Source organism: Crotalus tigris, unplaced genomic scaffold (assembly GCF_016545835.1).
Source record: "Crotalus tigris isolate CLP2741 ecotype Arizona unplaced genomic scaffold, ASM1654583v1 scf7180000024375.2447938, whole genome shotgun sequence".
Taxonomy (NCBI): Eukaryota; Metazoa; Chordata; class Lepidosauria; order Squamata; family Viperidae; genus Crotalus; species Crotalus tigris.
In genome coordinates this window covers 1632421-1776599 of record NW_024100545.1, presented here as the reverse complement: position 1 = coordinate 1776599, position 144179 = coordinate 1632421, and the positions used below count along the sequence as shown (strand labels likewise).

Genomic DNA, 144179 nt, shown 5'->3' with positions numbered 1-144179 from the left:
TTTCTTTAATAGGTGGGTGGGGTAGTTAGCTGGTTATGACTTTTTTAGGTCAGGGATAGGCAACCTTGGCTCTTTTATGACTCATGGACTTCAACTCCAAGAATTCCTGAGTCATAAAAGAGCCAAGGTTGCCTACCCCTGGCATAGGTCATTCAGAACTCCAGCTGTAATCTCTAAAAGGTTAACAGGTTGTAAAAATCCAGACAACCACTGGAACTGCACTAAAGTGTGTGTGTGTGTTTTGTCTTCCACGACTGCCTTTCCACGACTATTTTCCACGACTGGTCATCAAGATTTTCCACACAGATCTTGTCCCTGTATGCAGAGCACACAGGAAGATGAACTTCACTTCTACTTGCAACACCATAAAATATTTGTTTGTTTTCCCAGACAGGATTTCTTAACTGCTGGCTGTCTTGATGGCTGGGAGAACTCACCTGATTTCCTGGAAATGGGGTGGGGCAGCTGCACCTCTTTTAATATCGCTAAAGAGCAAAGTGAACTCTCAGCTCTCCTTTTTTAAATTTTATTTTTATTGTTTAAAAAAAATAAAGGGGGGGAGCAAAATATAAAGACTGCAAAAAGAGGAGGAGGAGGAAGAGACTATTTTAGAAAGAAGGTTATAGTTTATTGAAGAGCAGAGCCACAAGACATGTAGCTCTGGAACAGCTGACCACATGTAGCCATGATTTGTGGGTTTTTATACCTTCTTGGGCTTTTGTGTTTGAGGTTGTTTCCTGTTCCTGTGGCATGAACTTTGACCTGAGTTTTTGAGCATGTCCTTTTGGTATTTTGATGGTGGTGGGTTAATCCTATTATGTCCTAAAGGTCATGTTTCCTGTCCTTGGACTCTTTGTTTTTCTAACCCCCTCAGCTCCAGCCTTCCTGCTCCCAACCTTTCTGAATAGGATTATCAAATCTGCATTTCTACAGAGTTGGCCTCTGCCTGGGGGAGAGGGGCTGGGGCTGGTTTCTCGGGGCTGGTTTCTGTCTTTTAAGATTTTCTTTCTCCATTACTGTATTCCTTTGGGAAATATAATATTCTGCTTTTTAATATTCCCCAAAATATTTCTTTCTTGGGGTGTTTGTTTCTGTGTGCTGTAATAACTACACAATATAGGTAACGCTTAGTAGATGGCAGATTTCAAAGAAGCAGATTTTTTTTTTTTTTTGCTTATTTGCTGGAGATAGATCAACTGGACTTCAGGGAAAATTCACATTCACAACTCTCACACAAAAACACACACACTCACTCTCTCTCTCTCATACACATACAAAGGGGGTGGCTTCAAGATAAATGGCTTCTAGCCCCACCAGCCAGAAAGTATTATGGAACTAATTCAATACATTTCTGAGAGAGGAAAAAAACAAGATTTGTAAAGGAACTGAGGGTTTTGTGTGAGAAACACTATTAAAAAAGAATTTTGAACCCAGAAATATATTTTGAGTACTTAAGCTAATACACTTTTGAGTACTTAAGCTTGTTTCCAGATTTGAATAAAGATTTTAAAATTGGGAAATTTACTTTCAGGACCATTCCTAATAATCTCTAGCACTGAGTCTAGCCTTCAACTCTCTTCTATTTTTAAGACCTCTTTCCCGATTATTCTCTCTGTGTTCAAAATGTAGATGAAATCAGAATTTTTGCTCAATGTGTACTTAACCTCCTCTTCTTGAGAACTTAATAGTGCTTTATACTGCTGTAATTATTTATAGTTTAGTGCTTGAAGGAGAGGTGGGTCAGGAAGAGAAAATTTACTGATGCTCTGGGCAATAGGGCTGAGGGTGGGCATTTCCAAGATGGGTGTATTCTCCATCAGCAGATATATTTGGAGGAAAGGGAAATGCTGAATTTCTGAAAGGCGCCATAAGGAAAGTATTAGCACTGATCAAGCTTCCTTTTTCTGCTCTGTGACCTTTAGAAACAGGCAGAGTAATCAGAATTAATAGTCAGGCTCCAAGTCCTTATAAATAGCATGCCGATGGCTCATTTAACACAACTAGCAATTACGAACAAACCTTGACATGCCAGGTATGAATTTGCTAGCGGATCATAGCTTGTCTCAGATTTGCAATCCAGTGAAGCAAGGGAAATATGAGATCATTATAAGGTCTTTTTCGTTAATTGTGGAATAAATATACAGATACTATTCAGATATATAGGCAAGGGAGGAAAGAAGTCTACCTTGGGGAAAATCAACCTTTTTTCATGTATGTATTGCTATTTCTCTTAGAATAGGTTAACTGGTAAATAGGTTATCAGATCTAGGCTGCAAAAATCTGGCCAACCACCAGATGGTAGCAACATGATGCATCTTTGCTCCCATCTAGTGGTCAGCTAATATTTTGTATCCAGAATTGGTAACCCAGTAACATGGCCAACAATGGGTTGATTAAAGATTTATTAAAAGAACAAATAAGATTTCAAAATAAAACACTGTAAACAGTAAATATATCACCAAATAACAAAAGAAAAAACAACAACATATTGTGGTATGTAATGTTGTATAGTCCTCCCCCCCCCCCCAAACACATTTCAAAACTAAATTATCAAGGTCTAAATTCTGAAATGCTTGGGAGAAGGGGGGTTATCTTAGCCTGGCAACAATTGACAAACAATATAGCTGCTAAATAGCTTAAGACATTCTGCAAGGTTAGACCTTCTCCTGAGAAGTCCATCTCTTGTACTAAGCCACCTGACTATATATGGAAGAGTCATCTGGAGAAGAGCCCTTGAGGATGACAAGCTCAGACAGATGTTTGTTTATTAAATTTCTACACGACCAATTTCACCTAAGTGACTCTGGAAAGTTTACAACAGCATAATAAAACAATAAGACATCTGAATAAAAGCATGGATAAAAACTGAGTTAAAACAAGATTTGAACCTGCAACTTAAAAGTATCAGTCAAAGTGAAAAACTCAAAAGGTTAAAAAGGTTAACAAAGAAGCAGAAGTCTCTCAAACCACCAGTCATTCCCAAGGTTAAATCACAGGGTAGGATGGGTCGATGTAGTTGGGACAAGATGGTTCCTCAGGTATTCTGGTCCCATGCCTTGAAGGGCTTTAAAAATGATGATCAACACTCTGAATTGGACTCAGAAGCAAACTGGCAGCCAGTGCGACTTGCATAGCAGTGGTATTTATATGTATCACCGTAAAGACTCCCAGAACTGCTTGTGCCATGGCATTCAAAGGCATCTCCAGGTAATCCATCCCTGAGATGACCAGGGCATGAGTGACTGAAAAGAGGGCTTCCAAATTAGGGAGGGCATAAATGGTGTATACCTGAAGTGGAGTAAAGGTCCTCCTAGCCTTGACTACCACTTGCCCCTCGAGAAGGAGTCATGAGTCCAGGAGGACCCCCACATTATGCATTGAATGCATCTGGGGCAATGCAACCCTATCCAAGACCAACAATAGTACTCACCCAGATACCCCAGAGACACCTCATTCCATAGCTACTCTGTCTTATCAAGGTTCAGTTGAAGTCTATTGTCCCCCATTTATTTATTTAATTTTATTTATATGCCGCCCAATCCCAAGGGACTCAGGGCGGCGTACAAAATTAAAACAATAATCTGAATAAAACAATAAAATAATACAATCATACAGCGTGTCCGATCATATCCCACCCACCCCCCGGGGACATCAGCCCCAGGCCTGCCGGAACAGGAGAGTTTTAACAGCTTTCTTAAAGGCCGGCAGGGTGGGAGTAGTTCGAACCTCGGGGGGAAGTTGATCCCACCAGGTCGGAGCCACCACAGAAAAGGCCCTTCCCCGAGGGCCCACCAGCCGACATTGTCTGGCCGACGGGACCTGAAGGAGGCCCAATCTATGGGACCTCACCTGTCTCTGGGAACTATGCGGCAGTATGCGGTCCTGTAAGTAACCTGGCCCTATGCCATGAAGGGCTTTAAAGGTGATAACCAACACCTTGAATTGCGTCTGGAGACCCACAGGAAGCCAGTGCAGCTCGTGGAGGATAGGTGACACGTGGGCGTACCTTGGTGCGCCCACAATCGCTCTCACGGCTGCATTCTGAACCAACTGCAGCCTCCGAACGCTCTTCAAGGGTAGCCCCATGTAGAGCACGTTACAGTAATCCAGTCTTGAGGTGACAAGGGCATGAGTGACCGTGAGTAAAGCCTCACGGTCCAAATAAGGCCGCAACTGCTGCACCAGGCGAACCTGGGCAAAGGTTCCCCCTTGCCACAGCCGATAGATGTTCCAAATTTAGCTGTGAGTCCAGGAGGACACCCAAGTTGCGTGCCTGCACTGAAGGAGGTAAATTTGCCCCCCCCCAGGACTAATGATGGACCATCCAGTTGACCTTTGGGAGGCAAGACCCAGAGCCACTCGGTCTTGTCAGGGTTGAGTCTAAACCTGTTCACCCACATCCAGACCCTCACATCTTCCAGGCATCGGCACATCATGTCGACTGCTTCACTGAAAGGACACGGGGTGGAGATATACAATTGGGTATCATCCGCGTACTGATGATTCCTGACCCCGTGTCGCCGAATGATCTCACCCAGCGGTTTCATGTAGATATTAAAAAGGAGGGGGGACAGGACCGAGCCCTGAGGCACCCCATGATCGAGGTGCCTAGGGGTCGATCTCTGTCCGCCCGCCAACACCGACTGTGACCTGTCAGAGAGGTAGGAGGAGAACCACCGCAATACGGTGCCGCCCACCCCCACCTCTCTGAGACAACGCAGAAGGATACCATGGTCAATGGTATCGAAAGCCGCTGAGAGGTCAAGAAGCACCAGGATAGACCCCTATCCCGGGCTCGCCAGAGGTCATCGGTCAGTGCGACCAAAGCAGTCTCAGTGCTGTAGCCGGGCCTGAAACCAGATTGAAAAGGGTCCAGATAATTAGTTTCATCCAAGGATCGCAAGAGTTGGGACGCCACCACCTTCTCTACAACCTTCCCCACAAAGGGGAGGTTGGAGATAGGATGAAAGTTCTTCAAAACAGCTGGGTCCAGGGAAGGCTTCTTGAGGAGGGGCCTCACCACCGCTTCCTTTAAAGGTTGCGGGAAAGACCCCTCCATCAAGGAGGCGTTGATTATTGCCTGGAGCCAGCCTCGTGTCACCTCCCTACTGGCAGAAACCAGCCAGGAGGGGCACGGGTCCAATAAACAGGTGGCGGCATTCATTGCCCTCACGGCCTTGTCCACTTCATCAGGGGTCACAGGCTCAAACTCGCTCCAGATAACATGACTAAGACCAGCCCCCGGCAACTCGGCTGGCACTGCCCAGTCGGAGTCCAGGTCTCTCTGAATCTGAGCGATTTTGTCCGAAAGAAACTGAACAAACTCCTCAGCTCTCCCCTGCAAGGGTTCCTCCGCCTCCTCCACTTTAAGAAGGGAGCGGGTCACCCTAAACAAGGCGGCTGGGCGAGATTCTGCAGACACAATAAGTGCAGAAAAGTGAACACGCTTTGCCACCCTTATCACCACTAAATAAGTCCTAAGATAGGCTCTAGGTCCCCATAGTCTTCAAGCACTATGAGAGGACAACCATAGTGTTGCTTACTTCACCCAGGACAGAGATGTGTATATCTGGGTATCATCTGCATACTGATGATGCCTCATCTTGTAGTGATGGATGATCTTACCAATAGGTTCATGTAATGTTAAAAAGGAATGGAGAAAGTATGAAACCCTATGGCATGCCACAAAGCAGGGGCTGCAGGCTGGACCTCTTATACCCTATCAACATGACTGGGATTGGTCCTGGAGAAAGAAGATAAACCAGCATAAGATTATGCCATCCACATCCAACTCCTTGATCTGATCCTAAAAGAATTATTTTTTGATGGTTTTGAAAGGTGCTAAGAAGTCAAGAAGAGCCAGGGTGGATGAACGACCCCTATCCCACTCTCACCAGAGGTCATCCAAAAGCAAGATCTAGTCCCATATACAGGCTTGTAGGGGTTCAGATGATCTATCTCATTCAAGATCAACTGGAACTGCAAGGCAATCGCTTTCTCCACCATCTTCACTAAAAGGGAGAGATGGAAGAGTGGATGAAAGTAATCCTGAATGGTGGGATCTAGCAACAGCCTCTTCAGGAGGGGTGCACTAGTGTCTCTTTGAATGGTGCCGGCAAGACCCCCTCTCTCAGTGATGAATTACCCATCACTAGAAGCCATCCACATCAAGTCCCAGGCAGCCTTGACCAACCAGAAGGAGAATATACTTATTTAATTCATAGTGGCCACATTTACATTTCCAAGAACCCTGTCTACCCCAACAAGGTCAAACTGTTCCCAGATTAGTGGTAAGTCCATTTCCTAGGTGTCTTAAAAGGATTGCACCTTTTGATAAGAGATAAAGGATAAGAACAGTTATGAATTATATCTGATCAACACTGCAAGGATTTTTTGGACAAAAACACAGTGAGGGGTATTACAGATCTTTCCAGAGGTTCTTTTTCCCAGACAACTATTCCCAGAGCTCCCTAGAGAAGCCATCAGAATCAAATACCCCAAGCAGAAAATGATCAGTAGCTTGTCAACAAAATCTGAGAGTAAAACACAGTACATCTTAACAAAATAAATCTGTTTCCTTTCCCCTTTGGTCTTAGTCATTATGCAGTTTTTCCCACTCTTTGAGAGAAATTCTGCATACCTTTTAGAATCATAGTTTAGTGAGGACATTCCTGGAAATGCATCACAGCAGATTACTAGAAAATATGTAGAAAATAGCCCTGGGCATCTTCTGAGCTAGCATTAGCTTAGGCTGGAGTTGTGCAACCAGATGTTGCTAAGTTACAATGGCCAACAAAACCCCCCACCCAGCAAGCATATATACTCAATACTTGGAGAACACAGATTTCCATACTAGGCATAAGGAGACAAGATTGCATCCTCTGTTGAACTCGGTGGTAACAGGAGCAGAAATTACAATGCTGGGAGGTCCATCTTCAACATTCAGCATCTTTGGTCTGCTCCTAGAACTGCCACTATTAATGTCTGGCAAGGGACTATTCATCACCATTTTGCATTTCCCACTGATTGATAGATTATGTGCCATCTTGTTTTTGACTCCTTGAAACCACATAGAGATATTTTCTTTATGATCATCTATCCCTAACCTATTCTCTCAAGTCTCCCAATTGGGCACTCATCACCACTAAAACTGAATCCACCCCACTTGCTGCTGGTCTTTCTCTTTTTATCTTTCCTTCCACCTTTTCCAGCTTTAGAGCTTTTTTCAGAGATAATTTGAGCCTGGTCATTTTTGCTTCAAGGGAGAACTTTGGGTTGATTTGTTCAGTGATCCATCAGTTTGTTTTCTTGGCTGTGCACAATATTCTCAGGAGTGTTCTCCAACACCAAAGTTCAAAGGCATCAATACTCTTCCTACCTTGACCCTTTAAAGTTCAACTTTCGCTTCCTTATAGTGTCACAGGAAATACTAGTGTACCTCTAAAAGGAAGGATGGCAACTGCATATCTTGGTTTCATCTAGTGCAGGCAGTCAGCCAAGGAAAGGCAACAAGGAATAGGGCAAATATCAGGAACAATGACAAAAGCCATCTCTCTAGACTTTCTGTTGTTTTGCCAGGATTGGTCTCTCATTTTTCTGACCAATGACTCAGAGGCAAAAAAAAAAAAAAGAATCCCTCAATGATTCAGTTATTGCCATGTTTACCTGGGCAAACAGGAATGGGCTAGGACAGTGATGGCGAACCCTTTAGAGACCGAGTGTCCCAAAACTGGCCCCGCCCCTGCTCCACCCCTGCCCTATCCCTGTTCCGCCCCTGCTCCGTCCCCTGCCCCACCTGTCTGCAGAGCCACTCACCGCCTCCAGGGCCCACCGCAGATCACCCGGGCAGCCCAGCAGCGCCATGGCGGCCATGCCCTCTGCCCGCGTGATGGGGCATGGGGGCAAAGTCTTGTCTATGCTGCCTGGCTGCCAGGTCCTTGGCTGCGCTGCTCTGTGTGGGCCATGCTCGGGGGCGACTCTCCTCCAGGGTGGCTGCTGGTGAGGGAGTCATGGGGGGAGGCGAGGCTGGGGCAACAGTATGTGTACTCACAGAGAGGGCTCCGAGTGCTGCCTCTGGCATCTGTGCCATAGGTTCGCCACCACGGGGCTAGGAAATAGCAAATCATATTATCAAACTCATTTCCACATCTGCTAACCAAGATGCGATTGGGGGAGGGAGTAAAGAAATGGTCCAGGCATTTTGGAATTCCAATATGAGGTACAGTGGTAGGTAAAGTGATGGGGAGATGCAGGTTCAAGTCTTCCCTCAGCCATAGAAGCTCACTGGTGGCTTTGAGCCAGTCATATCCTCTCAGAGAAACTTACCTCACCCAGATGTTTGGGAATAAAATAAAAGGAAATCCCTGTATCCTGTTGAATTTCTGGAGAAGAAGTAGGGATATGTCATGGGACAAAATCTATAGCATTTTGAAATAATGTGAAAATAGTATGAAATATTCATTAAAAATGAGTTGGCGCTGCATAAGACACTATGAGTGGCCACAGAGCATATGTAAATGTAAGTCCCAAAGGTGCTTTTTCAAGAGGCAACTGGACTTTCTTGTTTTTCTTTGAAGACGTTTCACTTCTCATCCAAGAAGCTTCTTCAGCTCTGACTGCATGGTGGGGAAAGGAAGGATTTATATTCCTTGCAGATGGTCATTTGCATTCTTTTAGAGAGTTGTTGAGGCCACTTGGAGGTTTATCTGTGTCCTCAAGGTCACCCGAGTGGTGCAAATGGGTGTGGACTGCCAAGTGGCCTCAATGACTCTCTAAAAGAATGCAAATGACCAACTGTCTGCAAGGAATAAATCCTTCCATTCTCCACCATCCAGTCAGAGCTGAAGAAGCTTCTTGGATGAGAAGCAAAACGTCTTCAAAGAAAAAAAAGAAAGTCCAGTTGCCTCTTGAAAAAGCAGCTTTGGGAAACCATGACCTGGATGACTGTGAATCCCCATAGACATATATATGTAAGCATTCACAAGACGGATTCAACATATACATACTCAATCTGAATGAGAAAATCTGTACATGAAAGAGAAGGAACGTGGCAGTTGGTATTTTTAGTAGTTACCAAATATTGACTCTGAAATGGCAATAAATATTGCCATTGGTGCCAATTGACCATTTGTTTTCTCTATCCAATGCCTGGTCACTTGTCACAGGACAAAATGGGAATATCTTCACTTACCTGTCTATGAGGAATTGACCAGGAATTGATCGCCATAATATAAAAAAGATGCTGAGACTCTGGAAACAGTGCAGAAAAGAGCAACAAAGCTGATTAGGGAGGTGTGGCTGCTCCACCACTGGAGGCTTTTAAGGAGAGACTGGACAGTCACTTGTCTGGGATGGTATAGGCCATAGGGTCTCTTGCTTGAGCGGGGGGTTGGACTAGAAGATCTCCAAGGTCTCTTCCAACTCTGTTATTCTGTTAAATCTATCTATTTTGGTTTCTCTCAGTTTTTCTTTACACTGTGGATCTTCCAGCTTTCCTTTCTATAAGTTCTTCATTTTTATAAGTTTGGCTTAGCCCTCTTACAAATTTGAGATTGTTTTTTTAAAAAAGTTTAAAGTTTCCTTTAAAACAGATATTTATTTTTGTTTGCTATGTTAATATATATAGTGCACACAGTTATATGCAGTATATACTACACATTCTTCATTAACAATTTCCTGATAATTATTTTGTTGGCCATATTTTCATGAATACACCTGTAAATATCTCCACTATTTATATCCCTTAGCATGTTTTTTTATTAACACACATATATTTTGCAACTACACTGGGCTCTGTTTCAAATACCACAGAATAGTATTTTTCAACTTAGCAATTTTAGAGATGTGTGGACTTCAATTCCCAGAATTCCCCAAGTAGCATTCTACATTCCATCCCACTGGGGAATTTTAAGATTCTACACTGTTTTGTTTGCAAACTGACTTCACATAATGCAGACTTGCCCAGGAGAATACATGGCTGCCTCCAATCTAGGATCAGAAACTAGATTGCACCTGGTGAGAAATTGGCATGGCTGAATCTCTTATTTCTTGAACAGAACTCAAAAAATCTATTTCCCAGGTTGATATAATTATTTCTAAGATATAATGAAAACTAGAAACTTTTTAGGTTGCAAACGTAGTTCTGCTTTGGTTGCATTCATGACCCTAGATCAGGGTGTCAAACTGCCAGCCCGCGAGCTGGTTTCATCATACCAGAGCCGCGCCCACCCCATTGCCGGCAATGGCGAAAAAGCTCCGCTACGTCGCGCGACGTCAACATGGCGTCGCGAGTTTGACATGCCTGCCCTAGATTAAAGATCACCAGCAAGTCATCAAAAGCACATGAGATGACTATTGCAACAACTTAGAATACTGGTTACCATTACCATAAAACTATTCCCAAGCTCCATAGAGATTGGCTTAGATTGTTCTATTGAGTGATTTGTCTCAGCTTGTACTCCTGGACTGAGTCCAATCATAAAAAGTGTGGGCCAGGTTTTATAATAGCAATCGTATCCATGTAGTTAACTTTAGCATGTGCCCACAGTTTATTATGCTGCCCTCTGATAATTTTTAAATGACACATTGTCATAAAGTTGCTTTTGTCACAGCTCCATCCCACAGCTCCCAAGAGGTGACTAAAAGGCATCTCTAGCTACTCCAGTTTTAAAATATCCTCTTCTCCTGATCCAATTTTTTTGCTGAGGTTATTATCTACATGTTCACTTATGACAGTGTTTCCCAAACTTGACAATTTTAAGGCGTGAGGACTTCAACTCCCAGAATTCCACAGCCAGCAATGCTGGCTGTGGAATTCTGGGAGTTGAAGTCCACATGCCTTAAAATTGTCAAGTTTGGGAAACACTGACTTATGATGACTGTAAGTGCAAAACAGCTGGCCTGTCAGCTGGGAGAAGGCTATCCAGAAGAGCAAGAAGCTCTTTGCTTTTTGGAAAGGTGAAATCAGGATAATCCATTATACACTTTCCTTCCATTGTTCCACATTGAATTTGTAAGGACAGCACCATTCATCATTTCAGCAGGAGATGGTGTGTGTGTGTGTGTGTGTGTGTGTGTGTGTGTGTGTGTGTGTGTGTCAGAAAAGATAAATGTAATACAGGTAGTCTTGCCTTATAACTGCAACTGAGCCCAACATTTCTGTGGCTAAGTGAGACAGTTGGTAAGTGAACTTTGCCCCATTTTACATCCTTTCTTGCTACAGTTGTTAAGTGAGTCACTGCCATTGTTAAGTTAGTAATATGGTTGTTAAGTGAATCTGGCTTCCCCACTGACTTTACTTGTCAGAATGTCTCAAAAGTTGATCACATGACTCTGGGACACTGCTGCTGTCATAAATATGAGTCATTTGTCAAGCGTCTGAATTTTGATCATGTGACTATGAGAATGCTGCAACAGTCATATGAAAAACGGTCATATGTCCCTTTTTTCAGTGCTGTTGTAACTTCGAGTGGTCACTGAATGAACTGTTGTAAGTCGAGGACTACCTATACATGCATTCTTAATATTTTTAAACTTTAACATTAAAAATATTTTAATTGGGGAGGATACATAGTGATATTGTTGATACCCTGGTATCCTGAACATCCATCTATTACCTATCAAATTACATCTATCTGATTACAAATGTTAATTTCTTCTGACTGCTGGCTTTTAGCCCAAGGCCATATTTAGACATTTGGAGTGAGACTTATATTCCAATTCCCACCCTCAAATGTTCTGCTTTATACAGCCGAAATACATGCCTCTTAAAAGGCAGTGTTTTGCTATTCAAAATCTGCCCTTAGCTAACTGCTTCCTCCCCTTGAGATTCACTTCATTTCCCTCCGGACTTCCCCAAACTATTGAACTATAAACAATCCTTGAAGCGCAAAAACAGATGGAAAGCAAGATTTGCTTTTCTACTGCTCAGAAAAAAGCCCCAGAGTAAAAAATCCAAAGGTGCTGAACATGATTCACAGTGACCCACTATGTTTAATGAATGGGGGGGGGGGGGAATAGCAAGGAAAGATGCCAACTGCTGTAGCAACCATGAAAAGTCCCAGTTGAGAGCAGCCCATAGGAGCCTTTGGTGCAGACAATTGTTTCTGCTGGCAATTTTCCTCCCAGAGGCTTTGGAGATGAAGGGCCCCATTCTACAGATTCTTAAGGCACAAACAACTCAAAAACCCCCTGCAAAATCTCCAGCGTGGAGGATTTGAAATGAAACTATTTGACCTTGAACCAAACTCTGAGAGATTCCTGTTGAAATGATAGAAGAGCTGTTTGGAAGAAAGGCCAGACCAACCCCCACAAGCTCATGTCATTTGTCACAGCTAAGACAGGGATTTGGAGTGGGATGGCAAAGATCAACGCTGAAACAAACTTAGTTTCAGAAGATTTGGGGGAGAGATGGGTTTTGTTTTCCAAAAGAAGACTTGAAATGCAGTTGTTTAGAGCTTGGGCTATTATTTTGGGGGGGGGGGAATGATGGACTGGCCTACTCTCCTTGACTTATATACTCTAAGTTATTAAAGTTTTTTTACAAATGTTTTTTAACTCAGTCTTAAATTTTATAATGCATACTGGTCTATGACCACAGTAACCTGAATTGAATTGAACAATTGCTATTACCTGGAACACAGGGAGAAAGGAATAACATGAGATTTAAAGGGTTGGCAGGTTAATGTTAGACCATCCAAGACTTTTCTCAGTACAAATTTTGTTTCTGCTATGAACTCACTAAAGAATTTAAGACCATCATTCAACTTAGTCTCCCCTTCTACTATTCGCAATATGGTGATAATGTCACTGGCAATACTTGGAAGCATCACTGGAAGGAGTACAAGAAACAATAGATATTGAACACAGCATCATGTATGATTATAGCATCCAAACCTGGCATACTTGGGCAAATACCAGGGCCCCAGGAGATGATTATACCACCATTGACACCTCAGCAGACCACTTTCATTTTTATTGACCGGTTGCTGACACACACACTGAATGGTTACTACTTTTTATTTTTTCCATAATGCATGGTCCTCAATCTAAGATGACCTAAGGGGCCTCAGGTTTATAGCTATGTTCATGGTTACTGAGGCAAGTAGCAGGGCTAATCACCTTACCTGGTGATTACTCCCCTCCTACTTATGTAAACAGAGTAAAGAGGACTTGTATGTCTCATGGAAACTGCCCCTCCCAGTTTCTCAGGCAAAGCATCAATAGACATTGTGAACATATTCCATCTTTGTCTTCTTAATGTCTTCTTAAACTCCAGTTCAGACTCTCTTTTATTTAAAACAATTCACATTTTCAGTTTTTAAATTACAAAAGAAGAGGATTTTTATGTAGGTCTTTAAAAACAAAATGTTTATTATCTCATCATGTTTTGTGGATCATAGTCCATTTCCTGAGTTCCATAGCCCAAATGTCTCTTGTTTTGGGTTACAAGAAGTGGATGGTTGAGATTATATGGAGATAATCACACAGAAAACAGAAGAAAAACATGATAAGAAGACCATGTTTGTAAGTGTGGGAACGACTTTGGACTACACGGCTTTTTGTGCATATTTATGGAGGCAGAGGTTATTACATAAGTTTATATATCCTGAAAGCCACTTGAAAGCAAAATGCTTAGTGCCACTATGTTTAGCATCTGATGTGACTCAGGAAGAAGAGGAAATATTTCATTTGACCATCTGACCAAGTGAGCATGAACTTCTGCTTTCACTTTGGCAGCAGAAACTTTGTGTATATCAAGGTAAAGGTGAATATATGAATTAAAGTATCACCTACTTCACTGGCATCAGTTTAATAGTTCGTTATCAGAATGACAAGTCCTCATTTGTAATCAAAATCAAATCAAACACAAACCTTGATAAATAAGCACATGAAGGCCCATTTTCTTTGAAAGCAAGGGCACTGGGGAAAGAAATTTAATTTCTGGAGTCTCCTGAGTAGTTGGCACACTCCTGCTGGATCACAACTAATATCATGGGAATGTCATTACATATACAAGCAATTTTCTCTATGCATGATTAAGGTGACCAACCGTCCTCCTTTTGGAAGGACAGTCCTCCTTTTTTGAGTTCTGTCCTCCCTTGAAAAGTGCCCTCCTAAATGTCCTCCTTTTCCATATACCGTCCTCCTTTTGTGAGGACAGTCCTCCTTTTGTGAGTTCTGTCCTCTCTTGAAAATGTCCTCCTAAATGTCCTCTTTTTAACGACTAATCTGCAGGGCTTTTGTTTCCTCAAAGAACGCTCAGAAGGCGTTCCGGGACCTTTTTTTTTAATTTTTTTTTCAATTTTTGCATCTACTCCCCCTATTGGCTTTCAAAAGCCAATAGGAATTGCTGCTGAGCGCGCCAAAACACCCGGGCGGCAAACTTTGCACGTGCAAGTTGCAGGAACTTGCACCCCTCACTGCTACCCAACTACACAATCTCCTACTTCTTAGTTCCAAAGATAGCTGGAGGAGACTGGAGCGGTAAGTTTCACTTGATCTTCCCTGTTCGGTTCTACGCGGGGATACAAAGGGTAGGCGGTGGTGCTGGGGGGCGGCTGGGGGGGGTGGCTGCAGGACCAGAGCCGGCGCGGCTGGTGCTTTGCAAGCCGCGGGGCCGGCTCTACGGGGATGGGCAGGGGGGGTGGTGGTGCTGGGGGGTGGCTGCAGGGCCGGAGCTGGCGCGGCTGGTGCTTTGCGAGCCGTAGGGCCGGCTCTCCACGGTAGGGCAGCAGTGCTGGCGGGGCAGCTGTGGGCGGGGGCACGGCGGGCAGTTGACCTTCCATGGTGGTCTATGGTGGTCTATGCAGTGCTGACCTGCGCTGCCACCACCTCACCCTGCGCATCTACATGGCCATCCTGGAGCGCCTGGCTCACAACACCTGCCTCCGCCGCCCACCCCCGTGCAATCCAGCCGTGTAGATTTTTGGACAAGTGAGAAATCGAGATTGAATATTGATACTCTAGCTGCAGCACTTGCCGTAAAATTCAATATGAAGGATATTTCTTGTTCAGATATTTCCAATATATTGTTAGAAGATGATACATTGACAAAAAATATTCATTCAATGGAAAAGTACTCATTTAAATAATTAATAGGCATGTAAGCATAATTACAATATAAAATGTTATTGTTACAAATGTTTTTTATTATGCATTTATCATATTATAGTGTATTCTGTATTATTGTTGCAATAAATACAATGTTTCTTTTATTTACGATATTTTTTTCTTAAATTTATTCGTGTCCTCCTTTTTGTTGTAAAAAAGTTGGTTACCTTATGCATGATAGGATTCCTGTTATGGAATTTCAGTGATCCTGGAATGAAGAAACATCTGAGATATGAAAAAGAAACCATAAATATGTTTCAAAACATATCTGTGTGGCCAAAACAAGTCTTGCTCTGTTTAAGCTGCCTTCTAAAGCTCCTTCTTCTCTGAAGTGGCTTCTAGATGGGTAGCTAGTTGTTTCCAAAATGCAGTTGCTGCTTCAGAAGTCCAGAAAATCATATTAGCACAGTATCATATATCACAGTAACAGGAGCATGAAGTACATCATGGAAGAATTAGTACCGTAAATGCCGGCGTATAAGGCGACTTCCGCGAGCGCTGAAATCGGCGCCAAAGATGGGGGTCGTCTTATACGCCGAGTCGTCTTATACGCCGGAAATACTGGTAGTTTCCGGCGTATAAGACGACGTTCTAGGAATGCGGCCCGGCTATAAAGACGGGGGTCGTCTTATATGCCGGGTCGCCTTGTACGCCAGCATTTACGGTAAATTACAGATGAATCAGCCTGTTATCAACACCTGGGAAGATCGTGGAAAAGATAATCAAACAATGGATTTGCATATAACTAGAAACAACAAAGCTATTACTAGAAGTCAACATATGTTTCTCAAAAACAGATCATGCCAGACAAAGCTTATTGCATTCTTTGATAAAGTGACTAAATTAGTGGGCCAGTGAAATACTGTACGTACTGTATAGTTTAGTTAGACTTCTGTAACATATTTGTCAAAGTAGATCGTAGCCTATTTTTTGGTAAGATGGAAAATATGTTAGAGACAGCATCACTATCAGATGGATTCATAACTGGCTGACAAACTGTTCTCAATGTGTAGCCCTTAATGGAACAACATCTATATGGAGGGAAGCATATCATAAAGTTCTGTCTTAGGCCCAGTACTCTTCAATATCTTCATAAACAATTTAAATGAAGGGATAGAAGGGGAATTCATCAAATTTGCAGACAACCTCAAGTTGGGGGGAATAGGCAAAAGTTTAGAAAATAAGTTTGAGATACAGAAGGATCTTGACAGACTTGAATACTGGGCCTTATTCAACAAAATGCAATTCAGTGGTAAGAAAAGCAAGGTTTTACACTTAGGCAAGAAAAACCAAGGATGATATAAATTTTTGTAAAATGGAATCTACTTCATTAGAAGCATGAAAGCTTAAAAGTCACAGCTTTCCCCATGTGGAATGGAAATTCATCGACATTATCCAAAACGGTAAACTCTAGTCCATGGAAGTGTAGGCCAGGATAAATTTGCTAGTCATAAGGTCCTTTGTTATTGCTGCTATCTCTCTGGAGCTTTACATCCCATTCTCATCCACATGGGAAAAAAAAATGTAATAATGCACATCAAACACACAATATCTTGTCCACCTCCCAAGTATAACATTCAGCCAAAGTTACATTATATGATCTGCTATTTTTTGAGTGTAACAAATATATACAATCTGAGAATCCAAATGTACACAGTCTGAAAATCTCCTCTGGCTTGATATGAACAGGCTCTTTCTTATATTTATTTATTTTTTATCCTCCCTTCTCTGTGTAGCCTGTGACACAATAACCAGATACAAATATTTAAAGAAAGTGACATTATTTGATAAGTTCCAGAATCCCAGCAACACTCCACTTGGCTGCACATACATATCAGCTTTGCCAAAGAATAGCAAAATGTTTACAGATGATTCTTTTCTCTGGTCTGGATTGTTTTCCCAAGGTTTCTGCCTAGAGGTATTTCTTTTCTTTCAGTGATGAGGGTCAGAATCAAAAATAGTTGTTTTTTCAAATTAAATTGGAATTGAGGCCAGATGCAGATTTAGAGCAGATTCAATCACTAGTTTATTTTGCTATATGCACAACAGTAGAAATTTGAAATGTGTCCCTTAGTACATCTAGTTTTTTGATCTGGCAAGCCTCTGTATTTTAGCTGACTTGTATTCCCCAGAGGGATGTGCTGTTCCTTTAAGAGAAATAGCAGAATAAAATTCAACAGGTGTGCTTTAGTTGAGCTTTACTGTTTCAAATCAAGTTTTCAGATCTGACTGAGACCTGGCAGTCTCAACTTGTCATTTCTTGAAATCCAGTTCTAGTTTTCGATGGAACTGATTTTAATAAATTCCTTTTGTCTGAGTAATGGTTGTTGCGTCCCTGTGTGTGAAAATTTGTCTCAAATTCACATATAAAACTAGGTTTGCAAAGGCCAATGGCTATTATTTTACCTTTCTAATTCATGTGTATTTAAGAAGAAGTCCCACTGAAACACCTGTTGATGCAGTGTCATATGTAATGCTGTCTGATGAGTGAGAATATTTGTAGAAAGTCTTTGCATGAGAAGTTCTCTTCTAAGAAATGAAGTGGTGGTTTCAGCTTATTATCAGCTTAGGCTTCCTAAGTCATGATTCCCTCCAGCAACAAAAGCATCTTCCTTTCTTTCTTTCTTTCTTTCTTTCTTTCTTTCTTTCTTTCTTTCTTTCTTTCTTTCTTTCTTTCTTTCTTTCTTTCTTCCCTTCCTTCCTTCCTTCCTTCCTTCCTTCCTTCCTTCCTTTCTTTCTTTCTTTCTTTCTTTCTTTCTTTCTTTCTTTCTTTCTTTCTTTCTTTCTTTCTTTCTTTCTTCTCAGCTTTTGTCAGCTTCCACTCCTTTATACCCACATAATCAGTTCTGATGCTTATGTGTTTTTAACTCTTTTTTCATGCTTAGAGACATTTTTGATTTAAGGATGGGAGATGGGGGGGGGGGAAAGACCATTTATTCTCTGAAATATTTGTTTAGAATTCCCATTCCTTCTGCTTGGATTAAGCCAATGTGGTAGAGATATTTTATGATGATCAACACCAACCAATCAGATTTCTATACAGCTATCAAAAGAGGAGAGTGACTTTTTGATAGTTATAAAATACAGTTAAACATAGTCTTCATACACTAAAGCAGTGGCATATAAAGAAAACTTATATAAAATGTTTTACAGATGGCATATGACACCAGTGAGATTAGCAAAAATGTTTAAAAATACTTTAAACAACTGTTGGAAATGCAAACAAAGACCAGGTACATGTTATCATATCTGGTGGACATGCCCCAAAGCAAATAGATTTTGGGTTAAAATACATTTATGGTTGGAGAAAATGACTAAAAAACAAATAGACTTTAAACCAGAATTATTTTTGTTAGGAATAATAGGAGCAAATTATGAGAAAGATTGCATATATTTAATACTACACATACTAACGGCAGCAAGAATTGTATTTGCCCAACATTGGAAAAATGAAAATTTACCAGCTGAAGAAGTACTAATTAAGAAAAGTTTAGAGTGTGCAGAAATGGATAGGTTGACTTTAAAGATAAAAGAGAAAGAAGAGTCAGTATATTTTAGAACATGGGATAAGTTCTGTCAATCGCTAGAAAAACAAGTTAGAGAAAAAGGAATGTGATATGTAACTTTGAATATATATTAGCAAGAAGACTATTGAGCGATTAATTAACATATTGTTTATGATAATTAACTATTATCTATTATTGTTTGTTAAACACATGAACTCAGACATTATGCTGTTTGCTAAATATTGGAAAAACCCCAACCCCAACCCTAATCCTAATCCTAAACCACACCCAAATCCCAACCCCAACCCCAACCCCAACCCCACCTTATTCCTAACCCTATAAAAACTAATAAAAATTATACAAAAAAAAGAGGAGAGTGACTTTTTGATAGTAATAAAATACTTGGTCTCTAAAAGGTTCTAGGAGGTGAAGCCCACATTTCTCAAAGCAGATGAAATGGGAAAACACTGTTCTAGACAGCCAGACAAGGGCATAATGATTGCAGGAGCAATCAGAATGACTTTCTTCATGTGCCATAGGTTCTTTAAATATTTTGCTGGAAAACGCCACCCTTAGATCCCCACCCAGCCTAAGCTAATAGCAACTGGTCCTTACTGCTGCATTGGTCCAGGAATGAAATTCCAAAGATCACACCCCAGTTTCAAAAGGCAAGTCTTCAGTTCATCTATCAAACAGGCCAAACTGTTCCACTCTAGGTGGTCATGTTTTGTCTCAGACTGAAACCAGAACTCACACTAATGCTTATGTAGTTTTGTTATTTGAATCAGCAGCATCTACAGGGGCAGGTTAGGGAGTCAGAATGATGAGACCTGTGTTGCACAATTGCAACCGAAACCTTTGCAGACACATGAGAAAGGGATGAGTGGGTCTTGACTTTCAAAGTCAGCATGCTTTGGCAGATACCTGTGACTTCAGCCATTTGAACACAACCATTTTGAGCTTGAGAGTCAGAATTATTTTGCACATTCTTATTACCAAAGTGTAGAAAAAAACTTAGAGCATTTTTGTTGACCATAGTTATAACATACACACCCTTTTCAGACACTGATAAGGAAATCTCACATTCCACTCCTGAGGGAAGGGCTGAACACATGGCAGCCCAGACAATTATACTGACGCAAAAATGATTAACATTAGCACCATGGTATGAAGTTGTCCCAGCTGAGCCATGGTTGAAAGGAAAGTAGGTCAATGGCTCACACAACCATGCCCCTGGCCCACCTGATGTTGCCGACTCTTTACCTCTAAGATTCCTTCCTTGGGCTGGTCCTTCTCCCTCAGGGATTGTTTTGTGGACACTCAATCAGTCAAGTCTTTATTGCAAGCATTGACTAGTCCTATGGAAGAGTAAATTAAGCACATAGACCATCAGCAAGAAAAACATGCTGGCAAACTCCAGGCCTAAATAAGTCATCCCTAATCAGACTCTTGAAGAGTCAGTGCAGAGAAATACTGGTGTAAGATTCATATATGGCTGGAAAAGATAACTAAAATACATATAGAATTTAGGCCAGAATTGTTTCTGCTAGGAATACTAGGATCTAATTATGGGAAAGAGAACGAATATTTAATATTAAATATATATTGACAGCTGAGAGAATAGCATTTGCCCAATACTGGAAAAATGAAGATATACCACCTGATGAGATTATAACTAGAAAAATCTTAGAATGTGCAGAAATGGGTAGATTAACGTTAGAGATTAAAGAGAAAGAAGACTCAGTCTATTATAAAACATGGGAAAACTTTTTTCAGTGGTTAGCAAAATGAGATAATGAAATTGAAATTTATTAAGATGATTTATTTTTTCTTTTGATTAATTGATATGCTTTATAATTTCTGTTATTTTTGTTGACTACAGTTATTGATCATTATATTAGCCCTATTGAATACTTGTATCCTGATGATAGTTTGCTTGCTAAAGCGTGAAATGTTATTGGGGGCAACCCCATTGTTATACCCATTCCCACCCTAAACCCTCCCTTGAACCCCACTATTCATCATGACCCTTGCTTTTCCCTACCCTGAAAAAAAATAATAAAATATTATATATAAAAAAGAGTCATTTGGGTGGCTTGTATCTACCTTTAAAAGCAGGGTGTGGTTGTGTAAAAATAGATCAGGTCTACCTGGTCTCTTAATCAAAATTGGAGAAACAATACCTGGATAAAATGAGTAATGCCACAGAAATGAATCAAGATCTCTAGTTCCCCCAAGCAACAAGGGCAGATCATGTCTCCCATGAGGATATTGCAAAATTTACCCTCCGAGCTGATTGATGATGAAATATGAAAGTGAGTCAAAATAAATACTGGCTCATGCTCCATTGTTTCCACCTATGTAAGGGCAAAATAATGTTTTGAAAAAAATGCCATGCCATTACACAGTGCTGTCATTTTTTTAAGTCTCCAAAATTTCTCTACAATCATGTGATTGTGACTTTTTGTGTTTTGAGCAATCACCCTTGTGGGTTATCCATAGCACAACAGGAGCCTTGGCATCATTAGCTCTGATCTCACTGTGAATCCCCAGCTACACCAAGCAAGTTGTTGCAATCACAGACTTGTAGTTTCTCTTTTGAAGAGGCCTAAAGGTCAGAGAACATCATCCGTGTGGGATGCCACCTGAATGTGTGCATCTGCTATTTACTGAAAACCTATTTGGTAGGAATATTTTTAAGGGCCAATGTGTCTGCTTTCACCAGGAAATGTGAAGAGAAATATTTTTCTCTCTCTCTCGTGCAAAAGAAGTGATGGTTGACCATTAATGATCCAATGCATTTAGCACAGGATGGCAACTTGCAACCCAGGAGGTTTGTTATAGAAAGCCAAGATTTTAGCTTTCTTTTTCTTTTATATTTTTGGAGGGGGATGCTGAGTGGCACAATGGCTGTCTTAAACCTTGCCCATTTTTCCCCTTCAGTTGACAGTTAATGGACAAAAGTTTTCCCCTTTACTTGAAGATCCCCCAAATAGATCTGCCCCAAAATTGCTGACCCTGAAGAGACTTTAGGAAGCTCCCTACAGACTTTAGGAATAATAGAATGATAGAGTTAGAAGGGACCTTGGAGATCTTCTAGTCCAACCCCCTACTCAGGCAGGAAGCCCTATAGCATTTCAGACAAATCGTTGTCCAATCTCTTTTCAAAGTCAAATAAATTACAGTGCAGCCCCATCTCCACAAGAAAGCTGTGCTTTACCGAATTGGGATGAGTGCATGCAAGTCTCTCTTGTCATTCCTAACTGACATAGAGACTTTACTGTCAAGGCATGGAACACTGTGGCTGCAGATCTCAGATGTTCACAAGCTATATTCAGGGGAAGATCCATGGAGGTTTTGCAGAAGAATTGAAATGTCCAACCATAGCCTACCATTTCCCCCTCTTTTGCAAGATAAAGATCAGTCTGACTCTTCAAATTCAGAAACTCAAAACTTGACCCACAGGAATTAGCTGAAGATAGTGTGTCTGAGGAGGCACTGTGGTGCCTGAGTCAGGTGATCCAGAGCTTGAACAAGAAAAGGTCTAAGGTCTGGGTCATATATTATGAAGAGTTGAGCAAAGGAAGTTGACATTCTGCTGGAAAGACAGAAGTATGACCTAGTCAATCATTCAACTGATAGTCAGGGCTATATAAAAATAATGGCTTTTATAAGTGGCTCTGTTAATTTACAACCTGCAACTCTGCTTATATGCTGTTGTTGGATTATATGGATCTTTGAATTAGAAATGAACAATTGTTGGATCTTCCTGAACTTGGGATTTATCTCTTTAGCCCAGTGGTTCTCAACCTTTTTAATGCCGCGACCCCCAACTGGTCGTAAGTCGAGGACTACTCAACCGGTCGTAAGTCGAGGACTACTCAACTGGTTTGCAGAATGGGACTTTTGACAGGCTCAGCAGGGCAGAGACAGCCTGGACAATTCCTATTGGCTTTTGAAAGCCAATAGAATTAGACTCTATTCAAGAGAGTCTATTCTATTGGTTTTCAAAAGCCAATAGAATAAAAGGGAGTAGCACAGCTAAGGAGAAGAGGGAAAAAATGGCGGACTGCGTTGTTTGGCAACCCCCATGAAATGGTCGTTCGACCCCAAATGGGGTCCCGACCCACAGGTTGAGAACCACTGCTTTAGCATGTTTTAAAGCAAGCCCTGATAACCATTTTCTATAAAGCTATTACTGTACAGTAGCTAAAAGATTTAAAGATTAAATCTAAATTTAAAGGCAATATACTTTTACATTCCCACATGCTGAAAGCAAAGAATTGGAGGACAAGGAAGGGAAATAAAATCTACTTGTTCATTGGGGAGTTTTAAAGGCTGTGTCTGAAAACCTGCTGCTAGCCCAGATAAACCCTGCCACTGTTTTGGCTGCTGCCTGAAGGATCAGGAGTCTGCATCAGTTATGCAGAACACCGATAGCTCAAATCCACAAACCACCAGTCTGACACAACAGAAGGGCCCAATCAGAACCTGAATCCCCGACAAGCTGTCAGTATTATTAAAACAGGATCCTTTGTCCTGCTGGGTGTTACATGGTATAGATTAGCCTTCTTCCTGGTGCCTTTCAAATAAGTTGAACTGAAACAACCCTCATCTTCCTCCTACGTGTGTGTGTGTGTGTGTGTGTGTGTGTGTGTGTGTGTGTGTGATGGGAGCTATAGTCCAAGCAATATGGCTGGCACATCAGACACAAAAAGAGATCTTGCCTCTGTGGAAAAATACTCTTTTTCTAGAATTTTACATCAATTCATCAGCTAGTTAATATGTTTCTTTTAATTCTGTTCTGTTCAACTCGATCCCTGTCAAGATATCTTAATCAGCAGATATCTTTCAGTCATTCTAGTCAGCACCATGGTGGAAACTGTAGGATCACGTCTGAGTGGCATCAGATCATGAAGAGGAAGACATTGTATTCCCACAGATTTACAAGTGTCACTTAAAAAAGTTCAAAATAATAATAATAATAATAATAATAATAATAATAATAATAATAATAATAATGCACTCAAGGAGCCTATTACTATTGGTACTACCCTTGTTTGCTTTTGCCACAGTCTTTCTATTTCTATTTGTAGGTCTTTGTATTTTGTTACCTTCTCCAGTTCTTTCTCGTCTATTCTGCTGTCTCCAGGCACTGCCACGTCCACTATCCAGACTTTTTTGTCTTTCTTATCGACAATTGTTAAGTCTGGGGTGTTATGTTGCAGGTGCTTGTCTGTTTGAATTCTGAAGTCCCAGAGCAGTTTAATTTTATCATTTTCTATGACTTTCTCTATTTTATGATCCCACCAGTTTTTGCTTACAGGCAAATGATATTTTTTGCAGATCTTCCAATGCACCATTGTTGCTACTTTGTCATGCCGCTGCTTGTAATCAGTCTGTGCAATCTTCTTGCAACAGCTTACCAAGTGGTCCACTGTTTCTTCAGCTTCTTTGCATAGGCGGCACTTACTGTCTGTTGCTGTCTTCTCAATTTTGACTTTGTATTCATTTGTCCTTAAGGCTTGGTCTTGTGCAGCCAGAATTAGTCCCTCAATCTCTTTCTTCAATTTTCCTGCTCTTAGCCATTGCCAGGTTTTTATTATCTGCTTTCCCAGCTATTTTTAAACAACTGGAGCACCACTTGAACACCATTGGCATTGACAAATTCGCTATTAGTCAATTGCAAAAGGCGGCCTTACTAGGAACTGCTTCCATCCTGCGACGATATCTGTAATACCATCAAACATCCACATCTGCCTATCCCAGGTCCTGGTTAAGGACTCGATAGGTAGAGAAAATGCCAAATCCAGTCTGAACATCTGGCTGACTGTGCGATGATCCAAAATAATAATAATAATGCAAAGATCGATGGCACAATGGAAGACACAGTTGCAGATCAATGGTGAGAGACTGGGAGAGGTTAATATCAAGAGAGGAATATTTCAAGGAGATTCATTATCACCATTACTATTTGTTATTGCACTGTTTCCTCTGTCAACAATACTGAATAACTCAGGACATGGCTATCAATCATCAAAAACATCTGCCAGACTATCCCACCTCCTTTATATGGATGATCTGAAGCTGTATGGAAAAACATCATCTGAAATAGAATCGCTGCTCAACACTGTCCGTATATATAGCCAAGATATTGTAATGGAGTTTGGCTTGGACAAATGTGCCACACTTACTATCAAACAAGGAAAAGTAGTGAAAACTGAAGGAATCAAGATGCCCCACGAAAATAACATTAAGAGTATGGATGAGGAAGATACTACAAATACTTGGGTATCCTTCAAGCTGACAACATCAAGCACACTGAAGTCAAGAAAAAGATTAGAGGTGAATACATCAAGAGAGTGAAGAATATCTTAAAGTCCAAACTCAGTGGAGGAAATACCATAAAGGCAATCAACACATGGGCAATTCCAGTCATTAGGTACACAGCTGGAATAGTGGACTGGACTCAAGCAGAACTAAAAGCAATGGATAGGAAGACCAGAAAAATAATGACAATGAATCATGCCCTTCATCCACGCAGACTGACAGACTTTATCTACCAAGGCAAATAGGTGGGCGTGGAATGCTACAAGTACATCAGATGGTTGAAGAAGAAAAAATGGCTTTGGAAGAATATCTTAAGAACAATGATGAAGATGCACTGAAGTTTGTATATCAGGAAGGCATACTGACTACTGGAGAGACCAAACTGTCCTACAAGAAAGACCAAATGAAGAACAGAATAGAGGCATGGGAAGACAAAGCACTACATGGCCAATACATGAAAAAAATAGCGGGGAAAGCAGATAATAATAAGACCTGGCAATGGCTAAGAGCAGGAAAATTGAAGAAAGAGACCGAGGGACTAATTCTGGCTGCACAAGACCAAGCCTTAAGGACAAATGCATATAAAGTCAAAATTGAGAAGACAGCAACAGATAGTAAGTGCCGCCTATGCAAAGAAGCTGAAGAAACAGTGAACCACCTGGTAAGCTGTTGCAAGAAGATTGCACAGACTGACTACAAGCAGTGGCATGACAAAGTAGCAACAATGGTGCATTGGAAGATCTGCAAAAAATATCATTTGCCTGTAAGCAAAAACTGGTGGGATCATAAAATAGAGAAAGTCATAGAAAATGATAAAAATTAAACTGCTCTGGGACTTCAGAATTCAAACAGACAAGCACCTGCAACATAACACCCCAGACTTAACAATTGTCGATAAGAAAGACAAAAAAGTCTGGATAGTGGGACGTGGCAGTGCCTGGAGACAGCAGAATAGACGAGAAAGAACTGGAGAAGATAACAAAATACAAAGACCTACAAATAGAAATAGAAAGACTGTGGCAAAAGCAAGCAAGGGTAGTAACAATAGTGATAGGCTCCTTGGGTGCAATCCAAAACAACTGGAGCACCACTTGAACACCATTGGCATTGACAAATTCGCTATAGTCAATTGCAAAAGGCAGCCTTATTAGGAACTGCTTCCATCCTGCGACGATATCTGTAATACCATCAAACATCCACATCTGCCTATCCCAGGTCCTGGGTAAGGACTCGATAGGTAGACAAAATGCCAAATACAGTCTGAACATCTGGCTGACTGTGCGATGATCCATAATAATAATAATAATAATAATAATAATAATAATAATAATAATAATAATAGTAATAATAGTAATAATAAAATTGGAAGGGACCTTGGAGGTCATCTAGTCCAACCCCCTGCTCAGGCAGGAAACCCTATACCATTTCAGACAAATGGCTGTCCAGTTTCTTCTTAAAAACCTCCAGTGTTGGAACATTCACCGCTTCTGGAGGCATGTTGTTCCACTGGTTAATTGTTCTAACTGTCAGGAAGTTTCTCCTTAGTTCTAGGTTGCTTCTCTCTTTGGTTAGTTTCCACTCATTGCTGCTTGTCCTGCCTTCAAGCGCTTTGGAAAATAGCGTGACTCCCTCTTCTTTGTAGCAGCCCCTGAGATATTGGAACACTGCTATCATATCCCCTCTCGTCCTTCCATTTGCAGTGCTTGGCATTGATCCATTTGTGGGCTCCCAAACTCAGATTAAAATGTAGGTGTATATTTACAGAGTTAAATCTTATTATTATCCTTTAGGGATTTAGATTCCCAATCCTTGAGTGTTTTGGAATTTTCTGTTCCAGTAGTTTGTTTTTGAAAGCCATACAAAACTGGAAAATGTATGTTTCACCCATTTTCTGACAACACCATAAATATTTACGAAGGAAATGTATCTAACCAATTGGCTGTGAAATGCTTTTTACACTGTAGCTGATGTGCCAGATAAAGGAGCCAAAGTTTTAAAAAAATCATAAATTAAGCACATCTATAAATGCACAGGAAGGAGGAGTCAAGAGGTCATTCTTAATCATTACAATTTCAGGTAGTTCTTGTTTAGTAGCCACAATTGGGACCAGCAGCTATATCATTAAGTGCTAAGTGGAAATCACATAATCATACTGTGCTTTAAATTTTATTTCAGCCTTTACTTTCCTCTATTCCCTCATTCTTTGAAATGCCCACCTCACTGCTGATATAAATAGCAAGATGGGACTTGTTTATATTTACATTTATTGGAGAGCAAGGGTTACAAGAGAGAAAGCAAGCACACATTGGGACCCAAGCAAACAACCCAGTGTATTTCCCATTGTGTGCCTGCTTATTCTCTTGCAATCCCTTCCTCTCTAATCTCTCTGCTCTGTGAGAGCAGAATAAAAATATGAGTTAAGCACAAGACAGATGCCTATCAAGATTGCATGGATTTTTTTCCTCCTTGTTTAAGCATCTCTCCTGTGCTCCTCTCCTTGCAAGGAAGAGAGAGGAAGATATTACAAAACAATAATCAGGCACACAATGGGGAATACCCCATTCAGGGAGAGTCAGTTTACTATGAAGTTTCTTTGCAGAAAGAGAGGTTTGCAGCCTAGCATAGGAATCTGAGGGAGGGGGGAAAACATAGTTAAACAATGAGAAAGAGAAAGGATCATATGACTTTCAGCTCTTACTTCCTCAAATTGAAAAGAGGAATGAAACACAGAATTGGAGGTATCTTGGAATAATCTTTAAAATCCTCTTCTTTTAACAAATATGCATCTTTCTCAGTGTCAGCCTTAATTCTTTCCCATACAAATGAAAACCAAATTCTTTAGTAACCTAAGATTTGAGCAACTTTAGAGCCTTCTCAGTAGGAGCAAAACTAAACAGAGTAACCAATGGCAACAGCTAAAACAAACTAAGAATCCTGAAGGTTTTTTAAAAAAAGATGTAGACTTTGAACTGACTTAATGATTTTAAAAAAAAGATTTAGACTTTAAAATGATTAGGGGGCTGGAAGCTAAAATATATGAAGCACCAGAAGGCAGGACAAGAAACAATGGATGGAAACTAATCAAGGAGAGAAGCAACCTAGAAATAAGGAGAAATTTCCTAACATTGAGTACAATCAACCAGTGGAACGGCTTGCCTTCAGAAGTTGTGGATGTTCTATCACTGGACTCTTTTAAGAAGAGACTGGACAGCCATGTGTTTGGTACAGGGTCTCCTGCTTAAGCAAGGGGTTGGACTAGAAGACCTCCAAGGTCCCTTCCAACTCTATTATTCTGTTATTATTCTGAAAGTTTCTACTTCTTTACCTGCATATTGTACTAGAAGCACCAGAAAATATCTGTTTCAAGCTTGTAATTCAGAGATGGAAATTCTATTTAGTGGTCCTCCAAATGTTGCTGAACAAAATATTGTAGTGTTTAGTCCTAACTTGGTGCAATGGACTCTGTCAGTTCAAGCTGTAGGCAAAAAAAAAAAAAAAAAAGTAGTTTTCCAGTCTCCATGCATGAAACATTTGCTGCAGATCTAGTTCAGGAGAGCTTAGGTGCTTGTTTTATTTAGTTTAATGTTAACAATTAATTAAAAAAATGTATCCCTCCTTGCAGGTACAGTCCATTCCATTCAGAAACTTCCAGGCGAGCTTCCTCTGAGTTGAAGAAATTCAACTCCTACAGATGTTCAAGGAATGAGTTAAGGCCAGAGAGCAGACTTTTGCCTTACTGCTATCATTACTCAGAGAATTCATTCAGCCATGAGTAATTGAGTTATAGCATCTTTCCAAAGCAATAATTTAGACAGAGTAGGAAGCTTTGGAGATTTCCAGACAAGACTGTTCTTGGGCAATCATCTGGTCTCAGTTGCAGAATGTTATCAAACTAGTGATGGCCAAGAAAAACCAAAGTGGTTGTCTACATAATTCCCAAGAGGCATGCTTTAGAGTCCAGGAAATCACCAAATTCTTCCTTATAGTAGCTGGAAAGAAGATCATGAATTAAGAGGGACCGATCCAAAAAGTATCTGATGGACAATGCCAGTTAATAATGAAGCCAGTTTTTTATTGTTGCAGAGGAAGGAGAATGGCATGAAAAAAGAATTGGCATAAACCTTCAAATACTATCTTAAAAGGGTGGCTTTAAGCTTAGTAGATCTCCTTGAGCTACTGATTCCAGTCTTAGAGGTCTCTGCTAGAGGTTTTGCAGTTTCAGATTCCCACTCCAGGTGTTGCTCCAATCTTTGGTTATTTCCAGTTGCAAATGTGTTAAAGTTAAACAGTGGTTAGAAACCACAACTAGATGAAATTTGTTTCTTCATACATCCCCTCCTTCCTACATGGTTAGTTCCAGACTGCTAAGTCCAAGTTTTATTGAAGCAAATGTTCTTCAGTTATAAATGACTTTGCAAATTTTAAAATGAATGTTGTTTATACATATAATGCATGTGCATTAATATGATACCTACTACAGTATTTGTTAAATATTAAACTTGTTAAAGTTTGTATTAAAATAACTTTTAATTCAAGCTTGATTGTGTTAGGATATTTTTTTTAGTGGCAGAGTTTGAAGATGTTCTTAAAGAATGTTTAAACTGTTTAGTTAAAACTGATGAGATGGATATATGATCCACAACATCTTATAGGTTCATAAAATCGATCTTTTTAAAGTGTCATAAACTTTAAAATTTTAAAAAATAAATGCCAAAATAAATGGTACTATACAAGCCCCATGTTTTAAAATTTTGGAGTTTCTGCTGAGAATTCAATATATGATAAGAGGCTTTCCTGAAATTTTGTTACACCAGAATGTCAAAACCACAACTTAAAAACAAGTTTTGAAAGGAAGAAGAATGATACTAAGATAATCAACACCTGGCTGCAACATTTTTTACAAGAGTTCTGTTATTTCCCTAAATAATAGTTGAAGGGCCTTTCCCACTGCTGAGATAAAGTGTCATTTCCCATATCTTTTGGCCACACTTTTAAGAAAACAGTGACATCCATTATCCCCATTGCTAATCCCTATCCCTCTTTTATCATACCTGCTCTGAGTCATTGCTGATTGGGGAATGTGTCAGTCGTTATGGAGAAGGTGATCAGTATCTCTTCAGGCTTTGTTGCCAACTCTCTTAAATGGGAGCTAACATCATCAGCCTCTGGGAGCAACAGCTGAGGAAAGAAGGGAATGTCATGGTTCCGACAGATGAAACTCTTCGAAAGAACTTCGAGGCATTGTTTACCTTAAAGAATCTTTTATTCGAGAAACAAAGTATCAGCACTACATAGTTGAAACCAAAAATTAAATTTCCCTCCCCTGGATACAAAGTAACAAAGTACAATTCCCTCCTCCAATAAACAGTCATAAATTACATTCCCTAATTAGCTTGAAGCACGGGCTTTCTCCCCAGCCCTCCAACCCGGCCAAAACACTATCAGCTCTGGGCCTAATGTCCTTGGGTTCCCACGGCTAAGTTATTATTGTTATGACTAGTTGGACTCTCATCCCTATTCCCCCTCCCAGCATCAACTAATTCTAAAAGCATAGAGAAAATGGCTGCATTTTCATCTGTTGTCAGAGCAAGAACATCCAGTGTTAGCAGATGGATTTTGAAACAGCAAGGACCCATATCATGTTGCTAGCTTCTGACATAAAATGAAAAAGGCAAAGGAATTTTTTTTAAAAAGAACCCATTTTCCTTTATTGGTTATGCAATAAACTCATGCAGAGTTCAACCCTCTCCCCCTCTTATTCAACAGCTACATGAGACCATTGAGTAAGATAATCTGTTGAAATGTTAGTGATTCCCAGCTTTATATCTTGACTCCTGGCTGAAGATGTGATCTTGTGAAGATATTTTCCTGTTCTGGAGGCTCTAAGGGACTGGTTGGGGAGGAACAGGCTTAGAATCAAATCTAGCATAAATGAATCACAGTTGCAATGAATTATCATATTTAGTTCTCGATGAGGGGGCAAAGTTCCCAGGTGGAATTGGCAAGTAATTTATTGGATCTCCTGGACTCTTGGTACTGTGATGTGACAGCCATGGCCAGGAGAATTCTTGTACAATCTAACTTATCCACCAGTCCAATTTCTGGATCAGAAAGCCCTTCTCACAATCACTTGGACTGTAGTCACTTCCTGCTTGGACTATTTCAGTGAACTCTACATGGGGCTACACATGAGAATTACTCAGATGGTACAACTTATCTCTAATCCTAATTATCAGTACACACACATAGACACACAGACACACAGAAACAATTCACCCTGGTAAAGTCATTGCTCTGCAAATTGTACTGGTTGCCAGTGAACTTCCAAATGCAATTCAAGATGTTGGTCATTATTTACAAAGGTCTTCATGGCTTAGGAGCTGGTTATCGACAGGAGTATCTTCCTCTTATTGTTTCTGCTTCATCGAATTTATACTTGATGACATTTTCAAGTTTTCTGCCTCATAGACATGTTGGCTGTGTTTGTTCTGTTTGTTCTATACAGCCCTAATCCTGTTAGTCTTTTGTAAAAAAGAAAAAAAAAGAAATCAATAGACTAGAGCATAGGGGCTGCCCAATATTGATGTTTTGCTAGAAATATGTTCATGCTGGTTATTCTTCTCGACAGCAGCATATATTCTATTATTGATTTGGTCTCTCTTATTTATTGTACTAGCAGTTTTAACTTCTTTTATGTAAATTCTCTAGATTTATGTTGGTGATCAAGATGGTCCAGCAGCTGGCAAACAAAGAAATAACCACTAGATAAAAGGAAAATTCCAAATAACCAGTGATAGCAGATCATTAGATTTTTCTGAACCTCTTTGCTGACAAGTAGTGGTCATCTGGATTTTTGCTGCACAGGTATGGTAGGTAGCCTTAGATTTAAGCCCACCCCAAAGGACAAATTTCCTTTCCTCACAGAATAAGGATTTCATGCTATTCAGTTAAACATTCGGGCCGTTGAAGATTGCTACTTGATACTATTCAGTAATGGATTTTCATTGCCCCAGGGAGCAGATACCTTGGGTAGATTGGAGGGCAGAAGGGATGAAGCACAGGAGGAAAGACCACTACAAAAGCACTGATCTGACAAGCAGGACTTGAACCCATCCCAAGAAACTAGTTTGAGTAAATATCTCAAGCAAGCACCTCTCTAGTTAAGATAAGATGAGAGAAGGGGAAGCACATTCAGACTTGCAAGATGCTGCTAGTATTGCTGATGCAATAAAAGTCCTTTTGACCTATAGTAGTTTTGGCTCTGGTTTGTTAGGTCTGGTCTACTTTAGAGGGCTGATAAGTAGTCCCTGAAAAGGGTTTACAGAGGATGGCTAGGCGGGGTTGAACTAGGTTGGAATGCAAGAGGGTTTAGTGAGATCTGACCTCCATCTAAGTTAAGTCAAACAATAACTAGGGAAGAAAAGGATTATAAGAACTTATGGAGGCTTATTTTGATATAATTATATTGAAAGTTTTAAAGGCAAGAGTAAAAATGAATACAAATTAAAATAGAGTAAGAAAAAAAGGAATAAGAAATAAGAAAGCCAAGGTATGAAAAGAAAAAAAGGATACGAAGAAGTGGCTTCCAATCTTCTTTACAGCAGTTATAAGTACAATAGTAAATTTCCCTGTTTCTCTAAAGTTACAGTGTGACTCTCTTCTATCATCTATCCCGTCTAATCATCAGAACTAGAGATAGATAATGCATTCGCTACATATTATCTTTTCTCTAAACAAAGAAGTCAATTTGGCCATCTTAGCCAGTCCTATCATCTTCACCAACCAGTCCTCCATTGTAGGGAGGAATGCATGATTTTAGAGTAGACTATTATGTCTTCAGAAACTATTGGTTGCAATTCACAGTGAAGAATGGTTTATAGATAAAAGAACCGTGAGTCAAGAGTACATCAGCAAAAACCCCCGGGTGAAAATGGCTTGACCCAGTAGTTTTTTCCCCCTAGCAAATCAAAAGAAAAAAGGAGGCTTCTAACATTGTACAAACCCAGGCTTTGTTTCCACTATTCCGAAAAGAGATAAATACCTGGCAGTTACACAACCATCTGCATCCTCGCATTGCACATACAGCTAGATAGTTGTTTGAAAGAAAATGTTGTTTCATGAGGTTTTTTAATGCCTCCCCCATGAAGCAAAAAGAATAACAGGAAAACCTTGAACAGTTTTTTTAGGAAGGATTATTTCCTTTTGAAGAATATTGAAAACAAGTTGCATGTCCATAGAATGCTTTTTTTGGTGGTTTTCCAAGGATGGCTAGAAAAAGGTTGATTAGGCTTTATTGTTAATGGATGACTCACCAGTTTTTACCAAGCCACTTAAGATGTGTATTTAATACAAATAAGAAGCAATAAGAAGTAATTCTAGCAGAAACTGCACAGTAATGAATGTAACTTCAAAGAGAAAAGCAGATTCACTTTGGAGAGAAGGGAACTTCACACACACCCAAAATGGATTCTGAGTTTTTTTTTAAATTTTACATAGGGAGATTTATTGATGTTAACAAACATTTTTGGAGTTTAGGGGCCATAATTTGTTGCCTACATTCTTAATTGATTTTTCTTTCCTTTTTATGACTTTGTAATGCCTTGATTTGGGTAGAATCCGGGCAGCTGAATGGAGCTGAATGTTTATTCGCCGGCACACTTCCCGACGCCTATCTAGAGTTTGCAGCAGATATTTTCTTTTGCACCCTGAGAAAGACACATCTGCTGCTACCAAGGATTGAACTCTCAAGCTTCTGAATGGGAGGTGAGCTTCTTCACCGCTAGGCCACTATGGCATGCAAATTCTTAATTGAATGAAAACCTAAATTTCAGCTAGAATATAGGGAAAATAAAGTTGTAATTTTTTTTCCCATCCACATTCATAGATCCCCTGAAATGTATTCATAGACCCCAGGTTAAGAACTCCTAATGTAGAAAAGAGAGCCAGAAAAAGAGAGTTCCAATCCTGCCTTTGGCTTGAAGTCTGTGGGTGACCTTGGGACAGTTCCTCCTTCTCTCTCAGCCTTGGAAAGCAGGCTGTTAAGCATGAATAAATTTCACCATTAATTTCCCTTTCTATATATACTGTATGTATATATATATATATATATTTGTTTTCTGAGGTTTTCGCGGGTGTTTGTATGTAGGTCTTTGGTTGTTCGGGTTTTCTCCCGCGTAAAATTGGAAGTGTCTTGGCGACGTTTCGACGAAGTCCCATTCGTCATCTTCAGGCTGGTGTTTTCAGCTTCGTGCTTCGAGCAGCAATGTGTGGTCTTAGCTGTTTCTTCATTTTAACTGCCAGTGGGGGTATGAACTGATTGGGTGGGAGCTTGGCTGTGTTCTGATTGGGTGGAGGTGTGTTCTGATTGGTTAGGGGCGTGGCTGTGCTCTGATTGGCTGGGGGTTGGCTGTGCTCTGATTGGCTGGGGGGGTTGGCTGTGCTCTGATTGGCTGGGGGAGTGTTCTGTTTGGTTGTGCTCAGGTTAGTCTGAGTTGCAGAGGGGTTTAAGATTTTGGGCTGCCTTGCTATTTTTTGGCTTCGCGTTTGTGGTCAGAGCACAGCCACGCCCCTAACCAATCAGAACACACCTCCACCCAATCAGAACACAGCCAAGCTCCCACCCAATCAGTTCATACCCCCACTGGCAGTTAAAAGGAAGAAACAGCTAAGACCACACATTGCTGCTCGAAGCACGAAGCTGAAAACACCAGCCTGAAGATGACGAATGGGACTTCGTCGAAACGTCGCCAAGACACTTCCAATTTTACGCGGGAGAAAACCCGAACAACCAAAGACATATATATATATATATATATATATATATATATATATATATATATATATATATATATATACTCTTGCGTAATTATTTTTAGTTTTCACTAATATATAAGTGTGATGAATCTAAATCAATGAACAAATAATTAATGTGATTGCAATAAACTTTCAATTTCAGCATTCGATTCAGCATATTTGTGAGATGAATCAACTATGATTTAACAATTCATGGGAGTACCCCTTCTTCAGCTTGTCTTTTGGTTTCAGAGATAGCACAAAGGAGACTTTTAAAAATTAAAATATACATTACGTATGTCTAAATGTTAATGTTAAACTGCAGTTCAAGCCCCTGCCCCAGCCCATTTTAATGCAAACAATATTTTTGGGAAGGTAGACTAAAATTGGAGAAATGATGGAAAGTTTAGATTATATGTTGTTCTTTCCATACAGTTCTATACTTCAGATGAGTATTTAACTGTCTGGAAGTGGCAGAAAGATCCAGAGAGGCAATCTGGAGCAGGAAACCGCAGGTAAGGAAAGGGTTAAGCATCTTCTTCTGCTTTCCGCTTTTTGTTCCCCAAATTTTCCAACATGCATAGACTGTATGTTTATGCATGAGAGAGAAAGTGAGACCAATTTCAGGCTAGTATTATTTTTCTGTATGTACAGTATAACGTGCTTTTGGCCACTTGAAAAGCCAAATACATCTGTCTGCTGTCCAATAAGGTTGCTGACTCATATAACCTTTGCAATTGCTTTACCCGGAGGGAAATTTACGTAAAGGAAAGCACAACCAGCTTTGGGGTATATTAAGAACAACCTGTCTTTCTTTCCTTTCCATTTTCACCCCACCATCACCATCAATACCACCATCATCTTTTTAGTGTCCCCCTTTCTCTTCAGCTCACACACACCACAAACCATAAACGAGGCAAGTGTGATCTAGCCTGCTTAACTGCAAAACAGAGGCCAACATTTCCACTTCCTATCTTCAGTGGTTTTCTCTCAAAGCCTTCTGAAGACTTTTTAAGACCTGCTTCCTTCCTCCCACTTGCTCTCTACCCCCCCCCCAAGGCCAGTTTGTGAGTGGTCAGTGCCAGAAAGATACAATGCTTTCAGTTGCTTATACAGTATTAATAAAAGTATTATTATTGCTTCTCATAGATTTTTGACATACACTGCTGCTTAGAGGGTTAGTTACAGCAGGCATTACCAACCCCGGGGCCACAGACCAGTACCACTTGTGGCACGTTAGGAACTGGGCTGCACAGCTGGAGGTGAGTGGTGGGCAAGCGAGCAAAACTGAAACCACCACCCCCCAGTCCATGGAAAAATTGTCTTCCACAAAACTGGTCTCTGGTGCCACAAAGATTAGGAGCTGTTGTCTTAGAACAAGGATTTTCAACCTTTTCATCCATTGTACCATTTTTAGGATATGGCAACATCCGAATACCACCAATCGCCTAGCAAGTTGTCAAAAACTTGATGACCAAAAAAAAAAGGAAAAAAGTGATAAAGTACAGGTAGTCCTCGACTTACAACAGTTTGCCTAGTGACTGTTTGAAGTTACAATGGCACTGAAAAGAGTGCCCCCCAAGCCACAGCCGAGCAAGACAGCGCCCGGCGGTGCTTTTCCTCCTGTCCAAGGTTTTCATTGTTGTGAGCATTTCTGTTGAAGATTGGCAGCAGGGGTGGGGTGGGGGGAGGGTGTTTGGTTTTTATTCCCCCCGTGTGCTGGGTGGTTACAGCAGATTTGGGTCACTTCACATGACCGTGGGACACTGTGACTATCATAAATATGAATCAGTTGCCAAGCATCTGAATGTAAATCACAAGACCCTGGAGATGCTGCAAATTCCAGCTGATCAGTGCTTCTTCTGGGCTTAGCAGAAGTGCCAGGATCAGTGCTGCTTTCCAGCTGATTGGTGCTTCTTCAGGGCTCAGCAGAAGCACCAGGATCAGCGCCGAGCTCCAGCTGGAGCCTGGTGCTGATCCTGGTGCTTCCGTTGAGCCCTGACAGCCCTGCAGCTCCAGCCATCTCTTGCTCAGGCTTGTGCGGTGCTGCCACTAGTTCAGCTCATTCCCCTCCCCCACTACTTTTCTAGGATGGTCACATACCACCTGCCAGGTGCCAATGTACCACAGGTGGTACCCGTACCACTGGTTGAAAAGCCCTGTCTTAGGGGACATCTGGCAAAAGTAGGACACGCCCTCTGTCTGCCAGGAATAGCTTTAAAATCAAATATGTTTGAGTATCTAAAATGCTTTCTGTTCCTGAGCAGCTTTTATTTGTTTCTTGATAAATACTAACCACAAGTTAACAAACTCAGTTCTGTGACCTTAATTAATTGGTTAGCATTCTCTGCTGGGTTATACTGCTACCCTGAAATTGACAAGACCTGAATCAGCTTTAGTTCCTCTGTCTAGCACATTCTTGCCATAATAAAAATAATCTTTCTGATACTGGAGAAAATAATTTCATATACATATAGCCTTAAGTACTCTTTTGTTTTTGCTCTCAGTTTTTCAATGGAACTTTTACGTAGATGTCAAGAAAGTTAAGCGGTTTTCCTTTCCAATTCTCCAAGTACTTCTTTTCCTGTTCTGATAGGTCTATTCAGAGCCCCATTGGACAGAAGTAGTACAGAAACTACATCAATCAACCAATCAATCAGACTGGGGTGCCTAGCAATATTAGTTTGTGTTAGTTTCAATTTAAAAAAAAAACATTCAAAGAGTTTTCTTGATGTTCCCATGAGGACAGCAGTCTGGGCAGAATACACTTAGCTTAAGCCCTAAGAGAAGCATAAGTTGTGTAAATTATTGGTTCTCTTTAAAATTCAGCCATTGATTGACCCGTCATATATTCTTGCAACTATGGCTGCTTCGCTGATATGAATCTATTTTTCAAAGTGTTTTTATTTTCTTCACTTATGAAAAATCAGAGAGAAGTGAGAAACCCAGGAAATCCAAGGCAGAAACTCCAGTTCAGGAATAATTCACAAGTACATGATGGCACCTGGAATTCTAGAGCTTTTACAATTGTATTTTTCCAACACCAAATCATAAAATAGTTATAAATTATTCTGTCCCTTATTTTTTAAAAAAAGTTAGAGTGTCATTTGTGAGAATAATCTTAAAAAACGTCAAAGCAGGAAGTATTGGCAGACAGATCTGAGAAATTGATGGGAGGCTAGATGCCCTGTTGAGAGGTCTTTGTCAATTCTTTTTTCTATTTATCCTCAATTACCATTGTGGTGTTTTACACTTTAATAATGTTTTTATTGTTTCAACATATTATTAACTGCCTGGAGTCACATTTGTGAGATTAGGCAGTCATATAACTCAATTAAGCTCTAGAGACCTAGAAGCAAGTGAAACAACATAGAAAGTAATTTAATGGTGACTGGAAGGATTGCTGAAGCTGCTGCTGGACACTGCTGATCACCTTCTCCACCAGTAAGAAAGGGCAGATGAGAGGCATCAGATGTCTGGGTTAAGTGCATAGTGGAGCAATCTCCTCGTTCTTTAAAACTGCCTTGAAGCAGAGGTTAGCCCCTCCTCAATAAGAGAGAGAGAGAGAGAGAGAGAGAGAGAGAGAGAGAGAGAGAATAGGGACAATCACCCAATCTGTCCTCCTTTGCAGGAGCAATGAAACGTGCACTATATTGTAGACCTTTGCCCTTTCTGAACACGGTTGTGAGACTGCAAACATGTATATAAGCTTCTATCACAACATAAAAACACATCTACCATCATTCTAAAGTTCTAGTTTAGTTTCTCTGGGATGTCTATGAGGGACATGGTGTCCACTATATTTATAGGGGAAGCACATCAGCAATTGACACCCATGCAAGACTTACAAGAAAAGAAGCAGATATATTTTTGGTGCCAGTTCTTAGTACTGCAAAGTCCCACTTCACCACCTTCTCTTTTCCTGCTGCTCGTGCTACTCATAAGGGGCAGGAAAAGGGAAGTCCCTCTGCTGCTGCTTCTCCAGTTCTATGAAATTTGGGGAGCTGACCCGCCTCCAAGCTTCTCTCCTCCACTGATTCCAGATGAGCTGTCATTTCAAAGACCTCTTCCCCTACTACCAGCCATGAATCAGAAATGGAAGAGGTGGCCTTTTTGACAAAGGCAGCCTTCAAAATCAGAGGCCAGGAACCAGGAGGTGGTGGTGGGGAGGGAGGGCAAGGTTGGAGGCTTGTCCACAGTAGCCTCAAGTGAGCCCCTACCTCAAATCTACATGAAACAATTCATGACAGACTTCTCAGCCCAGAAAGGCAGGCTGGAGGGGGGAGCCCTTTGGTGATGGAGAAGAAGCTACAGGCTCAGGCTATCTGGATAATGGACCAGGGTTGGGTTGAGAAGGAGGCTATGCATTCAGGTCCTCAGCACATATTTCATGGGAAGCCTTTCTGCTGGGTCGAACAGGACGTGGTGGTGAATCAGGGTAAGATTTATGGAAAGTTGTATCATCAACTTAGGAATGGAGGAGGGTCTGAAATGTAAAACTTTCAGTTTTCTTAAGATAAATTCATTTTTACAGTTAGCGCACAGACCTGCGCTTAAACCCGATTGCCAGGTTTTGAGGCTATCTTTTACAGATGAAAAGTCGTGGTGAGTTGCAGTTACCTCTTAAATTAAAGCAACCTTCGACTCGCCTGGAATGGGCGAAGCGAAGGAAAGCAATAAAAAAAAGTGTTGCGAGATCTTCAACTATAATAGCACATTTCTCCCGCCATCGCTTCCGGAATCCCTTCCTAGGAAAAGGGCTGAGCTGAGCGTGGTTCGTCCAACCTCGTGGGGCTGGTTATCGCTCTGAAAGCTCCCCTCCCTTTTTAAATAAACTTTCAATGTTAATTTTTAATCCATCCTTGACTTTTTAAATTGTAAATTTTATATACTTTGTGTTGTAATGTTTTTACTGTAGAGTCCCTCTGCGAAGTAAACAGGCGGTTTTTAAACATTTGATACCTATATGAACCCACAAACACTCAAATAAACTCCGGTCCTTCATCATTTGAGCGGATGGTCTCGGCGGGGGCGGGGCATCGCCTCGTGGGAGCGTGTCACCGTGGCTGGAACTTTCCCCAGCCCCACGCGGAGGTTGAGGTGCTTGGGGCAGTAAGTAAGAAATCGATCGGGGTTTTCCGTGACCCTCATAAGGGCTGCGTGGGGAAAAGAGGCGTTTCCCGGAACGTTTATAGGAGGAGCGACGCGTCTAGTCGGGCAAAAAGGCTCAGGCGCCGGGTTGCGTGTGGATCTAGCGGCAGCAAGCAGCCTTTGAGTTTGTGGTCTTGGGCCACTTGGCCACTTGGCGCCCGCGCAGACGCCTTCCTCTTAAGTTTTGAGTTTCGCTCCGATCATCATGCAGCGGCCTTCCGTCTTTTTCCTCCTTGCTTTGGGCTCCTGGGCTTTTGGAAAAGGTAAGGGAGCGGTAGTTTTTTTTTCAGAATATACAGTATCTTCCTCCAAACTTTCAGCGCCTAGTTCGGAGAGGAGATCTGTCACCGGTGGAATGTGGGATCTATAGGTTTTGATGAGGGAAATTGCCTCTCTGGGTCCTCTGCCTACAACCCTCTGCTCCCGACCGGTCCGGAAACAGCTGGTTCTGATCAGGAAGATTTTTGTACCCTTCATTCAGGCTGCAGAGTTACTTTATAAGTCTGAGGATTGGCGTTAGAAATGAATACATAGAATGAACTCGGATCAAACCTCAGCGCCGCTTAAGGCTTATCTAAACCGCACACTAGAGAGCTACTTTGATGTAGAAACTGGAGAACTTTGAGTTCTGATTCTGCTTTAGGCATGAAACCAACTGGGTGACTTTGGGCCAGGCATTCTATGGGCTACTAGTTAGGACATTGCCCAAGGGCAAATCCGCAAAACCTTGCCAAGAAAACTGCAGATTTTAGTCCAAACAAGGCACACTCCTGTATACAAACTTCATGTTCACTTATTGCCCTAAAGTTATAATTTTCTTCTTTTCTCTCTACCTATTCCTGGAAAAGAGCAAGAATGGGACTTTTTAATCTTAAAAAATTAGGTGATTCCCCAAATCAGTTTCGGAGACAGCAATTGCAGAGGGTTTGTCCTAAACATTCATTCCCTCTGGTCTTTTAATTCTTTGCCCAACCTGAAGGCTTGATAAATAAGGTTTCTTACTTATCTTCCCTGAACTCTTGCACCTGCAATCAATTTGTTAGAAGGAAACAAACAAGAGGTTTCTCCCATCAACCCTAAAATACTCAGATATTTCCATCTCCTTCCATTTGATCTCCCATGAAAACACGGTGGGTTGAATATTATTTGGTAATCAATCACGTTCTTTGTGGAGGCAGAATACAGATTTTATTGCAGGCTCAGCTGGTTAAAGAACAGTAGGACAATATTTAGATGCTGAAGCCCATACCTTGAGTGCTGGCCAGACATTAGGGAGGACGGGGGAATGACCTATCTTCTCCAACTTGTGTTTTCTTGTAGATGTAAGTTAAATTTGTCTCTTAGAGACACCAGTTAACTGTTGATTCAGAAAATAACACAAAGGGTTGAGAAAGGAGGCTTTGCTGGAGGAGGAACAAACATTCCTCTCTAGAGTTACTCCCTAAATTTACTCTAAATTTATTCACTTTGACAAAGTGAATAAATTAGTGGACCAGCAAAATGCTGTGGACATAATATACTTGGATTTCAGTAAGGCATTTGAAAAGTAGACCACAACCTATTTATTAGTAAATTAGAAAAATGTGGCATAGATAGTATCCCCACCAGATGGATTTGTAATTGACTGACAAACCATACTCAACAAATAGTCCTCAATGGAACTACATCTACATGGAGGGAGGTAAGTAGTGGGATACCCCAAGATTCTGTCTTAGGCCAGTACTTTTCAATATCTTCATAAACAATTTAAATGAGAGAATAGAAGGGGAATGCATCCAATTTGCAGATGACACCAAGCTGGCAGGAATAGCCAACATCCCAGAAGATGGGCTCAAGAGCTATAAGGATCTCGACAGACTTGAACACTGGGCCCTATCTAACAAAATGAAATGAAGTTCAATAGTGAGAAAAATGCACTTTACACTTAGGCAAGAAAAACCAAATGTACAAGTTTAGACTAGATGGAACCTGACTCCATAACAGTAAGTGTGAGAGGCATCTTGAAATCCTAGTGGACAGTCACTTAAAGATGAGCCAGCCGTGTGTGTCAGCAGCCAAAAAAAGTCAAAGCAGACCCAGGGAGAGAATCCAGATCACGTGAAGTATTAGTACCGCTTTATAAGGCCTTAGTAAGACCACACTTGGAATATTGCATCCAGTTTTGGTTACCATATTATAAAAAAAAAGATGTTGAGACTCTGGAGTGCAGAGAAGAGCAGCAAAGATGATAAGGGAGCTGGAGGGTTAAATATATGAAGAACGGTGGCAGCAATTGGGTATGTCTAGTTCAGGGGTAGGCAGCCTTGGCTCTTTTATGACTCGTGGACTTCAACTCCTAGAATTCCTGAGCCAGCCATTCTAGGAGTTGAAGTCCACGAGTCATAAAAGCCAAGATTGCCTACCCCTGGTAGTTTAATGAAAAGAAGGACTAGGTGTGACATGATAGCAGTGTTCCAATAGCTGCCACAAAGAAGAATGGGTCAACCTATTCTCCAAAGCAACAAAAGACAGGACAAGAAGCAATGGATGAAAAGTAATCAATGAGAGAAACAACCTAGAAGAAGAAATTCCTTGACAGTGAGATTTAGACAGAGTGACTTAGTTTAGAAAAATATGAAAAATGTAGGGTTAACTTTTCCATCCGCAGTTGCGTAAGAATTCTGGAGAATTCCTATGAAACACAGCTACCAAAACCCACCCAGCTTGTTGTCTCTGCTGAAATGCATTTCAGTTGCATGTTGGTCGCTTTTTATTCCCTTGGCAAGATTATTCAGATAGGAGAGTGCCAAAAGTCTCCTTCTCAAGTTGCAACATAGATAAGACATCTAGCAGCCCCTCCCATGTTGATTCAAGATGATCTGTGAGCTTAGGGGGGGGGACAACAATAAAGCATAGAATTGCAGCCCAATAACTCAAGGGTTTCTTTAAATGGACATTCTTCAGTTGTGCAATTTCTGGAAAGGAGCTATATTTCTTTTAACACAGGCAGGAAAAGGAGTGGCAATTAATCCTAGACAGACAGGTACCTTATCATTATGCAAAGCGAAAAAGAAGCCTTGAAGCTCCTGAGTCACATCTGAACACAAGCAGTGAAGTAATTCAGTGATTGTGACTCTCTAAGTATCACCAAAGGCAATGCCTCCAAAATTTACAGGAACAGATTTCCACATTCTGTAGGCTACAACCTTTTTTGCTGAACTATCAGAACTGCTTTCTCCAATCTGCCACACTCAGAGGTGTTGAGACTGCCAGAATTCCCAGTCAGAACAATGGTACATTTAAAAAAGGAGTAAAGCTTTGATCGCGTGGCCAAGGTTGCCATCTTTACTTTTTGGCACCGCACTCCCACCCCCATGGAGATTTCTGCTGAAGCATTCAAGAGTGCAGGGACTGTGCTAGATGAACTAATGAAAAACACTTGTGAAGATTACAGCAATATTTTTAGTGGCTAGAGAAGAAAGTTCAGGGATAGAGGGATTTCTCAGATTCCAAAGCAATCTGGACTTATTCAAATTCAGTCTATTTTCCCCTTATTTTGGAGATGTGTCAGAGGAAATGGAAAGTTTTGGATTAAAAGTGTCTCTGCTTTTGGAATATCAATAGTGCAACAGCAAGGACTGAAATTTCTGAAGTTCACTTCTTTGGGAAGGCAGATCTCTTCCTTAGTTTGATCTTTCCCCCTACACATTGTCCTCCCAAGAGGAGTATAATTCCTCCCTAATAAAGCAGTTAGAACAAATATTGAATGGTTTCCTGCAATTTTACCAGTCTTTGGAAATGAGACATAACTTGGTATTGATCAAAGAACTGGGTTCCTGATATTCATAATAAAGAAAAGGCAGGAAATATATAGCTCTTCCTTCTCATTAGGTGGCCAAAGTACTTGAGTTTCAACTTCAGGATCTGGCCTTCTAAAGAGCAGTCGGGGTTGATCTCTTTGGCCACCTAATGAGAAGGAAGGACTCACTGGAGAAGAGCCTGATGCTGGAAAAGATTGAGGGCAATAGAAGAAGGGGACGACAGAGAATGAGATGTCTGGATGGAGTCACTGAAGCAGTAGGTGTGAATTTAAATGGACTCCAGAAGATGGTAGAGGACAGGAAGACCTGGAGGAACGTTGTCCATGGGGTCGCGATGGGTCGGACACAACTTCGCAGTTAACAACAAATATAGCTCTTAGTTATGGAAAGATATGCTATGTCCTAATTCCTGCTCAGAATTGGGACAGCAACTAAGTAACGTTAAGAGAGAATTGTTTTGTCAACACAGTGACCTCTCATATTCATAAGGGGCATATGATGGCCATTGCGCATGTCCCCTTCTCTCTAATCCATTATTTCTCAATCTTGACCACTTTAAGAAGTGGACTTCAATTCCCAGAATTTGCGGAGTTGAAGTCCACACATCTTAAAGTAGCTAACGTTGAGAGATGCTGCTCAATCTCTTGGGGCTGACTGGGCAAAAGTGGCATTTTTGAAGATAAGAGACTTGTCTTTGTTTCACGATCTCATCAAATCCAGGAGAACTATTCATTTACAACACTCAGAAGTCTAATTGACCTTAACAGACAGACTTGAATAACATAACTTTTATTGCCTGCTTTATTCAGCCACATTCGCTAATGCCTGTTATTTATGTTTTTATATTTATATGGCTGCACATAATGCCAAAGTGATTCTGGATGGTGAATACAGTTAATACTAGAAAATTAAATCTCATTGCTTTTAAGCCCTTTCCATTCTTTTTATAACTGTATTTTTATGCAAGTTGTATTTTTTTTTTTTTTAATTTGAGGATTCGCAGAGGAAGACTTTGTGAGAATTTGGCCGGAAAATCCTGTGGTGCAATTTGGAAGTTCGCTTCAGATAAACTGCAGCGCCAATACGGAAGCAGAAGCGATTGGCCTTGAATCACCCTTCAAAAGGGAAATCATTGGAATTGGATCCAATTGGAAAGCCTTCCGTGTCTCCAACATCAGGGACTGGAAAAGTAGCCTCTTGTGCTATACTAAGGAAGGCTCAGGAAAATCTGCAAAAGCAACCATTACTACTTACAGTAAGTCACATGATGACTGTAACAGCAGATGAAAAAATATTGGGCATCTAAATTCAACAGGAAGCCACAAAAGAGTCCCTTAGTCCGGTAGAATCAGTCCTTAGCACTGTTGGCTGAAGTGGTCAAATAACCAAGTAATGGACAACAGAAACTGGAATAAAAGCAATTAACAAAGTTTTATTGAACAATCTGGGATACTTATGCAGGAGAGTTTTGTTCTCCCCCAGCTGCAATTGATGTATTTCCTTTATCAAAATTACATAGCTACCCATCCCACTAAAAGTGGGAGCAGCATACCACAAAGTTAAAACAGTGAAGCAATACATGAAGCTGGTATGCAGGGCAGCAGGAAGGGCCCACCATGGCAAGCCACCCAGAAGGGGAGGCTTTCTTAGGCAACATTTTTAACTCTTCAACATTTCTCTCCTCTCTTCCCCTGGACTCCTTTTGGGAAAATAAGACAGGTCACAATTGCATAGTTTACAGTGTTTAGGGGAAAATAAGTGAAGAGAATATGTGATCAAGTGTTGGGGAATTGACAGAGGAAAGCTATATTTTGGTAAGGATTAGCTACATTAATTCCTAGGAAGAATGCAGGCACCTAGCTAAGGCAAAAGATGGAAATAATTATCTAACTAGGCGAGCAAATAGAAGTAGAATATTCAGATGGCAAGAGACAAGATATTTCTTTGGAGAAAGCTAGGGCGTACCATCCACTATCCCTTATAAATATATAGAGATCTAAGTTTTACTTAGAATATACAGGAAAATATATGTATTTTCCAAGCTGGAGAATATGTACTTAGGCATAGAGAACTTAATTGCCATAGAATAAATAACAGAAGAGCCATGTTATTGCTAGTTCATCACTTCTAGCAGATGCTAATCAAACTAAATTGATTCAGAACATTTTATTTCATTTCAGAATCTCCAGACAGTGTTGAGCTGGATCCAGTACCACAAATGGAAGTGGGAAAGCTGTATAACTTGACATGCCGGGTTTCTGGTGTAGCTCCCATCCGGAACCTCACCATAACCTTGCTGAAAGGGGAAGAGCAACTTCTGGTAGAGACTTTTGAAAAGGACAAAGCTGGTCCTCTTGTGGTGAACCATGGCATTAGAGCTCAGCAAAATGACTACAACAAGACAATCACCTGCCAAACATCCCTGGATCTGAGACCAAGAGGACCACTCCTAAAAAATACTTCCCACGGCATATCATTATGGACTTTTGGTGAGATCCCATCCATTGCCCCGGTTCTGAATTAGACATACTGCACCCTGTGGCTAGACAATGCTAAATCTCCGGGTGAGGGGTGAGAAAAAAGTTGGTCTGTTTTGATTTTTGTTTGCATGGATTTGATGTCCTCTGCAGTTGCCCTACCGCTCACCTCCTGAGAGGCTAGGGAGAGAATACTATTGTGGCTGTGATTTCTTTTGCGATAACTGATATGATTTCTCTTACTTCATTGGCAGATTTTGCAAAGGCTCCCCTGCTCCATGCTGGCCTGTTCTTAGAAGCTGGGACCGTGATGGAAGTGATGTGTGATGCGCCTGAGGCTTCCCCAGCTGATGAAGTCATGTTTGATCTGTGGTTTGCAGGGGAACCTTTGACCTACAGCTCCGTCAATGGGAAAAAAGTCGCAATACATCACAATACGTCACGTGATGTGGAGAGTTTGACACCCATGTTCTACAGCATCAGTGTGATGGGGGGCTTGGCAAGTGCCCAGGCTGTGATAGCCTCTTCCTCAGTTGGAGATCAAGAGTTGATCTGCAAGGTCTCTCTGGGGCCAGTGACCAAAACCGTGACGAAGATGGTGAATGTGTTTGGTGAGTCTCCTATCTGTAATTACTAACACAGACAGATTTAGAAGAGTTTTCTTCCATCTATTTGAACAAACCTAGAAGAGGTTAGAAGTTAGATTGATTTTATTTTGAAAAGCAAAACTTTAGTAATGGATTGGATCAGTCTAAGTAGCTTGAGAGAGAGAGAGAGAGAGAGAGAGAGAGAGAGAGAGAGAGCCCTTTGAAACCAATGGAACAGATCTATCTATCTGTTCTATTTTCATTGAGATCCAATACAACTATTTTAGGATGAACCAAAAAATATTCTTATTTAGGTTAAATATATACAGAGCTTAGATCTGACATAAAGCCATTAGACATAAAGGCCATTACAAGTTATGATTGATTTGTTTTTACTGTATTGCATTTTGACTTGCAATATTTATTTAAAGAGGTCCACATGTCTTAACCAAATAGAGAATGCAGAAATTGAAGAAAACAGCCACTTTCATCCATTTCACTTCTTTGGAACATCTGGTATCCAGCTGTTCCAAATGTGCTACTTCTAAAATATGGCCTCTAGCCAGGTTTCATACAAGAACTCTGAGATAAATGTGGACTGAGAGAGAGTGTGAAGGTGAAAGTCCTTCACTAAGCCTCTATGATTGTAGATGGACTTGAACTTGGGGTTCCTCTATCCTAGTCCTTAATCGCAGTTTTAATATCTAGGACAGGAGGGGGAGACATAACCTTTAGCCAGCATTTGTTTTAACAGTTTTCATTAACCATTTTATAACCATCTAAGTCCATTATCACTGCTCTGCTCTATTCCCTCACAGCTTTACCAAAGCCCATCTTGCAAATTGGCAGATCAGAAATCGCCGTTGGTCAAACGGTGAACATTACATGTAGTGCGGATGGTAGTGCTTCCCCTGGTTTTAAAATGCAGATCAGGAATGCTACCAAAATATTAGCATCCGGCAACGTAGATCAAGTTTTCTTGCAGCATGCAGTGATCGCTCAACAAGAGGATAATGGGAGGGAATTCATCTGCCAAGTCATCCTGACTGTTGATGGGCACACCAAGGAAAGAAACATATCTCAAAATCTCACTGTCTTCTGTGAGTAGGAAAAAAAATACACTTCATGTTTTATTCCTAGAGATTCAGTAATCTTTACTTCAAATAGTGTGCCAACAAATTTTGCAGCTAGGACAGTGATGGCGAACCTTTTAGAGACCGAGTGCCCTAACTGCAACCCAAAACCCACTTAAGTATCGTTGGGTGCTGGGTGGGGTGGCCCATTAGGTGGGCGTGGCCCATTGGGTGGATGTGGCTACAGTAATAACGACAGACTGGGTGGGACTGGGTGGGACTAAAAAGTTCAATTCCAACTTTGCGAGATTTTTTTTTTCCCGCGAGAAGTTGAAATTGATTGAACCTTTTTTTGTTGCACACGGTGGCAGAGGCCTAAAGCAAAAAGGTTTTATAAAACCCAGCTGAAGGCCTAGGACTGGGGCAATGGCATGCGTGCCCACAGAGAGGGCTCTGCATCCCACCTGTGGCACTGCGTGCCATAGGTTCGCCACCACGGAGCTAGGATAAATTTTGGAAATTGGGTGCCATTGCATACTTTTATGTAATCCCAGGGCTCTGCATCCTAGAAGAGGGAGGGAAATAGGATCATATGAGTAGTTGCTTCTATCACCCAGTGGTTCCTTTCCTATAGGAACTCACACTGTGTTCTTCTCCTTCTAATTATTGATGTGCTGGGAAATTATTGTTTATTTGTTAAATTTATATCGTTACTTCTCTTAGTTCTGTGACTCTGGGTGGTTATATAGATTTAACAAATAGATAAAAAATTCAGTATAACTGAGTAATAAAATTACAACAAGAAAAATCATTAAAAACAATAAAAATCACTAAAAATACATGAAAGAGCACACTCAGTTTCTCTAACAATACAGTTACTTTAATAGCTCCATATCCCTCTTCCCAAATCCCCAGGCCAGATAGCAGAGCCCTGTCTTCAGGCCCTTCCGGAAGGCCAACAAGTTTGGGGTCAGTCTGGCCTCAGAAAGGAGTTTCAAAGCAAATGGACCTCCCACCTAATTTCTGAAGATGCAAGTTTATTGTTGCAATTAGAGTTACAGAATATGTACATTAGTTTTTGAGTTTAATTATGGGGAACCTGATATCATTCCCATGAACTAGGTAGGAAACCCAATGCAAGGCTGGCTGACAAAGTGGCAAATGGATTAGTAGGTTGGTGCCATCAGGAGAATTAATCTCTGACATCCAAAGCAATATGTCCCATTGGGGTAGTTATGCTTTTAAACTTCAGTAATACATTTTCTGATATTTATTTATTTATTTATTTGTTTGATTTTCCTCAGTACTCTTGGAAATATTTATATCCCTTTAAGTTGAGAACATAACGGGGGTAAGTACCTCCAAGAGTACTGAGGGAAATCAGAAAATGTATCACAAACTAGTAATACATTTTCTGATTTTCCTCAATACTCTTGGAAGTACTTATACTCCTTTATATTCTCAACCTATCTGGTTATTTAAATCTATTAAGGCTGTATGAAGAAGAGTTACTTGCTTCGGTGATGTGTTTCAGGCTTCGGCTGTGGTATACTATACTTTGACTTCCTTGATGCATGGGGTCTTATATTTGCACAAAATGAATCCGTTCTTTCATGAGTCAATCAGGAATAGAGGTAGTCTTTGACTTACGGCCAAAATGGAGCATAGGTTGTTGTGGTCATTAAGAGAGGCACCCATGTGACTGTCTTGCTCAATAACTACATTCCCAGCTTTTCCCATTATGGTCATTAAGAAGAGTGTGGCCTGTCTCAGGTTGTGGGAGAGGCCTTATGCAAGCCCAGGCCCATATTGCAGTACCGCTCAGCTCAGACATGGCCTACCCCCTGAGACACACTTGCACCCACAGATCCTACAGTCTACGATCTGTTTTCCATCCTTCCATCTCTCAGGCCTTGGGCTTCCTCTCTGCCCTGTCACATCTTGATCCACTTACCTCTTCTGAAGAACTCCTTTTTGAAAGAACACCCAATTGATGTGAGGCAAAGGCTGCCTGTTGCCTTTCTGGAAATGCTGCTATTGTTGCGATCTCTCAGAAGGGTGTGATTTTCCAAACGGTGCAAGGCAGTCTCCATAGGAAGGGCACATGTTGTATTGGCTGCGCACTCTTTTAGAAAAAGCAGTCTTTGGAAGAGATAAGTGAAGCAAGGTGTGATGGGACAGAAAGCAGACCCAAGGCTTCTGGGCGGGATGTGGGGAGGAAGGCAGGCAGATGGGAGTAAGTTGCAGTGTTCCTGGTTATAAGGACTGGTGGACTGCCAGGCACCCAAATTTTTATTACATGACCACAAGGGCCCTGCAAAGCCCATAACTGGATACAAATTGTATGTTTCTTTGTTCAGAACCATCCTAATTTCAAAAAGTGGCTGACTGAATGAGTGTAAGTCATTATAAGCTCCTGATCCAGAATGGGAACCTGAGCCTGTGCTGTTTTAAAGAGGTGTTTGAAGCAGTGCTTGGAAAATTTGCAAAATTTGCATAATTTCTATCCTATTCTGACATCCTAAGAAGAGTGATACTCAAATGTTCCATAATTTTTTTAAAAAATAAAAACAGTGGTTGATCCTCCTCCCTTGTGCTATGTTCTCCATTTGCCCAAAGCAATGACTTAATGATAAAGGAGAACCATACCAAATTCATGTTGAGTATTCCATTTGGAAAAATCATATAGAGGAGTTAAAAAAAAACTTTGCCCCTCCTCCCCCCAGCTTTGTAGTCCTGACTTAATCCTTCTATGGTTGTTTTTATAATTTTGAAAATGGCAGGATACTCAAAGTGTTCATGACTTCAAATATTATGATTTAATTGTCCCTCAGGTAAAAATAGATTCCAGCAATTTCTAAGGATAAGACAATTTTTTCCGTGAGGCTTGGATTTATTTACTTATTTAAAAACAACTCTGAATGGCTCCCAATCAAAAGTTCAAACAACATATAAAACCATATTAAAATATAAAACTAAACACATTAGAACATTAAAAACAACAAAAACCTGGTGCCAAGTCAAACTTCTAATGTGCAGTCATCCAATTTTATCCCAGCACTTGTGGGTTTTTAGTGCTTTTTGGCAGGCTAGGAAAGTAGAGGCCTGCTGAACTATAGGGGAGAGATGACAGGGGCTGCCATGGAAAAGACATGGTTCCTAGTCCATCAGATGGCAATATTTAGGGGAAGGGACTGGGAGCATGCTCACTTTATCTGATCTGGAAGGATGGGTAGATGTCTTTAGGAAAAGGGGGTCCTGCAGATAATGGAAGCATACTAAGGATCTTCAAAGTATCTGCAAGATGGGGGTCTATGCAAATTAGCCTTGGGACTCCCAAACTTTGATACTAGTTGCTAACTTCTGTATTTGGAGACCATGCTCCATCTGTGAAGGAGCATGGTGGTATCCTTATAGATTCCAGGATCCACTGAGAATGCACATTGTATAAACTGCCGTAGGTTATCACCAACGCTTCTCCAGTTTTGCAATACATAGTTGCTTCATTTCATCCATTATTACCAGTGAAACTAACCACATTTGCCACTATTGCTAACCACATTTCTTTCTCCATTCTAGATGGGCCCCAAATGGATGACTCCAACTGTCCCCAGACATTGACTTGGGAGGAGGGAAGTACGACAACATTTACCTGCTCAGCCTTGGGAAATCCCACACCAATTGTTCAATGCTGGAAAGATGGGAAGTCTTATAACACTGGGGAGCCACAGCTGGTCCAGACAGAGCATAATGGCATATATCAGTGCAATGCTACTAACCAGTATGGCTTTGATGCTAGAGATGTGACCATACACGTTGAAGGTAAGTTAACCTATTGACCTAAAGAATGACAAGAATGGCCACAGTCTTAAGTCTTGTAACTACCAACCAAATCTGCATTTATCTTTAGTTCTCAAGTAGTGACTTATAGACTTAACCCAGTGAAACAAACTGATAAAAATTCTGACCATAACAGGCCTTCCATCTATAGCCCAATCAAGAAAAATTGAAAAGGTTCTTGTGCTAAGCAAAGATTCATTGTGAAACAGTGAAGAAACTCTGTCCATGCTAGCAACCCTCATCCTGCTCATTCAATTGTCCTCCAATAATTTGCCATTATCTTTATATCTATTTCTCCAACCTGTGCCTTCACATTTTATTAAATTTCATCTCCAATAATCTTTAGCTAACTTCATCAGGTTTTGCAATTAAGCTATTATATATACATTTCCACTTTAATACTTCTGCTTCAACATCTTAATATAGCAAGAAGCATTTCCTGGAAGGACATGTTGCAGATATTCAGCATTAATAGTATTAAACAGTATCATCGCTTATTCCATTCCTTCTCTTTCCTATATTCATCCCTACTTTCTTTTTCTTTTTTTCTTTTTTTTGGGGGGGGGCTTTTTTCATCTGCTGGCAGGTACTGTAACTCTCTGCCCATTTATCAGACACATGTCTGTCTGCATCCTCTATTGAAAAAAAAACTCCTATCTCTTAGCTCTTTCATACATTCAATATTTGCCCATTATCTTTCCTTCAAAACTCCTCGGAGAATATATCTTTTTCTCAATTTCCTCCTCAATTTCACATACTTGTTTCAATGGAGTTTTCATGTAAGACATTCTATCCAACTGATTTAGACATGTTATAATCAATCTCCTGGTGGCCAACGCAAATCACCTATGTTCAGTTCTGGTGTTACCCAATTTATCCACTATTTTTGTTTCCTTGAACCATCATTATTTTCCTACCTGAGTTTCCTTAGTAATATCAAAACTACAGTGATCTTACACCTATTTATCTCATTAATGAGTGACATTCTTTAAATAACTTCATCAATAAAATGATCCACATTTGTAGTTTTCATTTAATCAATGATTGTAGGATCCACTGGTTCCCAACCACTAAGACAGCAAAGCAGTCAATCAACTCATGTTTGGATGATTGGAGCAGTATGGATTTACCTGATTCCTCGCTTTGTCACCAGATCCATTTCCAGAATTCACACCATTTTGGACATTGTTTAAACTATCCCTAATTCCTACATTGGCTGGTGTTTATTCAAGTTTAAATTGCTGATGTTAATTCCTCTGGTCTTATACACACCCAATGTTTCTTTTAAAAAATGCTTGTGGCTCTAGTATCAATACAGGTAGTCTTCACTAACCAGGGACCAGGAACTCTGTAGCTAAGTCATGCAGTTGTAAAACATGATGTTGGTTCCACTTGCTGTTGTTAGAAGAATCCTGCAGATTGCAGCATCCCGTAGTTACATATTCATCATTCACAATCTCCTGCCAGCTTCCCAATTAACTTTACCTGTCAGAAGCTGGCTGTTAAGGTTGCAAATGACAGTCATGTGACTGTAGAACCCTACAGCATTGTAACTGTCAGCTGGTTACTGAACATACAAATCATTTCACTTGGCCTCAGGGTCACATGGCCACAAGTATGAGAATCCTTCATAAGCACCCCTCATTCAGCACCATCATAACTTGAATAGTCATTGAACAAATATAAGTTCAGCAAGGACTACCTGTAAATCCCAGCTGATTCATACCTCCTTATACTAAAGTAGGAATATCATGCTTAAGAGTTCTTTCCCAGCCACTGCCAATTTTTTGGAACCAACTTTCATTGTCTTTTTTCAAAATGTCAATGCTTAAGCATTGACTCCTCATGCAGAATTATTATTTTGATTTGAATGAAAGTCCCCATGATGGTTTTACGTGCTGTGGACCATTAGCTTAGTGCGGCCTTATATTTTGTTTCTCAGATTGGAATGTACTGTATTATTGTACCAAATTGTTGATGGTGTATTTTATTATTATGTACCATGCCTGAAAATAACTGCTACTACTACTGCCTAGGTGGTAGAACTGTACTGCTATGGAACTAGTAGATGCCAAATTTTAATGCATTCGTGTTTTTCCTTTCGCAGCTTCTCAATCCATTGGCCATATCATTGGCTATATAATTGCTGCGGTGGTGCTGATTGCCATTGGGGCTGGTATAGCTTATTGGGTAAGCTATAACCAAAAGATTGGGATCTACCATCTGTGGCAGAAAGGGAAGCAACGGCAATCACCACAAGCTGCTCAAAACTCAGTGGAGCAAAGATTCCTGAATGGCAAAGCAAATGTCTAAGCAGATCTGTGTTTACTACAAACTGAAGAACCACTTGTCCCAATGCCAGCGAGATTGTAGCTGTGTTCAATGTTCATCACTCAACTTAGCTGCAGAGGATGTTGATTACATGCCATCAAGTCATTATTTATTTATATTTATTTATTTAAAACACCTGTAGCTGGCCATCTTTCCACCAACTCTGGGTGGCTCCCAATCAAAATTAGGGACCACATTGATAGATTTTCTCCATGATGTGGAAGAAGAAATATGGGAAACTGTTCTTCAGCTCCTGAACATTTGATGGGCAGTGGTCCAACTGGCCTTTGTTTTTGGACTTTGGAGGGGTGATGATAGTAACTTCTGCACTTTCAGTGAGTGGCAGTGCTTAGGCCTCCTGCCTTTTTCTGAAGCTCTCCTCTACCATCTAAGTGAACATTCAGACTTTTCTTTGAAAAAGCAACCAGGAACTAAAGGTGGTCTTAAAGTTTTTGGGCTACCTCCAGGAGGAGGCATTACTGGGAAACCACTAAGAAGTACTGGAATAGGAAGAGGGTGTCTGCAACACACCGCTTGGGCTTTTCCTGCAATAATGGACAACTCAGCCATAGAGTGTAAAGCATGTCAAACTCGTGATGTCACGTGATGTCGCGCAACGTATCGGGACGGTTTTGCCATTGCCTACAATGGGGTGGGTGCAGCTTCCAGGTGATATGTCCAGCCCACGGGCTGGCAGTTTGACACCCCTGGTGTAAAGCATCTTCCAGATTTCTCCTCACACCGTTAAATTAAAAATAATACCATAATCATAAGCAACATAGTAAAATTCTTTAGTCCTTTGTGCTCTCTGAGCTTGAATGTTTTCTTGCAGACATTTCATTACCCAACTGAATAACACCATCAGTCCTAGAAGGGAGTGGAGTTTGCTCTCTGTTTATATAGAGATGGCCTGCCTGTCATAATGATGGGGGTGTTCTTGGTAGTTCCTTAATTAGGCTGTTCTTTACTGTTTGTTTGTTTGAGTTAGCAGTTCCTTGACAGTGGTATTGTTTACTGCTTGTTGGTTGGTCTGGTATTAATCCTGGTGTTAAGCTCTGCTTATCTGGGTTCTGATTGCTGGTGAGGAGGTCTTTTTGCTTCCTGTTTAGCTTTTTAATTGTCTCTCTTGAATGAAATGTAGATACTATTTTTCACTATATGTCTACTGACAGCTAATTTGTCTGAGTGCCAGAGACTTCCAGGAATTCTCTAGCATTTCTTGGACTTAGCTTGGTCTAGGATACTCATAGTTTCCCAGTTGAAACTATGGCTAAATCTGTCCATGTGTTGTGCAATTAAGGAGTTTTCATTATGTCTTCGGACTGCTACGGCATTCTCAAAAACTCCTTTCTCTTTCTGCAGATTTGCACCTACAAATTTTCACAGCACATGCCAGAAAGTTAGAGCCTTTTTCTATTTTTAAATACTAGTACATGAGTTCATGATTATTAAGATGCCACATTCCATAACGCTAAGTCATATTTCCAAATGCTGGGAAGAAATTCCTGAGGTACAATGATTCAGAACTAGCCTCTCCCAGTGATGGTTTCTCAGCTCAGTAAGTCTAACCTTCTCATGCAGTTCTTGGTTTTACATATGTGTTTTATTGTTGGGAGAAGAAAATAATGGTGCAGAAATCATAAAAAATGATTAAAAAGCTAAAGAATAAAGTTTATATATATATATATATATATATATATATATATATATATATATATATATATATATATTTTAAAATATTGTGTAATAGAAGGGAGGTGTTCCCTGCATACTACAGGGCCTCTATGTTGAACGAGTTATGTTCCCAGGAAAATAGAGATGGCAAGGGCACTATTTCTGCTCTGCTATCAGCAGAGGTTCTGTCATGGTTCACATTCTTATACAAAAAATAGTAGAACCTGAATAAAGACTATATGGGAGAAAAAGATCTTTCTGTTATTTATAACTGGATAAAGAGGAAAATAACCTTTCCCCCCCCCCAAATCAGTAAAACAGGTTGCTCTTCTTAGTTTGCCATTGTCACTTTTGACCTTCAAAATCTTCCCCCACTCTTCTTGGGCTGGGCCCTCTAGGCCAGTGGTTCTCAACCTTTTTAATGCCGCGACCCCCAACCAGTCGTAAGTCGAGGACTACTCAACTGGTCGTAAGTCGAGGACTACTCAACTGGTGCAGCACCGTTTGCAGAATGGGACTTTTGATGGGCTCAGCAGGGCAGAGACAGCCTGGACAATTCCTATTGGCTTTTGAAAGCCAATAGAATTAGACTCTATTCAAGAGAGTCTATTCTATTGGCTTTCAAAAGCCAATAGAATAAAAGGGAGTAGCACAGCTAAGGAAAAGGGGAAAAAAATGGCGGACTGCATTGTTTGGCGACCCCCGTGAAATGGTCGTTTGACCCCAAATGGGGTCCCGACCCACAGGTTGAGAATCACTGCTCTAGGCATTTTTAAGCAACAAAATTTGTAAAAGCTCCAGTGAAAGCAGCATGTAACCATAAAGGTGCATTTCATCCTCCCTTCTTTATTTTGTTGAGGAGATTCTACTTTGAGTCCTACTTCATGGTCATCTGGGAGGAGGAAGTGTCTTGAGAAAAAGGGGTATTTTTTTTTTTTTGCAGTATATACTTAAACACTTGGTATAATTGGACAGCCTTCTTCAGAGATGCTTTAATTTGCATCCTGGCACTTAGCAAGGGTAGAACAGTAGTTCTGAATTGGTTGCATGTATGCTGCAGATGGGACTTAGAAGTAAACTGAGAGTACCTGTGTGCAACTCACGTTATTGCTAACTCACTGAAACTTCAAGCCCTGTGAATGACTGAATGACAATATGACCACTTGTCAGCATATGATATGTTTTATATGTAGGTAAATAATACTTGTGTCTTGGGGGAGGGAGGAAGCCTTTTTGCTTCTATCATGCTGGGACCCAGTCCTTGAAAGAACAATTGATGGATGTTAAGATACAGAAGGCTGAGAACCACTGATTTCAGTATGTAATATTCTTTTGTGAGGAAAAAGAAAATGCAATCACTTGTGTTGAAGGATTCTTCTTGGCAGAAAGAAATGCATTTGTGGCAGAAAAGAACTCTCTGATAAATTGAAAGACAAAAAGGACAAGTATAAAAAGTGGAAAGAGGGGCACATAACTAAGGCAGAATATCAGCAAATAGCCTGAGCCCGCAAAGATGAAGTGAAGAAAGCTAAGGCTCAAAATGAACTAAGTCTTGCAATAAAAGTCAAAAATAACAACAAAAAAAGCTTCTTTCAACATGTAAAAAACAAGAAAAAGGTTAAGGAAATTATTGGTCCATTAGTGGGAGAAAGTGGCAAGAAGGTGACAAGCAACAGGGAGAAAGCAGAACTACTTAACTCATTTTTTGCATCTGTCTTTACACAAAGGGAAAAAAACAGTCCAACCTATCAAAAACAGTACTGTAAAAAACAGATTAGAAACACAAGTTAAGATAGGCAAGAAAATGGTAAGTGAGCACCTGTCCACCCTAGACAAATTCAAATCACCAGGACCAGATGGATTACAACCCAAGGTTCTGAAGGAACTGGAGGATGTGATCTCAGAACCATTGAACTATATCTTTCAAAAATCCTGGAGCACTGGGGAACTACCAAAGGATTGGAAAAGAACTGATGTAGTTCCCATCTTCAAAAAAGGAAAAAAAATGGATCCAGGAAACTACAGATCTATCAGCTTGACCTCAATATGTGGGAAGATTCTGGAAAAGATAATCAAACAATGAATCAGGAACACCTAGAGACAAACAAAATCATTACCAAAAGCCAACATGAGTTTGTCAAAAAGAGATCATGCCAGACAAAACTTATTGCATTCTTTGACCAGGTGACAAAATTTGTGAACCAGAGGAATGCTGTGGATATAATTTATTTGGACTTCAGTAAGGCATTTGATAAAGTAGACCACAACCTACTACTTGATAAGATTGAAAAATGTGGGTTAAACGGCATCACCACCAGGTGGATTCTTAGCCGGCTGACCGGTCGTACTCAGCGTGTGGTCCTCAATGGAACTGCATCTACATGGAGGGAAATGTGTAGTGGGGTGCCCCAGGGCTCTGTTCTGAGTCCAATGCTCTTCAACATCTTCATCAATAATTTGGATGAGGGGATAGATGGGAAACTCATCAAATTTGCAGACAACACCAAGCTGGCAGGAATAGCCAACACTCCAGAAGGTAAGCTTAAGATACAAAAGATCTTGACAGACTTGAACATTGGGTGCTATCTAACAAAATGAAATTCAATGGTGAAAAAAGTAAGGTTCTACATTTAGGCAAGAAAAAACAAATGCACAGGTACAGTGTAGGACGGGTCTCCTGCTTGAGCAAAAGGTTTGACTGGAAGGCCTCAAAAGTCACTTCCAGCTCTGTTGTTCTGTAGGCTTAGTACTTTTCTCATGTACCCTTGTAATCCTGAAAAGAAAGGGAAAATAAACTGGATGTTTGAAAAGAACTACTGCAAACTTTTTAGTTTCATAAAAAGAAAAAAAGGCAGACAAAAATATGGGTGATTTTGAAGACACAATTGGATCATATTGTGCTGGTGAACCTTTGGCCATATAAGGAACAATGTCATGTTTGTAATGTTAGTTTGTACAAATGGCCCTTATGAGCTAAATCCACTGGATTCTCATGCAGTCAGAACCAGTAAAATTGGAATAGGACAGTTTTTGATTGAATAGACCAATCACACTAAAGTGCATCCAATTGCTCTGGCTTGCTCAAACTGAATCTCTCATTCCTTACCACTTCATGAGATCAAATAGATCTAAATGCATTTGATGATGGCTTTGGGGACCTGACTCATTAGGATGGAAACATTCATGTGTGTGAGAGGGGAGAAGTATCCAATTACTCTTCAGGGGTAAAATATTGGGGGCAAATTGAAATAGGAAATGCTTTCTTATCAGTCATGGACCTTAGCTTGAAATGTAAAGAAAGTGACGTAAGATATAAAATAGCAATATTTGATCTATTTATGAAATGTAAAAGTACAATATATGCAGATATAGTAGCACCAGTGCTTTTTTTCTAAAAAAAAAGAAAAGCTGCCGGAAGTCACACCGGTCATACAACCCGCCTTGCCTACCCTACAAGGTTCCATCCAAAAAAGGTGCCGGTTCTCTGTTCTGGGTGTTCTATGACAAAAAAAGCCCTGAGTAGCACACTCTCATAGTGCATCCCAAAAATTGAAAGTACAAATTCCTTTTTCTTAAGTTATCGAATGGAGATGGCTAGTGTGAGAAAACACAAAGTGAAACCATAAAGAACCACCGAGACAAAGAAAATTCATTAGCATTTGAATTTTTATGTAATATTAGACCTCAGTATTTACATATCGAAATGGAAAACTGGGTATTTTTAGAGGTACTGCTAAGACAAAAATGGCTACAGTCATTGACACACAAAATGATATGAATCATGGAGGCTGGTAGTGAAAGGTTGAGAATGGCTGACCAAGAACGGTTATTGAAAGAGGCAATTAATAGATTTCAGTGATCAGGAAAAAAGGTGATTTCTTGGGCGGGAAAACTAGGACCGGAAATACGGGCTCAGTGAGCCTTAGTGAGGAGGAAATAAGTGTTTCCTGAAGCTGCATAAATGTTAACGAGCTTGGCAGACATAGTCGATAACTGTACTTCCAGAAGCCACTTGCAGCTTTGAGTGTAGGAGCTCGTTCTGCCTCTGTTTCTTGCTTTCTCCTGCTGTTTGGACTGATCTGGATTTTGGCCTGCCTCTCTCAGGGAATCAACCCAGACCACTGAGAGTGCAACATGCAGAAATTTATTTTCTTTTTTGCCGTAGGAGCCTGGGCTGTTACTCAAGGTAAGGAAGGAAACCTCCATGTTTCTCCTATTGATTTGGTGTCTCTCTGAGATTAATCAGATCCATTGATTCTCTGCATCTCACAACAATTCACCTTTTCATCCTGGATTGCTGTATCCCAGGGATGGTGACAGAGGGCCCCACTGAAGGAACGTGGCTTCATTCCCAGCATTAGTGGAGAGATGTGGGGTTCAAAGGGCACATTTTCGTTCCATTCCTAAAATTGGCATTCCCTCAGTTGTCGCGTGGCAAAGCACGAAAAGGAGACAGGTGTTCAGAATGTAATTTTATGTAAATGTAAATGTAAAATGTAATTTTAGTGGGAAGTGGGAATGAGATTAATGTCCATATTGCACATTCCTTGGAACTGGCTGGAGCTTTTTTATATACAATAGCAAACCATGTCCAGATTTGCTGCCATGGCAGGCTAACCCTAGACAATGATTTGAATATGAAGGCTGGCAGGTGGAGATCAAAAACTGCAACTTTTTGATAAGTTAATTTTATCAGAGATGCTATAGAGCCGAAAAACATTGTAACGGGGATGTTTGGACATGTTTGGGCTCTTTCTATCTGACTTTCATCCTTCAAGCACTTATACATATCAGTACGTAGAAGATCATCAAAAGGTAAAAGCAACTCATATCTGCTCTACAAAATGGCTCACCTAGGTAGCCAGTCTTTAGAAAAAAATAATACTGGTGGTATCAGAAGACAGCAAAGCATGTATTTCTCTTTCACTATCTCCCTCTCCTAAGTGTAGTTCTATAATTTAACATCTATGACAGCAGATCCAAATCTTTCCCCCCTCTCTCTTCTCCCCCTCCCTCTATATATAATTTTAAAAAATATTTATACAGTATATTAATAAATCTTTAAAGCAACAAAATAAAATAAAATGGAAGGGAAAAAAAAGAACAAAAGTAATGGCAAGAGAAGAAAACATATAGTTATAGTTTCTATTTTTCTTTCTATCATCTTATTCTTTTCTCCATTTTATTTTGACCTTGTTAATTCCCAAAACCAGAAATCATCTTTTCAGTTTTTTCATATAAGGTTTTCACCCAAACCATTTTCTTTAAGCTTTGGGGGACTACAACATAAATCAAGGACTGGCCGTACATAGTCCCCAGTTTCTCCAGATAGTGTCTTTAATGATACCAAAGCTAAATAAAAACTCAGTGTTTTTTTTTAAAGTTGAAATGATTACATGAGATGATGGTGTCACCAGCATTTGGTCAAGAAAGCCAAAATCCAACAAGTTTTACTGGTTTCCCTTGTCTGGCCCATGGAAAAAATATTTATAAATATTTTTATTTTATTTTCATTAGTATCCAAGGAACATGTATATAGTATCCTTACAAACCCCAGGTTGGGAGGATCCGTTATGGATCAATGGCTTATTAGTATTAGTAAAAAAGAAGCCCAATTGATCAGGACTATGTTTAGATTATCATTTAATGGCATTTGTAATCCTTCCAAATTATTTTTGAAGTTGTCTCCATTAAGGAAAAAAAATGAGAAAGAACGTGTTTTGTGAAGGGTAGACTGGAAAAATCAAATTGAGGCAGACTGGGAGAAATTGTCTTGTAAGAAATCTTCATGGAATGTTGACCTGTTGACCTCCATGCTGGCTCAGGAATTCTGGGAGTTGAAGTACAGGAGTCATAAAAGAGCCAAGGTTGCCTACCCTGATTTAGGCAAATGTTGGAAGTCAAGGAGGAGCTGAAGAATCATTTCCTCAAATTTCTACTGCAGAACATCCTAGTCCAATGTAATTTTTCTCCAATGAAAGTCTATGGACCATTAAACAGAAATTGTGGGGAAATCCAAGGCATTGGATTAATACTTGGGATCAGATTTCAACTGATTACTTTGCAATGCTAATTCTCATTATTTTGTATGATTTAAGATATTCAGGAGAAGGCTATTATCCATTTATGCTGTAATAAATAATAAAATCCCCTACTAAGCTACTTAGAGCATCAGTTTGATGTAATAGTTAAGGCATCAGTCTAAAAAAACCAGTTCTATGAGAGGTGCTTTCCATTGCCATGCTTTGATTGACAGTTCCATCTCCAATGGTCCCAAATGCCGTGTCCCCAAAGTCTGAGCTGCTTACTCAATGTTACTGGTTGTTTGATGGAAGTCAGGAAGAGAATATCATGAGGACTCCTATTAATTTTAAGTTTCCTCTTTTTGAAATTTGAACTAGTCCTCACACTTTATTTTCTATCGTTCTCATTGCAAAAAAAAAGTGAGGGATTTAATTGTAAATTTCCATCGTCATTATTTGCTAGCACAAATGGTTAGGAAAAATATTGAGGCATCCATCACACAGTAAAGGGCGACATCAACAGTTCTACTGAAATCTATTGTTAGAGGCAGATTTCCTGATTGCAATTTATGAATCATGAGTTGCATAATCGTGATTTTAAGTTATTGAAGCACAGAATAGGAGCAACTTAATCTTTTCATTCTCCTTTATAGTTTATTACTGTTTGCATCAATCAAATAAATGTATGCTTTTCATTATAATCTCAAAGCTGATTATAATTTATGGTTTAATCCAAAATAGGACTTTAAACCATAAAGTAGCAATCACATATTATAAGACTACACAACTGCAACATTTTGAAAGTATTAAGTATGTTGGATCTATAAACTCAGAGAAAATCAAGATTGCTAGTAATATTGCTTCAACATTTATTTCTTTGTTTATAATCTTTATATCTAATTCCAATTAATATCCCCAAGTACTTTAAGAAGAAATTGAAAAAGAATCATCTGTAAATTGTAAGTCTAAAACATATATGAAAATGGATGTGAGATAGAAAAAAATCAATACAATAAAAATAAATAAAATCTGTCTCCACCATTCACACAGGGAAGACATAAATGAAACGACAGGACTTCAGTGGACACCTTAAGAATATCAGAAAAGAGGGAAACATCCCAAAAAGCTGACATCAGGAAGCCCTGTCTGAGAGTGACTGGGAGATGACATTCCACAATCTGGGGCACCAAAAGTAGAATCTCCCCCAAAGCTCTTAGTCATTAACAGAGAAAGAGCTCCACTAGATCTCCTGATTTCAAGAGTGTGTTTCAGAGTTCAGGGCTATTATAGCAACCAGACAGTTTTTATAGTTTGACGTCCTTTTATGAAACCCTATTGTTTTATTTTTGGTAGTGCCCTCAGTAATCTTCTCTCCAAAATAGCTATTAAAATCTTAGTAACAATATTTAGCAAAAAAATAGGCATAATTATTATATTAAGTAGGAGCCTTCCAAATTAGAGATATAAGCTTCATAGAAAGAAGCTGGGAGGGCTTTATTTTTGTAAAGTGTCCGAAATACGGAGCCACATGTGGCTCTTTGAGCCTTCCCCTGCGGCTCCCAGCCTCCTCTGCCATTTCCAGAAAGCTTCCCTTCTCTCTCCCTCTCCCTCTCCCTCTCCCTCTCCCTCTCTCTCTCTCTCTCTCTCTCTCTCTCTCTCTCTCTCTCTCTCTGTGTTTGTGTGTCTGTGTGTGTAAAAAAAAGCGAGTGGGCTCACAGAACTGAAAAGCTTACTGGGCGGAGCTTCTCCTTTTGCTGAGTCTCTGCAGGAACCAGGAAGCGGGAAGGGCAGGAGATAGCTAGCTAGCCCAGCTATGCTGGCTCAGGAATTCTGGGAGTTGAAGTCCATGAGTCATAAAAGAGCCAGGGTTGCCTACCCCTGAGCTTGTTGGAGAACAGCTTGAAGCCAGCTTGCCAGGTGAGCAGAAGATTGGAGAGAGGGGGAGGAGAGAAAGAGAGAGAGGGGGGAGAAAGAGAGAGAAAGAGGGAGGGAGGGAGGGAGGGAGGGAGGGAGAGAAAGAATGAGAGAGGAAAGAGAGAGAGAAAGAAAGAGAGTGGGGGAAGACGACTGGCAGACCAAGGGCAGAAAGAGAGAGAAAGAGAGAGAGGAAAAAGAGAGAGAGAGAAAGAGAGAGGGAGAGGAAAGAGTGAAAGAAGGAGAAAGAGAGGGGGGGAGAGACAGAGAGTCAGAGAGAGAGACCCTTTTGACATCTAAAATGAAGATAACACTGCATATACCCTTTTTTACCTTTATGATATATATATATATATATATGTATGTATGTATATGTGTGTGTGTGTGTGTGTATACATATGTATATGTATATATATGTATATATATATATGGTAAAAAAGAATATATGCAGTATTATCTTCATTTTAGATATCAAAAGGATTTTGTGGCTCCCAGTGTTTTGTTTTCGGTGGGAAATGGGTCCAAGTGGCTCTTTGAGTGTTTTGGGTTGCCTACCCCTGCCCTAGGGCTAATCCCATATGTTCCAAGGGCTGATAAAACATATCTGGAATGTCACTGATTTTCTATAACATTAGGTGTGGAGTCAAAACACTTAAATGTATATTTGAAATTTCTGGAAGATTTATTAAATTTTAAAATTATCTATATAGTTGCTAGTTGTACATAAATTTTGTAACATTCTAAACATTATAATTGATCTATTTTGCTCCTGAAAAACTTTTTATTAAATATATTATTTTACTTTATTACAAATATAAGAAGCCATTCATTTCATAGGTTTTCTCCCTGTTCCCAACAAATTTGTTAAATTTTTAAAAAAATATTCCTTGTCCAAAGGATACAATTGGTTCAACACTAGGTTAGTAAATCTAAATGCATGATATACCTCCTAAATTTTTTTGCAACAGAATCCATGAGCACTTTTGATTTTTTTTTTAATTTCTAATTCAATTTTATCATATTGTGATGCATGCATCTTTTTCTTCCAGGGGTGATAGGCTAGTAGTGAAATAGGTACTTTAAGAGTAAGCCATACTATTCCCATATTAGTGGACTATCTATTTGTGGAAAAAATGGTACATCTTTCTTTTGCTATTTAACAAAATGTGATTGCTTCAGCAAGGAGAGGTTAAAAAAACCTTCTCCCATGAACTGGGATATTTTTATTCAAAGTCAGTGAATTTACTATGATTACATAGTCAGAAATTAAAACTGTTGCATATCTCATCTAAATTAGCTTCAAAAATAAAAATAATTGAGACTTGAAATGTGCCATAAGGAGTAGATAACACAGTTTGTTGGAATTCAATTATATCTAGATGTGCGCTACATTAAATCTTAGGTATATATGCAAAGGATATTGTGACTTTTGACATTTGTTTAGTGCAAGCCAATAATGGATCTAAAACTAAAGGATTTTTACTTTTTGCTTGACAGCTATAGGCCTCAATAACTTTGGGAGCTACATTAGTCTCCAACTGCAACTCAAAGGGCTGGCTGTTCAAAGCCTCCATTTTTCACCATCTGGATATCTGTGGGTCTACCTTTTCCCTGAAATCTTTGCTTGTCCTTTTAGATCTGGACAAAAAGGCTCCCTCTGGATCCCAACCTTTAAGGCAGACATGTCAAACACAAGGCCTGGGGGCCGGATGAAGCCCGCGAAGTGGTTTCATGTGGCCTGCAAAGCCATCCTGGAAACAGTGAGGGAATGGCCCCCTCCGCCTTGGCCCTGGCTCAGGCCGGCCGGGAGCCAATGTACAATTTTGTGGTGGCCATCTATGCTGAAACACATTCAGTCTTAGCTCCATAAGGTCCTCCCTGCATGGCCTGAGAGGAACAGGGAAGTTCCTCCAGTGGACCATGCCTTGGCACTTGCTCCGGTCCCACCCCCTTCTGCCAGAGACCCTCAGATGTGTCCCACTCCTGCCCAGGCACCCTTGACGTGAACGATGTAGAGCTGGCCACGCCCACCCAGTAGGCCACACCCACTCCATCCATGCCCACCCAGTAGGCTGCACCCACCCTGGCCACACCCACCCGGCCCCTTGAGGGCAATCACAATGCTGATGCGGCCCTCAATGAAATTGAGTTTGACACCCCTGCTTTAAGGAATGGCCTCTGCAGGGTTGGGCTGTCACAGTCACCGCCTGAATTTTCTAGGACAACCTCCCTAGCCTGATATCTGATGGGCCACAACTCCATTATCTTTCTGTAGAGCTATTAAGATTTGGTTATTTCAAGAGGTTTTGGGGTCTCGGGGTTTGTTTCATCTTTCATTGATGTTGATTGCAGACATGGGCTGTGGGTATTCCTTAGGGCTTCAGTAAGTCGTGCATAGTTGGGTTTTTAATTTTACTACTGCTGGTGGGTCTGTAAGCAATCTGGAGTCAGATACGATTGGAATGGCATATAAAGAGCAGCTTGAATTTCTTTCCAAATAAAGGTTTTACAGTAAGTTTGCAAGTTTGTCCCTATTGAAGGTCCATGTCTGGACTAGAACACATTGGGCTTCCTATTATTCAGTATTACTTTCTAACTTTTCCTCTACTCATCTGTTTCAGTTCATTTTTGCACCAGCTGTGTCTCTTTTGATTTCAGGAATTGCGGAAGAAGAGTATGTGGAAATTTGGCCTCTAAATCCTGTGGTGGAATTTGGAGGCTCTCTTGACTTGAATTGCACCAGCACTTGTGAAAATATTGGCATTGAGTCTCCCTATACAAAGGCTCCCATTGAAAATGGATCCAATTGGAAAAGCTTTCGTCTCACCAATGTGAACTATTGGGCAGCCAGCCCTTTGTGCTATGCTGACTGTAAGACTGGACAGAAGAAATCTCCAAAGACAAACATCATTATTTATAGTAAGTCACTTGCTAGATTGTGTCCATTATGCTCTATTGCAGTGGTGGCGAATCTATGGCACGGGTACCAGAGGCGGCACTCAGAGCCCTGTCTGTGGGCACGTGCACCGTCGCCCCAGTCCTAGGCCTTCAGGTGGGTTTTATAAAACCTTTTCGCTTTAGGCTTCCACTGTCGTGTGCAAAAAAAAAAAGTTCAATCAATCAATCAATCAATTTCAACTTCTTGTGGGAAAAAAAGATCTCGCAAAGTTAGAATTTATTGATTGAACTTTTTAGTCCCACCCAGTCTGCCGTTACCACCACAGCCATGCCCACCCAATGGGCCACACCCACCCAGCAACCGACGATGCATAAGAGGGTTTTGGGTTGCAGTTTAGGCACTCGGTCTCTAAAAGGTTTGCCATCACTGCTCTAGTGTTACCCAAACTGGAGAATTTTAAGATGGTTGGACTTCAATTTCCAGAATTCTTGAACCAATATAGCCTTTACTAAGAATTCTAGGAAATGAAGTCCACACGTCTCAAAGTTACACAGGCTGGTATAAAATGGTATAAAACAATTACCTTGATCCATTCAAGGAATTTGATTTAGAAATTTTTTATTCTCTTCCAGAACCTCCAGACCATATCAAATTGGATACAGTTCCAAAGATGGAGGTGGGCAAGATGTATAACTTGACATGCTGGGTTTCTGGTGTAGCTCCCATCAGGAACCTCACTGTGACCTTGTTGAAAGGGGAAGAGCAACTTCTGGTAAAGACATTTGAGGATCATTCTGACCCTAAAGCTGATGATGTTGTGGTGAACCATAACATAACAGCTCAGCAAAATGACCACCACAAGACAGTCACCTGCCAAACATCTCTAGATCTGAATCCAAGTGGACCACTCGTGAAAAACACCTCCCGCAACATAACATTAGAAAGTTTTGGTGAGATCTCCATCATTGCTTCAATCCCTTGTTTGGATATTGTTTAAAAGCTTTAATTTTTAAGTTGCTTCTCTTCAAATGCATGCCTAAGGGTGTTTGGAGAAGAGATTTTTTATCTTCTGGGATTATTGAAAAATATTGTTGGGCTTCCTCCAAAATTTGGCCCACTCATTTAAGCTGATTCCACTGTTTTGATTTTTGTTTGTGTAGATCTGAACTCCCCTAATGTACTTCAGCAGTCACCCCTTGAGGGGCTAGAGAGTGGGTACTATTGTGGCTGTGATTTCTTTTGAAATGACATGATTTCTCTTACTTTCTTGGCAGATTTTGCAGATGTTCCCCTGCTCCATGCTGGCCTGTTCTTAGAAGCTGGGACCATGATGAAAGTGACATGTGATACACCTAAGATTTCCCCAGCCGATGAGGCCATATTTGATCTGTGGTTTGCAGGGAAGTCCCTGACCTTCAACACCACTGTGATGGGGGGCTTGGCAAGTGCCCAGGCTGTGATAGTCTCTTCCTCAGTTGGAGAACAAGAGTTGATCTGCAAGGTCTCTCTGGGACCAGTGACCAAAAACGTGACAAAGATGGTGAATGTGTTTGGTGAGTCTCTTATCTGTACTTACTAACACAGACAGATTTAGAAGAGTTTTCTTCCATCTATTTCAGTGGTTCTCAACCTGTGGGTCGGGACCCCATTTGGGGTCGAATGACCATTTCACGGGGGTCGCCAAATAAGGCTGTCCGCCATTTTTCCCCCTTTTCTTTGGCCACGCCCCTGGCACCCGGTGATGTATAAGTGGTTGGGGGTCACCACAACATGGGGAACTGTATTATGGGGTCGCGGCATTAGAAAGGTTGAGAACCACTGATCTATTTGAACAAATCTAGAAGAAGTTAGAAGTTAGATTGATTTTATTTTGAAAAGCAAAACTTCAATGATTTGAATCAATCTATCTGTAATTATTAACACAGACAGATTTAGAAGAATTCCCTTCCATCTGTGATAAGTTATAAGCTATATGAGGAGCAGGTTAAAGAAACAATGGTGATGTGGGCAATAGATTTAGGACACAATATAAATATGGATCAATAGCAGCAAGTATGGGAGTGGAATAACAAAATCACATTGGCGACATCATATAAAGAAAACCTGTACAAGATGGTTTACAGATGGCATCTCCCTCCGGCCAGATTAGTCAAAATGTATAACGGATACTCTTCTATGTGTTAGAAATGTAAAAATGGTGGACATGTAGAGAAGCACAGGTGTATTGGCGATTGGTCTGGGAATGGGCAATAGAAATGACTAAGCAAAACATTCTATACAAACCTGAGGCATTACTATTAGGAATACCAGAGAAAAATGTAAATGAAGAGGATACATATTTAATTATTCACGTGGTTATGGCGGCAAAGATACTATTTGCTCAAAAGTGGAAAGCAATGGAAGCACCGAGTGAGGAAGTGCTAATAAAGAAAATTATGTATTGCGCAGAACTAGATAGAATAACTAAAAGATTAAAAAATCAGGAAAAAACAGAATTTTATTGAATATGGAATAAATTTTATAGTTGGAGGGGAAAAATGGAGGTCACAAATAAAGAAATAAGTTAAGATAGAGACCAGAAATGTATAGTTTGTATATAGATATATATATAAAAAACATGTTATATTAACTTATCTTGAAAAACAAAACTTCAGTAAAATATTGGATAGTTTAAGTAGCTGAAGTGAGTCCACTTTGAAATGAATGGAATTGAAGGAGTAAGAAATTTATCCCAGTTGTATTTTCATTGAGACTGAAGAGCAACTATTAAAGGGTAAAACAAACTAATATTCCTATTCAAATTAAATACATACAGAGCTTGGATCTAATGTAAACCATTGGAAAAAATGAAGCATGAAATATAGTGCCAGGGTTTGGTAAAGCTGATTGCAAATGATTGAAAAACGTAGCTTCCATTGAAGATGTTTTTTTTCATGTTGCCAGCTGACAGTGTCCCTGCATTCCACAAAGATCTAGCTAGTTTCAACCCTGATTTTACAATTTACATTTACATAAGTATGGTAATATAGCAGAGCCAATATTTAAAATATTTTTCTTTGTGTTTGTCAAAAAACAAAACAAAATCCTAGCTATCATCTATTCTGGTTTCTGATTTTTAAATTTTAAATCGGTTTTAGTGACAAACTTTCACAGGATAAAAGTAATAAATGAAATAAATACACCATTTATTTGCTGGTCTATTTCTATACCCAGGCATCAGGTTATTGTAATATATGTTGATAGATAAAAAAAAGAGTTTAGAGGGATCAATCTGAGTTAACCAAATATATAACAGAAAAGAGCAAGGAGAAATGGGGGAAAAATGCCATTCTGACCTTGTTTCCTTCTTCGCAACATTTGTCAACCACTCATATATATGTTCTTCAAAAAAACAGTCCTATAGTTTTGGCCCACAAGAAGAATCCTGTGTGATGTATGTTTGGCTGAGAAAGAGCAAAGAGCCAAAGTCACTTAGTAAACTTCCATAGCTAGGGTGCCTTTGATCACTAGTCTCTCTTGTCCTGCTCCAATATCACAATCATTCTGTCTATATTTACTGATTGAAAGAAAGGGAAAAAAGGACCCAATCTGGGTCAGTCGCCAGGACTAAAGGTTTAGTCTTCCAAGCTTTCAGACTTGTGCTGCAGCCCATCAGGGAACTTCTGTCTAAAAGAGGAGTGTGCTTTGGGCTATTCTGTGTGTGGTATTTATATAATGCCTGGTTTTGTGTGGCTTTTTAGTTGCTGATTGGAATGTTGATGGACGGCTATTAAGTCGCTGGCTGTTGTTTCCTTGTGCTACCAAGTCTTCACCTCCTAAGTACTTGATAAGCTGGTGGTAAATCAGTACTCCTGCTGACTGATGAGGGACCCAATTTCTCAAGCTTCAGTCACTTTCCTGGCTGTTTTTATACCTGCTTGTCCAACATCTTAGTAGCTGCAGAATTGGAAGTATGTCCTTGTTCGTTGCAATGTGAGGCTACCAATGAGTTTGGGTCTCTTTGTCTGACTACTTGGTCGTGTTCTTGCAATTGGGTGGTTAGCTTCCTCCCTATCTGTTCTACATAGTCATAGGGGCAATCCGTGCAGGGGATCTGGTAGATTACATAGGAAGCATCTCCCACCTCCAAGCGATCTTTACAATGCATAGTTTGTCCTCATATGGTAGCCTCTGGGCAGTGTGTGATGCCCACTTGCAGATCTCGGAAGCTGTGTTCTACTGCTTCTGAAATGTTTTTGATATATGGGTACCCATTTGTTACAAGATGTCTGCGCAACCCGGTGGTGAGAGAACGGAAGAGACAAGGTGCAACACCAACGACATGGCACAACCTGGCATAGGTCAAAAACATTTTGGAAGCAGTAGAACACCGTTTCCGAGATTACATACCCCAAAAGCATACTCTGCTAGAGAGAAGTTCCCTGAGGATGGGCTCCAGCACAAGTCCAAAAGCTTGGAAAATTAAATCTCTGGTCCTGGTGACTGACTCAGATTGGATCCTGGGACGCATATATTTGCCTTCATTTATGAAAGAAAAAAAAGATGAAGAGGGCCTTGATGAGCAATTTTTATAATTAAGTTAGCTCACCTGAGTCAATCCATCTAGATGCATAATCACTGCTCCACTCTATTCCCTCACAGCTTTACCAAAACTCATCTTGCAGATTGGCCGTTCAGTAGCTGTTGTCAATCAAACAGTGAATATTACATGTAGCGCTGATGGCAGTGCTTCCCCTGGTTTTAAAATGCAGATCATGGATGCTGCCAAAATCTTAGCATCCGGCAACATTGAAGAACATTTCCTGCAGCATGCAGTGATCGCTCAGCAAGAGGATAACGGGAGGGAATTCATCTGCCAAGTCATCCTGATCATTGAAGGGCACACCAAGGAAAGAAACATATCTCAAAATCTAACCGTCTTCTGTGAGTAGGGAAAAAAAAATATATGTTATATTCTTAGAGATTTAGAACTCTGAAAGGCTTAACGAATGTGCAGCAGAATAAATGAAGATGCGTCACACTGAGTATTATTGCCAATGAAATTAACCGCATTTTCTTTCTCCGTTCTAGATGGTCCCCAAATAAATGATTCCAACTGTCCTCATGCATTGACCTGGAAGGAGGGAAGTACGACATCATTTGCCTGTTCAGCCCTGGGAAACCCCACACCAACTGTTCAGTGCTGGAAAGATGGGAGACCTTATAACATTGGGGAACCACAGCTGGTCCAGAGAGAGCATGGTGGCATTTATCACTGCAATGCTACCAACCAGTATGGCTTTGATGTTAGGGATGTAACCATACGCGTTGAATGTAAGTTCGCTTCTTGCTCTAAAGAACAAAAATAATCATAATTTGGGTTGTACCACTCAACCAGGGCTATGTTGAAGTTTATTTGTCACATGCAGGTTAGAAGTACAATCCAATACAATGTTACTTGACAAAGAAAGCAATAGGAGTTCTCATCTCAGCTCTTGGTATCACTTCCATCTATGACCTAATCCAGAAAGACTGATATTGTTTCTAATGGATATCTAAGGAAGCATCTACCATGAACTAGTGAAGAAATTCCCTTATGTGTGGACATTAACTGAGTTTCATGCACCCAAACAATACTTCAATATCTTTGAGTCACCATTTTCTTTTATCAATAAGAGTTTTACTGCTTTCTCAAAATATAAAATACAAAGAGAAATTCAAAAAGTAATGGAAAACTAGAAGACAGGGAAGGGAAAGAAAAAAAGATAGTGCTAAGAGGGAAAAGAAAAGAAAAAGGCACCAACTTCCAACTCTCCTTAGCACAGTACCAACATAACAATCACAACTTTTTACTTTTACACAACAATATGTACAGACCATTTCTATATTTAGCAAAAACAAAATCAAAGTTTCATTTTTCTTTTTCATTGCAAGCACAAAGTCTGGAAGCAATTTCAAAATAGAAACAAGATTAGATATATTCTCTTCTTTGGACAAAAGAATCAGTTTGACCATCTCTACTACTCTTTACTGTATTGACTCATTAATCATAATTCATATTAAGGGAATCCTCTATAATTTCAGGGGGGTTTTTTAACCTGAAAGGGAGAAAACACTTTTCCTGATTTGGATATTTTACTAACTATAAACAATACTCAAACATTATATGTAAAAGGGAAAATGAAACAAAACAAACAAACAACAACAACAAAAGAAACCCATTCATTTTAAACGTAGAGCCCAAGACACAAAACTAATTAAGGCTTTCACAACATTACATAAAAAAGAAAAAGTAAAACAGAAGACATACATTTAAATACATACAAACATTTGTAAATATATGAATTGTATGTATACATTTATATGCATTGTGTACATATAAAGCTATCCAAACCCTTTTTTTCAATACATATGTCAAAGCTTATATATATAAAAAAATCTATCATAACTAATTAAATCACTGTATTTAAGTCACTCCCTCCAGCTTATCTTCATAGAATGAAATCATTTTCTTCTCAAGTCTCTTTTCTTCAGGAAGTTCTCAGCCTTATTTATATCCATAAAAATGTCCCAAGATTGTTTTGTTATACATTATAGATTAACTTGGAGCAAATCCTCGTAGAATAAAGTTTCCATCTCTAAGATGGCTATCGTATCTTTTTTTTCCTCAAAGAATTCTCAACCTTGTTGATATCCATGAGGAAAAACTCCCAAACTTGACCTCATAAGAGCTGTGAATTTACTTGACACTCTTGTTTCAGTTGCACTGGGAGGATTATATTCAAACCATCATCATAATGGAAGCTGGTGTCAGATTTATATTCCTAAAATACAGTAAGGTTATTTGCGTTGTCCAGCATTTGTAGAGTTGACCCAGTGGGTTGATAGTTTTCTATAGTGGGTTGATAATCTTTTTAAATCTCCTCTGTATTATTAACATCTTGAAACCCTAGGTGATTTTTGGTATAATTAATTTTCTGTATGGATTTTTGGGAGATTTCTTTGATGACAGACTTCAGCTCAGAGTTAAACATCTTCCTGTTTAACTTCAGCTCCATCTAGTGGTCAAAGTGTAATTTCTTTATTTCCCCCCTCCCTTTTTTTTTCTTTTTCTGGCCAGTCAGAGTTCATCAAAATCAGATAAATTCCACCACTACCACCACACGATACAGGACTACAGATTATTTTAAAAGTAGTAAATTAAAAGCCACAACTTTTATCCTTATATTTAACAAAAAAAAGTACTCCATGCTTTCTTCTTTTGGCTGCCTCCAGCAACCCTCTTCCTTGTCGTTTAACAACAAAGGAGTTTCAAAGATGGCATATAGCTTCAAAAAGGAATGGTAAACTGTAACAAAAGAGAGCCTCTTTTACCTCATAAAGACAATAATCTCATAAACTGATTAAGAAATGAAAGGCACAGCTTATTGTCCATTTGAAAAATAAATTCCAAAACAGCTGTTTTATCCAACAACAACGTGATTCCGGCCCCACCCTCCCCAGCTTCATCTCACCATCTATTTTTGAGCAAGGTTTCTAAAAAAAAGCTTGCAGACATTTTCTGTTATCGGAGGATCTTGAGGGATGATTCTGGGACTCTCCCTAATCCAGGAGGTCAAATAAATGAAAGAAAGCCTGTTCCATCTGTTGTTAAGTTGCAAAGATGACAGTCCAAAGAGAAAGAGATTTTCTGAGTCACCATTTTCTGACCTAATGCCAAACAAATATGTTAGCTTTTGATTCTCATCCTCAGTGTCCCTGCCATTGGCTAGGGATTAAGAGAACATACAGCTAACATTTTAGGAAGGCATCCATTTGCAGATGGTTAACTTGGAGAGTGTGTATTTAGATGCACCAAAACATTCCCGATATATCTTCTAGAATTCAGAGGTGTAAAGCCAATTCAGAGTTTTTAACCCAGAACATTTCTTAAAACGTGAAGAATCTCAGCAAGGGACTAGGTTTTTGGAAGTTAAGTTTTTCTAATAGGAAACAGAGGGTAGTTTGGTTAAAGTACCAAGATAAAAATCAAGAGACTGTGAGTTAAAAAGCTGCTTTAAGCTCAAAGTCACCCTAGCAAGAAAGCAATAGCAAGCAACTTCTGAAAATCTTGCCATGAAATCTGCAGGGATTTCTCTAGGCCGTTGCCTGGAGTCAAAAACAACTTGAAGGCACACACAAAAACAGTAAACAGCAAGACAGGTTGAGATTCAGCAGAATCTTGAAACTATGGAAGAAGAGCAGGCTGACCGGGTAATTCTGGGAGTTAAAATCCACAAATCTTAAAGATCTGGAGAATTAAAAACACTGATTTACAGTACATTTTGCAATCTGTATATATTTTTTCTTAGCTATGAAAGCTAGAACACTCCCTTTTCAAAACAGACATGGTGTGTGTTTGTGTGTCAAGGGGGTGGGGGATGGGAAGTCCTAATATACTTGCAGCTCTCTGGAATGCTCAGTCATTTGATTTTCAGCTCTTTTGTGTTTTTGTTCCACAGCTTACCAGCCCAATATCTTTGCAATCATCATGGGAATCCTTGCATTTGCTGTGTTTTTTATTTTCTTGGGAGGAATAGTTTTTTACAACAATAGGAGGAATTTTAGGATATACCATCTCTGGAAACGACAGCAGCCACCAGCAGCAAGAACCTCAGAGTTGCTACCTTGCCTTGAATTGAACAACCGATGTCTAAATGAACGCTAGTTGCTACAAACTGTAGAGAAACGTAACCATACAGCAGGGGTATAGCTGCAGCAGAGATCATCACTTGATTTAACACTGAGGAAAAAGCCACAGAAAAGTATTCCTCAGTTCCCAATGCCTGCTGGAGACCATTTTCTTTGGACTTTGTCTTTGGGACTTTCAGATAGTGACTGGTGTCATGCATTACAAGGGCATTGCATTCCTCTGTTTTCTTAAGATCTCCCGACCAAGATGGTCTCCCAGCCTCACTATTCTGGTCTATGGCCTAAATTCAGTCGTTCAGTGGAAAACAGCACCAAGAAACAAGGAGGAAAACATCACTAGCAGCCTAAGGAGTTCCCATTGCAATGGATAGTTCTTTTTGTCTTCCAGTGTAAAACATCTGCTTGATTCCATGTCATATTGTTGTTTTGGCAGCAACATGCTATATATTATAGAAATAATGTCCATTTCTGGACATTTACACTTGCAAGCTTCTCATAACATAGATGACTAAAAATGGGGCTTATCAAATGACAAGTCCTGTATCAAATGTCAGGAAGCCAGAATTATTTTTTGTCTATTTCTTTGTTTTTCAGTTCTGGTACATGGACTTTTGATGATCTTGTTGAAAGTCCTCACATACCATTAATGTGAGTCAGCTTATAGTAAACAGTATCAGGCTGAACACAAGAAGATTATTTGGGTTTTGGAAAGGACTACAGTGAAAAGCCAATGACCTGCAACTTCTTCATAACTCAGCTAATCTTTTTTTTTTAACAGTTGTATTTTATTATGGGGAGAATAAAACAAATGCCTAAATTAGTTAGTTAGTTAGTTAGTTAGTTAGTTATTGGCTGGCCATGTTACATCAAGGTAATTCTGGACAGCTCACAATCATAAAAATTATATGTAGATGTAGATGTGTATACACAACATATACATATGCATACATATATACACATACACATAGACATGTACATATGAATATACTTATACACCTATTCCTTGCCCCAGATCCTGCCCACCTAACAGTTCAAAAGCATGCAAGTGCAAGTAGAGGAATAGTTACCACTTCAGTGGGAAGGTAACAGTGTTCTGTGCACCTTTGGCATGGAGCCATGCTGGTCACATGACCATGGAAAATGTCTTCGGACAACCTGGCTCCCTCAGCCAAGAAACTGAGATGAGCACCATCCCTAGAGTTGGACACGAGTAACAGGGAAACCTTTACCTTTTATATATTAAAAACACAATTAGTACCTGCAATCAGTATGATCCATTTACAGATGGAGAGGGCAGGGGCAGGATGGGTGGAGGTGGGATTCATTGTTAATCGATCAACCACCTCCACTGTGATGTTCCCCCATTGGGGTTTCAAGCTAACTGGCAGAGGTCTTTAGGCCCTTATGAAAGGTCAGGAGGGTTGGGGGTTGACCTCACATTGGGGGGAAAGACATTCCAGAGGACAGGTGCAATGGCAAAGAAGGCCCTTCTCCTGGACCTCACCAACCAGAATAATAAGGCTGATGAGGTCTGTAACATGCCAGCACAGGTGGAACAGGCCAATCCCAGCAGGATGCAATCATCCATCAATCAGTCTAGATCTATGCCATGAAGGACTTTAAAGATGATTAACAACACCTTGAATTGCACCCAGAAGCAGTCTGGCAGCCAATGCAGCTCACGGAGCAGAGATGTTACAAGGGCCATTCTTCAGGCCCCAAAAACTGCCTGTGCTGTTGCACTCTGCACCAGCTGTAGCTTCCAAATGCTCTTCAAGAGTAACCCCATGTAGACCCCATTGCAGTAGTCCATATAAGAGATGACTAGAGCCTGAATGACTGAGCGCAAGGACTCCTGATCCAGGAAAGGCCGCAACTGATGCAATAGTTACATAAATTTCAATGCTATTCAATTCCCTTTCTTCTCTAGAATAAGTGCAGAACCCTGATCTAGCTTCATTCATTTGCATGACAGTAAGTAAAGAAACACACTTTGGGTGTAGCATACTTTAATGCCCGGATGATTCAATATATTTAATTTTACTCAGAAGCTTGTCTCTTCTTTGAAATAAACATAAAACAGAGTAAAACGTACTTTCTTCCTCATTACTATTCTATTTGAAAATCTGCCAGCGCCATCTACTATTGAATAGCAGGGCAATACCTGAATTTAAAATGATGGAGAAAATTAAAAACAGTTTAATAGCTACTTGATTGGATTTGGATAAGGCTATCCTACAGCAGCAGGAGTGCAAAAATTCAGAAAGAAAAGAAAAGAAAAAAGAGTGTAAACCTAGCCCCAAATAGGAGGCAGGAAGGGGATGATGTGGGGATCTAATACGAATCTAGAGGTAATCCATCTTTTGGATCTGGAAAAGTATGGCAAGTTCTGTATTCTTTCATAAGATAGTATTAAAAACTCACAACTGACTATGTTTAAAGTAAAAACACCCAACTGTGAGCTAAATGAAAAAATATCAAACTCGTAGGCAAGGTCGGGAATATTAAAATTGATAGTAGCTGTAAAAGCCTACACCACCATACTGTATTTTTATCTCTTTTAATTTAATTTCTGTTACATTAATAGAAATTAATGCTGAAGATTTTTAAATAACAATCCCTTCTTTTAAGTGAACATAACATTGCTGTTTGGGGATAATGCAGTAAAATTGTAGTAATTTTTTTTTCTGTGTGTAATGATACACCAAATCTCAAAGAATCTAATTCTGTGTAATAAATGCACCTTGCCTATTATGTGTATAAATGAATGATTCTTATTGTTGTCTTCAGCTAAGAGAGCCCAAGGCCAGGTTGTCCCATGTATGAGAAGGTCACATATGGCAGGGGTGTGTGAACTTCAACATGCTCACGATGGTCTACAAATCCTGAGTCTGATGCAACCACAAGAGTTTGGGAAGTCACAGCTATATCTGCAATTTCAGGGACTGTACAGATGACAATTACATTTGACCAGAGCAACAGAGGAAGGCTTAAAAGACAAATGGCCAATCAATAAGAACTGCTCACTCCCAAAGAAGCCTCACAGAGGGCAGTTCCACACTGCAGTGCAAGTTGCTTATCTCTCATCTCTCTTGATTGTTTCTCCAGCCAATTTCGGAAATTCTTTTCCAAATTGCAGCAACTTGGCAAAGGACCCAGGATGATGCTCACTCTGGACTCCTGGCATCCCATGGTTTGATTGGTCATTCCCTGCCTGTTCCCCTTCCCAGCCATGCAGGGAAAGCAAATTTCACTGACTAGCTCTGGTGGAGTTGGATCTACCAATACCTGCCTTTCCTGTTAGGGATTGTTCCCTTCTCACTCATTCCCTCTCTTTTGCCTTCCTTTCCCAAAAGTTTATACATCTGGGTGCCTTCATCCCTCCTTTGGTGCTAGTGTATAGCTTTCATTTTTTTCCTCCCCCCCCTCTCCCCCCATGGTATCATTGCAATTCCAGCAATACAATAATGAATGTGGTGGGGTTTTTCTTTCTTTCCCATTTCCTTCATAGGCCCATGGAAAATCTGATGCAAGGAAGAACTGGATAGTTCAGTTTCACAGGAACAAAGCAGCAGTTATCTTACCTGATCACTTGAAGATGTTGTCAGAAACAAAAGAAAGGGAAGGGAAAGCAAAGGGCATAGACTTCATCCAGACTGGGCACAAATCCAAAGAGTGCCCACTGGGAAATGTCAGGGTTGAATGGAGTAATAAAATCCTAGCATTGAGGATGGTCATTGGTTTATAAACTTAACAGACCACCATTGGGCTAAGCAGATTATTTAAAGAAAAGCAATTGCCAATTGGCAAACTACATAGCAGCCAGACTGCCCAGGAGTAAAGCTGCTGCCCAAGCAGAACAAAGCACAGGACACCATCCCCCAGTGTGAGGGCTTAAGACGACTCAGATCAGAAAACAGTAATTGCCCTTTTTGAACTGAAGTTGGGAAGAAAATGGTGTGGGGTATATTTGCAAAAGGATGGGAGTAGGAGTAGGAGAACAACGTCATCTGTTCCTACATTCAAGAAGGGGCAAGTAGCATGTATTGCTGATGGGCCAAGAAGTAGGTGCAGTTCTAACCAGGATTACTGATAGAGGAAAAGGCAGGTAAGGTGTAGGAACATTGGCAACTGGATATCTTTGTATAGGTAGTCTTCGACTTACAACAGTTTATGTAGTGACCGTTCAAAGTTACCACAGCACTGTAAAATATGACTTATGACTGTTTTCCATAGTTACAATCTTTGCAGCATCCCCATGGTCATGTGTCAAATGAACCAGATGCTTAGCAACTGGTTCATATTTATGACCTTTGCTATGTCCTGGGGTCATGTGATCACCTTTTGCAAACTTGTGAGAGGCAAAGTCAATGGGGAAGCCAGATTCACTTAACAACCAGGTTACTAACTTATCAACTGCAGTGATTCACTTAACAACTATGGGAAGAAATGTTGTAAAATGGGGCAAAACTCACAATAAATGTCTCACTTCACAAGAGAAATTTTGGGCTCAATTGTGGTCATAAGTTGAGGACTACCTGTATCGCCTTTATATCTTAGTTTGTTAGGAGAGGGATTCCTTGACCCTCTTGATGATGATGATGATATCCATTTCTTGATGGCAGTGGGGAGCTGGTTACATGAAACCTTGATTTCATGATCAAGGAGAAATGTGGAGATCTTGTGCTGTTTGGCAAACTACCATCCTATTTTTCAGGATCTGAGAATTCCTTTATAGTTTGGTGAGGTGGTTAAGGTGCTGGCCTAAAAACCAGGAGACTGTGAGTTCTAGTCTCTCCTTAGGCCTGAAAGCCAACTCGATAAGTTTGAGTCAGTTATTCTTTCTCAGCCCAACTCACCTCACAGGATTGCTATTAAATAATAATAATAAAATAATAAACTACCAGGTCCCACACACATAATCCCCAAACACACTCCCACCCACCCCTAAAACCACCCAAACATCCACCCAACAGACCAAGTAATACTGTCCAACAGTTCACTGATGGTGGCTCTTTAGTTCATTATTGAGTGCAATTACAGCTCTGGGATAAAAACTATTCAGAAAACATGTGGTCCGAGTTTTAATTGTTCTGTATCTTCTGCCAGAAGGCAACCGTCCAAAAAGATTGTAAGCAGGATGGGAAGAGTCTCTGAGAATGTTATGCAACTTCCTCAAACAGCAAGATTCAAAGATGTTGTCCAGGGCTGGTAGCTGGAGTCCAATAATATTCTGGGCAGTTTTAATAATTCTCTGTAGAGCTTTTTTGTCCACTACAGAGCTGCTCCCATACCATGGAAGAATGCCGTATGTCAGGACACTCTCAATGGTGCTGTGATAGTAAGACAGAAGTAGATGCTGAGATAGATTTATCTTCCTGAGCATTCTCAGGAAATACAGCCTCTTCTGTGCCTTCTTCACAAGCATGTTAGCATTCATAGTCCATGAGAGGTCCTCCGAGATATAAGTGCCCAGAATTTAAAACTACCCACTCTCTTCACCTCCTCACCATTTATGTACAGTGGTTATGGGGAAAATAAGAGAAAGAAGGAGCATTAGTTAAGTTTGTTGCCTTGAATTACTTATAAAAATAATAAATATGGGATATAAAATTAATAAATAAACCAACGATGAACCATTGGAAAGAGGAGTTTCTTTGATTTCATTTAGTCTTCATTAGCCATCTTAATAGATCAGTGGAGTCAGATTAGCTGTACTGAGAAACCTCCATAAATTGTTGCTGAAGTAATTTCATATATAATGTATGTATCTATGTATTAAAATTTTTCAATATTGTAAAAATGAGCAAAGATGCAAAAAAAGAGCATAAAGAAATGAGAAAAAAATGTACAATTATATTTTTATACTCTTCTTTATTGATGATAATCTTAAACATCCTCTCTGTGCCTTTTTAATCCCCAAATTGTTGTCATCTTAATGAATTCTAAGCTTGGAGTTTTCTGGTATCTTATAAGAAAACTGTTTTCCAGAAACTAATGCTCTACATTAGAATGTACTTTCTGATTGCCTTTGTAGCACAGCAAGTGGTGGATTTAACTTTCCTTCTTCAATCTGAGCATAGTTGAAACTGTTGGTTATGGGATCTAGACTTCTTCCACTGCAAAGAGGACTGGATTGGGCACCTTTGGCTGAGGGCAAAAGTACCAACTGACAGACATAACTCTTGAATGAGCTGCAAAGACTTTAGAGGCTGTAGTGTGCATCCCACCCTTCCCTTCCCTTCCCTTCCCTTGAAAAGATGCTATTGATTTCCATGGAAGAGATAGACCTGCCAATACTTGAAAGAAAATACCTTTTTTCAATGAGAGTTACTCCCCAGAAAATGTTGCTGTTACAAAATATATAATTAATAATAAAATATGTGCTATTAAGAGTATAATAATAATAGAATTGGAAGTTCTTCTAATCCAACCCCCTGCTCAGGCAGGAAACCCTATACCAGGGGTCTTCAGACTTGGCCCTTTTATGATTTTTGGACTTCAACTCCCAGAATTCCTTAGCCAGGTTGTCCAGTCTCTTCTTTAAAACTTCCAGTGTTAGAGCATTCACCGCTTCTGGAGGAAGGTTGTTCCACTGATTAATTCTTCTAACTGTCAGGAAATTCTAGGTTACTTCTCTCCTTGAACAGTTTCCATCCATTGCTTTTTGTCCTGCCTTCAGGTGCTCTGGAGAATAGCTTGACTCCCTCTTCTTTGTGGCAGCCCCTGAGATATTGGAACACTGCTATCATGCCCCCCCCCCATCTGTCTCTTCATTAAACTAGACATACCCAATTCCAGCAACCATTCCTTATATGTTTTAGCCTCCAGTCTCCTAATCATCTTTGTTGCTCTTCTCTGTACTCTTTCTAGAGTCTCAACATCTTTTTTACATCGTGGTGACCAAAACTGGAGGCAGTATTCCAAGTGTGGCCTTACCAAGGCCTTGTAAAGTGCTATTAATACTTCACTTGATTCTATCCCTCAGTTAATGCAGCCTAAGACTCTTGACTTTTTTGGCAGCTGCAGCACACTGTTGGCTCATATTTAAGTGATTGTCCACTAGGACTCCAAGATATCCCTCTCACAGTTGCTACTATTGAGCAAGGCACCACCTAAGTAGTGTTAACTCTGATTGGTTAACGCCCAGAGTTTGTTATTAATGCAAAGAGCTTCTCCTTCAGAGTCGTCTTTCTAGGAACTCAAAAGTTGGAAGCCTTATCTTCTCCTAGCAGGAAGAAGTTTTGCCTGCCTGACTTTTACTACCACTAGCAACAGAAACCTCCTGGGCCACTGATTGCAGAAGGCTTGTAGCAAGACAACAGCACCAACCACACGGAGACCACTTTGTCTTCCTCAGGTGCTCTTCCTCCTTTGAGCCACTTCTACCACCAGTGCATGTAAGTGATAAAACCTCCTGAATCTCTTTATCATTTCAATATGGGGAGAACACAAAAACCTTCACTTCACAGGGAATCAGCCAAATGGATCTAAACAGGCAAAGGGGTGGAGAATAGACTATGGGAGCAAAGTAGAAAGATGCTTTGGATAGACTTGTTTTTTTCAAGCTTCTTTCACTTCAGAAGGCTTTGATGAGGAGAAAATAAAGTTGTCCTGAATTTCTTGTCACAAGGCAAGGAAGAAAAAGGGGAGACGTGTAAGAAGAAAAAGCAGCTCTAGAAGATGTAAGAAAACCCAAGAAGCCCTTGGAGCAGGGGTTGCAAATAGATTTTCGGGGGGGGGGGGAACCTAGCAAATTGTAAAACAGTAAAAACAATAATTATGAAACATAAGGAAAGACCATTTTTTTACATACTTAATACACCTCATGGCATAAGAAGCACAAAAAAAATATCAAAAAGCAAAAAATCCACATTCAAACATTACAACACTGAAGCACGTGAAGAAGAAATGTCTAATGTCTAAACTGACGAATAAAACCAGCAACAGCAACAGATTAAAACTGTTCCAAGACTTGTCGCAAGTCTTCAAGGAAAAATTAGTTGGAAGGAAAAACCCAACCTGATCTCACCAAAGGAAAAACAAATGGAAAGGAAAAATGGAACTAAAATATTTCATTTGCATGTTGGAATATAGGGGAACATTCAGGGCTGGTTATCTTGCATTCATGTTTTCTAGACAGCATGTCAAGGAAGATTTCAAATATTTCTCTACGTGCCAAAAGGTGTGGACACTCCTAGGCTATAGAAATGGACTCTTGGGTCCTGGAGTCAGAGGTTGAAACTGAGCTTGGTCTTCCTCTTCACAGTTGTTCCTGATGATTTATTCTAGTGTGATCTTTGAAGGACTCCTTTTCTAAGTCAATGAGATGCTTCTTTCCATTTCTTTTCAGCGATGGAGGTAAAAACTTGGAAGCTCTTCACTGCCTTTCTGTGTTGCATTGGATTCCTCTTGGCTCTTTCAAGTAAGTGCCCTGAAGCTGGAACCAATAAACAACTTAAACTCCATTCTGGACTTTGTATTTACCTTGAAGGTCTTTTGCTTGGCTTTCCAAACTGTGACCCACCATCTGCTTTAAGCTACAGCATCTGTTGTATCATTCAACAGGGTGGTGAGCCACAAGCATTACATAATAATAATATTAATAATAATAATGATAAAGTTGGAAGGGACCTTGGAGGTCATCTAGTCCAACCCCCTGCTCAGGCAGGAAACCCTATACCATTTCAGACATGTTTGGGAATTACTCCCCTTCATTTTATGAATTGTCCATATGTGAATAATTGAGTCTTTAACTTAACAACGTCAAACCTGGATCTCCTTTCAAAACGTATAGAGAAAGTGCTTTCTCAGGGGTAGCACAAAAATTAAGTATTAATTTTAAATTTTTCCAAGAACTCTGGCTATACTTTTAATTTTAGCTGATTTCTGTACATACATATACCCAGTTTTCCTTGGCTATGGTCTTAAATACAGTGTACATTTTCTTTCAATGTATGTTTATTGTATGGTTGCATATTTTTAATTTAATTTCATGAGCTGCCTATATATAAATATTGTAAATAAGCTGCACCTGGGAAGAATCTTCAGAAACTATATGTAGAGAAATGCATTATTAATAGTAATAGTAAAGGTATAAGTCTTGCTGTCTTCTGCACAAGTGGAAGGTCCAGATATTAGCACTGCAGTGTAAATAAATAAATTATAAGACTGGATTAATTAGGGTATAAACTTATAAATGATAAAATGATATTTTTCAATAAAAAGAGTCTTTTCCAGTAGCATCCCACCCCTCTGGTTTGAGACAAGAAAACTCAGCATGTTTTAACCCTCTCTGGCTTCTTTCTATTTCAGAAGAAGATTGCTTTTATGTTTGCCTTGGCCTTTTTTAATCTATACAGCTCAGAAAATATCCTGAGAGGGAGTGTTTTGCATTCAGGCCATTATCAGGACCGACAGAAACCATCCTCATGTGGACTGAAGTAACTCATTTCTCAACCATACTATGTAAGGATTAGATGTAATAAATGCACACTGCAAACGTGGCCACTTGTCACTCTGTGTGCGAACTCAAGAAATTTAACATGAGTTCTTGATTTTGTCCTTGCCGTGGCATGCCTGTGAGAAAGGTTAGTTTGTACGGTAGTGATGGACTTAAAATCATGAAGATTCTGGAACAATACTGGTGTTAAATCAAGAACGTTAAATTGGTTCTCTCTGGATTTCAGCATGTTCAGTGGTCAAGGATGATAGATTTGTCTTCCAGTTTACCTTCCCATAGAAAAGAAGGGGGCAGCCCTTTCTGGTTCTTTTCATCTCTAGCAAGGGGAAACAAGTGAGCACACTCAGAGTGAAAAAAAATCAGGAGTCTGGTAGCACATTTTCCAGCATTTTATTAAAAGGCATAGCTGTTATGAGCTGCATCTCACTTCCTCGTCTGCAGAGAGAGGCTAGACGGAGGCAAGATTTAAATTGGGGTGAAAGGGGGAGGGGAGAATGGGGTGGTTATAAGATGCAGGCTACATGTGAGACACATTACAAGTACCTTATCAATTAATAGTTGTAATGTGTTAAAAAGCCATTGTGCTTGTTGAGACTTTTTAAAATAGCCTGAAATGTTACCCTTCCTTTCTTCTTAGAGTTGAGAGGGAATGATTGGTTGCAGGACATCCAAATGATTTCAGGCCTAAGGTGGGACTAGAACTCCCAGGCTCTCAGTTTCTAACCTGGTGCCTTAACCACTACTGTATACCAAACTGGCTCTTTTTATTGTTAGAATAATGAAATAGGAAGGTAAGAAAAGTTTTGCATTGAATAGTGACATTGAAAAACACAAAAAGAAGCCACAACTAAACACAAGTAGACAGAGATAAAAATGTTATGGGAAAACTTTGCTAATTTTTCCAGCATCTGTCAGCATATCTCTCAGTATTTTTTTGTTTAGCTTTTTTGGACTTTTCTGCAAAGTTTTTCCTGTTTGTCCTATCTAGAATCCAGAAAGGCATTGCTGGCAGATGATGGAGTATATCACTTTAGGGGGTATTTACTGGAGCTGGTGATGGTGCCGTTGGTATAAGTTGTGGGAGCAAAATAGACATCTAGATTTGTGGTAGGGTCAGGTTCCTGTTTTAGCGTCCTTGTCCTGTTGTTTCTTGTTGCTTGTAAGAACCTGCTTCACGTTGGATGGCTGCTTATTTAAAATATAGCGCTACTATACTGTACTTGAGAAAATGAAGTGTCACTGTCCATTATTGGCTGTAGCTTATTAATAATCTTTTGTGTGATTGAGTGGTGAATTGTAAGTGACAGCCAATGGTATTTTTTTGTGACCTGTCCTTTAATAGATACTACCTGAGAACAATTCCGATTCTATTGATTTGTCTTGTTGGGTGGATACATTCAGCCTCCTGAATGTCTGGTTTAATTCCACCACTTGAGCATGTCCATCAAGTAGGCCATAACGAATGTTGTTGTAGTATAATGCCTGGATATAGATAAGAGGGTGGCTTGATTATGTGCTCTGGGTGGAAGCTAGAATATGTAGCTATGTTGTATATTGTCTATGTGTCCATTGTATGATTTTACTGTGATATCAAGGAAGTGGACTTGTTTTGTAGATTCATTGACACTAAAGTTGATGTAGGATCAAAGTTGTTAAGGTATTGATGGAATTTGTTAAGAAATTCTTTTTTTGATGAATTCAGATGGTGAAAACTGCAATGAATCTCAAATAAACAAGGGGGTAAGAATTAGAAAATATTATTCTAGATCAGCTGTGAAAATATTGACATATTGAGGAGGCATGTGTGTGCTTTTTAATGAACATTTAATGTTCCACCAGAATTCTCCTGATTGATTATTTTATTTTTTTGCTATGATAGACTAACAACTAACTTAGGGTAAAATTATGTATATGATTCTGAAACAGGTGGTAATCCAAAAATGTAAATGCATTTCAGTAATAATAGTTGACCTCCCAATGCAAAATTTTACAAACATCAGTCTGTATGCCAAGGCAGAAGCAGGTAACTGTAATAACTTTCTTTTCCCAATTTTTCATGGTGATATTGGTGGGCAAGATCTCAGCTGACTGCATGAAATATTTAAACACTTTGGACAAAATCGGGACGAAATGACACTATTTTGTTAATTCCTGTTCTTGACACATGTGTTTTTCTTGGTTTTTCAGGAGCTCAGCAGAAAGACCCAGCAGTGCCCTTGAGAAAAGCGGTGAAATTTGGAGGCTTCTTTGTGCTAAATTGCACAAGCAGCAGCAGCAACAGTAGCTGTGATATTCAGGAGAGGTCCTCTCAGAAATATGATTATAGAGATGCCGGGCCCAACTGGAAAGCTTTCACTTTCATTGTCGTTTACTGGTCACTCCGTGCATCGTGTGTTGTGACCTGTAATAATGAACCCAGGTCTTGGGAAACGATTGTCACAGTTTACCGTAAGTCAAATTCGCTATGAAAGTCTATCATTTTGAATGTTGCCCACTGTGAGGAAGCCTTACTGCAGTTCGGTGGAAGAAAGGGATGAATGCTTTCTTCTTTGAGACTAGGTGCTCAACTTCAACAAGGTCAGAAAAGAAAATGGGGGCTCAGGGAGCCAAAAGTCAGACCTGAGGATACAAATCTGCCAGATATAGAGGAAGATTTATAATGTCCAAAAGAAGTCCCCAGGCATCTAGTAGGAATTTTCTCCCTCACAATTCCAGCAAAGTTTTAGATTTTTTTTCCTCTTGGAAAAATTATGCCTTGTCCCATTTCTCCTTCCGATATCAGTTGAAAAGGTTTTTATGCAAGTAGGCCTTTATAATCTCTTTTAAATTTGCTTTGGGCATTGGATAGACTTGTACTGTTTTCTCATGCTTGATTTGGTGGCTTTTATTTTTCAACAGATTTTTTTTAATGATGAAACTGATCTGAAAGCTTTGCTGATGAGGGAAATTAAAAATAAAGTCAAAGAAATTGAAGCCTGTAGGAATTCCTGCTTGAAAACAAACCGGGTTATTAAACTTCCTTGACATCCCATTGATGGAGAAAAGTCATTCGAAGTTCTAATGTAATGTCAAGCATTTGTTTCAAAAGCAATGCTTGGCTGTTGGAGTCTGATCTAGTAGGTGGTGGTGATCTGGCATTTAGAAATATCAAGTGCTCACTCTAGTCACAATAAAAATTGTATACTAAAATGTCCCCAAAGCATCCCAGTAAAATGAAATAATAGAACTTGGTTTAGCTGGATGATTTGTTTCTGCCTTAGGTTAGGGAAAGTGTTAACTATTTCACACTTACAGTATCTCAGCCAGTGATGACCCTCCCTCTGAAACCTTTTCAGTCATGTCTGGGCACATAGAAGAAAAGTTTGAGAGGGTTCCCACAAGCAGTATATAGGTTAAAAAGAAAACATCTCTATCCTAAGTCTCTCTAGGCTTAACTGTCAATCTTACACAAACATACCTCCATGCAAGTCTGCATAAAAAAAATGCTGGAATAGGGGCAACGACTTGAGTCCCACAAGCACAGGGCCAGCCACTGGGCAACAATCTTGCACGATGAACCAGACATGAAACATGGCCAGATGAGCTGATTCTACTTTTTTGTAAGATTGCAGTTAATAGAATTTTTCAAGTCTGAAAGTATCTCTCTGTCCCCCACTCCCGATCTTCTTTACAGCCCAAGAAACTAGGGAAAGTCTCTTCTGAGCCACTTGCCCTGTCAGTATTTCTGCCATGGGCTAAGTTGCCACTTATCTGATTGTCCCCTTGACTTTGTCTCTTTACCCTATCTCCCAAACTCATTCCCATACACCATGACACTGGGTTTCCCTTTGCTGCCAATTCCTTGGCAGATGCCTTCAGCTAAGCTGAGTGCATAGAGTAGGGCTATCATAACTGGTTTGCAAGAATGCAGATGATCCCTAGATGACTGCAAAGAATGGGAGTTTCCAGTAGTTTTTTTTTTAATTAGAGGTTACACAAATTTTTGCACTTCAGACATGATGACCAAATGTAGGGCGTCATGGTAGAAGAGCAGCTTGAGAAGAAGAAGGAGCAAGTGAGAGAGGGAAGGAGGAGGAAGAGGAGGAGGATGTTCTCCAGCAACAGCAGCAAGTAGCATGGGCTAGAAGGAAAATGCTGGCAATCACTGCTGGATGCTCTTCTCGTATTTGTCTTCCTTCCTCCTTAAGAAGGAATGAGGGGAGAGAGCAGACAAATCCTACAACTGTATATATTAGCTAATGAAGTAAACCAACCCCTTTTCTGTGATTAGCAGAATAGGGCTGACCACTTTCACAATTTTGCAAATTGTTTTTAAAGAATGCAACCATCAATGCTTCACCCCAATTTCTCTCAAGTTTACGTTGGCTGAGAAATTATTTTCCACAGTCGGCATTCTCCCCAGCCTCTTCCCTCCCTCCTTGAACTCAGGGAGATCCATTATCTTTTTCAAGTGGGAGAAGGAAGCCTTTAGTGGGTGATAGAAAAGGGCAGATGGCCAAATATAGACATATATTCTATCCCAGATGTGCTTTGAGGGAAAAAAATGTCCTGAACTGCAATGGAATTAAGTCCGGAAAAGCCATAGTTTTACTCATCGTCACCTCTCCTCGAAACATTGAAGATGTTTGTCTATATCTTATTCTATTACAGAACCTCCAGAGAAGATTGAGCTGTATCCAGTACCAGAAATGGAGGTGGGCAAGCTGTATAACTTAACATGCCAGGTTTTTGGTGTAGCCCCCATTCGGAACCTCACTGTGACCTTGCTGAAAGGGGAAGAGCAACTTCTGGTAAAGACCTTTGAGAATTATGCTCACCCTGAAGCTGGTACTGTTGTGGTGAACCATAGCATAATAGCTCAGAAAGATGACTACAGCAAGACAGTTACCTGCCAAACATCCCTGGATCTGAGACCAAGAGGACCACTCCTGAAAAACACCTCCTACAGCATATCATTATGGACTTTTGGTGAGATCCCATCCATTGCCCCAGTTTTCATTTAAACATACTTCACCCTGTTGTTACAGAGTATAATAAGCCCCCCATGGGGTGGGGGTGGGGTGGAGAAAAAAGTTCATCCATCTTTTCAGTCTGATCCCACTATTTTGATTTTTGATTTTGCATAGATTTTGGTGAGCTCCCATTTACTTCTTTAAAGCAGGTCTTTCCAATTTGGCTTTCTTGAGACTTGGGCCATTTAAATGTCCTATAGGGACCACCCTCCAGAATAGCAGTAGATAAGGTCAGACAGAGAAGCATGCAAGACCATGGGGAAAAAAATGAGATGGAACTGGAACTGGAGAGGATAAGCAACCCTGGGGCCTCAAATCTCCTCTGCTATGAAGACAACTGCATCAGTCAAATGTCTAATCAAAAATTTTAACAAAAGAAAAGATGTCATCACAGCCCCAATTTCAAGGCATCATCAGGGCACTGATCGGAATATCTTTCAAAAACTAGTGCTGTGGAAAGTGAAGAGTCAGCCAGAAAAAAGGAAGGAAGGAAGGAAGGAAGGAAGGAAGGAAGGAAGGAAGGAAGGAAGGAAGGAAGGAAGGAAGGAAGGAAGGAAGGAAGGAAGGACCATCTCCGCATCCAATGCAGTAAATAGCAATAATTCACAAACCCTTTAACAAGGTATTGTTTCAATGCAAATATTTCACCAGTTTTTTTAAAAAAAAACATGGTACAATTAGACTGGAATTAGAGATTAATTAAAGCACCCAATTTCACTTCTCCCTTCCACACTGCCATTGAAAGAGACTATTGAAAGAGACTGATAATTCAATGGCAAACCTAGCAACATCTGGATTTTTGGAAGAGAGTGCCAGAAGTCTCCCACTCCTTCTCCGCCATGTGTTCAGGAAAGTGATTGTGGTGATTTCTCCTTCTGGTAGGTGATTTTGACTGCGGAAAGAAAGGAAAGTTGGAGAAACCACTGCTCACTCTCCTTAAAGATTCCTGCACTGAATCTATAAGGACAGCAATGCTTCCTGGCCTTGTTGATCTGTATCAGTGTAATCCATGATACTACTTTTCTGTTGCACTCAAGGGTGTGCAGAACATATATTTTAGTATGGCCATATGTTGTTGACTATTGTCTTGAAGGTCCATAAGAGTCAGGAGAAAGGAAGAAGAATGAGTAGCAAGAGGAGAAAGCTGGCAGTTGATTTATAGTCTCTTGAGTCGACCATCTAGCTTGTCCAGTGCAGAAAGAAACATCTTCTTGGCCTTTTAATTATGTCCTGCCAAAAGATAAAAACAGACTTTTAAATCAGCATTCCCCCCCCCCCAACACACACACAGATCTTGGCAGCTTCTCTGGAGTAGCTCTTCTCTTCTAGCTTAGGATAGAGGGCTAGAATCTCTGAAAACACTAAAATATCTTCTGTACATACTCTAAAGAGAAATGAGAAGGGACAATTCTTATATCCTCTTATATTAGTATTCATTCATTTATATCTTGCCTTTCATTCAAGAGGCATAGTGCTCCTCCTAGTTTTCCCCATAACAACTCTTGAGTAGGTTGGGCTGAGAGAAGGTGACTGGTCCAAAGTCACCCAGAAAGCTTCCAAGGCCAGCTGTGGAGTAGAATTTAGGTCTTGCTGCCTCTAACCCAGCATTTTAAGCATGCTGTACGAAGAAATACAACTAGAAAAAGAGCATGTTTTATACAGAGGCCATGTTTACAAACAGTTAACTTAATTTTGACACCTCGAAGCAAAAACTAACTATAAGTGCTGGGTTTACACATGACACACTAAAGTATAAATAGATTGGCTAGCTTGAAGTTCAGTGTGTAGCTGAAATACAGTAAAGGATAGACATCTGTAATCAGATGAATTAACATATTTATAGGTTTTGGTGGGGGAAAAAACTGGCAAAAAAGATGTTCTAGAAGGGTGATTCATCAAAGATGTTGCTACTTAAAAAAGGAGCAGGGCAGTGATTGAGGTGTGAAAGTAGGTTTTCAAAACAGTTTCAGTCTCAAAACACTCTGCTGCCAAATTAAAGATGATTTATTGTTCCTTGAATAAGACTAGAAATGAAGATTAGAAATTGTTGGGCATTTAATATCCATTTCAGTGTAGAGTTTCAAGGGAAACCTCACTAGTTTTACCTTTCAGGACAAAATGTTATCTTATGAGCCTTTACAAAATAGTGGGTTGAGAAGCACTATCACAAAATTGGTCCTGAAGCATCAATACTTACCTGCTATGGTAGAGAGATCCACAAAGGTAAAATAGTAATCATTTCTTAATTTTGTTTAGATTGACTAATATAACCAAGTATGAATGCTCCAACACTGGAAGTTTTTAAGAAGAGACTGGACAGCCATCTGTCCGAAATGGTGTAGGGTTTCCTGCTTGAGTAGGGGCTTGGACTCGATGACCTCCAAGGTCCCTTCCAACTTTATTATTATTATTATTATTATTATTATTATTATTATTATTATTATTATTATTACTACTACTACTACATTCAGTATGTTCTTTTGTTAGATACCTGAATATCCCAGAAGAAGAAGCCTATCAGGCATCATATAAAATGCTAAGACTTATAAAATGCTAAGACTGTCTGCCTTTGAACTATTTGCTAGGTATAGTGTATGCTGTAATTTGGAATTTAGGAGCTACTGCAAAGATCTTTAAAGAAACGTTTTCCATACACAGATCCAGTCTGTTTATCTGTGATCCACAGTCCTACTTCTGTCTCCTTGATTAACTGGAATCCGTACCCAGATCATGAAGTGGAAAGAACAATGAAAGAAATTAAGTTTTTAAGATTTCTAACGGGTGGTGGTAGCAATCTCCAAATTTGGCAGAGAGGGGATGTCTTTCTCCTTGAAGAGGTCAATGGGGAATTGTGAAGGAACCCTTGGAGAGCCTGAACCCATCCAGCTCTTGGCAGGATAGCAAGGAAGAGAAATATTCCATCTCTCTCAGAGAAGAAACTCAGCCATTCATCCCAGTTAACATTATCTCTTTTTGGCCACAGATGCCATTGCAGGAGCTCTCGAGGTAATGACCCTGGAACTCCAGAAGCCATCGCCAGGCCAAAACTGGGCCTATAACCTGATATGCCACATAATAAGAGTAGATCCCTGCCTGAGTCTGGTGGTGACCTTTTTTAAAGGGTCAAAGAGGTTGGGTACACCAAGTTTCACAAACTGTACTTGGGTTGAAATAGAAAACTATACAGTCACTCTCCCGGTCACCCTCCATCCAGAGGATCACGGCCAGAACGCTTATTGTCACGTAGCAGTGCATTTCGGCCTACATGAACCAGTCTATCGAACCAAATCCTCAGAAGTTTCACTCAAGACTGCTGGTAAGTTTGCAAGCCCAGAACCTTTGCTAAAGAGACATCTCAGACCCTTGTCTCATTGCAGCAACAGCTCCCACTCTCTGGGGATGATCAAACTGTGCTTCCCCCACCCTTATTATTATAAAAACCTATAAATGGTAAACAGAGAGAGAGCGAGGGGGGAGGGGGAGAGGGAGAGGGAGAGGAAAGAGAGAAAGAAAGAGAGGGGGGAGAGGAAAGAGAGAGAGGAAAGAGAAAGAGAGAAAGAGGGAGAAGAAAGGGAGGGAGAGAGAGAAAGAGAGGGAGAGGAAAGAGAGAGAGGGAGAGAGGAAAGAGAGAGAAAGAAGGAGAGAGAGAGGAAAGAGAAAGAGAGAGGGAGAGGAAAGAGAAAGAAAGAAAGAAAGAAAGAAAGAAAGAAAGAAAGAGGGGAAAGAGAAAGAGAGGGAAAGAGAGAAAGAGAAAGAGAGGGAGAGGGAGGGATGGATATTTACTATTGTATTTTTAAACTGCATTAATCCTTTCTCCATTTTTTAAAAAAGGAATGCATACATAATAGCATGCATGTTTAGGATCAGAGTAGCAGTTCTTATTCATTAGGAAATGTTAAGTGAGCTTCACATGTCAGATGCCATATGCTCAATTTTTTGTCCCCAGTCAGACAAAAATGGGAGAAGACTGCTGCTCCTGTTGTGTGCCACTTGGCTCTAGGTCCCAAGTGAGGATAAAACATGGGCAGTGGGCTGGGGGAGAAAAAAAATTACAACATCAGAACTGTAAGCTTTATGACTGCCAAGGGCATTTTTTCTACAACGTTTGGATTAGTTGTAGGTGCTTCGTCTCTGGATATTTTCAAGAAAAGATTGAACAACCAGGGATGGAATAAGGACCCCTGTCTAGGTCAAGGGATTGAACTAGAAGACCTCCAAAGTCGCTTCCAGCCCCATGATTCTATGATAGATCTCAGAATGCCATCAAGGGAAGGCTGATTGGTGTTTAAAAACAAAATGCTGAGATTTTAAACCAGGATCTGCCTAAAAGTCTCTCTCTCACCACATGTATAATAGAAGACTTTATTATAAGTATGCAGAAAAAGCATGTGACTGCTCAGGTATGAGAGAAAAGAACTCTATACATGCTCAGAAAGTTTTCTTTATTATATAATATGAAAAGAGACCACATTATAATGTTGATGTTGCCAGCCAGCTATGAAACATACTATTCTAGACCTCCTCATATCAGTTCCTGCTTGTTTAGTTATGCTTAGTTAAAGTTACTTTAATTAACTATGTTTCATCAGCATTTTTCAAATAAGGACTGATCTTTCCTACATTTCTTCAGCTAATAAAGGTGACATATTATTTATCTTCCATGTCGCTAGATGAACCATAGTGCCTTTATTTACTATTTCATAATATTTCTACTGTATATATCCTTTCAATTAATGTCACCAAGCCTGATACAGTATTTAGCATTCTATCAAGAGAATCAGGAAGCTACATTTTTAAGTGAAACTTTCCTTGAGGGAGAAAAGAAAATTGTGTCATGAATAAAGCATATCATATTTTTCTCTTTGTAAAACTGAAGTTATCTTTTTGTGACTTCTCATATCTCCAGATTATTGGCAGACCCACATTTTATCAACCCACTTATTTTCCCAAAATCTTTGCTTAACCACCTAAGGACTGTCCGACTGAAACATGTGAGACTGCAGCATTGCAATCACCCCAGATTTAGTGTAGGATTGTCTTTATGTAAAGTTTTCTCTTGCTGCTGAGTTGTAAATTCAGCCTAAAATGAATAAATGATTGTTGTTATAATCAGTGCTAATATACTGAAATATTATTTTTTGAAATGTAAGAGATCTGAAAAATTCATGAGATCAAGATGTACTAATTCAATGACTGAAAAAAATGGTTCTGAATTTTTGTGTGAATATATGTAAAATGCAATATCCCATCTGACTGCTATTTCTGTTAGTTGAGTTTATTTTCAGCTTACAATATAACTGTAATCTGTGGTGGGGTATAATCAAATAATAGATACTTATACCTTTGGATGTCATATTCTCTTCAGAACCAGTTTAAGATGTTATTGTAATATTCTGTTTAGAAAATATGAAGCAACTTGTTTCTTTGTCTCATGTGAAGTACAACTTTGCTTATTCGTGTTCAGTTTGATTTGGAAAATATGTAGTACTTTTAGCCTTCCAGAATAACATTTATGCAGTTGGATGATACACTGAATTTTCTTTGCAAAGTTCATCCCCCCTAAAATATCTAAATATTTTGATAATAGCATTGTGATATTTCATTCTCCTTTTCTAATTGTCTTCCTATCTGGTTTTCAGAATCCTATTTGGCTATCGTTGTAGCTGTTACTGCTGTTGCTGCTTTGCTAATTTGTGTGCTGGTGGTCTTTCTCATCTTCGTCATTAGACTTTGGATCCATCAATGAATATATATACAGAGATTCAGCCAGAGATTTAGGGCAGCAACCTTTCTTTAACTTCAAAGAGGGTTAAGAAAAGTTTTCTGCTCTGGCATTCACCAGCAACCCTGAAGAACCAGCACCATGGAACATGAGAGGCAAGGGCCATGAGGAAGACACTGCCTGAGAAAGATCTTTAAAACTAGCAGAACTAGCAAACAAATAAAACCTATCCCATCTTATTCTGTTCTATCAGCTTTTTAAAATAGATTTGTTTTTAAAAGTTTGCCAAACACCTACAGTGGACATTTTTAAAATTGTGCTTTCTTAATCATACCGAACAAAAGTCTATGTGTATATAACCGGATGACATGAAATAAAAATTAACTGCTGCCCCGAATACTGAAAATTTATATTACAAATTAAACAAGTTTTAAAATCTGACAAACTATTCATATCTTCTTCCTTGCTCCTTTGTCCAAAATTACTACCAACAAAAGTAAAAGCACACCCAAACTTAATACAAATATTAACAAACATTTCAGCAAACCACAGCTTGGAGGGTGGTGGTAAGGGGTGAGAGAGTGATTGTCTTAAAGTCAGTCAGTGAGCTCTATGATTGAGTGGAGCTTTGAACCCGGGTTTTCCCACAGTCCAGCATCTTAACTGCTACAAAACAAAATAACTATTTTCTCCTAGAGATTTTTAACATTCTCACATAAGAGCTTTTTAAATCAAATCAAGTCATTGTTAACAGAAATCCATGCTGTAGAAAGTTTTCCTATTGAAATTTCACCTGGAGAAAGCTTTCTCCAACCATTTGGCTGAAATCTGCTTACTGCTGATTAGAAAACCTTGCTCCACCTTCTGCATGTCAACCCCTCAGGAATTTGAAAACAATTATTGGATTTCCTTTTAGCCTAAGCATATATTTATTGAACGTATGAACAGTTCTGCACCAGGTGCAAAAGTCCATTTGTTTTCTGGGTCCTTTCTCCATTTTCCATAAAATACCGTAAAAAGGGAGATGAAAATAATTGGTCATCCATACTGTTATTAAGAGGAGGATATTTTGCACCTTTGGGTAGATATCCACAGAATATCTGGCTGACAGTGCAGATGGGGGGATGTCTAAATTCACAGAATCTACTGATTCACTTCCACTCCTCACCATCTAGTCAGACTTGAAGAAGCTTCTTGGATGAGAAGCAAAATGTCTTCAAAAGAATCATAAGAAAGTCCAGTTGCCTCCTGAAAAAAGCACCTTTGTCAGGCAACAAGGATTATTGTTCTGTCTGGTAGTTAGTACCTGTCCACCGAATATCTGATCACAATGTTTCTTCTTCATATTCTCACAATAGTGGTCCTCTCTTCAGCTGGTAACTCTAGAACCAGTTTGCCCATCTATGCTTTGAATGGAAATTCATCTGGTTACATTCCTACATCTTGTCCCCGCCTTTCCTTTTGCTCATGTGCAACTCACAATGCTAGTTCATTATGTTCCCTTCCAACTTACATTCTTTGCTTTGCTTCAACCCACTTAGTGTAGTTAATTGTCATTTTTTCACAAAACTGCACTAGCTTTGTGTATAGATCTTGTTTTGTGTTTGGTCACTTAATGTGTGATGATGCCTCAGCAGCATAACAAAGGTCCTTCTTTGATGGGGATGGGCAAACTTTCAATGGGCAAGGTTTTCAGTTTATCCAAGAGCTGTATTCACATTGTGGTGAAATCTAGACCTAATAGGAGAAGGATGGGGCAAAGATGTGCTCGTGATCATCATCATGATCATCAAAAGCAGTGACTTGGTTTCAAAGACAAAAAGCTTCTATGTGATTCAGGTGTATTTGGTTTAAAGACCTAAGGATGCTCCCAAATAGCTCCAGTAATACTGACCTACAGATGTTACAATTTATAAAACAGTCAGAGAATCTATAATGTTTCATAAAATGACATTGCTGATTTTGGAGTGCACAATGAGGAGAGGTTTTTTGTGATTATGCAAGGCTTATATAGGGACCCTATGCAGTTTGCATGGGAATCAAACGCAATTGGAATTATAATGTTATAGAATTATTCTTGACTTTGGTCATCTTATTTTACTTTGGCTTTGGAACAATTGATCAGTGAAGAAGCTTGTCTTCAAAAATTGTGGGTGTTCCACCACTGGAAATTCTTAAGAAGAGATTGGACAATCACTGATCTGAAATGGTATAGTATCTCCTGTTTGAGCCAGGGGTTGCACTTGACTAGAAAACCTCCAAGGTCCCTTCCAACTCTGTTATTCTATTATAATAGAAAAGGAATAATTTACTTTGGATTAGTTGTCTCTGTAGACTCAGGCACTTATCCCTTCTCTTCTGTTCTTGATGTAGACAACGCACTTCCCATCTGTTATCTTAACTGGTATGTCATTTTAAGGTTTCCATGACTCTTTGGGAAGGATGTGTCACAGCAAGTTCTCTTCCAGGACAATCCCACACATGCTCATACTGAAGAAAGAATTGTGAAAGTCAATGAAACATGATTGTGAAATGGGTGCATGAATGGACCCAATTACATTCAGCTGAATTCAGAAATTTGTTCCAATTGTTGCAAATTCCAGATTTCCAGTCTTGATCTGGAGATTAAAAACATAAGGAAAACAAACATACACTCTCCATGGGAAAAAAGAAGGAAGGAAGGAAGGAAGGAAGGAAGGAAGGAAGGAAGGAAGGAAGGGAAAGAAAGAAAGAAAGAAAGAAAGAAAGAAAGAAAGAAAGAAAGAAAGAAAGAAAGAAAGAAAGAAAGGAAGGAAGAAAGACTGCAACAGGTAGCTGGGGGTGAAGGTGGGGTTGGCTAAGGGTTCAGGATTTCATGACTAAATGCTGGCCTTTGCAAAATATAATAAGAACACCAACAATAGCAAAACAAAAATAACATTAATATGAGTTGTATATAAAGACAGCCTCTATGGCCTTAAGGAGTTATGTCAAAATGCCCTGTGTTTATGGACTGACTAGGCTTTTGGCCTTCAATGCCAGTGAAATCTGCAAAGCTATACTTGCTGCATAGTCCAAAACTGGTTTGATAGACCCATCTGGAGCCAGCCACATCATGCTCCACCCACCCACATATCCTCAGCTATTATTATAACTGCCTCCCCCACCTCTCCTGCCTGCAAGGCAGTTGCCTGGAGCTCTCTTTGAAGTTATTTTTCTCTAATCAGAACATCACTTCACATGTGCTGGCTTGTTCACTCAGGAAAAAATCTTAGGGGCCAGCTTCATATAACTAGCAAGACTAAAAATGTTAGGCGATTGGGTCAATCTAGCCAAGACAGCAGTAGTAGCTGTCCACTGCAAGAGATTTACTGTCCTTAGACCAGGGATTTTCAACCAGTGGTACGGGTACCACCTGTGGTACATTGACACCTGGCAGGTGGTACACGACCATCCAAGAAAAGTGGTAGTGGGGGAGGGGAATGAGTTGAACCGGTGGCAGCACCGCACAAGCCTGAGTGAGAGATGGCTGGAACTGCAGGGCTGTCAGGGCTCAGTGGAAACGCCAGGATCAGTGCCACTTTCCAGCTGATTGGCGCTTCTTCAGGGCTCAGGGTTCAGTGAAAGCGCCAGGATCAGCGCCAGGCTCCAGCTAGAGCTCAGCATTGATCCTGGCACTTCTGCTGAGCCCAGAAGAAGCACCAATCAGTTGGAAAGCAGCACTGATCCTGGCACTTCTGCTGAGCCCAGAAGAAGCTCTGATCAGCTGGAATGTTGCAGCATCTCCAGGGTCTTGTGATTTACATTCAGATGCTTGGCAACTGATTCATATTTATGGGGTCACAGTGTCCCAGGGTGATGTGAAGTGACCAAAACTTGCTGCAACCACTCAGCAGATGGGGGGGAATAAAAACCAAACACCTCCCCCACCCCATGCCCGCTACCAATCCTCAACAGAAATGCTCACAACAATGAAAATCTCGGACAGGAGGAAGAGTGCCACCAGATGGGCAGGCAGGTGTCTTGCTCGGCTGTGGCTTGGGGGGCACTTTTTTCAGTGCCATTGTAACTTCGAACAGTCACTAAGCGAACTGTTGTAAGTCTAGGACTACCTGTACTTTATCACCTTTTTCCTTTTTTTGTCATCAAATTTTTGACATCTTTCTAGGCACCTGGTGGTACTCGGATGTTGCCATATCCTAAAAGTGGTACAATGGGTGAAAAGGTTGAAAAGCCCTGCCTTAGACAACTCCAATCTGATTTTGGGACACCTTTCCTCTGAAGTGGCTTGCCAAGGAATCCACTCCAGGAGTTGGCAAATCACCTCATCCCACTATCTGAAGAAGCTCCATCTCAAACAGTGAAGTCCAATATGTCCCTTTGCCTTCACACCTAAAGAGGAGGATGAGCCATATGTTATGGAAAGTATGCCAACACACACTCCTCCTTTTTTGCTGTTGGAGGACCTGCCCAGCACTTCCCACGTAAGATTCTTCAGCTCCTTTTCCTGGTCTTTACAGTATTCCTCTAGCCCACTCACTTAGTGGAGGTTTATAACACACCTACTTGCATTCTTATTTTGATCAAAATGGAAGAAAAAGCAATTGCACTGCTGAATTTAAGTATCTCCATGAGCTTTTGAAAAATGGCCCAGGATCTTTGAGTAGTTCTTCCCTATTTTAGAACAATAAAATATCCATAAGGGAAAACCGGTTAACAGTCCTGTTTTAAAAAGCAGAAATATTTAGGATCACATAAACACATCTTTACATCTTTAAATCAGGATGTGCCAAAGAAAATGGAATGCAAAAAGGCACAATTTTGTGGTAAGAAAATGGAGCATATATTAAAATAAAAACAATAGCCTAGAAGTTGTGATGAATTTCTTTAAAACTGGTAAAGAAAATTAGCATCTACCCCAATGGACCCCCGAATGCCCCTAATGGTGAAGACAATGTTGTCAGAGGTCTTTATCATTTGCTTGTCTCTGTGATGACTCTGTGGGACCAGCATCAACGCAAGGGATTGCTATACTCACATCCTATCTCTCTTGTGTTTTTACTCGTTTCCCCTACAGGTGAAATGTAGATGGTAATAAGCTATTTGGGTCAAGAATTTAACTTTTTCAGATTACATCCTGCTGTCAAGTGGACTTTTGTATTTATGTGATAATGCTACAAGTGCATGGCTGTTGAGAATATTTGGAAGTGCCCACAGATCGGCAGCAAGTTTATTTTTGAAAAGTAAAGGGTGATCAGATCTGATTAACAGAGGCATAGAATCAAAATCACATGAAGTATTAGTACCGCTTTATAAAGCCTTAGTAAGGCCACACGTGGAATATACTGCATCCGGTGTCAATTTATTTTCCAAAGCACCAGAAGACAAGAGATGAAACAATGGATGGAAACTAATCAAGGAGAGAAGCAACCTGGACTTAAGGAAAAACTTCCTAACAGTGAGGACAATTAACCAGTGGAACAGCTTGCCTCCAGACGTTGTGGGTGCTTCATCATTGGTGGTTTTTAAGAAGAGACTGGACAGTCACTTGTCTGAGATGGTATATAGGTTTTCCTGCTTGAGCAGGGGGCTGGACTAGAAGACCTCCAACATCCCTTCCAGCTCTATTCTGATTGATTCTGATTGATTAAAGGAGATGGGAGATCACCTAAAATCTTAAGACTGCAAGTTAGAACTGAAGAAGGCAAGAATCAACTACTTCTGTGTGGCTTTCAAGAAAGCTTTAGGAAAGTGTTCATGTAATTCCTTGAAACTGAGTTTGATTTGATGTAGACTACATATTTTAGTTAGAAAGCACTATTAATTCATGCTGAATTTGATAGCATACAATAAGTGTAAAAGATAGGGTTCTGCCCTATCACAGTCCTGATAATTAGCATCAAAGGCATAGAAGTGCAGAAAGGTTGGTCAGAGCCCTTCCACTTGAAGTTTGTAATCACCCACTCTGGAACTACAATACATTTCTACAAACCAGGAACTTGATTCCAGAACAATAAAGCAAACATTTGCACCCTGAATAGCCCATGTCTAAAAGGCTGCTAAAATGTAAACAGGTTTACTGTATGTTGCACACTCAAGAGAACTCCATTTGGGCTATGCCAAGGACAGAGACATCAAAGCAATCCTTTACTTTGCCCCTCAAGACAACAAGGCTTGGCAGGATTCTGCTCCGAAGCATCCATCACTCCCACAAATGGAAAGAGATGCAGGGATGGCTGGACCATTCTGCTGATTCTACAGGGGCGAGAGTTTTCCTTCTGAACTAGTAGGAGGTGGGAATTAAAATGCACAGCTTGTGCCCCTGAACACAGTTGGTCTCCTGCTGCCACTGAGCTTTTTAGCCACCTCTGCATCTTCCTGTTCCTTAGATACCAAGTTGCCAACGCTAAACCAATCAAGAGCCCCCTTTCTCCTCCCCTCCACTTGCCAGCTATTCTTTCTCTGGTTTTGCCTCCTCTCTTACTCTCTCCAGCTCAGCTTTGCTTTCAGCCATGAAGCTCCAGTGGCTCTGGCATTTCCTTCCCTGCTGCTTCCTGCTTTCAATGCTGCTGCTGCCCGCGGGTAAGTGACCAGCAGTCCACCCTTCTCCCCCACCCCCACCCTGAGATGCTCTCCACTGCCCAAACTAAGCCAAAGGCTTCTCAGTGACTGCTGAAAAAAGCAAAGGGAAAGGGGTTGTATTTCCTTGTCACAAATGGGATAGGATAAAGCTGGATGGGTTTGCCTGAGATGTGTAGGTGACCCCCCCCCCCAAAAGAGAGGATTTCCATTTGTTTCTCTTTATGGCTCTCCCTCCCCTCCCCTCTCCTCCCCTGGGCTATATAGACATTTCTGCTTAGATCTTCCGCTGCTTTCTGCACATGCTGTTTTTTCCATAAAAATCTCCTACTGGCTCCTACTTCCCCATTCTGCACTCCGATTCATTCACTGGTGATTAAGAAGGGGAATAAGATTCTTTCTTTGGATGAGGATGACGATGGTGATGATGATGGTGGTCGTGGTGGTGATAATGATGATGATGATGATTTCTGTGGCAGCCATGAGGAAATTGTGTGTGCTTTATTAAAAGAGAATGGAAGGTTTGAGTTTTGGATTGGGCTGGGATACCTTTCCCTTTGAATTCTTTTCCAGCCTCTCTCTCTCTGCTCAGGATGTGGGTTAAAGGAATGGGGGCTGTTGAAATCATTCTCTATGGCCCTGAGAATAGAGGTCTAGCAACATGAGATGATTTCCAAAACAAGACAGACTAGAGCTTGAAATTATATGGATTATTAAGTCTTTCTTGCTCATCTGGCAGAGGTGTGAGTGGAAGTGGAGCTGACTGTGATCCTTCAGGATCCCATCCTGCACATGGTAGATTGAGGCTGTCAGATCTAACCCCCTGCTCAGTGCAGAGATGGAAAGTCTAGCATCTCCATCGTGTGCTTAGACACGCAGCAAAGGGGACCGCATCCTTTCTATTACCATTAGAAAGGTTTTCCTAATGTTCCAGTCAATATCATTACCTTATTCTGATCTCTTGCCTTGTTGAGATGTTTATAAATAAATTTCTCAATCTCTTTCATTTGTCATTTACATAGATAAGTAAACCTAGGTTCAAAATGAAGGGTGTTGAGAGGTGGCAGCTTGTCATTCAGGCTGGAGAAAAATTGGAGATTGGAAATTCATGCAAAAAAAAGCCCAGTTTTCATCTGAACAGCTGAAATGCACGCCCATTTACACTGGAGCTCTGGGAATTGAAGTCCACACATCTAAAAGTTGCCAAGTGTGAAAAACACTTTTCTAATTGTTATCTGCTTCTGAAAATATAGCTGAAATATTCCTTTTCCAGTCCCTCATTGCCTCAATTTGCTTTCTGATCATCCCATTCCCCAGCAAAAATAATAATAATAATAATAATAATAATAATAATAATAATAATATAATATTAATATAATATAATATAATTATTATAATAATAATATCTAACTGTTATACACCCACTCATTGCCAAGCAGTTCAACAATATACTACAAGGTGGAGAAATTGAAAAGTGGCTAACAACTGGGAAAACCTACCTAATAATGAAAAATCCAGCAAAAGGGGCAACACCAGGTAACTACAGGCCAATTACCTGCTTACCAACAACTTTCAAATTACTAACTGGTGTGGTAGCTGATGCAGTACAACAGCATCTAGTTGAAAACAATCTCTTTCCACCTGAGCAGAAAGGAAACCGCCCCAATAGCAGAGGAACAAAAGATCAACTCCTAATAGACAAAATGATCTTGGAAAACTGCAAGAGAAGGAAGACCAACCTGAATGTGGCATGGATTGACTACAAAAAGGCATTTGACTCTCTGCCACATGATTGGATAATCAAGTGCCTAGAAATAACAGGAGTCAGTAGAAACATCAGAAAATTTGTGCAAAGATCGATGGCACAATGGAAGACACAGTTGCAGATCAATGGTGAGAAGCTGGGAGAGGTTAATATCAAGAGAGGGATATTTCAAGGAGATTCATTATCACCATTACTATTTGTTATTGCACTGTTTCCTCTGTCAACAATACTGAATAACTCAGGACATGGCTATCAAACATCAAAAACATCTGCCAGACTATCCCACCTCCTTTATATGGATGATCTGAAGCTGTATGGAAAAACATCATCTGAAATAGAATCGCTGCTCAACACTGTCCGTATATATAGCCAAGATATTGTAATGGAGTTTGGCTTGGACAAATGTGCCACACTTACTATCAAACAAGGAAAAAAATAGTGAAAACTGAAGGAATCAAGATGCCCCACGAAAATAACATTAAGAGTCTGGATGAGGAAGAGTACTACAAATACTTGGGTATCCTTCAAGCTGACAACATCAAGCACACTGAAGTCAAGAAAAAGATTAGAGGTGAATACATCAAGAGAGTGAAGAAGATCTTAAAATCCAAACTCAATGGAGGAAATACCATAAAGGCAATCAACACCTGGGCAATCCCAGTCATTAGGTACACAGCTGGAATAGTGGACTGGACTCAAGCAGAACTAAAAGCAATGGATAGGCAGACCAGAAAAATAATGACAATGAATCATGCCCTTCATCCACGCAGTGACATTGATAGACTTTATCTACCAAGGCAAATAGGTGGGCGTGGAATGCTACAAGTACATCAGATGGTTGAAGAAGAAAAAATGGCTTTGGAAGAATATCTGAAGAACAATGATGAAGATGCACTGAAATTAGTATATCAGGAAGGTTTACTAACTACTGGAGAGACCAAACTGGCCTACAAGAAAGACCAAATGAAGAACAGAATAGAGGCATGGGAAGACAAAGCACTACATGGCCAATACATGAAAAAAATAGCTGGGAAAGCAGATAATAATAAAACCTGGCAATGGCTAAGAGCAGGAAAATTGAAGAAAGAGACCGAGGGACTAATTCTGGCTGCACAAGACCAAGCCTTAAGGACAAATGCATACAAAGTCAAAATTGAGAAGACAGCAACAGACAGTAAGTGCCGCCTATGCAAAGAAGCTGAAGAAACAGTGGACCACTTGGTAAGCTGTTGCAAGAAGATTGCACAGACTGATTACAAGCAGCGGCATGACAAAGTAGCAACAATGGTGCATTGGAAGATCTGCAAAAAATATCATTTGCCTGTAAGCAAAAACTGGTGGGATCATAAAATAGAGAAAGTCATAGAAAATGATAAAATTAAACTGCTCTGGGACTTCAGAATTCAAACAGACAAGCACCTGCAACATAACACCCCAGACTTAACAATTGTCGATAAGAAAGACAAAAAAGTCTGGATAGTGGACGTGGCAGTGCCTGGAGATAGCAGAATAGAAGAGAAAGAACTGGAGAAGATAACAAAATACAAAGACCTACAAATAGAAATAGAAAGACTGTGGCAAAAGCAAGCAAGGGTAGTACCAATAGTAATAGGCTCCTTGGGTGCAATCCCAAAACAACTGGAGCACCACTTGAACACCATTGGCATTGACAAATTCGCTATTAGTCAATTGCAAAAGGCGGCCTTACTAGGAACTGCTTCCATCCTGCGACGATATCTGTAATACCATCAAACATCCACATCTGCCTATCCCAGGTCCTGGGTAAGGACTGGATAGGTAGACAAAATGCCAAATCCAGTCTGAACATCTGGCTGACTGTGCGATGATCCATATAATAATAATAATAATAATAATGATAATAATCTAAGCATCTTGGGGCACGAATCCATATTTTTTGCTTTCATTCTTCATCCTTGCCCCCATCCTTTTCTGACCAATCAAAATTCTTCTACCACAGAGGTCCCCAACCTTTTGAGCACCAAGGACCGGTGCCAGGAGAAAGGTTTTTCCATAGACCAGAAGGGATGTAGTTGTGCATACTGCCTGCATTCCGCAGATGGGGCTTCGCTTGTTTGTGTGGCTCAGTTGCTGGCATGCTGTGACCCAATACTGGTTCACGGACCGGGGGTTGGGGACCCCTGTTCTACTACTCTGTTCAATTTTCTGCAAAGGTGAACTGGCTAGGTAGTGTAGGTCAAAATCCTTGTGTTATCCATATCCATTGGATTAAAAAGAGTGAATTCAAGAGAACGCCTGAGTATTGTGTGCGCTGGGTGCAAGAGTAGATAGCTAGTTGCAGAATGATGAAAGCAGCATCAGAACATCATGGTGTCATAACACACACCCTTTTTCTATGTGTGTTATAACATTCCACATGCACAAAAGGGTAGAGCTTGCAGCAGGAGGCCACAATGCCCCATACACCTACGCATACTCCCATGCAAGGATGATTCACATTCACATATTGCAGGCTTAGGGCCACCTCTTAGGGATTAAGGCCTTCTCTGCTATTGCTCCCTCCCTCTGGAACATCTTGCCCCCCACATGTGAGGTTGGTCCCAACTCTCCTATCTTTTCGTAAGGGCCTAAAGACGTGGCTCTGCCAGTCGGCTTGGGGGCTCAGTGGGGGGAACAGCACAATGGAGATGGTTGAGTAATAATAGAACCCACCTCCCACCTACTCTGCCCCCCATCTTCCCCATGTGTCTTTAGTTTTAATGTTCGATTTTAACTTTTTATGTTTTAGCTTAGATGTAACTGTAAGCTGCACAGAGTTACTCTATGGTAAGATGGGCAGCCAATCATTTTTATAAACAAACAAACAAACAAATACTTGCTCTCTATATCTGCACAATGGATGTTGGACCAGAGAAATGCTGAGGGCCCTTTCAATACTGTCTCAGAGTGCTCCAAAGTTGTCCCTTAGAAAATATGCTCTTCTGTGTAATTACAACAAAGGTTCTGATCACCATGCTTCGCCCTCTAGATTCTTTGATTTCCCTTCCACCAAATCCAGAAGATGTTCTTTCCAACCCAAAGGAATATTAGGAAAGAAATATGGAAAAAGGGTTCAGGACTCAGATTCCCCCACCAGTCTCTCTGTCAGCAGGATTACTCTGTCCCAGAATTTCCCATGTAAGAAGAAGAAAGGTGGTACTGAAAATGGGCCTAGGGCTTTGGGAAAACCACAGAATAAAATGCCCCCACTGGGAGTGATTGGACAATTAGAGAGTAGTTCAAATCTCTTTTATCCTTCTTGATCATGTAATCTTGAACTATTATCATGGAATTGGAAAAAAGGCCCAGAAACACATTTCACATATTTTCCCTTGTTTTCCCTTTATTGGACAGTTATATCCATCTATTTATTCTGGACCAAAAGGCATTAAATTATATTAGAAATTATTTCTGTCATTCCAAACCATGATTGTTCTAATGCTCTGGGTTCATATATAATAATAAATGATAAGTCACTTTGGAGAATGAATGAATGAATCAATCAATCAATCAATAATCTCAGATTTTCCAAATGGTAAGAATCAGATACTATGCTATAATGTAATTTATTTGGGTGTGGGTTAGTGGTTACGTCAATTCAGGCACTATATGTGAAATTAGCCAATTATGTTTTCATTCCCAGACAACTTTGGCAAAACAAACCATGGCTGAGCAATATACATAAATCTAGCCACACTGACTTGGTTCATAGTCAGCATCAACTATTGTGAACCAAGTGTTGATATTATATAGTGACTGGTTTCACACGTCATGCTAGCCCAAACCAAAATGCATTAGAATGTTGGTTTAACTAGCCTGTCTATGTGAATGGCATCTCAGATTTAAGGCAAAACAAACCACCAGCCCAGCATGCCAGGGCCTGAGGCTGGCACAAGCATATGTTTGTTCCCAAACTAGCTATTGCCTAAAGCATTCCCCAGGATGACACTCATTGGAAGATCTGCATGGCTGGCAATTCCTTGATACAGAGAGATGTATAAATAAAGAAGCATTTTCCCTTGATTGCCCTTCTTCAGTACATCTACTGAACTTTGCATGCAGCTAGCTCCTGCTTCATCCAATTTCACTTGCCAGATTACGTAAAATGCAAAAATAAGCTTATTTTTCTTATTAACACAGAGTACAAACACCTTTGAAGATACATCACTCATCATTATAAAGGGCAACTCATTTAGCAACATGCTTTGAGAAAGTAAAATGTCATTTGTGCAAGACGTGCATGTTGAAATGGGGTAGAAAGGCCTTCAACATGCTTCAGTCAGTTCCTTCTAAATCAGGGGTGTCAAACTGCCGGCATCATGCTGAAACCGCACCCACCCCATTGCTGGCAATGAAAAAAAAGTCACAACATGTCACATGACATTGCGAATTTGATAGCCCTCTTCTAAATGATATTATGGTCCTACATTGTTGATAGTGTGACCAAAGCCTAGTGCTTACTTGGATGGTCAAAAGCACAAATATGTTTTGGATAATGCTAATTCTCATCATGCACCCATATACTCACTAGATGATCTGAAGGAGACTGTCACTTTCGGACACTAGAACTTGAGTTCAATTCTCCATGGATCCTGGACAACCCGAAGAGCTGTCCTTGCATTCGAGCCACTACAAACAATTCTCTTTGATACATCTCAGGTGAATGTATACCAGCAGGGAGAGCTGAGAATAGGATTGTGGGCATGGACTATTCTCTGTCCAGTTTCAAATTCTCAAGCATTCAGATAAATACCTGAAGACAGCATTTCATAGCATTTCTTCTAAAAGCTAGTCTTTCTTGCAAAGAAAAGTTTGGTTGAGTGAAAAGCATTGTTTCTGTGTACTGGCTTGAAGTTCAATCTAATATTTATAGTCATTTAGGCACATTTCTCTTTAAATGCAAGTGATTTTCTTGGAATAATTCCATTTGTGTTCCCTGAGATTCCTTCTTTTATAAATGTGTATAAACTGCAGCTACAAGAACAGTGCTCTCATGTTTGTTTATTTATTTTGGTATGATAAACCTAGCCTGTTGCTAAAATGCCTTGAGAGAGAAAGGGAGGGAATGGATTGAGATTTCTACCTAAGCCTATAAGATACTCCCTATCTCTGAACCCAGAAACCTATAAGTCTCTATGTGATCTTTTGGACCAACTAGTTGGTAAATCCCTTCTGAATACCCTATTTCAGGAGCAGAACAGCACATGTTTGATGTGACCATTTGGCCAGAAAATCCTGTGGTGGAGCATGGAGGTTCTCTCTGGCTGAACTGCAGTACCAGCTGCCAGGAGGCAGATGCCAGGGGAGGCTTGGAGACATCGCTGATGAAGGAGAAGAAAGACAATGGGACTCATTGGGCAGTTTTCCAGCTTGTGAACATCACAGAGTGGGCGTCTGCCACTGAGTGCTCCTTCAGCTGTTACGGAGAGCATAAATCTGTTCAGGCAAACATCATGGTCTATCGTAAGTGGTGATGATGCAAAGATCTATTAGTTGTTTATATCTGTAAAAGACTGTCTTAAGCAGCTTTTCATCTAAGTAATTATTTAGTCTAGACCAGCCGGGCCTGAGAGTTGGAAAAATATATATGAATGAAATCAGAATGTGACCCAGGACAATTTTGAACGTTACACAGATACGGTGATGCTAATTAGAATGGACCACTGGGCTAAATTCCAGATTCCACATCCTAGCCTAGTGAGACTTTCCAGCTTCAGCAACAAATGTTATTATTATCATGGTTGGTTGCACAATCAGCCAGATGTTTAGACTGGATCTGCCATTTTTACCCACCAATCAAGTCCTTCCCAAGGACCTAGCATAGACAGATGTTGTTTAATAATATTAAAGGGACTATCTTAGGATGTAAGCTGTTCCAAGTAAAGCGGTCTTTTGCAATTGACTAGTGGTATTATTATCATTATCATTATTATTTCTTCACAATCAGGGCTTTTTTCCTCATAGAACGCCCAGAACGGAGTTCCAGCACTTTTTTGGATGGAACTTTGTAGGGTAGGCAAGGCGGGTTGTATGACGTGTGTGAGTTTTGGCACCTTTTTTTTTTTTTTTACAAAAAAAGCACTGTTCACAATAAAAACATAATTACCTTTTACCTCATTCCCCTATGAGCCCATTGAAGAAATCAAGGTGCTGAACAGAACTCCAGTTCAGCTTTATATCTAAGTCCAGAGCTTTTAAAAAACAGTTAATAGAAATGGCAGGGAAAGGAAGAAAGCAGAGAAAGGGAAAAGAAAAATGGGGAGGAAAACTAGAAGGTCTGAATCACTAAAAAGGAGGCAGTCTGCTGTTCATATCCAGATAGATATAACCCAAGAGCCATTCCCTTTAGTATCACCAAAGAGGACCATGATGATCCTCTCCAACTGTTGCTTTACAGGCATCTCCAGATTGCAACCAATTAATTTGTTGGGGTTGAATGTAAGAGCTTTTGATAAGGCACAACTACTGGTCAAATGTTCTCAGAATAAAATGATGGCATTTAGGTAGCCTTCAATGACTGAGATGTGCACCTTTCCAGAAGTGAGTTATCACATCCCGCATAGCTAGAAGCTACTTGCACACCCATGGGAACTATGTGAACATATTAACAGTAGATTATCTACAAAGTATTTAAAGATGTGGCCTAGAAAGACCATTTCCAGATTTTTACCATTCAGATCCCTAAGAAAACAAAGCCTTGTGAGATAAAAATGGGTGTTGGGATAAGGTACAAAATTAAAGTTGTATCTAACAGGCTAAGGGCAGAGTCTAACAATGCTTGGTGCTTGAGGAGTAGTGCCACAAGAAACAGAAAATAATAGCAATAGCACTTAGAAACAAAGAGAAGGACAAGGGGGGACATGATAGCAGTATTCCAATATCTCAGGGGCTGCCATAAAGAAGAGGTAATCAAGCTATTCTCCAAAGCGCCTGAAGGCAGGACAAGAAGCAACGGGTGGAAACTAATCAAGGAGAGAAGCAACCTAGAACTAAGGAGAAACTTCCTGACAGTGAGAACAATTAATCAGTGGAACAACCTGCCTCCAGAAGCAGTAAATGCTCCAACACTGGAAGTTTTTAAGACGAGACTGGACAGCCATTTGTCTGAAATGGTGTAGGGTTTCCTGCCTGAGCAGGGGGTTGGACTAGATGACCTCCAAGGTCCCTTCCAACTTTACTATTATTATTATTATTAATAATAATAATAATATGCCAATCCATAGCGCTTTACAGCCCTCTCTAAGCAATTCACGGAGTCAGCATATTGCCCCTAACCATCTGGGTCCTCATTTTACTGACTTCAGAAGGATGGAAGGCCAAATCAATCTTGAGTTGGTCAGGATCAAACTCCTGGCTGTGGGCAGAGTTTGCCTGCAATATTGCATTCTAGCCACTCTGCCACCAATAATTCAGCAATCTTGGGTTTTCTCTTTACCCATGACACTTTACCTCTAAAATTATAATTAAACCTTGAGATGATCACCTGAGTAGAGAAACCTTGAAAAATGCAGTGGGAATGTGCGGTCCACAGGGCTGAAAGACTTCAGTGTCTAAATATTTAACATAGCTAGGATTTTACTCTTGCCTGCCTTTCTGAGAGCTGCTTCTTGCTTTACTAGATTACAGACAAAACCATAGGTTATTAGCAAGATTCCCATAAATGGTCATCACTACTACTTTAAATAGTTTTTGTCTATGAGATATATCTCAATGAGAATTTGGAGAGGAGACACCTTCAATGGTCTAGATCAGTGGGACAGACAAGCTATGTCATTTCAAAGATTGCTTGATAGTGATTGCCCTTGTGCTGCATGATTGAATATGCTAGCTGGGACTTGTGGTTGTTCAATATCATTTGGAGGGTCACATGCTGTCTATGCCTGATTGAAATGGTTTGACCCTTCCATTCCTATGGGATTTCTTCAGCAGTTGCCACCTTCATCTGAAACCCTTTTCCAGTAGGCTTCCATATATCATTGCAGAAATTCCAGAACATGTAGTGCTGGATCCAGTGCCAATAATGGAGATGGGCAAAATGTATAATTTGACATGCCGAGTTGCCAATGCTGCTCCCATCCAGCTCCTCACTGTGACACTGTATAAAGGAACAGAGAAACTCCACATAGAGACCTTTGAGAATCACAGTGCTCCTGGAGCAAGTGACATCCTAGTGACCTTCCCCATAACTGCTCAGCAGGACAATCACATAGAGGAAGTCACCTGCCACATTGCTCTGGACATGAGGCCTCGAGGGCAGCTCCTTGAAAAGACGTCTTTCAGAGAAGTCCTAAAAGTCTTTGGTGAGTTGCAAGTTTCTTCTTATTATTATTTCTTTATCTTCTCCAGAATGAAGCTTCCTCCCCCAATAAAAGTGGTGAATAGTTATCAAAATAGGAGAAAAAAAGAGCTCAAAAACTGAAGAAACATTAAAAGCGATAATCCTAATATCTGGGGATCTTATTTGCTCAGAAAGAGAGGAGTGAGTGTCTATTTGAATCTTAGAGGGACGCTTCTGCTGGGTACTATGGGGGAACTAGAGTTCTGATCTAACTTGAGAACTGAATCTGGGATCACTGGCAGGTAAAGCATTCCCATGTTGCAGTTAGGTAGGTTTGCATTATGTATTTAATGGCTTTATATTGGTGGAGAGGACGAATGTGGTGAGTCAGCATTATTACACTGGAGGGGCTGCTGCTTATTCTGCAGAGTAAAGCTCTGATGTCTCTGAACATCTATCCCCAAATCTTTCCCTGGTAGTCACTACTACAGTACTAACAGAAAGTTCAAACAGTGATAGAAAAGGGACTTATCAAGAGCAAAGAGATTGGATCAAACCAAAGAGTGCTTGGGAATGTAATTCAGATGCATTGGGAATCCAGGAACCAGGTTCTAAGCCAGTGTTTCTCAACCTTGACAATTTTAAGGCATGTGGAAGTCCACATGCCTTAAAATTGTCAAGGTTGAGAAACACTGTTCTAAGCTAACTTCTGGGAAATCAAAACTGCTAATGAATAGCAATAGTAATAGCAATAGCAACAACACTTAGACTTATGTAGTGCTTCATAGTCCTTTACAGCCCTCTCTAAGCAATTTACAGAGTCAGCATATTGCCCCCAACAATCTGGGTCCTCATTTTACTGACTTCAGAAGGATGGAAGACTAAGTCAACCTTGAGCCAGGTCAGGACCGAATTCCTGGCTGAGGACAGAATTAGCCTGTAGTACTGCATTCTAACCATTGGGCCACCATGCTGTTGACTTCAGTCCTTATTGTCTTAGATTTTTTTCAAACCACCCATCATTCTTCTCTCTCAATTTATGTCCATGTGGGATTTTTGGGTATGTCCTGGATGCAGATCTCCATTCTCATACACTCAATGGTACACATAGCAAATTATTATAGTTTTTTTCATTTTACTATTACAAAGACTGCAAGCCCACCATGTAAAGAACAACTTGTATCAGAATTGGGAAAGCTATTAATCTCTAGATGTTGCTGAAAATAAAGTAACCCAGCTTTGGCCATGTGAGCTGTGGCTGGTGAAAATTAGTTCAGCAACATTTGAAGAATTCAGCACCCTGAACATGTATCATGTTAATCTTTCAAATTTGAAGTCACAAATGGAAGAAGTGCCTGAAAAGGAAAATATAAAGATCCACATTGTTAAGGATCTGTAAGGACCCACCCCACTTTGCATCTTAAGAAGACAGAACTCTTGGAATAATTCTTCCAACAGGAATCCTTTATTAAGAGAAAATGGTTGCAGGCATGCTAGACAGGACTTGGGGTCCAAGCTCTCCCATTCAAGGTTTTAAGGGGTTCCCCAGTAGGCCCACCCAATCAACCCCCCTTCCCAGTGATAGTTTCAAGTATCACAATTCCACCCCGTTTCTTCTTTCTTCCGTCTGGATGGAGACTTCAGATAACTACATGAAAGGCAAATACTCTTCTTTGTTAATGCTAATGGTCTCTGTTGCTAACGCTTTGAGGTTACAATAGGTTACAATAAACACACATTCAGCATTCAGCTCTTTGAAGTCTACTGAAGGAAGTGAGGGCCATAAAGCCCCTTTGTTCTCCCCCTTCTCCCCCTCTTATGGCAGAATCCAAAGAAGGCAGAATTGGGAGTTTCTATATTTGATAATTAAAGATGAAATATGATTGGATTCTGACATCCGGCCCCTCTTAACAATACGAGAGATCCACCTGAAAGAAAACACAAGTAAAAAATTTAGTTAGGCTTGTTAGGATACTCTGTGTGAAACTTCTTCAATAGCTTCGGGGCTCTGACGTGACGTTTATGGACCCACTCATTTTGTGAGGCAGGGAGGTGTTTCCTGGCAACTAGGTACTGAGTTGTTCCATGATATCTCCTAGAGTCAAGGATCTCTTTTATTTCGAAGTGTTGTTCCCCCTCCACCATGATTGGAGGTGGTGGGGGGGGGGATTTTTGGTCGTAGAGGTGACTGATGCTCTCTTTTCAGCAAGCTGCAATGAAAAACTGGGTGTATTTGCCTGAGGTTTTTGGGTAATTCTAATTCTACTGTTACTGGATTTATGATCCTTTTAATTGGAAAAGGTCCTATATATTTTGGTCCAAGTTTTTTACAGGGATGTAGGGACTTTAGGTATTTTGTAGATAAGTACACCATTTCTCCTATAATGAATGGTGTAGGCTCAACCCTTTTTTTATCGGCTTGTGCTTTGTATGCCCGCCTAGCTTCATCTAGTGATTTTCTGACTATTGGCCAGGTGTTTTGTAGGCTTTCCATCCATTCTTTCAGTGAAGGGATCGTTGGTTCTTTTGGGGTTAACTCTGGCATAGGGTTGAAACTTTGGCCGTTGGCTATTTGAAAAGGAGTGTAGCCTGTGCTGGAGTGGACTGCATTATTGTAGGCAACTTCTGCAAAAGGAAGTAAGTCCGTCCAATCACTCTGTTGGAAATTTAAAAAGCATCTCAAATATTGCTCAAGTACCGACTGGCAACGTTCCGCTTGACCATCTCCTTGAGGGTGGTGGCTAGATGTCAATCCCTGAGTGGTCCCTAAAAGGGATAAAAATTCCTTCCAAAATGCAGACGTAAATTGCACTCCCCTATCAGAGATGATGCGTTGGGGTGCCCCGTGCAATCTGTAAATGTGCTGGATGAAAAGTTTTGCTAAGGCCTTTGCAGTGGGAATTTTTTGGCAAGGGATAAAGTGCACCTGTTTGGAAAATAGGTCCGTGACTGTCCAGATAACAGTATTCCCATTGCTTTCAGGCAATTCCACTATAAAATCCATGGCTATTTCCCTCCAGGGGGCTGAGGGACTTGCCACTGGTTGTAACAGCCCTGGCGATTTCCCTTGCAACCTCTTTGCTGATGCACAGGTTGGGCAGCTGGCAACATAACTTTCTATGTCCTTTTTTATTGATGGCCACCAAAATTGCCGTTTAATTAAGTGTAGAGTTTTTACAAATCCAAAATGCCCTGCTGATTTTGTGTCATGGCAAAGTTGCATGAAAGTTAGTCTTTGAGTTGTTGGTATATATAACTTTTCCCCTACCCAAGGCAATCCGTCTCTCATTGTGCACACATGTTTGTTTTTCTGGAACCAATCATCTGTTTCCAAACTTTTTCTGAATTCAATCCCAGTTTGGCTGTCCAGTTGTGGTTTTATTTTGGCTTGGGTTCTTGTGGTTACTGGCGCTGCCAGTTGTGATTCTGCCATTATTGGTCTAGAGTCTGTGGTTCGTGCGCTGTTATATTGGGGCATGCGAGATAGTGCATCTGCCAGGAAGTTCTTTCTTCCTGGTAAATGTTTGAGCTTAAATTGGAATTGGTGAAAATGCTGGGACCAGCGGGCTTGTTTGGGATTGAGTTTCCTGGAAGTTTTCAGGGCTTCTAAATTTTTGTGATCAGTCCATACCTGGAAGGGGATTTTGTTGCCTTCCAGGAACTGTCGCCACGTGAGTAATGCCCAACGTATCCCATAAGCCTCCTTCTCCCATACGGGCCAGCGCTGTTCTGTTTCCGTGAGTTTCTTAGATGTATATGCACAGGGTTGCAATACTGCATCATCATTTTCTTGTAATAGCACAGCCCCACTGCCACATCACTTGCATCTGCCTGTATTATGAAGGGTTTGTCCATGTCTGGGTGCCTTAGTACTGGTTCGGCAGAAAAAAGTCTCTTTAGTCTCTCAAACGCTGCTTGGCACTCCATTGTCCATGTTAGTGGCTGGCTAGGTTTTACTGAGGGTGTTCCCTTCGTTTTTAGTAAGTTAGTGAGGGGCAAGGCTATCTGTGCAAATGAGGGGATGAATTGGCGGTAAAAATTTGCAAAGCCCAGGAAACTTTGTAGTTGCTTTCTTGTGCGGGGTGGTGCCCATTCTAATACTGCTCTGACCTTCTCTGGGTCCATTTCAATGCCCTGTGGGGATATGCGATAGCCTAGGTAGTCTATCCTTTCCTGGTGGAATTCGCATTTTGAGAGTTTGGCATATAGGTGGGCGGCTCGCAGCTTCTTTAAAACCGCTCTGACAAGTTTGACGTGTTCTTCTTTTGTTTCGGTAAAGATAAGAATGTCGTCCAAGTAAACAAGGACCCCCTTAAACAGGTGCTCCCTTAGAACGTCATTGATTAGTTGCATAAAGACTGCAGGGCCCCCTTGTAATCCAAATGGCAAGACTTTGAATTGATAGCACCCCATGGGGCAGTTAAATGCAGTCTTCCATTCGTCCCCTTCCTTGATTCTCACTCGATAGTAAGCTTCCCTTAAGTCTAGTTTAGAAAAAATTTTCCCTTTCGATAGGTGTGACAGCATGTCTTTCATGAGGGGCAGCGGGTATAGGTTGCTTTCACTGATTGTATTCAGGGCCCTATAATCCACGCATAAACGTAAAGAGCCATCCTTCTTCTCTCTAAAAAGGACCGGGGCAGCCACTTTAGGCTTGGCTGGCTCAATGAAACCTCTCTCCAGGTTTTTTTTTATAAATCTTTCCATTTCCTCCTTCTCCTTTGGGCTCATGGAGTATAATCTGGGCTTCGGGAGTTTTGCCCCAGGCTTGAATTCAATGGTACAGTCTGTGGGTCGGTGGGGGGGAAGCTCATTCGCCCTCTCCTCACTGAAGACTTCAGCAAGGTCCCTATATTCCTCTGGTATTTCTGTTAATCTTTTTTCCTCTCCTATGGATGCTTTTTCTATTCTTGATTCTGGTAGCCTCTCTTGGGGTTTTAAGTCCATAGGGTCCCCCTTCGGGAATTTGATTTCTGTCGTCCTCCAATTTACCCAGGGGTTCCATTTTTTCAACCATTCCATCCCTAGAATCATTGGGCATTCCATACCTGGGGTCACCACAAACGTTAAGTCCTCTTCATGGTTGCCCAGGGAGAGATGTATTGGCAAAGTGGCTAGGGTAGCTGGCACCCCCCCTGCTATGGATCCATCTAGCTGGCCAAATGAGATTGGTTGTTCCAGTCTCCTGGATGGGATGCCCAGATTCCCCACTAGTGTTGGGCTAATGAGGCAGCGGGTACAGCCAGAGTCTATTAAGGCTTTCACCTTCACAGCTTCGGGCATGGGGGGGATTAATATAGTCACTGTTTTGAAGATGGGTGTGATGCATCCACTTACCAGGGGTTCGCCCTCCGAGCTGTCATCTGAGGCATCCACCGGCCCTATGGTGTAGGCTGGAGTCCTTTCCCCTTGGTAAGCAGAGGTGGGGTTTTCTGCAATTTCCATCATTCTCATGGCCGTTTCTTTTGGCTTAGCTGAATACTTTCCGGGTTTGTTGATTTGGGATCTGTCTGGGTTGTGCTGGGGGGCCTTTGAGCGGCATTCTACAGCTCGATGCCCTTCTCTTCCGCACTTGAAACATCTCATTTGCTTCTTGGCTGTATCCGATGATTTCACCGGTTGGATGTGTCAGCTCAGGCGGGGGGCGGCTCCATTGTTTTCCTCGGCGGTGCCTCTTCAATATGTCGATCTCTGCTTCCTCTGCCAAGACGTACCATTCCTCAAGTCGATGTGGGTCCCCTCGGGGCAGGCAAGCATCATATAGATCATAGTTTAGTCCGTCTTTGAAATGGCCAAGGAGGATGTCTTCTGGCCAATTCAGTTTGCTGGCAATGGCCCGAATTCTTGTGTATACTCAGCCACTGGGCGTTTGCCCTGCCTCATCGTTGTTATTCTTTCACGGGCTTTGCGATCAGCCAGGGGGTCTTCAAATCGTCTTCTCAAAGAGGACATGAAACGGTTGAAGTTACTGAGTTCTGGGGCATTGGAGTCATGCAAGTTCACTACCCAATCCGCAGCTGGTCCATCCAGGGCAGATTGCACGATCCGGATGCGGGCTTTGTCGCTGGTAATATCCTGCCCATATTCCTCCATGTAGCTGAGGACTTGGGTTAGAAAAAACCCCAAGCGTGTTGGCTCCCCTTTGAATTTCACTTCCAACGGTGGACGTCTTGGAATGGATCGGTGCCTCTGTTGTGGGTGGTAGTGCCTTCCGTCCAGATTGCCATCTGTGGTCCGGTAGGGGGTGGGAGCTCCTGGATCAGTAGATGTCCCTGGGGTTGCAGGTTCCACGTCCCCCTCGGTGTCTCTCCCTTTGCGGCTCCAGGAACTGGGGCAGCCGTAAGGTTCAGTATTCTCCTCTCCTAGGGAGCTGAGAGTTCTCTTCATCAGGTCAATAGCTTTCTCTAGGATCCAGTCTGAGTACGGTGCCCAGCTTCCTCCCTCTTCACTTGCGTGCAGGGATTTCTCCATCTCCTGCTTCCATTCGGGTTGCTTGGTCCCCCGTCTCAGGGTCCCCTTTCTTGATTCCTTTCCCCACTCACTTTTCTTTCCAACGCCCATCGACCAGCGAGGCTTGTGGTCCTGTGTCTCCACCACTTCTTCTCCTGAGGAATCTGACCTCTCGGATCCCAACATCTGGCAAGGTTCCAACTGGGTCAGCGGCTCTCTTTCCAGGGAGTTTTCCCCCTCTCTTGCTCCATTGTCTGACATGGTAAATTTTTGCAAAATCCCCCGGCAAGGGTCTTCCTTCCAGGTGGATTAATTTTGCAAGTCCTGTCTAATGTAAGGACCCACCCCACTTTGCATCTTAAGAAGACAGAACTCTTGGAATAATTCTTCCAACAGGAATCCTTTATTAAGAGAAAATGGTTGCAGGCATGCTAGACAGGACTTGGGGTTCAAGCTCTCCCATTCAAGGTTTTAAGGGGTTCCCCAGTAGTCCCACCCAATCAACCCCCCTTCCAGTGATAGTTTCAAGTATCACAATTCCACCCCGTTTCTTCTTTCTTCCGTCTGGATGGAGACTTCAGATAACTACATGAAAGGCAAATACTCTTCTTTGTTAATGCTAATGTTCTCTGGATGCTAACGCTTTGAGGTTACAATAGGTTACAATAAACACACATTCAGCATTCAGCTCTTTGAAGTCTACTGAAGGAAGTGAGGGCCATAAAGCCCCTTTGTTCTCCCCCTTCTCCCCCTCTTATGGCAGAATCCAAAGAAGGCAGAATTGGGAGTTTCTATATTTGATAATTAAAGATGAAATATGATTGGATTCTGACAGGATCTTAATTATAACAGAGCTTTTCTGCAGTGTTCCTGATTAGACTTCAACTTTGAGAGATTGCAATGGTTAAATTCTCTCCTGTGCTCATTACTTATTCAGACTCACTTTCTGTTCTTATTCTCTTTGTATTATCAGAGAAGACTGGGGTCAAATCTTGCTTCTCCATCTTTCTCCAGCTTCCTATATAAGGTTTGCTGAAGACTGACCCAATCAAGAGAGACTCCAGTTTTCACACTGGGTTAGGTTATACTTCCCCAATCCAGAGTGGTGCACAATCTGGGGGTCTTTTTGGATTCACCACTCCTGCTCAATGAGCAGGTGACAGCTGTAGCCACGAAGGCCTTTACAGAAATTCATCTGATGTGCTAGTCATGCCCTTTCCTAGATCAGAAGGCCCTTCAGATCATCACTCATGATCTAGTCACCTTGTACTGGACCACTAGAGTGTGCTCTACATGGGGCTGCCCCTGAAGATCACTCAGAAGCTTCAACTGGTCCAGACTGCAGCAGGTTATTAGCAAGATAATTAGCAGTGAAGGGGATGCCCATGAAACACCTCTGCAGCACTGGCTGCCAATCTGTTCCCAAGTACAATTTAAGGCGTGTATTATGACCTATCAAGCCTTATGTGGCTTTATAGTTGAGGCTTTCTCTACCTTCTATAGTGCCCAACTGATAAGGACTAAAAGGGTTGACATGCTGTCATCAAGAGGCAGGTCTTCTCTGTCCCTGTGCCTGCCCTCTGGAATGAAGGTCCCCTGCAATTCAGTGGTACCCACCCTGCCTGTTATTCTGGGGGGCTTTGAAGACTTGGTTCTTCCACCAGGCTTTGGACTAGGGTAGCAGGAGCCCTTTGTGGGTTTCTGTGGTTGGCTGGGTTGCCATCTTGTTTTTATCAGCTTTTACTTAAATAATTATTTTTTGTAAGCGTGGGTTACATTTTACTATCTTGAAAGGTTGTGTCACTGAAATGCAATAACAAAATGACTAATTATCAGTGTCTTACATTTTTCACTTCCCTTTTTTGTTTTGTTTTTTACAATTTAAGGCTTAAATAGTGGATGTGATGTGACTCTGGAAGGCTTAATATGTCCTTTTGATATATTTGAACCCAATGCTCCCACCATATCTCCACATTTTGGGCCTATTAACTCTAGTGACATCACTATAACACCAGCCATATGTTGAAAACAAATAATAATAAGGAGGAAGAACAACAAGAAGAGTAAATGCAGCACTTGGCTAGAAAGATTAACCCAACCTGATAAAATCAGGGTTGAAATTTTTTGTTGTTTAAGGACATATGCTAGTGATAAGGAGGCAAAGCTAGCAGTGGCTAGAGGAGGATGACAAAATAAGTGTTACCTTTCCTCATTCTCTCCTCTGTGCCTGCATAAAGTGTCAAAAGGAGGAAGGATCACTTCCTGTTACAAGAACCAAGGATCTTTTGAAATTGGGCTAAGCAATGACTGATGAATATGGTAACCAGACTTCAACTTGCCTCACTTAAGAATTCCTATATTTTCACTGGTTTCTCAAATAATTTTGAACAATTAAAATTAATTGCAGGCTATTTAATTTGATAAGCTATTGATATCAGCCAACCTAGTAAGAATTTCATTGAAAGGACAAATAATTGCTTCATGTTTTTTCCCCTTCCTCCACCCCAGGTCCTAGTTCTGCATTCAGGAAAGGCATTCTGCTGCTACTGAGCATGTCCAAAATATGTAATTATTGTAATCCTGTTAGTGGGAGTCTATTAATAACTGTATGTCAAAGACATTGCCCTTTAGTCTCCCTGAGCTGGCTGTTTTAATGAAGTTATGATGGCTGTGACTCACAACTCTGTTCTGGTGCCTGGAGAATTAACTGCCCCCAATTTTACTTGTAACCGAGTATAAGGGCATTGGAAAGAAAAGATGTAGGCAGATTTCTTTAATGATTGTCACACAACATGTGTACCTGGATACCTGAGAACATTAACTGACTGTATGTCATTTTTCTGTTTATTCTAAAAGGCTCAAGATATGTTTTAGAAATAAATATGCCCCATAACTAAGGTGAAAAACATCAAGTGGTTAAGAACAGTGAAGGCCCCCAAAAGATCAAAACAACTAGTGAGTACATTATGTCAGTGAAAAAACAGTAATTGGAGATTATGTGAACCTGTGAAATTTTAAAAGCTTATCCTGGATGCTTTCACACTTATCAACAATGGGCCCCCTGATACCCCATCCAACTTCCTCAGTGATTACCACCAGCACTCCTATTTATATTTGTCAGTTTTGTTAGGCAAGGAGGAACATTTGCAAACAAAACCTTGACCTGCTCATATATCATTCTCACCCCCATTTTCATTGTTTCCTAAGATGGGGCTATGCTTCAAAAGTGATGTTGAACACTAACACTTTTTTTAAAAAACTACAGAACAACTTCTCATTTCATTTGGTTTCATTAGAAGAATCCTTGGGGGGCGGGAGCAGTTGGGTCAGGAAATCCGGAGAGAACCAAGAGCAATGTCATCACATTGATGATCAGCAGCACAACATTGCTGAATTATGTGGTATCCTCCAAATCCATTCCTATGCTGCTCTGGCACTAGTAGGTGTACCGCATTATAAAGGTCTGGGAATCCTTATCAAGTCTATCAAGTACTCAGTTATTTCAGTGTTCCCATCCAATGGTAAGTCAAAATACATGTTCAGAAGGAAACTTTCAAGTCTTACAATAAGCATGGTGTTGTCATGTATACACAAGCCCAGATAAAATCCAGGGAGTCATATATTGCCTCCAAAGGCTAATATGCCCATTCTGGATAAATTAGACAAATATTATTAATGACAGCAGAAGAAAAAATGGAAGTCCCAGAATTTCCTGACTGGTTAGAGCAGTGGTTCTCAACCTGTGGGTCGGGACCCCATTTGGGGTCGAATGACCATTTCATGGGGGTCGCCAAACAAGGTTGTCCGCCATTTTCCCCCCTTTTCTTTCGCCACGCCCCTGGCACCCGGTGATGTATAAGTGGTTGGGGGTCACCACAACATGGGGAACTGTATTATGGGGTCGCGGCATTAGAAAGGTTGAGAACCACTGGGTTAGAGAGTAAAGGACGAACATTTACAGAGAAGAGTAGCTTTCTTTGGGGGATTCATGGAACTAATCTGGTTTCTTAAGAGGGTGCTTACAGAGACTCTCATATCTGATGGCTTTCCTGGCAGAGAAATAATCAGAAAAATTCTTTCTTATAGGTTTTCTGGCAGATCCCCAGCTTCACACTTCGCGCTACGTAGAAGCTAGCTCTAACCTGAGTGTGACCTGCGAGGTTGCTGGGATCTTCCCAGCTGAAGAGGCCCAATTTGATTTGAAGTTTGGAGAACAGAGTCTGAATGCCAGCATCACTCTGTCAGGCAATACTGTGAGAGCTGAAGCTCAGGTGTCTTCCTTGCCAACAGGAAACTATCTGCTAAACTGCTCTGTATCCCTGGGGCCCATGACCAAATCTGCAGTGGAAACCATGCATATCTACAGTGAGTGGCTGTTCTGATTTCCAAAGAATTGTGGCTTGTTTCCAAAGCAAGCTAGCTAGGACCTAGGTGATGAAGGAATGACAGTACTAAGCACATTATCTGCAGTGGAGACAGTGCCACTTCACTGAAACTTTTGTTCATGTCATTGGGGTCACACATATTGTGAGTCCAGGTTTTTGAACAATGAAGGTCGGGCTAAGGCAAAGATAGAGGGAAGGTAAAAAGCATTTGTACTCAACAGCAAATTTATTAACTAGTCCGGATCTCAAGTAGATCTGACACCAAAAACTATGGGGAAAGATTTCAGTTGTTTTCAGACTTTGGGACAAAGGCCTTCCTTTATAGCTGAGTAACACACAGTTTTCATGTCTCCAGTTCAAGACCTGTGTGGATATGTCTTCTGCTGACATGCAATCATCACTACTAGTACACCATACTTCCTATTAAAAGGGGAGGGGGGGTTGTGATAGTTTTTGAAGCAGGAGTTCCACTTGCTGCTGAGTGGTATGCCAAGTGCCTAATGTCAACAAATAGGTGGATCAAATGCCAATTAAATTCAATGTAATTATTTTTACCTGTATTCATTTTTTTCCTTACTTTGGATTCAAATTTTGGGAGGTCTTTGGGATTTTTGAGGGTTGCATAAGATTTCAATCTGTGCATGCCTGCTGTTGAATGAGCCTCTAATGGCAGCAGACCAAGAAGAATCTGAATTGCTTTCCTTTTATCTCATTTGCTGCCAGTGGGTAAATGGTTCTATCTCATTAGAAACCATTAGTAAAAAAAAAAAAAAGCACACAAGACATCAACACCAATTCCACATCTAGGGTTTTGCTTGGGTTCTTAAAGCCATAGTTCCCTCTAGCCCAGGGGTGTCAAACTCAATTTCATTGAGGGCTACATCAGCATTAAGGTTGCCCTCAGGGCGCCGGGTGGGTGTAGCCTACTGAGTGGGCATGGATGGAGTGGGTGGGGCCTACTGGGTGGGCGTGGCCAGATCTACATGTTTTGCGTCAAGGGTGCCTGTGCGGGCCTGGGCAGGAGTGGGACAGATTTGAGAGTCTCTGGCAGAAGGGGGTGGGACCAGGGCAAGTGCCAAGGCATGGTCCACTGGAGGAGCCTCCCTGTTCCTCTCAGGCCATGCGAGGGGGGCTGGAAGGTGGTGCGGGTTGCCCAGAGCCCTAGCAGCAGAGGTCAAATGCCCAGCCTGGCCCTGGAACACCCGCGGCACCAAGCCCAGCCCCACTTCCCCAAGGAGGCGCCCAGCTGCACTTACCTCCTCCTCAAGGCTGTTGCTGCTGTGCTTGCTCTCCTTAGCCAGGTTGCTCATGATGAGTACCAGGGCAAAGTCAGAGGGAGGCCCATTCCCTCTGGGAGGAGACCTGGCTTTGTATTCAAAGCTTCCTTAGCAATAGGATGGGAGACCCTCAGGATAGGCCAGGAGGAGGGTGCAAGGGGATGGTGAAAGGGCAGCAGGGCAGGACTAAGGTAGGACTTCCCTCAGATCCTCCCTCTTCTTCTTTCCTTCTTTCTTTCCTTATTTCCTAAGTACATAGTGGTGGGAAAATATTTAAGATGAGGGAGGGAGAAAAACAGGCAAGAAATGCAGCTGGGGAGGTGACACCTCCCCAGTATGCACCCAGGGGACGGGGCCGACACGGTAGGAGCTGGTTCCTTGCTGGTTCCGGACGGCCTTGTGGAGTTAAGACTGAATGCGTTTCAGCATAGTTGGCCACCACAAAATTGTACATTGGCTCCTGGCCAGCCTGGGTCAGGGCCAAGGCAGCGCGGGCCATTCCCTTACTATTTCCAGGATGGCTTCACGGGTCACATGAAACCACTTTGTGAGCCACATCTGACCCCCGGGCCTTGTGTTTGATATGTCTGCTCTAGCCCCATAAGAAGGCATTTCTGAAGCAGAGGGCATGTATATGACAAATGCAGTGAGATGTTTGTGAGATGCCATCATGATAAGCTACTATGCAAAGTTCTAAAGAACCTGAGAGAAGAACAAGCAGGTCATGTTTTCAGCCTTATTTTTTTTCAGTCATCAGATGATCTTCCAAATTCCACGATCCTTGTACCCATCTGTTCTTTCTCTCCTTGAGCAAGCTGTATAAAAAAATAATCTGGACCCAGAACTGTAAATACATAAAACTCCAGCAAAAATATGTTGCTGGATATGCCAAAAACATAACATCATGTTTCCTTCTTTGGTACCTTATGTAATTTCCACCCAACCTGTGAATTTTCCTGTTATATTGAGCAGTAACTCTCATTACATTTGATCACTGCCTGTGCTAGCTGGAGTTGATTGGGCTGGTACTGCAAAGCATCTGGTGATCAGCAATTACACATATCTGTTCATAAACAAATTCTTAAGACTATTTATCTGTGAAATAGTGCCTAACATTTGATGTAGTTCTTAGCTGCCATCATCTCCTGAGCTGTTTCAGAACTAGTGTTCTTTCCCCCCCCCCTCAAATTGCAGGTTTTCCACAGCCTTCTTTGGAAGTCCACCCCTCTGAGGCCCTTGCCAATCAGCTTGTGACAATTCTATGCAATTCATCAGCGCCTGAACCACCCAGCTTTTCTCTTCAGATCCAAAATGCTTCTGGGGGAATCTTGGCATCCAGTGATGAATTTCCTTTGCAATTCAACCTGACAGCTCAAGAGGAAGACAATGAGCAAGAATTTGTATGTGCTATGGAACTGGAAATTGATGGGAAAACCCTGACAAAGCACACCTCTGCCACTCTCACCGTCTTCTGTGAGTACAGAATATCCTTCCTGCCCACAACAAGTTGTCTGCTTGTTTTCCATTAAAAGGCTTATTTCCTTTATCCCTGCAAATTAGCACATTTGAACCATTTTGGCTCTGCTTGGAATTGCCCAGTAAGAGACAAAAACTCTTTGATTATATTACTGTAGATCTCACAATGACCTGTCCAAATTCTTTTCTGTATTGCTGTTTCCACTGAATAATGGTGCACCCTGGTGCACTCTGGCTGCAAAACAGTTCATTATTTTAGCCCCCAATAAAAGCAGGCAGGCTTTTACTACAGAGGGGAACCCAGGAAGAACCAGCAACCTGCCTGCCCTGTCAGCAATGCTAGGACCTTTTCGTGTTTGTAGTTTCATTAAAAAGAACAATAAAAATCTAGCAAACTATTCACACACTCACTGCCACTTTAAATATAATACTGTGTTAGCATAGGATAACAGCCAGTGGTGGGCAAAGGAGGCAGACAAACTCATTTGCAATTCAATGTCTATCAGGAAGGAACAAGGAGGTGTAATTCTGTAGTTGCTACAGGCACCGCCAGCATTGAATTAAAGATGCCTGGAATTAGTGATGGTGAGAGGAGCTAGAGACCTGGATTCAACCTTTTGTCAGGAGTATAGGGAGAGGAAGCAGAGATGGAGGCAGCGCAAGGTGAGACCTGGCACCAAAGAAATGCTGAGTACTCTTCCACCTTCCATTCTGCCTCGGCCCAAAGCAGGAGGGACTCTGTCCACCCAAGATGCAGTGGGAGGAGAAAGGCAAGTGGGGAACCCTTTTTTTGGTGCTAGTAATTGGCAGCATGAGACCCCCTAAGCCATGGAAAAAATAGAGAACGTGCCCCAAAGGATCCATTCTCAGCCACTTCTCTCCTCTTCCCCCTATTCTTTCTGCCTTCCAAACAAGAGCAGCTGGGAGCAACCAGACCATCCTTCTCTCTACTCCTAACCCTGCCCCTTGACCTAGGGGGCAATCAAAGCAGAAGAGAGGAGGAAGGGAAGAGTACCTACGGTATTCATGCTTTCACGCAGGAGTACAGGAGTGCAACCAGGATTCTCTATTGTGACATAGTGGTCCATTGTATTAATGCACTCCTGATGATGCACAAATGAAGTTGCATTATATTATAAAAACCAAGAGTGTGGCTGTCCCCAGGAGTGCAGAAGTGGCACTGCTGGTAAGCAATCTCCGGGTGAAATGCCAACGTGTGTCACGTGTCCAGTGGTTGACCAGTAGACCATTAGATACATAGTATGTAAAAAGGTCCCCTGCCTCCTAGACTCTGCAGGAGCTAAGCTGTTCCTCTGTACTACTGAGGAACCATCTCTGCAGGAGGCACCCCTGTAATTAAGTAGACCTCCTTTGGGGGAAAGGAGGTCTTTTTACTGCTGGATAAACGGGAACCCAAAATCAACTTCCAGTCCTTTCTCCCAATCCTCACCCTCAAGTGCTTTTTGTTTCATCTAGTGCTCCTGGTTTTCTATTGCCAATTTTCCAATCCCATGATGACTACGGCAATGACAACTAAAGACCCCTAGAGAAGAGAGAAGTAGGTCTTTTGGGTCCTGGGAGAACTGGCATCCAAACTATCCCTACTTTTCACCATCTTTCATCTGCCTCCCCCCCATGGCTTGGTAGAGAGATGGTTTTAGGGCACAATGAAAGAGCCTTAGCTCTCCTGTTACAGAAGGCAAATGGTTCGGAAAACCAGTGGCTAAGAATTAGAGGGTATGTATGTGCCTCTTTTCGCAAGATGGCAAAGACTGTCTCTTATACCTAATTGGGGTGGCAGCAGTGAGACTGTAGGGCAAAAGATTCCTGGGTCTATCTTCTGCCTCGGTGTGTGGTTTGGTAGCCCTCACTGCCACCACCTATTTGTAGGCAGCCCCTCACCTGGAATCCTCCCCTCTGCCTTTAGTATGTGAGGAAAGATAGCATCCCCACAGTCTGCATTACATACTTATTTGTGGCAATTTAAAAGAAAAGAAGTGGAAAAAAAGTCTGGTTGCACAGCACTGAGGAACAGCTAAAGAAATCAGCCAGTTCTTATCCATTTGTTTTTAGGAAAACGGATCAATCTCACGAGACATAAATAATATCAAACAGTATTAAAAACAGAAGAAAATGGAAAATATAAGCTATGAATAGACCACAAGTAAGGGTCTCTTCTTAATATGAAGAGCTTGTGATGTAAAGTTATATAAAACACACCAATATTGAGCCTGTACAGAGAACATTAATACCAAATACACACAGTCAAAATAAAAATTCTAATATTGTGTTTTGTCTAGAGTTGTCTATCTATTCCTTAGAGACAAATAGACTTCCACAGCAAAAGCTTTACTGCCACTTGATTAGTTCCTGTAGGTTGCAACTTTCAATTAGAAGCCCAAGTGCAACATTTCTCAACCTTGCTACCTAGCTCCTGCCTTTGTCCTAAAAAGATAAAAGCTTTTCTCTAGCAGAACGGGGGAAGTTTAGACTAGAGTAATCCTCCTGTATACATGATCTTTAGCTACAAGCACTAGTCAGTTCGAATGAATATTGAAACTCAGATTTGCTGGCTGTCAGTCAATATGGAATGGGGGCTTACCTGTACAGTTTCCATAGTAATAGTGACCACCTCAAGTGCAGATGTATCCTTGCCATATATATTTAAAACACAACGGAAGATCAATGGGATTCTAGTTTTTTAAAAGATGACTGCACAAGATCAGCCTCCCTCCTTGCAAATTATATAATGATTTCTGGTACTCAGAAATCCCTGTGCAACCCAAAATGCATCTGAAGGCAGGACAAGAAGCAATGGACGCAAACTAATCAAGGAGAGAAGCAACCTAGAACTAAGGAGAAATTTTCTGACAGTTGAGAACAATTAAGCAGCAGAACACATTGCCTTTGGAAATTGTGGGTGCTCCAACAATGGAGGTTATTAAGAAAAGATTAGACAACCATTTGTCTGAAGTGGTATAGGGTTTCCTGACTTGAACAGGGGGTTTGACTAGAAGACCCCCAAGGTCCCTTCCAACTCTGTTATTGTTCTGTTGTTCTGTTCTGTGTTGAGCAAATAATTAAGCTGAAATATATGACATAGCCATGAATCTACAGCAAGGTAATAATTCTGAATCTCCCATCACAGAGGAGAGCCCCTTTGGAATAGTGATTAAAGCACTAGGCTAGAAACAAGGAGACAGATTTCTAGTACTGCTTGTGGCACAAAGTCCAGGCAGTCATCATTGATTCAAAAGCATCATCATCAACAACAACAACAAATCACAGGACACAAAAGATCCCCAGTTCATTTTACTTTTGTAGAAAATTTTAAGTACCCCTCACTTCCACTGCAAAGTCTTCAAGGCAAATTTGCAGAAGATCAATTAATCTAGCAGTAAAATATAAGACAAATGTATATGGTTGCCTGCACACAGTCTGAAATATAATAAAGAACACACTATTTTCTATAGTTTAGTGATAGACAGAACATGCCACTAGAGGCACGCCCCTCTCCAGATCTTAAACCAGCCTCACTCCAGGCTTAACTAACAATATGCCCACTGACACCCCAATATTCTTCTCCGACCTTAAACATCCCCCTTTATTTCTCATCCAAAGAGAGAAGAGCCTCAACCAATGTGTATATTCCCTCTGCACATTGCAGATGTGCCAGAAATGGATGAGTTGTCTTGTCCCAGCAACCGTACATGGGTAGAGAGAACACAACAAATGCTCCACTGCTTGGCTAAGGGGAACCCAAAGCCTTTGGTGGCTTGCTTCAAAGAGGGCATTGCTTATGATGTTGAAGAGAAGAAACAGGTGGACCGGAGCCATGCTGGCATCTATAACTGCACAGCCACCAATGAGCTCGGTTCCAGCACTAGAACAATCACCATCCGTGTTGAATGTAAGTAATATTTATGTATCTTTGTGCATGTACATGTGTTTGAGTGGGGGGGGAGTAGTGTCTAAGGAGCTGGACTAATAGAGAAGATCCTGATTCCAGCCTTTTTGTAGGCACTGGGTGACTTTGGACCAGCCACTCTCTCTCAGTCCTATATTGTAAAGTCAAAAAGCATCTAATGTGTTTACCAACCTTTCTCCCTTTTCACATTCACATCCATTAAAATTCATTGCAGGGAAATTCAGGGCCAGTAAAAGGAAGCACTGCTTTACAAAACTTTATCAGCCAGATATGGCAAGGGTCACAAACTGCTTTTAAAGCGGACTAGATAAATTCATGAAGAACCAGAATGTTTTTAGATATCATATTGACTGTATACTTCTGGTTTGGTGGTTATATGCCACTTACTGAATCACAGGTCTTCATCATCATCATCATCATCTGCTTGTAAGATTCTTGAATGCATCTGTTTGCCTGGACTGTAACACAGAATACTAGACGATGGGCTTCTGGCCTGATGCCAAAAGGACTGTTTTAAGTTCCTGTGTTCTTATCACCAAACACCTTCTCCATCTTCTCTCTGTAATAGATGGCCCAGAGCTGGGAGAGTCCAAATGCCCAAGTCACCAAACTTGGCTAGAAGGAAGCCTGTGGAATCTCAGCTGCCTAGCTGATGGTATTCCAATTCCGGAAGTATTCTGCATAAAAGACGGCAAAGTGTACAATGCTGGAAGGATGCACAATATCACTCAAAGTCATGCTGGTGTTTATTACTGCAATGCTACCAATGTACATGGGTCAGTTACCAAGATGGTTGCTGTTACGGTGGAGTGTAAGTGCAACTTGTGAATTTGTCAGCCTTTCCAAGTAGTGCAATCAGAAAATGTGACTATATGAGCTAATACTACTTTATTACAATGCTTTTATATACAGAATCTTGCAAGTCTAAAAATACAGATCACCCACCAACTTTTACCACCAGATAAGTTAGTGATGTTCCTTTCTGAGTTTCTTTCTCTGACCGTTTTACAGCTGAGGTTATGCTCCCTCTTATCTGATTGTTCCCTGGGCAACATCTCTTTCCCTTGTCTTCCAGGGTCATTCCCACATACCATCTCACTAGGTATTGCATGCAAACTGTGTGGGTTAATACTGAAAAACTGGAGTTCCAGAATGTGTTTCTATTTATGGCTATGTATGTAGTGTCAAGGTTCGGACTGATGATCCCAACAAAGTAAGCACAGCTGAGTCATTCCAATCTCTAATGCAAAACTTTATTGAGCACACCATATCGGTACTGATGAATAGAAAACCAGCTCTGGCTAAATTGGTGCCAAATCAGTATATTAAAAGCATAGAAACTCCATTCCCCCCTGACAGTACATGTCACATTACCCAATTAAGCTTCAGACAATTGTTATGAGAAAGAATCCTCAGTTCTCAGAAAACAACATCTTGAATGACCTTGGTTCTCAGGCTTACCAGCTCTGCACCTGCAATACACATTCCATTCTTTCCCCCTCTCCCCCCCCCCCAGGTCTATAGGCATGCCAAGAAACAGAATTAGCCAAAGCAGCATGAAGTTTCTTCCAGCTTAACATGTATATTCAACTTATGATCTGGAGTCTTTAAAACAGAAATTGCCAGGATATAGAAAAATCCCTCTCCACCATCTGTATATTGTTGATCTATATTTTCATACATTTCATTGAAAAAAGATTTTTTTTTAATCTTCTAGATGAGCCTGAAATAGATGATTCCAGCTGTCCTCATAACTGGATTCTGACAGTAGGGGCACCACATATGTTCACCTGTTTTGCTTGGGGAAACCCAGAACCAACTGTTGAATGCACTAAAGATGGAATGGCTTATAGTCCTGGAGTTCTCCAGAACGTCACCAGAGAATATGCTGGAAGTTATCTCTGTACAGCCACAAATATTCATGGCTCCATCTCTAGAGCTGTGAGCATCCAGGTGGAATGTAAGTGAACATGGATTTCAGCCCAACAGGGATGGGTACACTGGCAAGGATTTTTTAAAAAAAAAAATGGTTGACATTTAAAAATGATCCAAAACAAGTGATGCCATTCTTGTGCTCCTTAGTTTTTCCTGTACTTTTTCATTTTTCATAATTATCTCTGTTAGTTTTCAACCCTTGCTGCAACCTCAACCAGAGAGGGGACCCTTATGGATCAGATTAGAATCATGAGGTAGAGCAGTGATGGCAAACCTTTTAGAGACCGAGTGCCCAAAACCCGCACCCCAACCCCTGCCCTGCTCCACCCCTCCATGCTCCGCCCCCCACTCCACCCCCACTCCACCCCCACTCTGCCCCGCCCACAGGACCACCCACCGCCTCCATGGCCTGCCGCAGCACATCAGCCAGGCAGCCCAGCAGCACCATGGCCATGCCCTCTGCCCGTGCCCTGCAGCATCATCTGCGCGCGATGAGGCGCAAGGGCAGAGTCTTGTCCCCGCTGCCCGGCTGCCATGTCCTTGGCTGCACTGCTCTGCGCGGGCCACACCTGGGGGCAACTCTCCACCAGGGGGGCTGCTGGTGAAGAGGGGGCCAGGGGGAAGGCGGGGCTGGGGTGACGGCGCATGTGCCCACAGAGAGGGCTCTGAGTGCCCCCTCTGGCACGCGTGCCATAGATTTACCACCACTGAACTAGAGGTTTCTCATATCTTCCCTATGATTCTCCTCTTTTACTGGTCTTTTTCCCCAGTTGAAAACTGCAACCGATGTAACTTTTCCTCCAAAAGCTATTTTCTCTATTTCAGAACTGCTTCTTAAAGAAATTCTCATTGCACCATTGTCAGAACTGTCGTCCATTTTAATACATTCTTTTGGGGGACAAAGTACTAAAAAGGTGATAGTTCAAGTACAGGCAGTGTTAAATGAGACAGTTTTTCTTAACTTATTTTCCATTCATCCTTAAACCATGATTTGATATGTAAACAAATTAAGATAGTTGATTTCTTGGTGACTTTTGATCTGAATTTTTAATTTAGCTTTAAGAGTGGACTTTAAAACTGTAAGCTAACATTTTCAAATTATGCTCTTTCCTGATATTCCAGATAAGCCAGAAATGGATGAATCTAACTGTCCAAGCAACTGGACTTTGGTGGAAGAGACACTGCCAACTTTTCTCTGTAAAGCTGATGGGCTTCCACCTCCTGAAATTATATGCACCAAAGATAATAGATCGTATGATCTCAGCCAAGGACAAAGGATCCTGGCTAACAATGGAACCTTCTGGTGTAATGCAACAAACCGACATGGCAGTGTAGCCAAGGCAGTCAAGATTACAGTTGAAAGTGAGTGTTGATTATAAATACAACCAATCTGTCCATCTCTTACTTTGATCTCACAGGAAGACTTATTTTTACTTTATTTTTTGTTCACATCAGGAACCTCTGCAGTACCACTAAAGCAGTGGTTCTCAACCTTGACAATTTTAAAGCATGTGGACTTTAACTCCCAGAATTCCACAGCCAGCAATGCTGGCTGTGGAATTCTGGGAGTTGAAGTCCACATGCCTTAAAATTGTCAAGGTTGAGAAACACTGCTCTAAAGGTTAGCAGTCACTTATCTAAGCAACATTCTGTATCTTTGGAAATCCAGGCTTTCTTCATCCTTTGTCTGGTACAAGAGGAATATTATACCAAGTTGTGGAATGGCTTCAAACATGGCTTTTTGATCAGCTTTTTGATCAGCTGAATCTAACTCTTGTCTGTAGCTAAGTAATATATTTCAGTTGAAAGCCTAAAACAAGAATGAAATCTTTGTGACTATAACTTTGTGACTATAACTTTTTAGTATTATTTTAATTACTGTTATTTAACATTTGTACCCAGATGACAGTCTGCTTGCTCAAGCGATGAGTTACTGTTGGGGGTAACCCCACTATTGTATATTTCCCTACCCTTACCCCAACCTCACTCCCCAACCCCATCCAACACCCTTACCGATCTTATCCCTTCCCCACCCTTATAAAATCTAATAAAATATTTTTTTAAAAAAAGAATGAAATCCTTTACTTTCTGTCATGCTTTTGTCCCTGAAGATATGGCATTTAATGAGTGTCCATGAAGTATTGAAAATCCATAACTCAGGCTTACATATTTCAAAGTTCTTGCAGACTAAGATGAAGAGAATTTGCCAGCAATTTTAATTTACTGTATTTGTTTTTAACACCAGGCATCTTGTGAAATGGAATATGTTAGTAACGGAGTTATAGTCCTCTAATTTGAAGTACAAACTGGCCATCTGTGAAGCAGGTTGACAGCAGCTGTTAGTTACCTATGCATATTTTATATATGTCAGGAGATTCTTATCCATCTATTTTTTGCAGCCAAACCCAAGATGGATGAATCGAGCTGCCCAAGCAATCAAACCTGGTTGGAAGGGACTCTGCAATCTCTGGCCTGCGAAGCAAATGGGATTCCCACCCCACTTGTCTTGTGTGCCAAGGAGGGAACGACTGGGGAAATCTACAGAGAGCAGAATGTCAGCAGGAATGACTCTGGGATCTACGAGTGCAATGCCACTAATGGCCATGGAACAGAGAGATGGATGGTGAACGTGCAAGTGGAATGTGAGTCATCAGTTCAGTCATGGCCTCATGGTGAACATCCAAAAGATCTGTGCCTGAAGAGGGATGAAGTGGTACTCCCAATTCTATTCATCTCCTAAAGTTCCTAAAATCTCTTAGTTAGCCATTATTATGCTAGTAATTACTGAAGGAAAAGAGAGAGGAAGCTGGATGTAGATGTAGTGGAGAAGCATCCCTTTTCACCCAGTGCAAGCTTCTAGAAAGTGTGTTCTCTCCTTATCTACATTCTAGGAGCACCTACATATTTGTGAGACAAATATTGTGTGACTGAAGGATACTGTATATGTGAGGGGAGCTCATTATATCTTCTTCCTTTTCTATACAGTATTTCACTCCAATGAATATCAATCTCCTCCTTGCACACTCTTTTCATTTTCCAATATGTCTACTTGCGAGGAAAATTTAAATAGGAGACTGTCCTAATGCTGTCCTCTCTTGGAGAGTAAGTAAAGTGCCACAAAGAAAGCAGGAAGCATGCCTACTAGAAACAGAACCTGATTTACCTGTTACCCCAGGGTTATAACTGGTTGGCAACCATTTCTGGAGGGCAGAAATGGATGTAGTCCCCTTCTATCAACCTTCTACTCGACCTGCAACCAACCTTCTACTCTGCTCCATTTCAAAAGTGATCCTGCCCATTTGGGCTGGATGGCCGAGAATTAGGGACAGCCTAAACCTAGCAGTTCATTAGTTTCTTTGTAGAGGAAAGACCACCTCTTCAGCTGAGCCAATGTTGAGCTCTCATGTATTTTAGATCTTTCTTTTATGCTCAATGTTTCAATAGTAAAATCAGTAAAACTCCTGCATTGTAACCCAGATGTTGTGGGTTTAAATTGCAACAGAAGCTTGTTCTGGTTTTTCTCTGCCTCCTCTTCTTTCTGCACTCTCATCTCTTCTATTTTTTTTCTCTCTGCTTGATAATATCAATTCTACTCTTTCACTCTAAATGCACTTTACTCTTTCCAGTCACCCAAAATAGCAGGCAACCTCAGTTTTCAAACAGCCCAAATAACTATAAGTGGTTTGTGGGCTGGGATGACAGGTTTCTGTCTTTAATGCTTTAATCTTGTAAAAGTTGTGAGGTTGTAAAGGAGAGGGTGGTTTTAAAATGTGATAAATAAATAAAATAAGAGAAGAGAAGGGTAGGAAGGCACAGCAGGAGCGTATTGTCCAATGGGACTATGTAGTAGTTTGCAATTCAGATTTTGCAAATTATCACCATGTCATTACTCTGGATAAGATTGTCTTAGAATGGCTACAGTCAAGTAAGCATGACAGGATGCGAACAATTTAAACAGTAAGTGCAAATATGCCCTAGATTATGGATTTCCTGGCTTACTGTATTCCTGCTTAGAGATTTTAGCACAACTGGTGCAGTCAACTTCTCTCGGTACTATCCCAAACTGAGAAGGGATCAGTTTCTCTAAGGCTTATCACTCCCTATGCATGGTCACTTGGATTCCAAAGGCCGTGTGAAAAGTGATCTGTTTTTTAAACCTTGTTCCCATGTTCCAGTAGAAAAAGAAACGCTAATCACTCTGATGTGTTGTCTCTATTATACATGATCTTATGTAATAGCCATTTAAAGTGATCGTTATCTATCATCTTGTATTTTCAGGCTAAATCTGAAACCTTAAAATGTAAATTTTCAAACAACCTATGTCCTAGTCATCTCATGGAACAGCCTCCCAGGAAAAAGTTGTTTGATTTATTTCTTCAAAAGCCTTTCCTTCATAATCTGACTTGAAAAGATTTTTGTGTTGATGTTTTCTGAGCCTCCTTGTTTTCCTGCAGATGTTTCTGTTTTGTTTCAACTACTTTATAAGTCAAAATACTACTAAACATTCTTAGATTCTATTCTGAAATTCATTTAAAATAAAGTAAGATCATGAGCTTTCTAGGCAATGATTTGATGTCAATCAATCAATCAGTCAGTCAATCACAATTTTGCTTCCCTTTTCTCCAGCCCTATGTGAGGGTTTTCTTTTTCAGTGCTGGACTCCTAGTACCTTGATTCAAAGTCTGGGATTCAGAAACCTGAATGGATGTCAGCATAGAACTGGCTTTTTGTATCTCAGTTGGCATCCAGAATTCTGTAGCCCAAATCTGGTCTTAGTTTTAGTCTTAAGGTTATGTTGTGAAAAGAGGCTTAAAAATATATTATTATTAAGACATTCTTCCAAAGCTTGGTGGCACAATCATTCTGGAATTAAAGTTGGTTCAGAGTAAGGGAAGTTACTATGTATAAATCCCACTTCAGGTTTCCTTCCTGGGCAGGGGGTTGGACTAGAAGACTTCTAACGTTCCTTCCAACTCTATTACTCTGTATTCTGAATTTCACAGAAAACATTCCTATAGAGTAAGGTGACCAACCGTCCTTCTTTAGGGAGGACAGTCCTCCTTTTGTAAGTTCTGTCCTCCCTTGAAAAGTGTCCTCCTACATGTCCTCCTTTTCGATATTTGAAGACTAATCTGCAGGGCTTTTTTTTTCTCATAGAATGCTCAGAACAGCCTTCTGGCACCTTTTTTTTGATGGTTTTTTTTTTTTTTCAACTTTTGCATGAGCTGTGCTACTCCCCCTATTGGCTTTCGAAAGCCAATAGGAATTGCTGCTGAGCACGCCAAAACACCCGGCTGGCAAACTTTGTTCATGCAAGTTGTCTGTATTATTGTTGCAATGAATAAAATGTTTCTTTTATTTACGATATTTTTTCTTCAATCTATTTGTGTCCTCCTTTTCATTGTAAAAAAGTTGGTCACCTTACTATAGAGTATAGATTCACCACTCTCTCTGTTTAATATTAATGGGGAAGAACTATTAGAAGGGATCTGAGATCACAGATCTGAGCTGCAAAACTCCAAACAATCACTAGATTCAAGCAAAGAAGTTTTGATATCTCTGTGCTGCCAGGTTTGCATGTTTGCAGCCTAGATCAAAGAGCCTTAACATTCTCCTTTCTGAAACAAGCAATTGTGCTACAGTTTAGCTGTGTATCAAGTCTGTGTTCAAAACGCCATCTAGTGGTCATTTGGTGTTCATCTGATTTTTGCATCCCAGTTCTGGCCAGTATCCTCTACACCTGGATGCTTTGCAAATCTCACATATCAACTTGTCTAGAAGCATTGCAATGCTATTTATTTGTTAGTTTGTTTAACAATGTTTATAACTCAAGAGACTAAGATAGCTAGAGAAGACAAGAGAACAAAAATGAGCCCCTTTTCCTGGATGAACTGAACATCCACCATTTTTGTTTCCAGACAGGCCTGCTATTGCCATTCTATCAGTCAGTGGTTCTTTACCCATTAGAAGGGGAGAAAACATCACCGTCACCTGCCAGGCAGATGGATCCCCAGCTGCCAGCTACACCTGGAGGCTACCCAATGCCTCCAACGTCATCTTTATTGGTAACAACAGCACAGTGATAATTGTCCATGCAGACGGACAGAACAATGGTGTGTATGAGTGCACAGCAAGCAACAAGCATGGACAGCAGCACAGCCAAGTAGAAATCCAAGTGGAAGGTAAGACCAGAGGCTACACAAGCTTTGAAAATGATATTAGCAATGATATTTTATGTTTAAAGATGATAACAGGATACAGCTGGACTGGGACAGCTTACAACTTACAAGCTCTCCTTTTCTCCCCTGAGAATAAGAATCCATTTTCAGGAGTTATGTGAGAAATAAAACTTAGTAAGAAAGCTCTGCATATGCTTAGTTTAAAGAAATAAAGCACAGTTAAGCATCAGATAGGAAGATAAAGCAACTGAAAGTTTGCTTCTGTCTGCAAACATCCTGGTTGGGTTTCTGTAAAAAAAAAAATGAAAAGTATACTGAGACACTTATATCCATGTACCATATGACATCTAATTCAGGGGTGTCCAACCTTGGCAAATTTAAACTTGTGGACTTCAACTCCCAGAATTCTCCAACCAACAATAGAGAATGAACTTTCAAAATAACTGAACCATAGATACATTTCTAACTCAGAGGGACAAAAGAGAAACAGCTAAGCCATTTAACATTTCAGATGAAACAGCCCACATAAAATGAATTTCCAAAGGAAAGAAGGGTTATCAAGGGCTTTTTGTCTCAGTAAAAGATCATGTGAAATTTTTAAATGTGGGTTTGTATATTTTTCAGCAGGGTCAGGTTAGTTTTATGGTGGCCCCTACTTAAGAATTCTTTTCGTAAGCCAAAAGGCTGCTAACTAATAATATGCTTCTCTTTTGCAGATCACTGGCTATATATTATTGTCATTGTGGCAATTGCTGGTGCCACCATGTTGGTCCTGGGAGGAATGGCTGGAATCATTTATTATCTCAAATCCACAGCCTGTAAAAAGGGGGAATACAATGTCCGTGATGCAGAGAATTCTACTGAAGCCACTTTCCTAAATCGGGAGAGGCCTTGTGATATTGACATCTATGGCATACAGCTCACCAGGACCTGAGGAATCTCAGGCAGGTATTCCTATCTGCCTCCCAAGATAGGCTCCAGGGAACATAAATGAAAGAACAACAATTTTCCACACAACCCAGTCATATCTTTCACTATCTCTGCTTTTGAAGGAAGGATTTGGGAACCATAGAGTTCTCTATTTCACCCTGCAGTGTATTAACAGCCAATTGACTGTCCCGTGGTTAAGCATGGACAGCCAGTTTTAGTGTCCCAGGTTCTAGACCAGCCTAGCATATACATGGCACTTTCCCAGACTAAAGCCTGAAAGCAGTCTTCATCTGGTGGGAGAACATCAACTTTGGACCATAAGTTTTCATATTTGGAGCAGATATAATGTTTTTAAGACAAGACAAAGACTATAATTTAAAAAGAAATATGGAGGAAATTAATCTTAATAGAACATGGAATAAATGCAATTCTGAACTGATACACAGAGAATTACTGAGAACTAGTCAAATTGTTATTGTGGGCAACTCCTTATTATAAAATAATGTAATGTTGCATTGTAATGTAACTAAGATGATAATTACATTATTCTAAACTAAATTGAGGGGGGAGGGGAGAGGGAGGGAGGGAGGGGGAGAGCGAGAGGGAGGGAGAGAGAAGAACTGAGTTTAAATTCATGCCTTATGAATTTAGTTTGATAGATTTAACAGATTTGATTAAAGGGGCCTGCAGGCCATGTCATCTTTTTATGTCTGTATACATTACAAGGAATTCTCTATTAAGCTTCACCAAGATAATGCCCTAGTGTATTCAATGTCATAATTCAATACCAGCAAGACCATTGGGAAGTAAGGTATGAAAACTGAAATCCAGCCACCTCTCAGGGCGTGAGATTGGAGAAGGCTGTGAAGAATCACAAGTCTAAAAAGAACCATGCTTACTACAATTCTCATTTTATTCTTCTTGGGATCAAAATGTCATCAAAAAGATCTATTAATGTATTCCCTTCTTTTAAGGTTGTTGCAAGTTCACCTTCAAGGCTACTGGAAGCCTTTAAGGAAGAACTGGTGCTTATCTATAATTCTGATTCTTCTTGGAATATGTTCTATGCATTCACATAAATGAAATCCTGAGCCTCTACAAAGGATTAGATGGACCTTTTAAGTAAAAAAAGCCCCTTTCCTTGCTTAAGCCACATATCCAATGAGTCTCCTGCATCTCTTCCATTCTTTGAGGCAGTGAAGGTGAGCATCATTCAAACTAAGTAGAGCTAAGTGACTGGATATCAGTTGTGTGAATGCATAGGTGGCTATTTTAAAAAAACACAGTTAAATATAAGCAGTTTGTTTTCCTTTTTGGAGCAAAAAGTGGTAGTCTCAGGACATCATAAGAAATGGGAAAATATCACTCTATACTTATCAGAGATGGAGCAGGTCAGAAAACAGAACAGCAGACAGGATCAAGAAAGAATCTTATCTTGCTGAAGCCTTTGGTGGAAAAAAAAAATACAGAAACATAAAAATATGTTGCCAACCAAGAGCCTCTAAAAGAAGTTAGGAAAATTATTTCAGACTACTTCACTTTATGCTGTGCCAAGAAGTGAGGCTTTTCTGTATAAAGCACAAGGCACCAGCTGTGCCAGGAATGTTGAAATGATGAAGGCCAAGGCAATTCCACAAAAATTTCCAGTGATGAGCCTATATAGAAAAAAAAATAGAGATAGTACAACGTCTTGAGAAACATGAAACTAAAAGATCTTCAGTAAAAAAAAAAAAAGGAAGCATTCATATGAAGAATGGTCATATCATATATGAGCTGTGGAGAGTTGACACGTTAATTGACCAGTTTGCTGTACCTAGAAGGCAATGGGACAACTAAGAGAAATACACTTCTGTGATAGATCCTACCATAGATTCTGTAGCAAGTCATACATAGTCAGAAGCTATGTGATTTACTGCCAGTCTTGGTTGGGAAACATAATAGAACCATCCTACCTGAACTTTCCCACCCCCCTTTTTCAACAAAAGAATGGGAAAGAAAGTATACAGAAGATGTCTTATTCATTGAAACACAAAAATGTCCTACTTGGCTATAGAAGAAACTGCATTATACATTGTTCTGGAAGTGAACAGGTCAAATATATCCTTCTCCATTTGTTTAGGTTAGAAGAACTGTCTGCCAAATGCTTTACAGTAGTAAATTGATGAGATATCTTGGATGCCTCCCACCCACCCCCACCCCCACCCTGAAGATCAGTGCTGATAAACACTGAAAATGGCAAGGTGTGCAAAGGGTTTTTTTTATCTATTTGTTCAATTTCTATGGCTTCCCATTTCAGTCAATAACTCTGGGCAGCTTACAATTCAGAAAATATATTACGATAAAAAATTAAAAAACATTTTAAAACAACAAAAACAGTAAAACCAATAAAAAACATTTAAAACACCCAGTTCAACATACATAAGAGCAAGATATTTGGCCTATTAGCAATATAGCCAGGAAAAGGGGCCTTTGGGATATTCAGCACCCCAGAATAGGGAGTGTAGCTGGATTTTTAAGGCTTATGAAAGACTAACAGGGCTGGATCCTTTCTGACCTCTGAAGGGAGGATGTCCATAAAGCAGGGGCCACTGTGGAAAAAGTTCATCTTCTGGTCCCCACCAGCCAACACTCTTTGGCTGAGAAGATCTACAACATGCCCATTCTGCTTGATCTAGTTCAGGCATGTCAAACGTGCAACGTCACGTGACGTCGTGCAACGTATTGGGCCGGTTTTGCCTTTGCCTTCCATATGACGTGTCCGGCCTGCGGGCCAGCAGTTTGACACCCCTGATCTAGTTCGACCAGTAGAAACTCTTGGAACAAAGAGATCCCTTCAGGCACTCCAGTCCCAAGCCATGTTGTAGGGTTTTATAGGTAACCACCAGCACCTTGAATTGCATCCAGAAACACACTGATAACCAGTGAAGCTCACACAGGAATGGTGTTGTGTGTATGCTGTATATCTGGCACCCATTTACTACCCATGCGGCTGCTTTCTGCAGCAGTTGGAGTTTCCAAATGATCTTCAAGTGCAGTCCCATGTAGAGTATGATGCAATAGTCTAATCTGGAAATTACAATTACAACATGTGATCTAGCTTCCTGATCTAGTATGGGCACAACTAGTGCACCACCCGAAGGTTTGCAAAGGCCCTCCTAGCCATAGCTTCCAACATCCCCCCACCCCGAGCTTTAGAGAGATACAGTCTCATTAGTTTTTGCAGTCCAACTTAGCCATAAGGGCTATTATCTTGCAGTACAACTTAGCCATAAGGGCTATTATCTCCACAGCAGCAAGCGGTGGTATTACACAATGGGAAAAGAAAATTTGGTGGGCAGGAGAGCACGCAGACTATAGGCCATTCAAGCAATACAAACCACCACAGACTATTAACATAGAACAGATGTTCTGTGACAATAGACCCAAAGACAGGATCTAGGTAGTTAGGAAGTGAGGAACTGCCATATTTTCAAGAAGGAAGCATTCAGGCTGCAAGGGCATAAAAGCTGGCAGAATGTGGGAGAAAAACCTGCATATGAAGAAGGACTTTTGTTGGTCCACAAAAGTACAACAGCTAGAATTAATAACAGCACAAATACCTCCTTGACTAGCTAATAAAAAAATCAAAAACCATACAGTTTTGGATAACTACTTATAATATTGAAGTAACTGTTTGTAGCCTACCAATTGCATCTGCTGCAGCATTAGGATAAATCTCAAGAGACACCAGATATATTAAGATAGGTGAATTTCATGTGGTGGGGACATAAACCATCCAAGTAAAGAGTGTAAAGGAGATTGCCATTTCACTAAAAGATTAAGTATCGAACAGGAAAAACAGAAAGGGTAATGAAGGTTAACCCAAAAGATGGGAAGAGGTCCATGTACAGACAGGCTCCTATAGTGCATGTTCCTTACCATGTACCAGATAATTGTTTCTATGCTATCCATTCAAAATCACACAGACTGTGGGATTGTTCTGGAATTTAGGTCAATCATGGTCATAAGTCCTCAACTTATGACCATAATTGAGCCCAAAATTTCTGTTGCTAAGCAACACCATTGTTAAGTGAGTTTGGGCCCATTTAATGACATTTCTTGCCACAGTTAATTGAATCACTGCAGTTGTTAAGAGAGTAACATGGTTGTTAAGTGAATTTGCCTTTCCCATTGACTTTGCTTGTCAGATATCACAAAAGGTGATCACATGATCCTGGGACACTGCAAACATTATAAATATAGGCCAGTTGCCAAGCATCTGAATTTTGATCACATGACAATGGAGATGCTGCAATAGTTAAGCGTGAAAAACAGTCATAAATCACCTTTTTCAGTGAGATTGTAATTTTGAATGGTCACTAAACAAATAATTGTAAGTTGAAGATTATCTGTAATTCAATACACAATCACTTGTGTTACCAAGCAAAGTTGCACTGATTTGATGGGAGTTTCTAGAAGTATACAGTAATTCTTGGTAAAGGAATTCAGTAAAGGTCCATGTATTTATTAGTTCATATTTATAGCAGCAATAGATGAGTTGTATAAATGATAGAAGATAGCGCTATTGAACCCCAGAAGAATGCCAAATAAGGAAACACCTCCCATTGGACAGGTGGGCAAATGGGTGCACACCCAGCAATCTTTCAAATATAAACAGATAGCTATGTCAGAAGACAGATTCATGATAAAATTGTCCTGCCAACTAAACTGACAGTCATGCTAAAAAAAATCTCCCATTCTATTTCCTCTGAAGATAAATGTGATGCTGTTAATCAATAAAGTAAAGGGATTTGTAGGTATTTGAGTCTTATTAACAAGATTTTCCCTAATGTGGTGGAAAGTGAAATGCAATAAAACGTTTCAGTTTTTCAATTACGTATACATTTCTGATGTGAAAAACCTCCACACTTCCCATAAAATGACGGGTTTTAGCCTCAAGGTAAGTTCAAATATAGCCCCCTGCACCCCGAATAGGTGGGAGGGAGGGATTTAGATGCATAGAGCATAAGCAAAAATAAAAAGCAGCAAGATACAAAAGCACAGGGTTGCATACTCCTTCCTACTTCAGGTTTGTCTATTGCCCCCAGTATCAAATAAACCAATTTATATTTCATTGGAATTGCATGCAAGTCTCCATTCAAACAATGAATTTCTGTTCTAGCATCTGACCTCTGAATCTTTAATAGCCTAGCAATAACATTAGTATAAGGTATACTGGTATGTTTTCCCCCACATCCCCATCTTCCCCTTCCAAGTCTTTGCAAAAATTAACCAGACAGTGTTCTGTAGTGTGTAAAAATAAATAATATTTATTGCAGTTGTTTGGCAGCTATTTAGTAATGAAATAACCTTTAATGTGTTACTTTCAACAAAATTTTGAATTTTAGTAAATTACAGAATTTTAATTAATTACAAAAAAATCAAGGTATTTGGTTTTATTTCATGATACAGATCTGTTGTTTTTCATTTTAGTACTGCTCTGTAGAGAATATAGCAATCTCAAACTTCTAATATAAATGCTATTTACAAAAACAAATATACTTCAAAAAGGAGTCTGCACAATATCACAAAAACACAATTCTTGCTGGAGAGTGATGCCTTTTGAAACATATCATGTACTGGTAA

The 144179-nt window shown here is 40.6% G+C and overlaps 4 protein-coding genes across 6 annotated transcripts; all 4 read left to right on the top strand.

Annotated features, from left to right (window-relative positions):
* Window positions 1-39806: 39806 nt before the first annotated feature.
* LOC120301291 (intercellular adhesion molecule 5-like) lies at window positions 39807-54771 on the top strand. Of its 2 annotated transcripts, XM_039328338.1 has the most exons (7): window positions 39810-40153; window positions 44685-44945; window positions 45871-46179; window positions 46422-46778; window positions 47573-47854; window positions 51407-51649; window positions 53775-54771. In XM_039328338.1, exons 1-7 carry the CDS (start codon window positions 40096-40098, stop codon window positions 53978-53980), a joined length of 1716 nt encoding a protein of 571 aa, XP_039184272.1. In that variant the 5' UTR covers window positions 39810-40095; the 3' UTR covers window positions 53981-54771. The 2 variants fall into 2 exon arrangements, with proteins under 2 accessions (XP_039184273.1, XP_039184272.1); XM_039328339.1 differs by lacking the exon at window positions 47573-47854 and having other exon boundaries at window positions 39807-40153.
* Window positions 54772-59472: 4701 nt separating this feature from the next.
* On the top strand, window positions 59473-77930 carry LOC120301292 (intercellular adhesion molecule 5-like). The gene is made up of 7 exons (XM_039328340.1): window positions 59473-59858; window positions 66268-66528; window positions 67141-67458; window positions 67783-68061; window positions 71150-71431; window positions 71579-71821; window positions 74989-77930. The coding sequence occupies exons 1-7, from the start codon at window positions 59807-59809 to the stop codon at window positions 75192-75194; spliced, it is 1641 nt and encodes a 546-aa protein (XP_039184274.1). The 5' UTR covers window positions 59473-59806; the 3' UTR covers window positions 75195-77930.
* A 4434-nt stretch (window positions 77931-82364) lies between these two features.
* Window positions 82365-95816, top strand: LOC120301288 (intercellular adhesion molecule 1-like). Its single transcript, XM_039328331.1, has 6 exons — window positions 82365-82578; window positions 83532-83603; window positions 86829-87089; window positions 89292-89609; window positions 92637-92969; window positions 95293-95816. The coding sequence occupies exons 2-6, from the start codon at window positions 83534-83536 to the stop codon at window positions 95397-95399; spliced, it is 1089 nt and encodes a 362-aa protein (XP_039184265.1). The 5' UTR covers window positions 82365-82578; window positions 83532-83533; the 3' UTR covers window positions 95400-95816.
* Window positions 95817-101853: 6037 nt separating this feature from the next.
* On the top strand, window positions 101854-139049 carry ICAM5 (intercellular adhesion molecule 5). 2 transcript variants are annotated; one of them, XM_039328329.1, is made up of 12 exons: window positions 101854-101936; window positions 108907-109179; window positions 111699-112016; window positions 122531-122809; window positions 125301-125579; window positions 129250-129492; window positions 130079-130321; window positions 131228-131470; window positions 132568-132807; window positions 133845-134087; window positions 137364-137627; window positions 138341-139049. In XM_039328329.1, the coding sequence occupies exons 1-12, from the start codon at window positions 101867-101869 to the stop codon at window positions 138556-138558; spliced, it is 2913 nt and encodes a 970-aa protein (XP_039184263.1). In that variant the 5' UTR covers window positions 101854-101866; the 3' UTR covers window positions 138559-139049. The 2 variants fall into 2 exon arrangements, with proteins under 2 accessions (XP_039184263.1, XP_039184264.1); XM_039328330.1 differs by lacking the exon at window positions 101854-101936 and adding an exon at window positions 102289-102425.
* Window positions 139050-144179: the final 5130 nt, after the last annotated feature.

Bases quoted from the DNA above. Each gene is read 5' to 3' on its own strand.
- LOC120301292 (XM_039328340.1), top strand. From the start codon at position 59,807: ATGCAGAAATTTATTTTCTTTTTTGCCGTAGGAGCCTGGGCTGTTACT. The intron at 71,432-71,578 runs GTGAGTAGGGAA...TCTCCGTTCTAG, and splicing joins TCAAAATCTAACCGTCTTCT to ATGGTCCCCAAATAAATGAT. The intron at 71,822-74,988 runs GTAAGTTCGCTT...TTTGTTCCACAG, and splicing joins TGTAACCATACGCGTTGAAT to CTTACCAGCCCAATATCTTT.
- LOC120301288 (XM_039328331.1), top strand. From the start codon at position 83,534: ATGGAGGTAAAAACTTGGAAGCTCTTCACTGCCTTTCTGTGTTGCATT. The intron at 87,090-89,291 runs GTAAGTCAAATT...ATTCTATTACAG, and splicing joins AACGATTGTCACAGTTTACC to AACCTCCAGAGAAGATTGAG. The intron at 89,610-92,636 runs GTGAGATCCCAT...TTTTGGCCACAG, and splicing joins CATATCATTATGGACTTTTG to ATGCCATTGCAGGAGCTCTC.
- ICAM5 (XM_039328329.1), top strand. From the start codon at position 101,867: ATGAAGCTCCAGTGGCTCTGGCATTTCCTTCCCTGCTGCTTCCTGCTT. The intron at 109,180-111,698 runs GTAAGTGGTGAT...ATATCATTGCAG, and splicing joins GGCAAACATCATGGTCTATC to AAATTCCAGAACATGTAGTG. The intron at 125,580-129,249 runs GTGAGTACAGAA...TGCACATTGCAG, and splicing joins TGCCACTCTCACCGTCTTCT to ATGTGCCAGAAATGGATGAG.
- LOC120301291 (XM_039328338.1), top strand. From the start codon at position 40,096: ATGCAGCGGCCTTCCGTCTTTTTCCTCCTTGCTTTGGGCTCCTGGGCT. The intron at 40,154-44,684 runs GTAAGGGAGCGG...TTTTAATTTGAG, and splicing joins CTCCTGGGCTTTTGGAAAAG to GATTCGCAGAGGAAGACTTT. The intron at 46,779-47,572 runs GTGAGTCTCCTA...ATTCCCTCACAG, and splicing joins GAAGATGGTGAATGTGTTTG to CTTTACCAAAGCCCATCTTG.